Genomic DNA, 144179 nt, shown 5'->3' on the forward strand with positions numbered 1-144179 from the left:
CTAATGACTACTGAGGTCGCTGATATGGATTACCAGGCTGTAGGTGGCAGCACAGTGCACCTAATATGAAAATCGTTTGTTTTTAGAGGTGTCAAGATACTTTTGATCAGTTAGTGTATTAACCGAAATTTGAAGTTTGTTTTAATGAGTAGCATATAAACAAGAACGCAGATTAAAAGTTTTCATTAAAACGATGAATTATAGGAAATTTTTCGGAGGTATAACGAACTTGATTTAATGAAGATATATTGATGTATCTACCATACCTTCCGTTCTGGTTCTAACTTTCTGTTAAGCAAAAGACACTACAATGCTATCACCAAAATTACATTAGTATTTCTTTCGTTGTGCGAACGAGGACACTAAAGGTCACTGAAGAAATATCATGACGTCCTGACGCACAAAACATAGAATTAAATCACTGAGACTAGAATATTGTTCTATAACTGCGTGGTAAGCAGGAGATGCTGGATTGCAGGCCCTGTCCGGCAAACATTTTCAATGGTCACCGCTGATTCCGCATAAACTCCCGATGCAGTTGAAATAAATAATTCCTTTCCCCCCTTCCAATTTCTGTTTATATAATATATACCATAGCTGCGCATTGCACGCAATGTCTGTTCTGTGGCATTCCTATAAGAATAATATTCGTAAGAGCTCGTGAATATTAGGCTGACTCTTATTTATGAGGACACTTTTGGCCTATGTTAGGTTTCTAGGACAAGAAACAATGTTCTTCGTAACTTAATGCGGCACCAATTCGGAAAATATAAGTAGTAATTTATCCTGTGTCTGTTTACTCCTTTTTATATTATTCTGAAGAAGATGTTTATTACCATGCAAGATCCAAATTCGATACACTGAAGTCAAAATAAATAAACTTTTTTTTCCGTACGGATTAGAGCAATTGCTTTTTACTACAGCTCGTAGAAATTTCGGGTATTTATTACTGGCATCACTACGCACGCGACATTACTCCATACCAAATCACATGTGACGTGTTATTCTAACATCAGCGTACAGTGAGCTGCACTAAGTGCGTTGATTCATCAGGAATTAGATGGCGTGACTAGAAGGAACAGAAAGTGGAGGCGGAGTAGGAGAAGAAATTCCGTTTTCATTGAATTCCGCAGCGGTATTTCCTGTCTCAGTATCGCACTTTTTTAGAGTTTTCATGAAGGAGGGAAAGAGTGGAAAGGGACAAGATAATTTCTGTGGTATAATCATCATTCTTACTGGGAAAGGTGGAGGGGGGGGGGGGTTTGTGGGCGCTCAACATCGAGGTCATCAGCGAGGGAAAGGTGGAAATGAAAGAGTCTTGGGAATGGTGTCCAGTTTGGGCAGTTCAAATACTACATAATATACTGTCCCATATACCAAATACATACGGCCTTACCTTCAATAGAGAGTTCTGTACCCGACATAACGAAGTTTTATGGTGCCAGTTCAGACCTCTCTCTCTCTCTCTCTCTCTCTCTCTCTCTCTCTCTCTTGGAGACGCAATTATTGGATGAACTTTGTAATAAATGAATCATAAGGAATGAAGGATTGTAAAGGTAAAAAAATGGCTGTTTAGTTAGATTTAAGAAAAGGAATATGTTATCGGGATAAACTAAGTCATTAGTGAATTATATATTTCCTACTAAAACCGAAAGGAAAGCAAAAATGTTTCCCCACATTCCCAATTATCTCATTGTTACCTCATTGCAGTTAATAAATTGCAGTTACGCTAAGTAGCTGTTGCTCGCAATTATCAGATAGATTCACTTTTATTGCAGCACACTGATGTCTTCACTTCAGGTTACGAGCAAGAAATACGAGTTGGAACATAAACGCTTCGGTCGAGATAAAAAAAATATACTAGCAAATCTAGCATAGGTTTAACGGGCAGTGATCCGCTAGGACAGGATTTTATCTCATTAGGTATCACAACTAAACGCTCAAACGACGAGAATCGGCGACGCGTCTCTAGGAAGCGAAAGCCGTTCTCCGTAGGACGGAGCGTGGCAACTCGACAACCACATAAATTTATACCTCACGTGAAGACTGTATTAGTGGTTTCTGCTGCGTAGAATGAATTACGTAAAATTATACTTTGATTGGAGACTATAAATCTGGGCTGAGTGTTGCTGCGACGCCGATGTGTCTTCATCGAGAGGACTCCAGAACTTACGAGCCTTATCTGTCACCATCGAATACCACAGAACAAGCCTCTTTGCTTCCATGTCAATTTTCTGAATGAACGAATGCAACACTCCCTGAAAACAAAAGTGAAGTACACAGAAGACGAAGACCAAACGAAACTAAAATTCCCGTTTAGAGAGTGTAAGTAATGTCATTGTGAGGATTATAAAATCTAGACAAATTCGTGAAGTAGTTGGCAGTATGCGTCCACTTGTCGGTATGATGTTGCACCCCTCCTGGCCGGCATGTTTTCACTGATTCAGCTGGGAATGTGTCGTAAAGCTGTAGTATCCTGTCCTGAGGCAAGCTGGCCCACAGCTTTTTTGACTGGTCCTTCTCATTCTGGATACTCTCACTAATAGCGAGCTGACGTCGGACCTGGTCGCCCACAAGTTCTATAGGGGACAGATATGACGATATTGCGGGTCGCAGGAGTAACTCGACATCACGAAGACCGTTGGTAGATACATGTACCATGTGTGGGCGAGCACTTTCCTGGACACAATACTGTCGCAAGGGAGAGGCTCAGCATATCCGGGACCGCTGTGCCCCCACAGTTTATGCAATGGTTACCAGCCATGAGGTGAAGCCATAACTGTTGACTCTTCACACCATGACACCAGGGATTGCACTGCTATGGTTAGTATTGAAAGACAGTTCTAGGTTACATAAAGCTCTTGGATGGCTCAAAAACAAAGCTTTTCGCTCAGTTACATCTACATCTACATATATACTCCGCTAGCCACCAAGCTGTGTGTGGCGGAGGGCATAATTCGCGCCAAAGTAATATTTCCTCCCCTCTCTTCCACTCGCGGATCGAACGAGGGAGAATCGACTCTCTCAACGCCTCAGTACGAGCTCTTATTTCCCTTATGTTTGAATGATGATCATTACGCCATTTGAAAGTTGGTGGTAATAATATATGCTCTACATTCTCGGTGAAGATCGGATTTCGGAATTTAGTGAGCAGCCCGTTCCGTTTAGCGCGTCGTCTACCTGCAAGTATTTCCCACTTCAAACTTTCTATGAGATTTGTAACGCTCTCGCGATGGCTAAATGTACCAGTCACGAATCTTGCCGCTCTTATTTGGACATTCTCAATTTGTTGAATCAGACCCATCTGGTAAGGGTCCCGTACAGACGAACAAGACTGGACGAACTAACGTTATGTAAGCTATTTCCTTTGTTGAAGGACTGCATCGCTTCAGGATTCTACCAATAAACCGCAATCTAGAGTTCGCCTTACCCGATACTTGTGTATTCTGATCATTCAAAAATGGTTCAAATGGCTCTGAGTACTATGGGACTTAACAGCTGTGGTCATCAGTCCCCTAGATCTTAGAACTAATTAAACCTAACTAACCTAAGGACATCACACACATCCATGCCCGAGGCAGGATTAGAACCTGCGACCGTAGCTCTGATCATTCCATTAGAGATCATTTCGAATAGTCACACCCAGATACTTGACTGATGTTACTGCTTCCAAAGACTGATCATTTATTTTGTTCTCATACATTACTGGGGATTTTTGCCAGACGCAGTAGGTTACACTTACTAATATTGAGAGATAACTGCCAGTCATTACACCACGCATTTATTTTCTGCAAATCCTCATTGACTTGTTCACAACTTTGTCGTGTGATACTACTTTCCTGTAGACTACAGCATCATCGGCAAACAGTCTAATGCCGCTGTCAATACCATCAACCAGATTGTTTACGTAAATCGTAAAAAACAGAGGACCTATTACTCTGGCCTGGGGCACACATGATGTTACTCTTGCTTCTGTTGAAGTCACCCCGTTCAGGACGACATACTACTCCCTGTCTGTTAGAAAACTTTATATCCAACCGCACATGTCAGTGGATAGACCGTAAGCGCGCACATTTTGTAGCAAGCGACAGTGCGGAACTGAGTCGAACGCCTTTCGAAAGTCGAGAAATATGGCATCACCCTGGGATGCCTGTTGTATATCATTCACAAAGTGGGCCAGCATTGTCTCGCATGATCGCTGTTTCCTAAAACCGTGCTGGTTTCTGCAGATGAGCTTCTCAGAGTGTGGAAAGGTCATTATGTCTGAACACAAAATATGTTCCATGAATCTACAACAAATCGATATCAGTGAAATTGGTCGGTAATTATGTTGCATCCGATTTTCTGCCCTTTTCATAGATTGCTATGACCTGGGCATTCATCCAGTCCCATGGAACTTTCGCCGTTCCAATGCATCATCAGGTTATCTCGTGCAATGAGGGTCATCAGTCATAGCAAGGCAAAGTAAGGTCACGCTCAAAAATAGTAAACATGGCCCGGAAGCAAACTGCTGGTTGGCGATCTGCACTCACACAGTATATACCGACGTTCTTCTCCAAACACTGGATACTGTATATCCCAACGCCGCCGTCACGCTCGCCGAAGATGTTCATGCGGGGTAGTGCAAAACTACGAATTATCGCCGAGCACAGTCTGTCGATGTTCATCAGCAGCCCATACTTCCAGAACACAGAACCACTACAAAAGCAGCCATTTTGTGTCGTGTTAACGTAGTTATGGTGAAACTGGTCTTTACTGGCCACTACTGGGTGTTCGAGCTTTCATGGTGGGCCGTAGGCGGTAGGGGTTTTAAAAACATTTTCATTAAGTTTTTCTTAACAGTTTGACATAAGGTATTCATTACTTCCCTCCCTTAAAAATTACCGTTACTGTGGAACTGATGGCTCGTAAGAAAAGTTTACTGCTAACAGAGACTCACGAATGAGTGGTAGGTAAAAAAAAAAAGGCGACTACCGTTGTGTTAACGACAGTCTACGAATGGGACGCTAATTACTTGGCCCGCCTATTGTTAGTCTGCGACAAGTGCCGCGAGATGAAAATGAAATTCCAGGAGTCCATTACTTGTTACGAGCTGGCAGTCACAGATGTGGAGAGGTTACACGATGCCTGGTGCACAATACGGCGTTCCTCGCTTCTGTTGGTCAGACGAAGTCAACCAGAGCGTAATTACGAGTGTGTCTGCACTCAAGTTTCCCATGAAAGCCAACATAGGCCACGTCCGAGTGCCACAAAAATCTGGATATTGTACGATTAGACCGTCTGGACAAATGGAGATCCACAATGAGGCCACTTCCAAACTCTGTCAGGTGCGGACAACGCTGCCTCACACGAATATGCAACATCTGCGTGTTTTTTTACAGTTTTCATTTAAAATGTGAAGCTGTTCACGCTACACATGAGCAATAATGATCCACTTGTACGTGTCACAACAGATTGAAGCTGTAATAATTTACATACCCACCAATGAATTATAAGTTAAATTGACATCCGATCATGTCTTCTGTGTACTTCATTTTTCTTGTCAGACAGAGTGTCTATCTCTAAAATTTTGTTGGTTTGGAATGGCGAAAGTCAGACATATTGCAGCAGTCCCGAGAATGACGTATCAGTACACTGTTTTACATTAATCCACCAATTAACTTAGTCTGCCTTATAGATATACGACTACAGGTCGTGTATTATTTATTTGATTGGTTTCTCTCGTCAAGTGAGAGCAACCTCGGGTATTCAATGCCCTCGTAGTAAGTAGACTACTGCCATTAAAATTGCTACACCACGAAGATGACGTGCTACAGACGCGAAATTTACCCGACAGGAAGAAGAGGCTGTGATACGCTAATGATTAGCTTTTCAGAGCATTCACACAAGGTTGGCGCCGGTGGCGACACCTACAACGTGCTGACATGAGGAAAGTTTCCAACCGATTTCTCATACACAAACAGCAGTTGTCCGGCGTTGCCTCGTGTAAGGACGAGAAATGCGTACTATCACGTTCCCGACATTGATAAAGGTCGGATTGTAGCCTATCGCGATTGCGGTTTATCGTATCGCGACATTGCTGCTCGCGTTGGTCGAGATACAATGACTGTAAGCAGAAATGGAATCGGTAGGTTCAGGAGGGTAATACGGAACGCCGTGCTGGATCCCAACGGCCTCGTATCACTAGCAGTCGAGATGACAGGCACCTTACTCGCATGGCTGTAACGGATCGTGCAGCCATGTCTCGATCCCTGAGTCAACAGATGCGGACGTTTGCAAGACAACAACCATCTACACGAACAGTTCGACGAAGTTTTCAGCAGCATGGACTATCAGCTCTGAGACCATGGCTGAGGTTACCCTTGACGTTGCATAACAGACAGGAGCGCCTGCGATGGTGCACGAATGGCAAAACGTAAATTTTTCGGATGAATCCAGGTTCTGTTTACAGCATCATGATGGTCGCATCCGTGTTTGGCGACATTGCGGTGAACGCACATTGTAAGCGTGTATTCGTCATCGCCATACTGGTGTATCACCCGGCGTGATGGTATGAGGTGCCCTTGGTTACACGTCTCGATCACCTCTTGTTGGCATTGACGGCACTTTGAACAGTAGACGTTACATTTCAGGTGTGTTGCGACCCGTGGTTCTACCCTCCATTAGATCCCTGCGAAACCCTACATTTCAGCAGGATAATGCACGACCTCATGTTGCAGGTCCTGTGCGGGCCTTTCTGGATACAGAAAATGTTCGACTGCTGCCCTGGCCAGCACATTCTCCTGATCTCTCACCAATTGAAAACGTCTGGTCAATGGTGGCCGAGCAACTGGATCGTCACAATACGCACGTCACTACTCTTGATGAACTGTGGTATCGTATTGAAGCTGCATGGGCAGCTGTACCTCTACACGCCATCCGAGCTCTGTTTGACTCAATGCCCAGTCGTATGAAGGCCGTTATTACGGCCAGAGTCGGTTGTTCTGGATACTCATTTCTCAGGATCTATGCACCCAAATTGCGTGAAAATGTAATCACACGTCAGTTCTAGTATAATATATTTGTCCATTGAATACCCGTTTATCATCTGCATTTCTTCTTGGTGTAGCAATTTTAATGGCCAGTAGTGTAGTTAGGGTTTAAAGCACCGATCGTCAGTATCATCAACGCATACTTCGGCAATAAATATCTAGTCAAATAAATCAAATAGCTGAGATGGTGACATTTGCCGGCCAAACGCAAAGGAGCTGCGCCGGAGTCGCTCGACTTGCTACATTTCTCCTCCTTGAATACGTATTTCTTTTTCTTTGTTCCATTATACACATATTGCATATACTGTAGTTACAATAAATAATAAATTTCTTATCCGTAACAAATTTCAGTAAATCTTTAAATTTTCTTGCTGTAACTTAACGTTTACTGATGACAATAGTATGGTTAATTCACATGAAAATATTTTAGTTAAAAAAGTACTCGAATTTATGACGAGTGTAGCCCACACGCATGTCAAAAGTGAACGAGGCTAAAATCCGCATGTTTCGAGATTGACTTACTTCATTTAAAAGTTTCCATTCTTCATTTACCAAAAGTGTTTTAGCTTTTCAAACAGCTTCGATACTTCAGAACGTATTTGTACACAAAATTTACGTGTTCTGGTATATTCCAACCTTAATATGCAATTATTTGCAAAATTCACTAACATTCTTTTGTACTTGTGATTTTTCTGTTTATGAAATGTATACCTACATTTAAATAACATGTTATTTTGTTAATTACTCAGAACTGAAGATTTTACTTTTAGTGAAATTAGGGTATTCCCTTTGGAGATGACAATGCTCTCCCGTAAAACAGTACCTATACTTTGGTCATTTCACAGATATATAGCTCCTAGTTAAGCAGATTTACTTCCCTGCCTCGTATGTGTCCTTTAGCTTTGCTGTCTTTTATGGTAAAAACTAAAGCGTAGTAGTCTCCTATTTCGTCATTTTCTCATTTTCTGCGCTAAGCCCGTCTGTAAGTAGGAATCGGGCACAAATACTTAGTTCTTTCGTGTCCAGTAGTAAAAATGTGGACATCTATATCAGTATGTTCGCGTCTGCTAGTCCTTTAATACAGTAACTTCGATATTTGGCAATTACTGCTCGGTAGTGAAAGTTACCACTTTAAAAATTCTGTTAAGCCACTCTTAGAGTATGTGATGTGCTTACATGTGATGTATTGTCTCATTTCCTGACTACAAGCTGGTCATCGAATTGTTACTAAATGAGAATAAATATGTAGAGCCGGACGGGGTGGCCGAGCGGTTCAAGCCACTACAGTCTGGAACCGTGCAACCGCTACGGTCGCAAGTTCGAATGCTGCCTCGGGCATGGACGTGTGTGATGTCCTGAGGTTAGTTAGGTTTAAGTAGTTCTAAGTTCTAGGGGACTGATGACCTCGGAAGTAAAGTCCCATAGTACTCAGAGCCATGTGAACCATTTTTGAAAAATGTAGAAATCAAAAATTAATTTGTGCAGTACCGTTAATATTTAATAACTGTTCACAAAATCTAACAATCACAGAACGGCGATCAAAGACAAAGGCCAAAAGGACTCTTTCTCTCAACAGCAGAACGTTACGGTTCGAGTCTCTGTCGGGAAAATAGTTTTATATGACATAAAGTTTCAAATCAGTGCACACAACGTTGACAGAGCGGAGGTTTCATATTGGAATGAACACCTGTTATGTACCAGTTTCTCCGCTGTAGCCTCTTTTAGACGAGTGGTATGCAGGAGAGTTTCAGTTTGGAAAACAGTAGAGAGGTGTTGGCAAAATTGAAGCTGCGGGTGCGGCTCATCAGTGGTGCTTGGATAGCTCAGTCAATAAAGAGAACAGCGCACGAAACCCAAGGTTCCGGGTTCAAGCCCCGGTCTGCCATATGCCTTTACCCTACGGAGGTGTATCGTAATAGGCCATTTCTTAAATTGCAGCTTTAAGGTCAAGTACGAGTCCTGGGAAGGGAAGAGGGCACCAGTAGCCAGTAGCCAGCGGCCAGTGCCTCGCGTCCAGAGGCCAGGCATTGCTGCCGCCGCTTTCCCCGCTATCGACTCGGAACACGCCGGCGGTGCCTCGTCTCGTCCTGGTGTGTGTACGGGGGGGGGGGGGGGGGCGGGAACAAGTAATAAGGTCGCCCGCATCCGGTGGGGCTCCAGAAGCCACAGTCTGTGCTGAGTGCTAGAAGAACGCTGGTGTGTGGTTTCTTCTCCCATCAGGTGAATACTATCTAGGATGTCGCCTACAGAGCTACCAATTTACACTCTATGCTCTAATAGGCAGGTAACAGTAAAATATGGACTCACATTGTCCAGTGAAACGTATTCTTTACTCCCGTATATGTCTCTGGAAATATACACAGCAACATATACTATTTTTGGAATAAGGAACCAATATCATGAATGAATAATTCCGGCGATTATCGAAGCGCACGTGACACGTGTTTGTATGATGTTTATCTTTCGCATCACACAACTGCGTGCACACTTACGTAGGCGGTGCTAGGTTGGAAAACAGTACACAATCATATGCGATGTGGCCACAATGGAATCTCCTTCTGTTTGCTCTTGGCGATTAGAGTCGGGTTCAACGAAAACTAAGGTTTACATAAACTATATATACACTCCTGGAAATGGAAAAAAGAACACATTGACACCGGTGTGTCAGACCCACCATACTTGCTCCGGACACTGCGAGAGGGCTGTACAAGCAATGATCACACGCACGGCACAGCGGACACACCAGAAACCGCGGTGTTGGCCGTCGAATGGCGCTAGCTGCGCAGCATTTGTGCACCGCCGCCGTCAGTGTCAGCCAGTTTGCCATGGCATACGGAGCTCCATCGCAGTCTTTAACACTGGTAGCATGCCGCGACAGCGTGGACGTGAACCGTATGTGCAGTTGACGGACTTTGAGCGAGGGCGTATAGTGGGCATGCGGGAGGCCGGGTGGACGTACCGCCGAATTGCTCAACACGTGGGGCGTGAGGTCTCCACAGTACATCGATGTTGTCGCCAGTGGTCGGCGGAAGGTGCACGTGCCCGTCGACCTGGGACCGGACCGCAGCGACGCACGGATGCACGCCAAGACCGTAGGATCCTACGCAGTGCCGTAGGGGACCGCACCACCACTTCCCAGCAAATTAGGGACACTGTTGCTCCTGGGGTATCGGCGAGGACCATTCGCAACCGTCTCCATGAAGCTGGGCTACGGTCCCGCACACCGTTAGGCCGTCTTCCGTTCACACCCCAACATCGTGCAGCCCGCCTCCAGTGCTGTCGCGACAGGCGTGAATGGAGGGACGAATGGAGACGTGTCGTCTTCAGCGATGAGAGTCGCTTCTGCCTTGGTGCCAATGATGGTCGTATGCGTGTTTTCGCCGTGCAGGTGAGCGCCACAATCAGGAACGCATACGACCGAGGCACACAGGGCCAACACCCGGCATCATGGTGTGGGGAGCGATCTCCTACACTGGCCGTACACCACTGGTGATCGTCGAGGGGACACTGAATAGTTCACGGTACATCCAAACCGTCATCGAACCCATCGTTCTACCATTCCTAGACCGGCAAGGGAACTTGCTGTTCCAACAGGACAATGCACGTCCGCATGTATCCCGTGCCACCCAACGTGCTCTAGAAGGTGTAAGTCAACTACCCTGGCCAGCAAGATCTCCGGATCTGTCCCCAATTGAGCATGTTTGGGACTGGATGAAGCGTCGTCTCACGCGGTCTGCACGTCCAGCACGAACGCTGATCCAACTGAGGCGCCAGGTGGAAATGGCATGGCAAGCCGTTCCACAGGACTACATCCAGCATCTCTACGATCGTCTCCATGGGAGAATAGCAGCCTGCATTGCTGCGAAAGGTGGATATACACTGTACTAGTGCCGACATTGTGCATGCTCTGTTGCCTGTGTCTATGTGCCTGTGGTTCTGTCAGTGTGATCATGTGATGTATCTGACCCCAGGAATGTGTCAATAAAGTTTCCCCTTCCTGGGACAATGAATTCACGGTGTTCTTATTTCAATTTCCAGGAGTGTAATTATTGTGGTTTTTTGTAAACAATAAAACGTTTCCAGAATGAGATTTTCACTCTGCAGCGGAGTGTGCGCTGATATGAAACTTCCTGGCAGATTAAAACTGTGTGCCCGACCGAGACTCGAACTCGGGACCTTCTGTAAAGTTTGGAAGGTAGGAGACGAGGTACTGGCAGAATTAAAGCTGTGAGTACCGGGCGTGAGTCGTGCTTCGGTAGCTCAGATGGTAGAGCACTTGCCCGAGAAAGGCAAAGGTCCCGAGTTCGAGTCTCGGTCGGGCACACAGTTTTAATCTGCCAGGAAGTTTCATATCAGCGCACACTCCGCTGCAGAGTGATAATCTCATTCTGGAAACATCCCCCAGGCTGTGGCTAAGCCATGTCTCCGCAATATCCTTTCTTTCATGAGTGCTAGTTCTGCAAGGTTCGCAGGAGAGCTTCTGTAAAGTTTGGAAGGTAGGAGACGAGGTACTGGCAGAAGTAAAGCTGTGAGTACCGGGCGTGAGTCGTGCTTCGGTAGCTCAGATGGTAGAGCACTTGCCCGCGAAAGGCAAAGGTCCCGAGTTCGAGTCTCGGTCGGGCACACAGTTTTCATCTGCCAGGAAGTTTCAATAAAACGTTCTTCATCAAGATAAAATGGAAAAGTTCCCGGTTATTGTTGATAAATGTGCGTTTGTGAATAACAGAAACATGTTTTGTGTAAGTTCAACGAAGTATCGAAGCAATATCTGAGATATCTCTGTTTTGTGATTTTTTTAAATTTTACCTTTTGCTTGAGAACATTACGTTTTCTAGCGCAATGTAATGAATGTGTAATGCTATCTTCGTTTTTACTACGATATCTCCCTGTTTCGAGTTACAGATCAACAATTTTCGACTAAAATCTGAACTAAACACTACCATTTCAATTTCACTATAAAGACTATTTAGTTTTAACAAACCGAAGGATAACTATGTAGAACTAGTATGTTCTGTAGGTCACCTGGCCCTTTAGACACTAAGTGATCAAAAGTATCCGGACACATCCAAAAACATACGTCTTACATATTAGGTGCATTTGTCCTGCCACCTACTGCCAGGTAGTCCATATAAGCGACCTCAGTAGTCATTAGACACCTTGAGAGAGCAGAATGGGGCGCTCCGCGGAACTCGCAGACTTCGAACGGTCAGGTGAATGGGTGCCACTTGCGTCATACGTCTGTACGCGAGATTTCCACACTCCTAAACATCCCTAGGTCCACTGTTTCCGATGTGATAGTGAAGTGGAAACGAGGGACAAGTACAGCACAAAAGCATACAGGCCGACCTCGCCTGTTGACTGACAGAGAGTGCCGACAGTTGAAGAGGGTCCTAACGTGTAATAGGCACACATCTATCCAGACCATCACACAGGAATTCCAGACTGCATCAGTATCCACTGCAAGTACTATGACAGTTAAGCGGGAGGTGAGAAAACTTAGATTTCATGGTCGAGCGGCTGCTCATATGCACTTCACGCCGGTAAATGCCAAACAACGCCAGGCTTGGTGTAAGGAGCGTAAACATTGGACGATTGAACAGTGGGAAAACGTTGTGTGGAGTGAAGAATCACGGTACACAATGTGGCGATCCGATGGCAGGATGCAGGAATAGTGAATGTACGGTGAACGTCATCTGCCAGCGTGCATAGTGCCAACAGTAAAATTCGGAGGCGGTGGTGTTATGGTGTGGTCGTGTTTTTCATGGGAAGAGCTTACACCCACTTGTTGTTTTGCGTGGCATTATCACAGCACAGGACTACATTGACGTTTTAAGCACTTTCTTGCTTCCCACTGCTGAAGAGCAGTTCGGGGATGGCGGTTGCATCTTTCAACGCGATCGAGCACCTGTTCATAATGCACTGCCTGCGGCGGAGTGGTTACACGAAAATAATATCCCTGTAATGGACTGGTCTGCACAGAGTCCTGACCTGAATTCTATGGTACACCCTTGGTGTGTTTTGGATCGCCGACTTCGTGCCAGGCCTCATCGACCGACGTCGGTACCTCTCCTCAGTGCAGCCCTCCGTGAAGAATGGGCTGCCATTCCCCAAGAAATCTTCTAGCACCTCATTGAACGTATGCCTGCGAGTGTGGCACCTGTCATACAGGGTAAAGACGGGCCAACACCATATTAAATTCCAGTATTACCGATGGAGGGCGACAGGAACTTGTAAGTCATTTTTAGCCAAGTGTCCGGATACTTTTGATCACATAGTGTATATCCTCACTCATTTTCTAGAAGGTTCATCGCTTCCGGATTTTGGGGGAATCTAGTAAGACGCGGATCGAATTCACAAAGAAAGCGATCGTTATGAGATAACCCGGATAGGTATGCAACCCACCTAACATACAGGTAACGCGGGTACGACCTCAATTGAACAAAGCTACCTGGTAAACTACGCAGTCTATGCTTATTTAAGGTAGCCTATGGCACACGATGAGACAAGTAAATGTGGCCCAGAGGATTGGATACCATTGGACGTGAATGTATGTATATAACCACATGTCGGGAGGCGCACATCACATGTGCGACCGCCACGTGATCCACATTGGTTCAGAGCGTAGTGCATGCTGCGTCAGTGTGAGTGGCGCAGTGCAAAAGGGACGCTGGTACTCACAGTGGAGCATCGAGTGTTCGTTGTAGAAAAAAAATGGCTCTGAGCACTATGGGACTTAACTTCTGAGGTCATCAGTCCCCTAGAACTTAGAACTACTTAAACCTAACTAACCTAAGGACATCACACACATCCATGCCCGAGGCAGGATTCGAACCTGCGACCGTAACGGTCACGCGGTTCCAGACTTTAGCGCCTAGAACCGCTCGGCCACTGCGGCCGGCTCGTTGTAGAAAGTTACGTGACAACGAAATCGTGGAAACGGAGTGGTCATTTGTTTGCTGAGAAATTTAGTGGTGTCCAAGTGCGATGCAACGCTTATTTCGAAAATGGCGTCAGACCGGACCTGTTTCTAACAAGTCGAAATACATTCCGAAATGTGCCTACATTCCAAAATGTGCCTGCACACCAGAAATAATGCCAAGAGGACAATGGTAGCCATTTTCAACATCTTCTATAGTCAGGCTGGTACTTTCCTCTGCTGTGGTTCTTTGTACCCTGGAACCCCGTTCTCCGGCCCTCTTTTACCTGCCCCATCCTGTAGTTTTACAGATGTATTCATGACCGATGGTTAAAAATGGAGCATCTCACGTTACATGAACTTTCAGACAGGCATTTAACATATGGTCCAGCAGGATGTGACTCCCCGAAAGCCGAGAGAACACAGAAGTTTCCCGACACGCATCTTTATATCAAGAAACTAGCGACTGGCCCCAGCTTCGCACAGGCAGTAAGTAAGTATGTACAGACGGGCGATTTGCCTTGCATGTCGTTAGTAAACTATACACACAAACCTTTCTTGTTAGTCGGCCTGGCTATTACTGAAAACCGTTTCAAAATACCTATACTAGTTCATGAGATTAGCTTGAAGATACAGACAGAAATTTCGAAGGAGATCTAAATTTATAGTACGTACACAATATTCTTCGCCGTGGATAGGAACTTACGACAAAGTAGGTCGTTCGAGCTACAGAGGGCTGGCCAAAGTTACCGACAGAAAACTGTCTGCATGGTAGCATTTTAGGGGTTTGTGCTGGATCGTATGACAACAGATGCATCAACAGAGACCGTTCAGCTAGCACTTCAAATGCACCATTTGGCACTTACAGTGTAGAGAGTACCGGCAGAGCTTCACTTACAGTACTGTAATCAAGAACGTGTGCAAAAAATGGGTCCGAAAGATTTTGAACTCAGAGTTCAGCTCTGTTAATGAGTTACGTTCTAATTCAAGCACTGAGAGTGGTGGTCATCATTTTAAACATCTGGTACAAGTTTTAGTTGTTGCTAATATGGGTAGGTGTCACAAGTAATTAAGAAAAGTACTAAAAATTTCCGGATATTAATTCCGTAGCTCAGGTCTCAATGTAATACGTTATTCCACTGTTTTAATACTTCTCTATAACGTATAGTTTCGTAATATAAGCAGTTCAGAACAGTCTGAGTCGTAGTGGCACTACGTCAGAAAGAAATTATGTGAATAACGTACAATACGTTACCAACACCAGAAATGCAAAAGATCTTGAGAATTGCGTAAGCTGCGCCGTACTCAGAAAAAGATTCGAGAAGTTAAGGTGTCACAGTTGCAAGTGCAAAACCACACCCCGATTTCAAGACTCATTATAGACTTTAGACGAGCAGTTACATCATGAATCTGTCCTTATAAAAGCAGCGAGAAGGAAGAAGTATGTGGCGCCCTATAAATTTATTCAAAAGGAGCTTCAGAAATCTCTCAATGAATAGACATAAAAAGTATTTGAGCTAATGCAACACTTCCCCTATGGTTCCACAGACGTGTGAGTATTGTTTCACAGACAAGAGCGAAATATTACACCGGTTCCATTTCCAGTAGAAATGAGAATGTTTGTTTAAATTCTGCATTGCATCACAACACTTTTATAGAGTGTACCCAGTACTGGCAGTGGTTTAGGGCCTCGGGCGGTAATTTAATACCCAGTAGTACGGATTAGGCCCAAGTTCCTGTGTTTATATTTTTTTAAATTTCTCTTCTTTGAAAATTTTGTAAATGGTGTGATCTTAATCGTTCCTAGTGAATCAACTGTTTTTATTGCTTCCGGGTGACTAGCCGGGTGCAGTCTTTACGCAACACGACATTTCGACAGCGTTCCTTGCCGTCAACTTCAGGTGATACCTTTAGAATGAGAGTCTTCGCTACATCGCGGTTCCTTTATACTCTTGACACTCCCACACAGTTGCACGCTGAGTCGGGCGGTGTGGTGGGGCGGACGAGATCGTCGAATGCCGGGTGCGAACTTCTGCCCTTCACTGTTTCTGGTGCTCCGTCGGGCGAGGAAGTCGTTCTCGACCGGCGTTGTGGCTTCAGTTAGCTGACTGCTGGAGCCCACGGTTTACTTAGGGACAAGCCACTGTCTCTTTTGATCAGCCCGTCCGTTACTCGTGTTTCAAAAGCCTCCATTAGAACACATTCCCAAAACGACGAGGTCTGTCTTAACACTCCCATTTGTTCATATTTTTTTTTTTAGTCCCATGTACCAATGCGATGTTCCGCAACTGCAGATGTTTTTGGTTGCTAGAGTATGGTCTGTCTCATGTGCTCCTGGCAATATTGCTTGATGTCCATACCGTTTTCACGGTATTTGGCGTACCACATTTGCAAGGAGTGCAATTGACAGCCGATTTAAGAAGTTTCAAGTCGTGTTTCACACTAACAAATAGCGCACGTGTGTTCGGAACTGTATGAAAACACATTTTATGTTATGTCGAACGAAGATTGTATCGATTTTGATCGATACTTAGCCAGCTTACGGCAGATAAGCCATTGTATTATCTTCATCGTCGTGTTGTATTTGCTAGGCCTGTAACCTTCTTGAATAGTTCCTTACGGTGACCGAGCTCCATTGGTAGGCTTTCATCTTTCAACAAGGCACGAACCCCTCATGCTGTGAAGGATGATGACAGTTGGAGGCGTAGAGATACATTGATAAAAGGCAGAATACAGCGCTGCTGTCTGCAGCGCCTATGTAAGACAGTAAGTGTCTGGTGCAGATTTCAGATCGGTTACTGCTGCTACAGTCGCAGGTTATCAAGATTTAAGTGAGTTAGAAGGTGGTGTTATAATTGGCGCATGAGGGATGGGACACGGCATCTCCAAGGTAGCGATGAAGTGGAATTTTTCCATACGAGCATTTCACGAGTGTACCGTGAATATCAGGAATACGGTAAAACATCAAGGCTCCGACACCGCTGCGGCCGAAAAAGGTCCTGCAAGGACCAACGACGACTGCAGAGAATTTTGAATGGGATGGAAGTGCTACCCTTCGGCAAACTGCTGCTGATTTCAATGCTGGGCCATCAACAAATGTCAGTGTGTGAACCGTTAACGAAACATCATCGATATGGTCTTTCGGAACCGAAAACCCATTCTTGTACCCTTGATGACTGCGCAACACAATGCTTTACGCCTCGCCTGGGCCCATCGACACCGACATTGGACTGTTGATGACTGGAAACATGTTGCCTGGTCGGACGAGTCTCGTTTCAAATTGTATCGAGCGGATGGACGTGACGCACGTGTACGGGATTGACGACAACCTCATGAATCCATGGATCCTGCATGTCAGCAGGGAACTGTTCAAGCTGATGGAGGCTCTGTAATGGTGTGGGGCTTGTTCAGTTGGAGTGATATCGGACCTGTGGTACGACTAGATACGACTATGTAAGGTGTCTACGTACGTAAGCATCCTCCCTGATCACCTCCGTTAATTCAGCTCCATTGTTCATTCCGACGGACTTGAACAATTCGAGCAGGACAATGCGACACCCCACACTTCCAGAAATGCTACAGAGTGGCTCTAGGAACACTCTTCTGAGTTCAAACAGTTCCGCTGGCCACCAGACTCCACAGGCATGAACATTATTGAGCATATCTGGGATGCGTTGCAAAGTGGTGTTAAGAAGAGATCTCCATCTTCTCGTACTCTTACGGATTTATGGACAGCACTGCAGGATTCATGGTGTCAACTCCTTCCAGCACGACTTCAGACATTAGTCTAATCCAAGCCACGTCGTGTAGCGGCCCTTCTGGGTGCTCATGGCGGCCCTACACGATATTAGGCAGGTGTTCCAATTACCTTGGGTCTTCATTGTATGTCAGTGTGGGTGGCTTTCCTGTACACACTGTGTCTCCTAATGCCATCGTTTTGCTCTTTACTAGGGCTTCCTAAATGGAGAATATGCCGTCCATACCAAATTTGATGGCAGGGTGCAGAGGGATCAGATGTTGGAGAAACACCTGAAGCTTTTCACTCCCGTATGGCCAAATCCACGTAGTTAATTAGTTTCGAGAGAAATTGAAGAATAGTCTACTAAATGAGACTCATAATGATATACCAACAGAATACCACACTCTCAGAGTAACAGTATAAGGAAAACCTAGGAGAATTAGGGCTCTAAACTTGTCAACGATTTGTTCTATACAGTGGGTTCCATGTTATGCGTATACTCATAAAATATCAAAGTGGGTTGTCTGGCAAGTAATACTGAGTTTATTATTTTCCAATATAACTAATGTCTTATTATTACCAACCGACACCTTGGAGAAGATACGGTTATTGCTAAATTTGACGATATAATTTACTTCAGAATTAAATCTCTCTTGAAAAGAGACATACGTTGGGTTGGACAGCACAGAGCACAGAGCTGTTGCGAAAGAAGCTTATGGAATCAAAACACAGGAGAGGCAACAAATTCTAGAAGCCTCATCTTTATACTATAATAACTTAGCAGTATCCGCAGTATCTGTCGAAACTTCTCAAATTCCCGGACCAACTTAGAATTCAATCCGGGGACTATGATTAACGTATCAAGATATTTTATGTGATGCACGTTGTACAAACATACCACTAATCACAGAAGCCAATGCAAATAATGTGTGAAATATTATTCAGGGTAAGGCATGTCTACCGGATTAGGAAATGAGACTGATGAATAACGCCGAAGTGTATAATCGCAAAAAATCTGACCGGTTTATGTATTCAGAGAGAGAGAGAGAGAGAGAGAGAGCGCACGCAACTGGAGGCGAAATGTTTCGAAACGAATGCCTCCAGTGGAAAAAGTCCGTTCGGTACGATCCGAGGTAAGTAAACACACAGTTATGAATAGCTATGACCCATCCACGAGGGAACAGTTGTTTTTCCCCTAAGATCTGCATATTAATGATAGCTAATGTCTGTAATTATCCTGCAGGTACTGTCGAGTGCGTAAATCTTGAGATGATATATTGGCAGGATGTACGGCGTTCTCATTTGAAGCACCTTACATGGTTACGGTCAAGCATTCTATGAGTCGTTAACTTGCTTGTATTTTCTATGCAGTTTTCTTTGTTTTTCTGAATGAATGTCGATAAAGCGTCTATGAAGATCCGCTTCGTCTACTTGACTCGCTGATAAATATTTGCTGTTTATATTTATACGTAATGTATGTGCTACATACGAATTGTCTGCATCATACTGCCTTCCTCAGAGCCGAAGGTGCGAGATGCTTCATACGCAGAGGCTTGTGTATTTGCCGCATTGGTTACCTGTGAAAGAATATGCTCGGGAGATTTTGAAGGCTAAAGGCAGCTTCATATCATATACTACTGATTACTGCCGAGCATTCGGCCTCCTTCGCTGTTTACTGCTTCTGAAAGGGCCTGTGTCAACACTTCCTGGCTCACCGTTGTCTTGAGCCCACCTCGTCATTACTTTTTGTACAGTCATTGCGCGAAAGCCAACTTTCAATGCAATCTGTTTGAATGGTGCTTCCATATCCTTCATGACAATGATTTGTCCATTCAAAAAAATTACGTTAAACTGCACATATACCGGCTGGCTGTAATTGAAGTACAGCCACTCAAAGAGGTACAGTTTGGCTGTAATTATCGTGTGGCAGCGAAACTTGGTGGGTATGCTACAGTACTAATTCGGAACAGATTTCCGGGATAGGAAATTGGTTTCAATTTTGGCCGCCAGATGCAAATCTGGCGCCGTATAAAATGGGTTAGGAAAAGATCAAACAAGTGAGAAAGGCATATGATTTTATTATTAGCGGCCCTTACACAATTTGTTCAGTATGTGCACCAAAGACATCGACGAGATGCTGCATCCGAAAAACAAAGAGATCAACATTTGCTCGCAGCAAAGTTTTCTGTATATTGTCCTTCAGATCAGATAGATACCGAACACACCCCTGGTAAACGCGATCTTTTAGATCATCCCAGAGCAAAAGTCACATGGATTCATATTCAGAGCATGCATCTAGAAAACCTTTGGAGATTACATGTACGTGGAAAGCAGCATTAAGCACATGTTTCACTGAATAAGTGATTTGAAATGCTGCCCATTCCTGCATGGGAGCAGTGGCTTCCACACACTTGCGCTCTTCTAAAGCGGGAATCACATGCAGTAGAAGAAGGTCTCGATAACGTACAGACGTCACGGTCCGTCTGAGAGGCCCTCTCGTTATATTCTTTTCAAAGAAAAACTGACAGAGAATAAAGGTGCTAGTGAATCCACACCACGTAATCCCATAGAGGAGTGTAATGGCTCTTCGTCCACAACACGCGGTATAACAGACCACAAATTCGGCAGTTCTGTGTATCCACTGCACCATGCACTGCAAAATGTACCTCGTCACTGCACAGAATACAGCCCGGCGACAACTCATGAACTTCCACCCGTGCCGGAAACGGAAGAGCAAATTCAAAAAGTTGCTGCAGATCATGATGTTTCAGTTGCTGTACCTTAGTTGATTATTTGATTTGGGTGGAGAGAACCAAACAGCGAGGTCATCAGTCCCTTCGGATTAGGTAAGAATGTGCGAGGAAGTCGGCCGTGTCCTTTCAAAGGAACCATCCCGCCATTTGCATGAAGCTATTTAGGGAAATCACGGAAGTTGTAAATCAGGATGGGTTTGAACCGCCGTCCTCCCGAATGCGAATCCAGTGAGCTAACCACTGCTCCATCTCGCTCGGTCAGTTGCTGTACCGTCTGGATCTTGCGTAGTTTGAACTTGACCGCAAAACACTCCGTACTGTTAGCTGTGGGGTAAACAATCCTCGTGACATTCCACGGGCATTAGCATTACCCGTGGCACGTGCTACATAGTCAATTGAAGCAACAGTAACCTCGTTAGCAACTTCTACTGGGATAGGACGCCTTCCCATTCCAGGTGCTGTAACAAGCTCACCCGTCTTTCCGAATTTACTCACCATCTTCTTTAAGCCATTCAATTACTTTGGACCTTTCCTCAGACCTGTCAGTCAGCTATACTGTCTCAATGCAGCACTGGAATTTCTGCCGTTTACATAAAACTACTACGATAACAGCGCACGGCCTCTCTTCTTCATACCCATACTATCCACTCACGTTATGGCTTGTGAAATAATAGCTTGGCTGTCATTCCGTCATACAAACAGTGTACTGCACAATCTTTGCGGGAACTAATTTTTTCCAGAGTAAATCGGTTCCGCTTAACCCATTAGCGTGTCTACCAAGTTTGGCTGTCATATGATAATTACAGCCCTCAGTGGATCTCCGTGCACTTTAATTATAACCAGCCAGCATGTCCTCCGAGCATGCTGTGTTGTAACATTCATCTGAAAAGCTCCAGTAACGTTCGACACAACTAATAGCCATCATGTACTCCCACCATTCTTCATCTGTATTGCTACAAATGGAATATGGAGAGTTGCAGCATGATTATATGGTGTATTACACAAGAAAGGAACAATTATATGCCTTACCACACAAATTACACGAGACTATCATTCCTGCTGCTTGTGTGCTCTACTAGTGACGGAGCAATACTGAAAGCTGTGGACAACGTCAATGTTACGGTGTTAGTTCCCCCGCCAAAAACCCCATACCCTGTATGACAAGAACAGAATCGTATTTCTGTACTTTGGGAAGCATGATGATGAATTCCGCTTGATGACCTGTACGGCAAGTTCGCTGCAAATCGGCTTTCTAAAACAAATCTCGAATGTCACCGAGTACAGGATGAGTGTTGAAAGATGACGTCAAGATAATCTGTCTATATTGTGGGTATGTGATTGTATCAGTCTCTGGCCACGTGCAAAAGACTTTCGATGGAGTGTTGACTTTTTACTGACAATAGTGAACCAGCACGACAACAATTGTGTGATTCGTAATTAAATGCACTATGACTTTTATGAGAACAAGGTTACAAGATTGCCGGATATATCGTTAATTTATAACCTGATGTGTAACCAGTAATTATTGTGTTATTTATTATATTCAGTTACAGCTTCAGTAATATATTTTTCGTCCCTACTGAAAACGATCATTTGAAAAAAGAGGAATATCATTTATGTAATGCTTTTCCTTTTTTTCAGCTTCCTATTGTGGCTAAAACAATAGCAATAAAAATCCACTGTCGAATCAGTGATAACACAATCAAGGACAAGTGACTAATTTTGTATTTCACAGTCTCTGTTACTACAGACGATATATTTGACAATACTGCTACAGTTACTCAATGGAGCGCCAGATCTGTGGGTAACAAATGAATATGTCATTTTCTCCTTTTTTCATTTCAGTTAATGTATATCAGATTTCAAGTCATTACACTTTTTTGATACAGCACATGGTTCTTTAGAAACTGAGAGTGATCCTGAGAAGACTATTTCTGTGTTTTTATCGATAGTAATTACACAGATTCAAGATTTAGCGTCGAAACTTCGTGACTGATTGTAACTGTGTGCTGAAGCAGCATTCGAACCCTGATCTTTGCCTCTCACGGCCGATGCCCCGTAAGTCGTGTAATAGATGGGTCGGATAGCAGAGCGTTGCCCTCTGAAGGCAAAGGCCAGCGTTCTCACCCCAGACTTGTATACAGGTTCAGACTTGTTAGGGAATATATCACCGCATATTTTGCAGGAGAGTGGAAGCGTCATTCTAGAAAAGCTCCACATGTCTGTAGTTCGCAGCTGTAACGGTGTATCAGGGTATGCGAGGAGCAGTTTTTTAAAAAAAATAATGGCAATTGAAAATTTATAATTTGTCGGAGTGGTGCGTTCAGATATCTCAGATAGTATTTAGGTCTGCGCTAGAACCATAAACAGAATATATAAACGTTCCGTTCAATAGATGTTTTCTTTACTTCTAACTATTTACAATGCATTTGGCAGACATTAGGCACATATAGCACTAGATGTACCTGCAAAATTACATCATTGTACAGCAGGTAGTTCAGGAGAAACCACATCAAAATATTAAGCTGCATGAAAATGAATCTACATGTAGAAATTCACTAGACGTACAGGTGAATTATGTGGACGTGAAAAATGATCAATATATGTGAAATATATTTGATATGTGCGTACGCGAGCAAAGCCACAGGTATGATGCTCACCTTAAATGAGGGTGATTTCAGTCAAATTTAGTAGACATAATAGGATGGTAACGAGCCGATAGGCACAGATGGGAGGAGATGGGCAGAGGTATAGGAGGGAGAAATAGAGAAACGAGAGAGGAGATGCACAGAGAAAGGGCTGAGGAGGAGATGGGCAGAGGCAGGGGGAAGAAGAGACAGGCATAGAGATGGAGGAGAAGATGAACAGACAGAGGGGAGGCGGAAGTGGACAGAGAAAGAGAAGAGGAGGAGATGGACAGAGAGAGGTGAGAGGGGGAGATGGTCACAGAAAGGAAAATGGAGATTAACAGAGTGAGATGGAGGAGATGGTATGTAGAAGGGATGAAGGAGACCGACAAAGAGAGGGGGAGGAAAGGCTAGAATTAGATGGGACAGGAGGAAATGAACAGCTGGGAAGGAAGCAGATGGACAGGGCGGAATGGAAGAGATGGTCAGAGAGAGGGACAGGAAGAGATGGACAGAGAGTGGAGAATGGAGGAGGTGTACAAAGAGAGGAGGTAGTGGAGATGGACAGAGAGAGGGATGTGTGGAGATGATGGACAGAGGCAGTGAGAATGGATGCAGAGAGGAGAGAGAAGAAGTAGATAAAGAGAGAAATGGGATGGGTAGAGATAAGGGTAGGTGGAAGTGGATAGAGAGAGGGGAAGTAGGAGATGGGCAGAGAGTAGGAGCGAGGAGGGGTTGGACAGAGAGAGGAGGGAGGAGGTGATGGACTAATAGAAGGTTGGAATAAACAAACACCCCGGCAATGCAGGGTTTCTCAGGTAGTATGTATGTATAAGTTGAGACTGCAGCTTATTTAACATAAATGATAACAATTGGAAATAAAATAAAGTAAAGTCATAAGACTGTAGTCGTAATGTTACAAGAAGGAGCCTAAAAACAGTAGGGCAAAAATGCTTGCACAATTTTGGTTATAGCTGGATGTAGCTTGAGGAATAGGAGAATTGTCGAGCGGAATATGAACTAAAATGTGCTAAAGAGGTTCATAAATCAGACTTTAGGAAAGGACAGAAACACGCAAAACAGATCTTGAATTGAAACACGTGACAGAGCCCAAATCTTTGGAGAACACAGAGACGTTACAAAACCCCACGGTAAATTGTACACTTGTTACAACCATATTGGTGATCACCCTTCTTCTCTCAGTAACATGTGCTTTATAGTATACCAATGCATTTTTCATCAGTATATCAAAAATGTGCAACTCTTTGGTAAAGGATTCAAGAAATTCATTAAAGAAAGGGTGAAGCAGCAATCAAAAGTGTTTGTCAATACATTGTTGTGGTTCACTAGTAATATTATGGTATAAATTTCAGAAATTCCATACGTATACGATCCGATGTATGGTGTATGGAAAGTAGGCCCACTGAAGCGTTCAGGATGGAATCGCTGAAAGAGTTCTGTCGTCTACTGACCCATTGTAGGTGGTAAAAACTGCCCGTAATGCCTATTCAAGACAGTAGGCCGGGCGACGGCAACGTCATACCACGTCCATTGGGATCATGCCCAGTACATCTGTGCGGTGTTCAAACCAGCCTTCATAGGACAGCTATATTCGATACACGTCGCCCGCCCATCAGCAGCAGGAATTGTATTGTTATTATTTTTACTGTTAGAAATTTAGTAGAATTTGTTCAGTTAGTGTTGACAAATTAGGTTCGAATAGTTAGTTCGCAGTGTAAGCTTCATCGAAAGAAGTTATTGATATTAATTTTATCTGATGAAAGAAATGCTAAAAATCGGAATTCAAGACTTCTGCCGTTGAGCAAAGCTGACGTATTTGTACTGACAGAGAATATTTTCCAATTAAACTGATGAACAACTAAAAACTGCTGAGTTGTAAGAAAGACGTTTCCGTTAAATTGTTTACCAGTAATCCATACCTCTTTTCAGTTTACTTGCGAGCAGCTCCAGCCGCCTAGATCGATTATTTAATATATTAAAGAGGATTAATATATTAAAGAGGAACTGAAGTAACTGTCTGGGATAAAATGCCTTATGCTCTGTTAAGCATACTGGCTTGGCACATTTTGCCTGGGGATAATCTGAAACTTAAATGGTTCTACATAAAGTTTTGTGTAACTAGCAGTTTGCCTTGGTGTATACGAACTTCGTTGCTCCTGTGATTACCAAATTGACGTACATATCCTGCCGTAGGTGTTCAGGTAACCAATGGGACTAATTATAGCTATATATCAACGTCCCACTGTTAAAAGGACACCTGTTAATGGTTTGTAGAATTCTTTCAATTAGAGATTGCAGCTGTAGGCTGTGCTGTACTCAGGTTTCATTGATAACCCTCATCGCCTACTGTCGCGGGAAATTAGCTCGCGCCTGCAGATAGGTAACCCAATTACCGCATTTGCACAGCAGGCTGCCGTTCGTCTTACCGGACGCATTGTGTCAACGAATTGCATGCACGTGTTGACGTTTGCCGCATCACAAACGAAATCGATTTATACTCCTGTAATTTAAGTTACAACTTGGAGACATATTCTAGTCACGGATGTATGTCTTTTTTTCTGTATGTCTTCTCGTTTTTGTGCAGTCGTCTTCTGAAACCCCGAGGTACTTACGGATGACCTTGTAAGTCATACCTCGCCCCTGCTAGAAAATAAAACGCCGTAAAATATTCCTTTCACAATGTTACTTCTGACGATGACATTAATTAATGTCTTCGAAAAAACTGTAGTCAGAGGATTACAAAGGGATGTTGTACACATTGCGTTTCCACTTTTTGTAGTGTCCAATGATGCTGTTAAAATAGCCGATTAATCGATTGAAATTTGTTTGTACCTTTAAACCAAAGTAGCATCTCTCCAAAGTTCTTTCTTGTGTCACTCTAATCCTCAGAAATAGCACGACGAAAGCCGTCAATCTGTCGTCTCCTGAATTCATGAGACGGATCACAGTCAACATTATTTCCGTCTCCGGAAATCGAACCTCGTACCTCCATGCGTTAACGTGGGGTAGTGTGACCTCTATTACTGATGCAGATTGCTTTTGCAACAAGCTGCTTAATTGGCGTCAGAAGGTTGGAAGCTAATCTAGTCCTCTCCTAGAATACAAATTACTGATACCTGTTCTACCAAGGAAAACACCCAGTTTTGCACATTTTGCGAACCTTTGTAGTAAAAATAACAAGTCGCGTGTCAAGTGTTTCCGTGAAATCAAGGCTCAAAGATAACTAGCCTGCTGAATACCACAAAGGAGTACCTTACTTGTTGGTACTGCATCAGCTGATTGCTCTGGTGTTCATACCTATGCCAAACAATACATAGTTCTCCTCAAGAGCTATGCCTGAACGGCAATTTTTTCATGTTAATGAAGTTTTTTCCGCCATAGTCATAAAAAATGAAATATATGTCAGAAAGTGGCGTTCATTAAATTTGATTTCGTACCTTTATATGGTAGGGATGTCACCTTCCTCTGTATTTATTAATTTTATTTGCAATCCATTTCGCTGTACATCCCATAACCATTCCATAATACCAGGACATAACCAGGTCGCAATCAAGCATCTCGTATATATGATAACCTGGTACCATAAAAATCCTGAATGTGATGTAACTTAACACCGAAATCGACTGAAAATCAAATAAAACGTTTGAATACAGATGGCAGCGCACTCTTACTGTATAACCATATAAATATAACATGTGTCGTCTCATGATCCATTGGAAAGTGGATGTAATTTTGTGCGCTGTTTTCATGCCTTTGTGATCGATACAATCAGAACTGCTTTGGTACCCATTGACGATGAGAATTATAAGTGTAATGATATTACTTTACTAACTTTTTTCACATATGTATGACTTATTATGACGACGATGATGATTACTATTAGTCTGAGCGATCTCTTCGCAACAACACAAGATATGACCAACGGTTCCATCAGCTTCTTTGCAGAGGGTGCTCTTCGAGTCATTTGTTGATTTCTCGATTCCGGCTCTAATGGCATCAGTTCTGATGATTTGTTGTGTTGTGCAGCAAAAATCAGTGTTTCAGGTTCCATCTTCAGATTTCGTATGTTAGCCCTTGTCTGTCCAGCGGAACTCAAAGGAAGGAAACTGAAGGATTCAGTTTTACTGCACGAGAACAAGCCATCAGACCTAATGCCATGAGAAACTAGAAATGAGAAATTAGCAAAAGACTGAAAGATCAGACTCTGCAAAGAAGATGACGAAACAGTTGATCATGAGCTGTTGCAAAAAGATCGCTCAGGCTAATTACAAGCAGAATCACGAATGATCCGCCGAAAGCTATGCGAAAATGGCCATCTGCCGGTGGCAAAAAAACTGGCGGGACCACAAAATACAAAAAGTTCTCTGAAGCGATCATGCCAACTTACAGTGTGACGTCAGACTTCAGACGTATCGAATGCTGGGGGACAATACACCCGATGTCACAACTGTGGACAGAAAGGAAATACGGATAATCGACATCACCATCCCAAGTCATAGCAGAACTGACGACAAACAAAAAAGCTTGCCAGAAGCGAGGACCTGAAAATTGATTACGACGACTCTAGCATAAACAAGTGAAAATGATCCTAGTGATTCCAGAATGAAACTTTCACTGTCCAGGGTAGTGTGTGCTCATATGAAATTTCCTGGTAGAATAAAACTCTACTCCGAACCGAGACTCGAACTCGACTCTGGAACTTTGGAAGGTAGGAGACGAGGTACTGGCGGAAGTACAGCTGTGGGGAGAGCTTATGAGTCGTGCTTGGGTAGCTCAGTTGGAAGAGCACTTACCCGCGAAAGGCAAAGGTCCCGAGTTCGAGTCTCGGCCCAGCATACAGTTTTAATCTACGAGAAAGTTTTGGTCCTAGTAATTGTCACCACACTGAGAGCAATGTCAGAAGATCTTAGCAGGCGCTTGAAAAGCACTGATAACGATAAAATGTCCGTCTGTCAATTATAAAAAGCCACTTCATTGGAATATACGCGGAGTATCAGCTAACGCGTCACGCAGTCCTAGATGGTTCAAATGGCTCTGTGCACTATGGGACTTAACATCTGAGGTCATCAGTTCCCTAGAGCTTAGAACTACTTAAACCTAACTAACCTAAGGACATCACACACAAACAAGACCGAGGCAGGATTAGAACCTCCGACCGTAGCGGTCACGCGGTTCCAGACTGAAGCGCCTAGAACCGTAGTCCTAGACATTTGGAAAGTGTCTGACTAGTGATAAAATACGAAAACCAGCATGATGAATGACACTGAGGTGCCAAAAGTCAGCTTCTTTTGCCCGATGTAGCGGAGCAACTAGGCTTGGCATGGACTCAATTAGGCCTTGGAAGTCCCCTGTAGAAATAATGAGCCATGTTGCCTCCATAGCCGTCCATAGTTGCGAAAGTGTTGTTTCGTACGCGAACTGACCCCTCGATTACGCTCCATAAATGTTCGCTGGGGTACATGTCGGTAGATCTGGTGGCCAAATATTCCGGTCGAACTGTTCAGAATGTTCTTCAAACCAGTCGTGAGCAGTTATGGCCTGGTGACATGGAGCATTGTCATCCATAAAAATTCCGTCGTTGGTTGGGAACAAGTAGCCGAACATAACCATTTACAGTCAATGATCGACTCAGTTGGATGAGAGGGGCCAATCCATTCCATGTAAACACCATTATGGAGATACCACCAGCTTGCACAGTGCCTTTTTGAGAAATTGGTACCATGGGTTCGTGGGGGTTCTGCGCCACTCTTGAACCCTAGCATCGTCTCTTACCAACTGAAATCTGGACTCATCTGACCCGGTCAGGGTTTTCCAGTCATCTATGCTCTAACCTATATGGTCGCGAGCCCAGGAGAGGCGCTGCAAGCGATGTCCTGCTGTTAGCAAAGACACTCGTGTCGGTCATCTACTGCTGTAGCCCATTAACGCCAAATTACTCCTCACTGTCCTAAGGAATGCATTCGTCGTACGCCGCACATTGATTTCTGCGGTTATTTCAAGCAGAGTTGTTTGTCTGTCGCCACATACAACTCTATGCAAACGCCACTGCTCTCGGTCATTAAGTGAAGATTGTCGACCACAGCGTTATCCGTGGTGAGAGGTAATGTCTGAAACGTGGTATTATCGACACTCCCTTCACATCTACATCTACATCTACATTTATTCTCCGCAAGCCACCCAACGGTGTGTAGTGGAGGGCACTTAATGTGCCACTGTCATTACCTCCCTTTCCTGTTCCAGATGCGTATGATTCGCGGGAAGAACGACTGCCGGAAAGCATCCGTGCGCGCTCGAATCTCTCTAATTTTACATTCGTGATCTCCTCGGGAGGTATAAGTAGGGGGAAGCAATATATTCGATTCCCCATCCAGAAAAGCACCCTCTCGAAACCTGGACAGCAAGCTACACCGCGATGCAGAGCACCTCTCTTGCACGATCTGCCACTTGAGTTTGCTAAACATCTCCCTAACGCTACCACGCTTACCAAATAACCCTGTGACGAAACGTGCCGCTCTTCTTTGGATCTTCTCTATCTCCTCTCTCAACCCGACCTGGTACGGATCCCACACTGATCAGCAATACTCAAGTATAGGTCGATCGAGTGTTTTGTAAGCCACCCCCTTTGTTGATGGTCTACATTTTCTAAGGACTCTCCCAATGAATCTCAACCCCCCTGGCACCCGCCTTACCAACAATTAATTTTATACGATCATTCCGCTTCAAATCGTTCCGTACGCATACTCCCAGATATTTCACACTCTGGGTCTCGGAGTATTGAATTGTCTAAAGATTTCCGAAATGGAATGTCCCATGCATCTATCTCCAACCACCATTCCGAGTTCAAAGTCTGTTCATTTCAGTCAGTTTGGAAGCCCTTTCGCATGAATAACATGAGTAAAAATGCCTAGTACGAGCGGACTTGTAGTCTACTGCCTCAGCCAGTTGCGCGTGCTGCCGCTGTTCGGCTGCTGGCGCTCTCCTACTGCAGAGTCCAAAATGTTTTTTTCATGATAATTCCAGAGAAGCGAACAGAATTGCAGCAGCATTTATAGCATCCGAGTACGTACTAAAATCCGGAGAAATATTAGTAAAACCAGGGCCAATGGGATGTATGCTTCCCCGGTTAGTGGCAGTCAAAGCTAGCAGGAGTTACGCCATTTGGCGCAACTCGATACTACAATAAGTCGATTGAGTCTATAGTTCTTTTCGTGAGGAAGTAGCTATAACCGAACATGGTGCCGTGTACAGGAAAATTTCTTCTATATGCAGTACCCGGTTCCGCTATCTGTAAGACCGGAGCCACTACACTAGAGTGTGTTACTGGCCTCGTCTTAGGAGGCGGAAGAAGAAATTGTGAGATAATAGCGCGAATTGTGAGTGGTCACAAGAAGTTAATTGACGCTCATGGTTTTTTTTTCCCCCTGTGGAATGTAACAGATAAGGAAGCGAAGGCACTGTTCATTAGGAGCCTTAGCAGGTAGGCGCAGCATGCAGCAGCAGAATAGAGAGGAGGAGGTAATAGCGGCGTGTCACTGCGGTGCGCCTCTGCGCCATCGCACGCTGCCGGCGGCGGAGTTAAAAAGAAGAGTGGGGGGGGGGGGGTAGGACTGGGACCGCGGCAGATGCCCCAGGCGGCGCATGGCCGGCCCGCTCATTAGACGCGCGCGGCCGCGGGAGGCACGCGTGGCGTAAACGTAGAGCGCGGCACGGCGGCGCAGGAATCCGGCCGCGCTCCGCCGTCCGCTGGGCAGCCACCTGAAGCAGCTGCCACGAAAAGAGCCGGTACACGCGGAAGTTCGAAAGTGACGTAACAAGGGTCTGCAGCGCACATGCAAGTGACTGGTTCACCGTGCGACTGTGCGAAGTACACTACTGCCCATTAAAATTGCTACACCATGAAGATGACGTGCTACAGACGCGAAATTTAACCAGCAGGGATAAGATTCTGTGATATGCAAATGATTACATTTTCAGAGCATTCACACAAGGTTGGCGCCGGTGGCGACGCCTACAACGTGCTGACATGAGGAAAGTTTCCATCCGATTTCTCATACACAAATAGCAGTTGACCGGCTTTGCCTGGTGAAACGTTGTTGTGATGCCTCGTGTAAGGAGGAGAAATGAATACCATCACGTTTCCGACTTTGATAAAGGTCGGATTGTAGTCTATCGCGATTGCGGTTTATCGTATCGCGACATTGCTGCTCGCATTGGTCGAGATCCACTGACTGTTAGCAGAATATGGAATCGGTGGGTTCAGGAGGGTAATACGGAACGCCGTACTGGATACCAATGGCTTCGTATCACTAGCAGTCGAGATAACAGGATCTTATCCGCATGGCTGTAACGGGTCGTGCAGCCACGTCTCGATCCCTGAGTCAACAGATGGGGACGTTTGCAAGACAACAACCATCTGCAAGAACAGTTCGACGACGTTTGCAGCAGCATGGACTATCAGCTCGGAGTCCACGGCTGCGGTTACCCTTGACGCTGCATCACAGACAGGAGCCCCTGCGACGATGTACTCAACGACGAACCTGGGTGCACGAATGGCAAAACGTCATTTTTTCGGATGAATCCAGATTCTGTTTACAGCATCATGATGGTCGCATCCGTGTTTGGCAACATCACGCTGAACGCACATTGGAAGCGTGTATTCGTCTTCGCCGTACTGGCATATCACCCGGAGTGATGGTATGGGGTGCCATTGGTTACAGTCTCGGTCACCTCTTGTTCGCATTGACGGCACATTGAACAGTGTTCGTTACATTTACCCTTCATTCGATCCCTGCGAAACCCCACATTTCAGCAGGATAATGCACGACCGCATGTTGCAGGTCCTGTACGGGCCTTTCTGGATACAGAAAATGTTCGAATGCTGCCCTGGCCAGCACATTCTCCTGATCTCTCACCAATTGAAAACGTCTGGTCAATGGTGGCCGAGCAACTGGCTCGTCACAATACGTCAGTCACTACTCTTAATGAACTGTGGTATCGTGTTGAAGCTGCATGGGCAGCTGTACCTGTACACGCCATCCAAGCTCTGTTTGACTCAATGCCCAGGCGTATCAAGGCCGTTATTACGGCCAGAGGTGGTTGTTCTCGGTACTGATTTCTCAGGATCTATGCACCCAAATTGCGTGAAAATGCAATCACATGTCAGTTCTAGTATAATATATTTGTCCAATGAGTACCCGTTTATCATCTGCATTTCTTCTTGGTGTAGCAATTTTAATGGCCAGTAGTGTATTTGCACTAGGACTGTTGATAACATATCGGTGCAACGATATATCGATATTCCCCGCATTAAAATCGCTACATATCGGCCGCACACCCTCTTCAACCATCTCAATGGATCGATATCAAAAAGGTAATAACGTGTGCTGATATTTTATTTTATATTATATTTTTTCGCAATTTTCAGTAAATGTATAGCTTATAAATGTTGTTGGGGCAATCTCTATTTCTATATATTTTCTGTGAAAGCAAAGATCGCTTGATTTTTAAGACCTTTATTCTAGTTACTAGTTTCAGATTGGCATTTCACTTTGCGTATATGTTGACATACTGTACATGAAATTACAATGAAACGAATACCCCTATCTGTACACAGGCGTTGATATAAGTCAACGGGGACAGTTAAAATGTGTGCCCCGACCGGGATTCGAATCCGGCACCTCCTGTTTTCATGGCAGACGCTCTATCCATTTTTTTTTCTTTCTTTTGCATTGTTCGTTACTGATCGGTGGTTGATCCTTCCACTCAGTTTTTCATTACAGAGGACAACCGGCTCTCTGACCGAACACGCTGAGTTACCGCGCCGGCTATCCATCTGAGCCACCGAGGACACATTGTATAATGTGACTGCAGGGACTTATCTCTGGCACGCCTCCTGTGAGACACACATTCCCAACTTATTGTCCCGCACTATATTCATAGTGTCCCTGCCCATTATACTCATTACTCGCGGTGTTTTGCTATCCCCGTATGAGTTCGGGCACTGTTTATGCATCCCCACAGAACAAGATGGTCAAATGGACGGTGAGCCTTATATAATATGTGTGTGTGTGTGTGTGTGTGTGTGTGTGTGTGTGTGTCGTCATTTTGAGACGAGGTGTAGATACATTTAAAAACTCCACACGGTTTGTCACTTAGAAAACAGATATACGAATAAGTTCAACATCCATAGCACCAATAGAGTTAAAACTACGGGCCAAATCGACCACCTCACATCTGGGAGCACTTTGTTTTATCAATGACAATCTATGTGGAGTTATTTAATGTATCTACACTTCACTCTCATAATATCGACGGCAAATGTGTAATGCCAATCCGAAGGTGACAGCACTTTTCTGTCGAAATTAACAGTTGGAATAAAGATTTTAAAATTAAGCGATCTTGGCTTTCACAAAAAGTACATATTTCGGTAAATATTTGAAATTGTTCTTTTGAAACTGTAGTAGAACATGATTTTATTTTCACTGTGTGAAGGAGTCTTACTACCTTTTGAGGTTTCATCACTTCTAGTCTCTCTCTTTCACTGTGTAAAGAACGTACAGGTGGCACAGAAAAAAGAAGTCCGAGTGGAATGCTGGTTGGTGTTGTGAATAGAATAACAGGATTTCCGATGTGAAGAAATAGCAAGCCAGTTGCGTTAAGAAACAATTTTTGAAGGAACTAAAGTGCTATTTCTTCACATCGGCGTTCTTCTAAAACAGTTTCTGAAAATTATGAACAAAAATCTAATTGACAAGATTGGTCTTTGCCGTGGATGGACACGTGTGAGAGACATTATGACGTAATCGGCTCTCGGCGCCACCAACAGAAGCTGCAACGTTTAAATCCAGCACGCAGTTTTCTTATATCAGCGTGAGAAAAGGTATATTTCACCATGCAGCCAATGACAAGAAAATAGGGTACGAGAGGTTAACTGGAATGAATTATTGTCCCGGGTTCGATTCCCGGCGGGGTCAGAGATTTCCTCCGCCTCGCGATGACCGGGTGTTGGGTGATGTCCTTAGGTTAGTTAAGTTTAAGTAGTTCTAAGTTCTAGGGGACTGATGACCATAGATGTTAAGTCCCATAGTGCTCAGAGCCATTTGCTATGTGAGTTTCTGCGCGCGTAACAATTACTTGTAATGTACAAAACATTTTTGGTCTCCCTGCCGCATCAATTCAGGGTAAGAAGTGGTAAAACGTGATGAAGAAGGAATGAGACTTCAATTTCAAGAAGGCCTCCGGTCCAGCACTAAATTTATTAAGATCTCGCCGGCCATCACATGCAGCAGAGCTAGGAAAAAACGCATCAAGGGACGTAGTGGACGTCGAAAGTCAAACTCTATAAAAGTAAACAGCGACGTCAGATCAGCAATAGTTGATCGTCTAGTTGCAGTCCAGAAAGCGAGTGCTCTTAAATGTAAAACTAGCCGCACGTTAAGAAGTCGATAATAAAGCGCACAGAATGGAAACGACAACACGCTTAAACACCCGACAGTTCATTAGCAGTCTATCATGCCGACAAAACTTGAGAGATAATTTGGCTCTGTTTTATGAAAAATAACTAATATACACACATCAAGAAAGGTTTTCATCACCCCAGTTCCGAGAACTCCTGGAGATTAACGATGACTATGGATATTGTATCACAGACACAGTCCCTTTGACTGTTCAGAGATGTCACTAAACCCACCCAAGGATGTAAACAACCATGCATGAGCAGCGCTTATTATACAGAGGGGGTCTGACAGCCTATCAGTTCCAGTCATTCCACCAGGAAGGAGCTACACGGCTCGTGTTAGCTGCAGTTCAACCATGCCTAGACGGTCAATACCACGGTTCGTTCGCGTACGAATTGTTACATTGTGCCAGGAAGCGCTCTCAACAAGGCGCCTCGTAGTGAACCAAAGCGATGTTGTTCGGACATGAAGGTGAGACAGAGAGACAGGAACTGTCGATGACATGCATAGCGCAGGCCGCCCAAGGGCTACTACTGTAGTGGATGACTGTTACTTATGTATTATGGCTCGGAGAAAACCTGACAGCAACGCCACCATGTTGAAGAATGCTTTTTGTGCAGCCACAGGACATCGTGTTACGACTCAAACTGTGTGCAGTAGGCTGCATGATGCGCAACTTCATGCCCGACGTCCATGGCGATGTCCATCTTTGCAACCACGACACCACGCAGCACGGTACAGATGGGCCCAATCGCTCAGGATTGGCATCACGTTCTCTTCACCGACGAGTGTCGCATATGTCTTCAATCAGACAATCTTCTGAGACGCGTTTGGAGGTTACCCGGTCAGTTTGAAGGCCTTAGACACACGGTTTAGCGAGTGCAGCAAGGTGGTGGTTCCCTGTTGTTTTGGGATGCCATTATGTAGGGCCGACGGACGCCGCTGGTGGTCATGGAAGGCACCGTATCGGATGTACGATACGTGAATGCTATCCTGCAACAGATAGTGCAGCCATATCGGCACCATATTGGCGAGGCATTCGTCTTCATGGACGACAATTTGCGCCCCCATCGTTCACATCTTGTGAATGACTTCCTCCAGCATAACGACATCGCTTGTCTAGAGTGTCCTTCACGTTCTCCTGTCATGAACCCTATCGAACATGCCTGGGATAGATTGAAGAGGGCTATTTATGGACGACGTGACCCACCAACCACTCTGAGGGATCTACGCCAAATCGCCATTGAGTAGTGGAACAATGTTGACCAACAGCGCCTTGATGAACTTTTGGATAGCATGCCACGACGAATACAGGCATGCTTCAATGCAAGAGGGCGTCCTGTTGGGTATTAGAGGTACCGCTGTGTACAGCAATCTGGACCACCATCTCTGAAGGTCTCGCTGTATGGTGGTGCACCATGCAAAGTGTGGTATTTATAAGCAATAAAAAGGGCGGAAATGATGTTTATGTTGATCCCTATTCCAATTTTCTGTACAGGTTCCGAAAGTCTCGGAACTGAGGTGATGCAAACTTTTTGTTGATGTGTGTACTTCGAATGATGCCTAATGCCTTACATATCGGACAAGATTATTTCGGTTGAGGTTGTTATAGAATATCAATTAAATGATCAAATGCACATCAGTAATTATTTAATTTTGAGAAGTGTTAAAATTGTGTATATGTGGTTATATAGTAATCCAACCACGTAAATTTACAAAAGAATGTATTCGCAATTCAAGGACATTAAACAGCTACAAACTATTTATTAGTGAAAAGTACACAGTCTCATTACCTGGGAATTAATCCTACGGGATACTAATGTTAAAGCCGCGCTGGATTAGCAGTGCGGTCTAGGGCGCTGTAGTCATGGACAGTGCGGCTGATCCCGGCGGAGGTTCGAGTCCTCCCTCGGGGATGCGTGTGTGTGCTTGTCCTTAGGATAATTTAGGTTAAGTAGTGTGTAAGCTTAGGGACTGATGACATTAGCACTTAAGTCCCATAAGATTTCACACACATTTGAACAACTAATGTTAAAAATTATCTTCGAAGAGCAATTGCTACAGCGTAAATTAACAATTCGCCGATTTGATTAATTGTATGTTTAAACAACATTGCTGGTTTTCTGGGCAACGAAGAAAATAAGTAACTGGATTTTATGACAATTTCTGAAAGTTACCATAGATTACAGTTTCCCGTTCTTTCCTCAAATGAGATGAACCAACAATTATTCGCGAAGTTAACGACGTATACTCAAACTGTATTATCAGATGATGTTGTTTTCTCTCTGCCCTTGTGGAACTTAGCACACTTGAGAATACATTGTTGTCACTATATTTGTTAAATAAAGTTAATATTTTTGAAAGAGATCATGTCAATGTTTTTTCTTCGCATGCGACCCTTATGTAGGCGACCCCTGTACCAGCGTTTAGTATTCACAATGGACACGTTTATCCACACTTCTGGTAGAGCGCAAGTACATGTCTGGGTACACTGCTCGTCCAGTGCTATTGACGTGGCCGATTTCGGTAAAACTTGTCAGAAGTTAAGGACACATTTGAAGGACGAGGAAGAGTAGTGGGCTAGCAAGTGGGGGAAAACACGAGTACTTATTCTGTAATGCGAGCAAACTATCTGACCTGCTCGTATAGCTTAACACACTATGCTCTAGCTTGTATCACACAGAAGTCAAACACAGACACAATTCGCATCGCGGATTAACAATGGGTACTCCGACCAATCTGTCTGTTTTACGTGACTTTCCGCACTCGTTTTGGCAAATGCAGGGCTGGTCTGTAATCTTCGACTCAGAAAGTACGATCCATAAACATTATAATATCACAAAAAATGGAAAAAATTTCCACGGTACGCATACAGGTGCGGACACGGACTGCTTAGGGTAACTGCCAACTATGGCCGTAGGATGAGCAACTGGCAATAAAGATAACAAAATAAATTTTCTAAATGATGAAAAGAGCGGGCTCCATGCGATGAGATAACAGCTAAAAATAGAAGAACGTGAGCAGAATCACAGGCTTCTTTGAGAGGCAGCTTAAGCGTTTTTAGTACATTACTGTCTCTGAATAAGAGTCAGCATATGTTCCATTAACCTACAACAAGCTCAACGCAAACTTGACGTCTTGTCGTGCGACAAAACGTTATGCTTCAAACGTCACGCTCTGCGTGGAAAATGTGGACGGTATTCACTGTGTTGTTGGTGTCTCAAATTTTATTTTTTAGAGATGTAAGCCTAACAGAAGTCCGATGGCTGTCCCTCACAGAAAAGTGCAGCCAAGATAGTCACGCGAACAAAAACAGTCATAGCGTACTCTGGGCTGTATCACTTACGTTATATAGCAAGAAGAAGGTGGAGTTATTTTCACCAGAAGAGTCGATTACATTACCTCTGTGACAAGTAATGGTATTTCCATGCTCACAGTTACTGTCGCTAACGTTATTAAGAAGTTCAGATATCACCAAGCGATAACCCTCTTGAGATGTAAAAAATTCTGACATTATCAATTACATTCAGCTGAGAGCACAATAGTCGTTGTGATTTTAAACTTTTCGTTTGTAGTCAGCTGGATGTTTTTTATTCAGTGATGGAAGAATGTACGAATATCACCTTGTGGCTAAACTCTATCATTTTTCTGCATATTTCCTATGATCGGATGGACAGATTTCCTTGTCAATTTCCATCAATTTTTACAGAATGTTTACTGCAGAAAAAAACAGTTTAACTATAGCATTGTGTAACTGAAAGGCCTTGAACCAAATTTTTTTGTTTTGTTATGAAACGCAGATATTAAAGTGTTTTGTTTTAGAAATCGTCATTACAGTTTGTTTCACACTTATACACGGCCAGCTCCTGCAGTTAATTTTATTACTATAGTGGGAAGATACTCGACTGGCACGTTAAAAAATGTACGTGTTCGACATTTGAGACACTACCCCATGACCTTACCCTACTTGACAAAACACGGCTCAGCTGAACAGCCATTACTGTACAAGATTTAGCTTAGAAAAAATGAATATTCTAAACTCTGTATTATTCATTGTGCAGTGTTCTCTTATTTACCAGACGTCATCGGATTAAATTTCCAATGCATTGACAAATTTTTCTGATCTTATCGCTATGCAGATATACTCTGTTTCATGTGGTATTTTGTGCACCCCGTCACAGTTTCTAAACATAATTCTATCCTGATATAACTTAGTGAAAAACTAAAAGTACAAAATTCAAAAAGAAAAGCATAAAGTATGAAAATATTTACACGAACGCGGAAACTTTATTTAGTAACAGACAGAGCTTACATGGAAGCAAATAGTGCCATTATCCATACACCTTTCAATTCTTTTGAGACAGTAAGTTTCTTCTCTCGTCAAGACTCTTTAAGAAAAGAAAGACTTAAGAAAGGACACTATATACGTTTGATGATGGCGCACCATACACCTTAATGTAACATGAAAGAAGATAGGAAGACAACTAATCTAATGGGTTTGTAGAGGTATCGAAACTCGTATTTCTAGTGACAAAATCTACAAAACTTGCAATTAACAATAATTATGCATGCATATTTTTATGTATGATGAATTGCGCTGCCTCAGATGTTAACATTTTGAGGCTTATGTAAAACATCTCCTCAGATGCTGTAAAAAATTCTTTAATTTTGACTGTCGGCTATGGTCATTGAAGGTGTTCTGGTGGCAGGTGTGTAGGACCTTGGGGAACTTTTTGATACACATGAAAACATCGTGATAGTGAAAGAGTTTTCGTGTGTGCCAAAGCACTGCTCAAGATACCGCGCTTATCACCAGATGACGGTCAATGACCGTATCAGTCAGTGATAATTACAGCATTGCTTAACAGCAGCTGAGGTGGTGATTTACATATACCCCATCACCAGTCTTCTGATTTGGACTTTTAATAGAATTCAAGATGCACTTTCGTTTATTCCCCTATTAGCAAACAATGGAATCATCAATTAAGCTACTTTATTGTTCGGGCAGTATTATCAACAATACTAATATTTTAAGCGTCATTGATTAAATAAAATATTCATTAGGGTGGACAATTAAGTTTATTTCATCAATAATAATTAGATCTTGATTATTCGTGGAATCGGGAACTGTGTCACTTCAGTTGAGTTTCCAGAAATTATAGGAGTATGAGATTATTCAGTTGTTTAACACTGATGACGTGACAAAAATTATTCAAATTATAGTTCTATCTTATTTACTCAAATGCAAAGGCGACAAGTATATCCAGAACATTTTATAAAACAAAACCGTCGCAAAGGGCTTCGCAGTTGCATTAGTTTCAAAAATATTGAAGGTGATTCACAAAGAGACTTGGAGAGACTTGGACGCCACCACAATAGAACCGACAGAAACTGCAAGGAGACGGAGGTGGCTGCAATAAATCCGAAAGCGCACACGCCAGAGAGAAGTGCGTTCCGATTAGCAACAGCTGTCGCCACGAGGCGAGGTCAGTGACCGTCACTTGTTTCCGTTCGCACCCTGCGGCGGCGACCACCGTACGCCGTACCGGCTCCTCTGCAGACGTGGCGACATCGAAGCCTTCCCCCTCAGAAGCCACGGGGGCCGCGGCGCTGCGGAACTCCACAGTCCGACGCTAATTCCAGGTATAAGCTATCAGTGCTCGCATAGCAACCTACGTTACTCCAATATTTGTGCTTTACAGTAGTAACAGCAGCCCCCTTCCCCCTCCCCCTTTGGAATTAAAATTTCGGCACTCTATCCAAGCAACAACAAGGCTTTCAAGGTCTCACAAAGCTTCTCAAAACTTCCTGTTCATTTTTCAACGTTTAACAGATCTTCCAATGTCTCTTACAGAAACTGTTTCGTTACGAACGATCAGAAAGTCACCACGTCAATACTAGTAGCAGAGGCATAGGTAAAATACTTCGCTAATACTCCACTGAATGTACAGAGAACTGAAAAACATACGGCTTTCTTTGGCAGATTTCTTCCATTACTGTTTCAGGACGCACGTCAGATCGTAAATTTGCTACATAAACGAAAAACATCTGTCTCTTGTAGACAGTGATATACATTGGAAAGAACTGCATCTCAGTTCGCACAGTGTCGTTGATTCATGGAATTTCAAACACAAGCAGAGGCTGTCGAATGGCTACAGACATTTCTGTATCACATCAATGAAGCATCGTTGTGTCAGGAATGTACGCTGCACAGACTAACGATTTTGGCTTCCTTAATAGACAATATTCCAACCTACTGACGACGAGGATACACGTCTGCCAAGCCACCGACCTGCGTCATCGTAGATGTCGAAAGCATCGCAAACAATCTGAAACTGCTTGAAACGTTCTCGAGCGTTGCGTTCGACACCGGTATGGAGATTGCACAAAATTTCTAAGAAAGCACCTGCTCATAATCGTCAGTCGCACCTGAAGATGATGAGCTGCTGCCTCGTAGAAATACTGTACAGACCTTTCAAGTAGCTGTTACGTCGGTAAAGCCTCAGAGTGTAGTCATATCCCATAATGCATAAACCACAAACATTCTCTCTTTTGTAGTGAGAAATAGCGTAACACGTCTGGATGAATGTTCTGAATAAAGTCCTTGCATAAAACACATATAACACCTCATGAGAGAACATATGTCTGTCATCTGAACTCGCCACACCGCACACTGCAACAATCTTTCATTAATAATTACAAAACGAAAGATTTTCCTCATTTTTTGCATTTTCTTTGTCCTTCAAATGTTTTTTATTCCAGTCTTTGATCACAATATCAATTCTTTCGACGGTGACCGGTTTCAGTCCGTAATGACCATCCTCAGATCTTTTCTACACCATGTCCTAAAGTGATAAGACCATAATGGCATCGTCAAAACATTTAAACATAATCAACACAGCATCGTCACATAGATCTAAAATAAGGTGTAGAATAGGCCACATCGTCCACACAGTCATTATTGCAACTGGTTCTTTGCTTTTGTGGGAGAAAACCGTCTCCAAAGTAAGTAAAACTACTTTTGAGGCACTCCTAAGTATACATAAAATTATTTCAGAATACATATTCCTTTTTGCGTGTATGCTACGTATTATTTAAAGAATTTCAAGTGTACAAGTACTGATCACTCCACATTACCATGTCATGAATCTACAAAAAACATACGTAATAGGGCATTTAAAATCGCTACACAGCCCAGAGGCGAAGCCAATGCTTTGCAGAACAGCTGCCCTAAACGAAACGACCAACAAATATGAAATTCAGTGAACTACGCTGCGAAAGGGATCTATTGACAAATAGGACTGTTCTAAGATATGATCTGAACATCAATAATATGTAAGAATTGAACGCATAACCTATGGTCATACTGAGTATTAAGGGAACTTTGATATTTTCACAAACATCACCAAATATTCCACCAACAATGCCGTTCCAGGTAGTACTGTCTCCTAATGTGTATGAATTTAACTGTACTGGATCATTTTATCTTACATTTCAGAATATTTTCTTGCCGATGGTCACCGACTGTTTATGTTTCTTCCCTTCTGCATCCTGAACGTATTTGGAACTTCCTTTCATTTTTATTTCTCCTCCCTGCAGAATTAAGTCTTCTTTACTTATTCTGCTTCTGACTGTGCTATTTACGTACCACTGGTTTCCTTACCTCGGTCAAATTATTAAAGATAATTTTTCTTTATCTTACTCTAATTCTGGTTTACGTGCTGAAAGCAAAAGTTTGAAATGAATACGATTCGATTGGAGGAGAACTGAAGGCAATGCTAGAGAAGACGAAGCTCCGTTCGAGGGGTGTCAATAACCTCAGAGGTGGCTAACAGCACGTCACACAATCATGTGACGTCGCCGCACCGATTTGCTTCCTGTACAGCCGGGATGAAACTTAGAAAAAGTTCAAAGTTAACGACTTTATTTCCCACAAGCCTGTTACTCTATCTGCAAAATTTGTCTATCCTATCAGTGCGAAGTTGTGTTGACATAGTGAACAAAATTTTACAGACAAAATTATAGCGCTGGTGGAATATGCAAAAAAATGTTAGAAATAAATCACCATAAATTATGAAGATGGATTTTCTAAATTCATTTTAATGACATAACATCCGATATAAGCTTCTTTGAGACATCCACTTAAGCGTCGGTGAACATTACTTTCTGACAAATTATTTGTTGGTAGCATATATTCTGATATTCAACGCCAAGGCGCACTTATCTCGTTCCTCTGGGCCTACTGCGGAATTGCTCTTGGCTGATCTAAGAAAACCGTTGAGAATCAACGTCAGAAACGGAGGACACCGCCTGGTCAAGTATAAGCTTTTCAACGTTACTAAGCACTATGCGACTTAACATCTGAGGTCATCGTTCCTCTAGAACTTAGAACTACTTAAACCTAACTAACCTAAGGACATCACACACATCCATGCCTGAGGCAGGATTCGAACCTGCAACCGCATATATCTATAAGTTAGGACGAACATGATTCACAACTACGAATTAACGAGACAATTGTGAAGATGAAATAATAAGTTCAGCAAAGTCAATGAAGAGAAGTGAAAGCAGGTGGCGGAGAAAATACAACGGAAACTGGGGGACGTGTCATGTTTGTTGCGTGATGCAAATCTAAACTATACTTCCGCCAAATAAGTTCAACCACGTAATAAAATCTGATGGTAGGATAATGTATTAACATCCGAACAGCGACTGCTTGTGGAAAATATCTGTATTTAGGTTCCTCTGACTTGTGATTCAGCGAAGAGCTGCGTCCTTCGTCACACGTTTATTACTCAGTACGGAAGCATTGCAGAAAGGCAGAAGAATGTTCTGGTGAAGGCGCTGCAGTAAATACATCATATATCGAACTAAATCTCAATCTGAAAATTTCAGTGGTTCTGGTTTGAGCACGAGAGGTGAAATATATTACTACCCCGCATATATATTCCCCAGAATGACTATAATAATAAATCTAATACTATTTACTTTTACGCATGGATGTATCACAGTAGTTCCTCCGAAACAGCATTGAATGGAACGGGCTCTCAATCGTGCTGGTATACTGTGTACATCCCGTCACACGTCCTACAACAGCCTGCAGAGGACAGACGCACAGTAATTACCAAAATCATAGCTCAGCAAGTTGTAGTAACAACATACATAGGCGTCACTAATCTCTACACACTGTATAGATCATGAGTGACTAAGACGAATTCAACGCCCAAAATGTCCGAATCTGCTCCTGCTTGTCACAGACACGAGCCGCCTTTCATAATCGCAAGTAGTGAGTTGTCATTCCCTCATGTTTCTTCACGAGAATCGCAAGTAGTGAGTTGTTATTCCCTCATGTTTCTTCACGAGTGGCCTGTTACCTCTTGCCACAAGTTCTTTCCGCTGGAGAGGATACAGTCCAGACAATCAAAGGCCCTGGCTCGTAGCTAGGCTTTTTAATGTACGGCGCAAAACGGCTGATGTGGTGTAGTAGGCTCCGGTTCCTAGAAATAAGTATGTATACCAAATGTTTGTCTATTACTTTAGCGAATGTATTAGTTTCTGCAACGTTTATCACACTTACTAAAAAATTTCGTTGGAAGTCCTCTGTGGATAAGAGAGAGGGGTTGGCGTGAGGACGTACAACATCGTGCCTCATTCCAGCCAAATGGACTTGGGGTTTTTGTGTATTCTCCAGATCACCGCAGTCGAATGGAGAGACGGGGTAAAAAGTTACATAGTGCCGTCCACTTGCGTTTTTCTTTGTTCGTGTACGATACATGAACAAAATACTTGTCGGGGAATTATTAAATATACATTTTTTTAATTTACCCAGTAGTTTTAGGTTTTATGACGAATAGTGTGTTAAATCCGCCGTGCGAACATAGACATGATGCTCAGGTGCAGATGAATCTGTTAACTTAAGGGGGTAGGAGGTCAAACGGGCCGACTTGGAACAGGAGAGGCACCACAGGACATTTTAATTTCCACTGTCTATACTTTTACAAATAAATTCATAAAACTTTAACAGCATTACCAGGAAGGATTCAGGATTCATACTCATAGCAGTGGAAGCTCAAAAATGTAACAAAACACTTCTTTTTATATGTGAAATTTCATCATTTAATCACTTATTACTGGCTCCATTTGTTACTATAGGTACACTTTTCTTCCCAAGTAAGAGAGAGTCTTCGATGAATTTTGCACAGCATACAAACCATAGTTACAAGAGTATGAAACTCTAGAAGTTATTTAATTTATGTAAAAATGAATGAACTGTTACATTTTAAACTTCAGGTTTAGAAAAAAACTCAAGTTTTATACTTAATTATCTCAATTTTTCCACAGTTTTTCAATAGATTTGGAAAACTCTAGTGTTTCACACACCTGTAGCTACTGTTTGTACGCTATGAAAAATTCATCGAAGAATCTCTCTTACTTAGGAAGAAAAGTCTACCTATAGCAACAAATGCAGCCAGTAATAAGTGAAAAAATGATGGAATTTCACATGTAAAAAAAGGTATTTTGCTACGTTTTGAACTTACACTGCGATGTGTGTGAGTCCTCAATCCTTCCTGGTCATGGTGACAAAGTTTTATGAATTTGTTTGTAAAAGTATAGACAGTAGAAACTAAAATGTCCTGTGGTGACTCTCCTGCTCAAAGTCGGCCCGTTTGACGTCCTACCCCCCTTAACATTCACAGTCATTGGTTTCGCCAGCTCTTAATCAGATTGTCACCTTCCAACGTAACCTAAACATCGGACAACGCTAATCAGCCTGTCACCACAATCAAGATTTCAGGGGGGCGGAGGAGGAGGGCCTGTCATACGGTAGCCGAGAGTGTACGTCCTAAACAGCGGAGAACGAGGTCACGTTCTATCCTTCCGCAAGGTAAGCTGATGAGCCATCTACAAACGCAAGCGGAGTTCGTTTTCATGTCACTTGAAGTGAATCCGCAGTATTACTTTTAAAAGTAAGATGTATTGCCACTTTCACATCAAACTGGGCTGGGCTCTAACATCCACGCAGACGGGCCGTTACACATCAAATCCCAGGCGACAGCACCAGGTACGTAGAACTCATTCCTCGGAAAGCAGTAGAGCAGGCACCAATCCTAGACCGGTAAAATATCAACCGATACCACTGGTTGTCAGTCACGCCGATGACAGTCATATTGGAGAGAGTCCATCAGCGAAAGTCGTGGCGTCGCTGGAAGTGTGGACGCAGAGGAGGACAATGGGAGGCGCCTTACCTGTGGGAGGCGCCGAGCCAGGCAGTCACATGGCCAGCGGCAGCGCGCAGCGCGAGGCGTCCGGGCGGCAGGTGCGAGCGGTCTGGTCTCTCGGCGCAGCGCTCGACCGCGCCCGGTGCACGTCCGTGGCGGACTGGCGCCGCCGGGGGCTTCCCTCGGCTGGCAGCAGGCGCGCGCAGCCCGCAACCCGCAACACAGCCGCAGCCGCGCGCGTGACGTCACGCGGTCCACCGCGGCCGTGCCCACCACCGCCGTGCTGTCACCCACCGGTCACTGCTCCCCGGAGTCTCCGTTTGCGAGTACCGTTTGGATTCGAGACCAACCATCATCACTCTTCCTGCTTGCGCTCGGCTAAAAATCCTCTTTATACGTATACAGGGCGTTACAAAAAGGTACGGCCAAACTTTCAGGAAACATTGCTCACACACAAATAAAGAAAAGATATTATGTGGACTTGTGTCCGGAAACGCTTAATTTCCATGTTAGAGCTCATTTTAGTTTCGTCAGTATTTACTGTACTTCCTCGATTCATCGCCAGTTGGCCCAATTGAAGGAAGGTAATGTTGACTTCGGTGCTTGTGTTGACATGCGACTCATTGCTCAACAGTACTAGCATCAAGCACATCAGTGCGCAGCGTCAACAGATTAGTGTTCATCACGAACGTGGTTTTGCAGTCAACGCAATGTTTACAAAGGCGGAGTTGGCAGATACCCATTTGATGTATGGATTAGCACGGGGTAATAGCCGTGGCGCCGTACGTTTGTATCGAGACAGACTTCCAGAACGAAGGTGTCCCAACGGGAAGACGTTCGAAGCAATTGATCGGCGTCTTAGGGAGCACGGAGCATTCCAGCCTATGACTCGCGACTGGGGAAGACCTAGAACGACGAGGACACCTGCAATGGACGAGGCAATTCTTCGTGCAGTTGACGATAACCCTAATGTCAGCGTCAGAGAAGTTGCTGCTGTACAAGGTAACGTTGACCACGTCACTGTATGGAGAGTGCTACGGGAGAACCGGTTGCTTCCGTACCATGTACAGCGTGTGCAGGCACTATCAGCAGCTGATTGGCCTCCACGGGTACACTTCTGCGAATGGTTCATCCAACAATGTTTCAATCCTCTTTTCACTGCAGATGTTCTCTTTACGGATGAGGCTTCATTCCAACGTGATCAAATTGTAAATTTTCACAATCAACATGTGTGGGCTGACGAGAACCCGCATGCAATTGTGCAATCACGTCATCAACACAGATTATCTGTGAACGTTTGGGCAGTCATTGTTGGTGATGTCTTGATTGGGCTCCATGTTCTTCCACCTACGCTCAATGGAGCACGTTATCATGATTTCATACGGGATACTCTGCCTGTGCTGCTAAGACATGTGCCTTTACATGTACGACACAACATGTGGTTCATGCACGATGGAGCTCCTGCACATTTCAGTCGAAATGTTCGTACGCTTCTCAACAACAGATTCGGTGACCGATGGATTGGTAGAGGCTCTCTTGGCCTCAACCCTCTTGACTTTCAATTATGGGGGCATTTGAAAGCTCTTGTCTACGCAACCCCGGTACCAAATGTAGAGACTCTTCGTCCCCGTATTGTGGACGGCTGTGATGCAATACGCCATTCTCCAGGGCTGCATCAGCGCATCAGGGATTCCATGTGACGGAGGGTGGATGCATGTATCCTCGCTAACGGAGGACATTTTGAACATTTCCTGTAACAAAGTGTTTGAAGTCACGCTGGTACGTTCTGTTGCTGTGTGTTTCCATTCCATGATTAATGTGATTTGAAGAGAAGTAATAAAATGAGCTCTAACATGGAAAGTAAGCGTTTCCGGACACATGTCCACATAACATATTTTCTTTCTTTGTGTGTGAGGAATGTTTCCTGAATGTTTGGCCGTACCTTTTTGTAATTCCCTCATGTAATGGTGCCCGTTATTCACCAACCGGGTGATCAAAAAGTCAGTATAAATTTGAAAACTTAATGAACCACGGAACAGTTTAGATAGAGAGGGAAAAATTGACGCACATACTTGGAATGACATAGGGTTTTATTAGAACCAAAAAAAAAAGTTCACAAAATGTCCGACAGATGGCGCTGGACAGCAAAACGTCAATGACTGCGCATGACAATCGTGTATAAAAGGAGCTGTAATGAGTGAGAGAATCTACCTTATGTGTGTTCTTTCTGTTTTTTCTCATTGTGTATCCTATAGCTGAAGAGCAGCGTAGAATGCTGCTGACAGCCTGCCTGTTGTACAGGTTTTAAAATAACAATAAAGAAAAAAAGAGAGAGAGAATCTGATGCGCCAGCAGTCGCACCATGTTGACGTTACCTGAAAAGGCGCTTTTAGTGAAGCTGTATTATCAGAATGGGGAATGTGGTAGTTCAGCGTTAGGATCCTATCGCCATAGGAACGGGATTCGAAAGGGTAAAGGTCCACTGACAAATGCAGCTGTGGCGAGAATGAGTTCGAAGTTCGAAGCCACGGGTTGTTTAGACGATAGACCCCGTAGTGGCCGACCGAGCACAAGGCGCAATGCTGCTAAGACAGTTCAGGCAGAAATGGAGATCGTAGCGGGTTCGTCTATGCACGGGGAAGTCAGCGCTCGTGCAGTCGCACGTCTCACCGGCATTCCATACACTACTTTTTCGTTGGCACTTAGGCGTACCCTCCGATGCTATCCGTACAAAATCCATCGGCATCATGAACTGTTCCCTGCGATTTAGTGAAGCGGAGGGCATTTGCGGTGTGGGCGTTTCAAAAGATTGCGGAAGATGACGATTGGTTGAGTAACGTATTGTGGACCGACGAAGCTCATTTCACGCTCCGAGGGTCTGTCAACGCCCACCACTGCAGAATTTGGGCTACCGAGAATCCTAGAACTGTTGTGGAAACTCCATTGCACGACGAGAAAGTCGCGGCATGGGTTTGATTTACCACATCTACCGTTATTGGGCCTTTTTTCTTCGAGGAAATGCGTAATTCTGGTTTTTAACTGCTGCCGTAACGGGTGAAAGGTACGCCGATATGTTACAGAATCACATCATCCCCAGCCTGGCGATTATTGGCTTTGGGGCTACCTGAAGTCGCAAGTGAATCGTGATCGACCGACATTTCTAGGGATGATGAAAGATAACATCCGACGCCAATGCCTCACCATAACTCCGGAAATGCTTTACAGTGCTGTTCACTACATTATTCCTCGACTAGAGCTATTGTTGAGGAATGATGGTGGACATATTGAGCATTTCCTGTAAAGAAAAAAAAAATGGTTCAAATGGCTCTGAGCACTATGGGACTCAACATCTTAGGTCATAAGTCCCCTAGAACTGAGAACTACTTAAACCTAACTAACCTAAGGACATCACACACACCCATGCCCGAGGCAGGATTCGAACCTGCGACCGTAGCAGCCTCGCGGTTCCGGACTGCAGCACCAGAACCGCACGGCCACCGCGGCCGGCCCTGTAAAGAACATCATCTTTGCTTTGTCTTACTTTGTTATGCTAATTATTGCTATTCTGATCAGATGAAGCACCATCTGTAGGACATTTATTGAACTTTTGTTTTTTTTGTTCTAATAAAACCCCATGTCATTAAAATCATGTGTGTCAATTTGTACATCTCTAACTACATTATTCTGTGATGTATTCAGTTTTCAAATTTATACTGACTTTTTGATCACTTGGTTTACGAGTTATACGTTGTGTCCATTAAGCCCTGCTATCATTTTAAAAAACCATACCTTGGTAAATATTAGAAACAGAGAATCACGGTTTGTTGTACAGTGAGGTGACGAAAGTTTTACCAGACGCTTACTCGGCGTTGTGCGGCAGCTCGACGCAGTGTGAACTCAAGTCGTTGGAACTCCCTTGCAGAAATACTGAGCCATGGTATCTCTATAGCCGACCATAACTGCGAAAGTCCAGGATTTTGTGCATGAACTGACCTCTTAACTATGCCCCATAAATATTCGATGGGATTCGTGTTGGGCGATCAGCATAGCCAAATCAGTCGCTCGAGAATCTTCTTCATATCAGTCGTGAACAGGTGAGGATCAGTTACATGGCGCATTTACTTTACTTTACATGTGGCAAGGGCCTTACCGACCATACGCCTCCTCTATGAGCCTTTTCCACTTCTGCCTGTCCAATTCGCTCTTGTCCAGTTGCTGTTGCTCTTCATCCTAGTTGTGTCCTCCCGAATGTTATCCCGCCATCTGATTCTGGGTCTCCCTCTTCCTCTCGTTCCATCTACTGTTTTGCTGAATGCCATTCTAGGTAGTCTATTCTGCCATTATTGCTATAGGGCCTGCCCAATTCAATCTTCTCCACATGAGCACTTCGACCATGTTACTGTGTTTGTACATCCCTCTTAATTCTTCATTTCTTCTTATTCTCTATTCCATGTTATTTTCGTCGTATACAGGTCCAAAAAATTTTATTAGCACTTTTCTTTCGAATATTAACAGTTTTTCTTCATCTTTCTTCTAAATATTAATGTTTAAAATCCATATAACATCACAGGTATAATGGTCTACTGATATAAGCGGATTTTGAAGTTACTGCTAAGTGATCTTTTTCTTAGAATTTTGATGATACTAAGAAGTGTCCTGTTTGCTTTTCATAGACGGGCATCTATTTCTATATCTGTTCTGTTGTTATTATGGCGCATTGTCATTCATAAAAATTTCGTCACTGTTTCGGAAAAAGTAGACAAACATAACCATTCCCAGTCAAGGATCAGTTCAATTGGACCAGAGGAGCCAGTCCACTCCGCGTACGCACAGCCCACACCATTATGGAGCAACACCAAGTTGCACAGTGCCTTGTTGACAATCTAGGTACGTGGCTTCGTGGGATCTGAGCCATACTCGAACCCTACCATCAGCTCTTACCAACTGAAATCTGAACCCATCTGACCAGGCCACGGTTTTTCCGTCGCGTAGGGTCCAAACCAGGAGAGGCGCTGCTGGCGACGTCGTGCAGTTAGCAAAGTCCACGTTTTGCCGCTACCTTCGTCATTCTTCCCACACTGATGTGGGTAATTCCTGAAATTGGGTGTCCTCGGTACACTCTTGACCCTGTGGATTTCTGAATATTGAATTCTCAATCGATTTCAAAATGGAACGTCACATACATCTAGCTCCTATTACCGTTCCGCTTTCAAAGAATGTTAATTCTCGTCTTGCGGCCATAATAAATACCTGAGTAGCAATGACAGCTCCGCCAATGCACTGCCCATTCATACCTTGTGTTCACGATACTACCGCCATCTGTACATGTGTTATCGCTGTCCCACGACTTGTCGCCACGGTGTAAGACGTTTAGCAGCTCTTCCGTCTGGCTCCAGGAAGAACATTCAACCATATGCTGTTCCCAACGTTACTTCTACACATCTGACAATGCTGACCCCGTAATCGTCTGGCAATGAGGCAAGGATGAAGGAGACGAAGAATAAATCTTTTGCCGTGAATTTATTGTCTATTTGTTCTTTGAGTTTTTCTCTTTGTTCTTTTGAAGAACTATAATTTTTATTTTAGAAATTTATTATTTAATAATTGATTATAGAGTTTTTGTTGAATGAGAACTTTTTATTTTGTCCTTTGTTGCAGAACAAAATGAAACAGACCAGGATAAGGTGCAATCTTTCAGTTGGTAAGCAGAATCCAAATCTACGGCAACGGTACTGCGAAATTACCGGCGGCTGTATGGAAGGGCCCCAGCGGCTAAAACGAATACAATAAGATACATCAAAAACATTGGAGAGACGAACAGTGTGAAAGACTGTCCTCGAAGTGGATGTTCCCCTGTGTTACTAACACATGTTGACAGAAATTCGAGCATCATGGTACACCCCTCCCTCCGCCCCCCCCCCTCCCTACAATGGCGCCTGAGTGTGTGAAATGTGCTGTATGACACGTTTATTGAGAGGCTGATGGATATGATGGTTCCAACGCATAGCCCACTCGCTCTCCCGATGTTACGCCAGTATCCTGGATTACGTTGAGGATCACGGACTTAGCTACAGTTCGTGCACGAATCAATGAAGCAGTCTAGAATTTTTGATGATACAGTGCTTACCTGTACATGGACGGAACACGAATATCGCGTTAACGTTCTACTTGGAACGAAATTCTGGCAAAGCAGAAAGTGATTTTGACAATTTCTAAACGTGTTTTAACAAACCACAGTGCTCTGTTTATAACAGTTTCCAAACTACGCTTTTTTTAAATAATAGCGGGACTTTAGAAACACTTTGGGCAGGGTGAACCTGTACTTCACCGACAAAATTTCGCAGATTATTTAGGCATATTTTAAGAGTATTTTGGTATGAGCAACCTGTGATCTCCCGTGGCTCGTTAGAAAAAACTGCATTTCGATTGATTTCTTACTTTTTTCACTGAGAATATCTACGAGACTGAATGCCAGATGGCGGAGAATCAGACGTGTGACGCCAAAGTATGTAAGAGGAGCAGCGGTGAATGGCGAATCATTCCAGCGACATGTGCCGAGAAAAGGTAATTGCGCTGATGTAAGCGAGCGACTTTGACAGAGGGCAGATTGTTTCGTTTCGACACACGGAACGAACATATCTAACATGGCAAAGATGGTCTGTTGCTCACGTGGCTACTGTCGTGAGCGTCTGTGGAAAGTGAGTGAAGGTCTGTGAAACCACAAGTAGCCGATAAGGTTTTGGACGTCCACGCCTCAGCACCGAACGTGGCAGTTGGAGTCATGCTATCTGTGGTAAACGTGACAAGAGAGTACAACACAGGTGCAGGGGGTACAAGTGTATCGAGGAACACTGATCAGCACAGAATCAGCACAGACTGTTGAACCTGCGGCTCTGCAGAAGACACATTATCAAGAACGACTGCACTGACATTCAACCATGGATATGCGGTGTGCAAGGTATCTTCGTCGAAAGCACACTGCAAGTCGCGCGGCGCTCACATCTCCGCAGAAGAGACATTTAAATCGGGCACCACGATTCGCTACTGTAGAGCGCTCGCTAGACGCCGACAGGTGTCTCTACACACGTCACTAGAGGACGCAGAATTCTCATAGCCACAGTGCCTGCAATTGTGATAGGCCACGTTTCTTTTTAAGCCGGCAGACTCAAGAATTCTGCCCTAGGTTATCCTTAGATTACTTTACGATCACGCCGAGCTTACGGTAGGGAGTGTAGGGCGAGTTTACAAACTTACATCGACGCCATTGGTATTGCCACTGCTTGTAATCCAGCACTAGTGGAACAGAGAAACAGAGACTGCAGTGAGACTCAAGGATACAAAGTTACGTATGATTAATACTGTATATATTGCAAATGAATGCATTCGGTAGTGTTTGATGTGTTCTGGAGTGTTCGTGCACCTCGTTACACCCACTGACACAATACATAGATGGAACCTTTTCTCCTGGTCAGATGAATAAGATTTGTTGTTACAGCAGGGGAATGGTCGTGTACAGATACACCATTATCCAAGAAAACGGCTACACAAAGCATGAGCCGCGTCACTGACACAGGCTGTTGAGGGCAATATTAGGCTACTGGGCTATTCGCCTTACTCATGCGACCTGCGGTAGTATTTGAAGGATACCATTACAGGTGGAGACCGTGTGAAAATTATTGCGGGTCACCAGCATCCCTTCATGTCTGTCTTCATCGAAAGCGATGACGTCTTCCAGTAGGACAATTGTCTACGTCACGAGACCAGAATCGTGCTACAATTTGAGATGCATAATAGTGAACTCACGCTGTCTTGGGAACAAAATTTGCCTAATTTTAACACTCCTGGTTGTTGGGTCGTCTCAAGGTATGTCTTCGTTGGTCACTGGGGCTCAGTTCGAAGCGGGACTCATCTGTCAAGACAATTCTACTCCAGCCAATAACATTCCAGACAGAAGACGTGTCTGGAGTCGCCCCGGACAGAGGTGGCATAACAACCTGACTGTCGCTTGCCTCACGGCCCAACAACCAGGAGTGATGGGCCCCTTTCGGTATCATCCGTGTCAGCCTTACACCCTTAGAGCTCAGCGCTACATCAACGGTATTCTACGCCCCGTTTTGTTGCTGTTTATTGCAAGCCATCCTGTGATTACATTTCAGCAAGATAATGCCCGCCCGTTTCTACTGTTTGTCTTCGTGCTTGCCGGGCCGCATCTCGCGTCGGATGAGAGCATTTGGAGTACTAACCGCAGCGTTCTCCAACCATACCGCGATTTTGGCGATCACTACGTCTTGACAATTGGCGTGTAAATACAGTCAAGGCACTATAACCACTCAAAAACATACACTCCTGGAAATGGAAAAAAGAACACACTGACACCGGTGTGTCAGACCCACCATACTTGCTCCGGACACAGCGAGAGGGCTGTACAAGCAATGATCACACGCACGGCACAGCGGACACACCAGGAACCGCGGTGTTGGCCGTCGAATGGCGCTAGCTGCGCAGCATTAGTGCACCGCCGCCGTCAGTGTCAGCCAGTTTGCCGTGGCATACGGAGCTCCATCGCAGTCTTTAACACTGGTAGCATGCCGCGACAGCGTGGACGTGAACCGTATGTGCAGTTGACGGACTTTGAGCGAGGGCGTATAGTGGGCATGCGGGAGGCCGGGTGGACGTACCGCCGAATTGCTCAACACGTGGGGCGTGAGGTCTCCACAGTACATCGATGTTGTCGCCAGTGGTCGGCGGAAGGTGCACGTGCCCGTCGACCTCGGACCGGACCGCAGCGACGCACGGATGCACGCCAAGACCGTAGGATCCTACGCAGTGCCGTAGGGGACCGCACCGCCACTTCCCAGCAAATTAGGGACACTGTTGCTCCTGGGGTATCGGCGAGGATCATTCGCAACCGTCTCCATGAAGCTGGGCTACGGTCCCGCACACCGTTAGGCCGTCTTCCGCTCACGCCCCAACATCGTGCAGCCCGCCTCCAGTGGTGTCGCGGCAGGCGTGAATGGAGGGACGAATGGAGACGTGTTGTCTTCAGCGATGAGAGTCGCTTCTGCCTTGGTGCCAATGATGGTCGTATGCGTGTTTGTCGCCGTGCAGGTGAGCGCCACAATCAGGACTGCATACGACCGAGGCACACAGAGCCAACACCCGGCATCATGGTGTGGGGAGCGATCTCCTACACTGGCCGTACACCACTGGTGATCGTCGAGGGGACACTGAATAGTGCACGGTACATCCAAACCGTCATCGAACCCATCGTTCTACCATTCCTAGACCGGCAAGGGAACTTGCTGTTCCAACAGGACAATGCACGTCCGCATGTATCCCGTGCCACCCAACGTGCTCTAGAAGATGTAAGACAACTACCCTGGCCAGCAAGATCTCCGGATCTGTCCCTCATTGAGCATGTTTGGGACTGGATGAAGCGTCGTCTCACGCGGTCTGCACGTCCAGCACGAACGCTGGTCCAACTGAGGCGCCAGGTGGAAATGGCATGGCAAGCCGTTCCACAGGACTACATCCAGCATCTCTACGATCGTCTCCATGGGAGAATATCAGCCTGCATTGCTGCGAAAGGTGGGTATACACTGTACTAGTGCCGACATTGTGCATGCTCTGTTGCCTGTGTCTATGTGCCTGTGGTTCTGTCAGTGTGATCATGTGATGTATCTGACCCCAGGAATGTGTCAATAAAGTTTCCCCTTCCTGGGACAATGAATTCACGGTGTTCTTATTTCAATTTCCAGGAGTGTATGAACAACACCAAGGCTGTTGAACTACATGCCGTGCCGAACAGCATCAACACGGCAAGGAAAACACACTGCCGGAAAACTACGCTAACGACAAGGGCAGGTAACCGGAACGTTAACGGCTACAAGGCAGAAAATACAGCCAGTGCACTTCACTAATAAGTTACAATCAACTCAATAGTTAAACACCATACAGGAAGACGGCTGCAAAATTTTGCCGACTCCAGCGCACGATACATTGCTGCTTGCGGGAACGGCCCAGGAAGCAACAACTGGCAATGAACGAAGAGATTTCACAGCAGTTGGGGTTTCATAACGGGTTAACTGATTACTCAACTCCAGTATCCAGGTTCGGTGGGCGACGAACATTGCAGCTCTCGCAGCTAGTGCCTCACATATCCGACCACGCGTGCACTCCGCCAGCGGCCCCGGCCTGACCTGGAGCCACGGAGACTTCCTCGCTGCTCTGCTGCAACCGACCGGCAGCATCCAACACGCAGACAGCGTTACAATAACGGGTCAGTCAAAACCACAAGCTGCACACGGTTCCGCGGAAACACTTCCACTAACAACTCGAACGAAACTAAAACCAGTCACTGAGGAACAACAAGGACGAATCACAAATCGACACACGCAGAGAACCCAGAAGGGTTCAGTGACCAAACACACGTCGTCCGATGAGATGACAGACCGAACGACGAACCAAGGTCGTCCCCACTCAAGCCATGTGTGTCGGCAACGATCGGGCGAGTGATGTCTGTCCCGACCCAACTGCTGGTCCGTCCCGACTGCCTTCGGACGCACGACGACCCGGAGACACTGGCTGAGACTCAACCATGCAGAGGTAACATTTGCCCATTGGCCACCCGACATCTCTGCACAAGGAAGCAACCAACCCACGTCTGGCAAGATGACCAACTGACGAGGCCCATAAACGGTCAAAAGACCAAATACACGTCGCCCGATGAGACGACCGACCGAACAACCAACCAACGGTCGTTCCCACTCCAGTCTCCTTCCGTCGGACAGCGCTTGTGTCTTACTGGCTGTCCGGACCTCATTGGCGCTGCGTCCCGACCGAACTCCCGATACACGACGACCCGGAAATACTAGCGCTCGCTCCAAGGCTAATACGACAGTGCTTTTATCAATAAGCGCTGCTGCTGCCACTCACGGGCAGGCAAGCCAGTAACTTAGTGACACCAGTAAATCGAATAAGAAATGAGGCGACAGAACGGTAAAGACAAGATGACAAGCAATAAACAGAATGAACACGAGCCGCGCACGGCTCAGCCATTTATTCCTGTGCTCGAATCAATTTCAGAGTTATTGGTTTCCAGCACCTGTGTACTCCTGGAAGTAATGTAGAATTTTCAGCTGGGAATTATTCCAGCCGGACGCTGTGGCAGAGCGGTTCTAGGCGCGACCGGTGCGGTCGCAGCTTCCAATCCTGCCTCGGGTATGGATGTGTGTGATATCCTTAGGTTAGTTAGGTGTAAGTAGTTCAAAGTTATAGGGGACTGATGACCTCAGAAGTTAAGTCCCATAGTGCTCAGAGCCATTTGAATTATTCCAGGAAACCACGAAATTCGTCATGATGACGATGACCAATAAGTTTCGTAAGGAAATACTCAAAGACTCATGTCAGAGGGCAGCACTCATCGCTAAAGGTACTGTTTGTGTGGGATGTTGGTTGAAAGTGACTGCTAGTTACAGAACCTACGAATCCGTGGATGCTGTTAACTTGTGTGCAGAGATTTTTAACTTGCGGACTCTAGAATATAATGAATGAACCTTTACAGACGCCTGAAAAAGTAACCTTACGATTTCGAAATCCTCAAATCCAATAGCGAAAAGAAAAGAAGGAAAGACTCCAAAATTGGAGTAACATCTAAAAAAAAAAAAAAACAAAAAAAACAAAGAAAGAGGTGAGACGTACTTACATTGGCCAGAGTACAAAATATTGTCCTTGTCGTCAAAATAAGATGCAAGTAATTTAGACTGCGCAGGACGCCTTTCCATGAGCTCACTGGCGAATAGGCCTGTCACCTTGCTGATCATGAAGTTGACAAACAATTTGCAGATCGCAGTGAGTTACAAGAGATTGGCCTTCACGATGAAGAACCTAGCTGAAATCTCCTGATTTGGAAAGCATTACAACATTGCGGATTGAATGTTGTTCTGGATGTATTGACCTCTGTTCACTACTGCTTCGACACACACTACACTTTGTCGGTCACTGTACGCTAGACCTTGATGGTTGCTACCTGACAGACCCGTTGCTTTCCTTCTTCCACTCCTCTCTGGCAGGAAAGCATCACTGGTTCCTACACGGACTCTGCTCTGATCATGAAACACAACTTTGTGGAAGTCAACCCTCCAGTTCCGAATTTCGCTGATGAGAACTACACGCTGATGAGGAGTGAAAGGATCTCTAGCCAGCGTCGTTCTTTTTGTTAACGCAGATTGCAACAAACAGTTCCTTACGATACTAACTGCCACTGTGTGTACATTCCCAATAAAGAGTGGTCGGCTATTAACCTGCCGCAGAACTGATCTTAGGTGCTCGTTCCATTTCATGACGTTTCGTAACGCCACGCTTACGATTAGGTATTTAATCGACATTACTGAGTCACGTGGCATACTGCATTCGAACGTTACGTACTTGTTGCTCTCACCCATCGTAATTAACTAACATTTCGATAGATATAAAGCAAGTCACCATTCACGGCACTGAATATTCATTCCGAACAAGTTATCATGATATCGCCTACAGTTAAGGACGACAGTTTAGTATACAGATAAGCGTTATCATTAAACACAGGCTACTGCCCAACCCTATTAAGAACAGGAGTGGTCCTATGAGAATTTTCTGGCGCGCTAGACGTCATCTTTGTCTCTTATACACACTCGCAGTTCAGGACTAAATACTGGATTGTATTAGTGAAATATTTTTTTGAGTCACTCGTATACCTGAGGTCCCAAATGTAACGAATTACAAAATAGTTTCCTGGAGACCAGTTATTCTCCCTCATCTCAAATGGCTCCCTGATATTTAACGTTCTGACGTTACAGGGCAGTTTGATACTTGCAAGTTTCACTGCGTTTGACACTTCTTTGACTCTGACGCAATATTGATCTCCGAGATCAACTCACATAGCGTGTAAAAATGTGTTCTATCCTGGATACCATATCGAATAGATTACGTACGTATTTGTAAGAACATATCTGCAACAATGAGCGTTTCGCTGACTTTCGTATTTTCGTCTTTTCCTTATGCAACAATTTTCATTTAAACATCACAACTTTCATGCGTTCCAATTTTTGTGCATCTCCCATCTCATGATTGTGGTAGTGTGTAGATTCCGGGTAAGATGAAATCTATTCGTTCGGAGCTTAAAAATCCGTCATACTAAGCTTTAGTAGCATCTTCATTGCGGAAGGAATTGCAAAGCAGATGATGGTGGAAGACAGAAGGCACAAGAACAAGTAAAGACAAGTTGCAGAATCTCTTCCCACAGAAACACCTATGCAGCTGCATTATTCAGTTAAGCGGTGCTAGAACCAGTACTTGTATTGTCATGTTGATGTTGCGCTTGAAGCATCCCTTTCCGTCGTTTTTGTTAAACACCTGTCTCAAGGCGCCTGTGGTGTTGGCAATAAATGCTAGAACGAGTAGTGGTATTCCTAGGAAGGAACTAATATACGACTCCTTTTACAACCAGTGAGGCGCAAACACTGTTTAATGTTCGTGGAGAGAACCGCTTTTCTTCTGTAGCACCACTTTTCATCATCATCAAATTGAACAGGAGAGAGGACCGTTATGTAAAGCCTGTCTGGTGACAAACATGGATGTGAAATCATACATTGATTTTTCGGTTCCCACTGAAAAGACACACTACCCTTCGACCAGTTTGTATTAATCTTTGATGTATGATGAAAAAATAGCTTGATAAGTAACTGATCACAGATCATCAAGCCTGCGACTTTCCATTTAACTGCCAGGTCACATCACGCACTTTTCGAAAAGAACTATCGCGTAATATACCTTTCTCCGTCTACAGAAACTACACAGAGACTCATACTGGATGACCAGACGGGAATTTGAACAGCTGTCCTGCCAAATACGAGTCCAGTCTCTTACTACAACAACCTGTCGCTCAGTCCAGTGCATTTACAGTTAATTTGATGCGGAGATTTTGATCGCCAGTCCACGTGGAGGACCTTCAAGGGCTTCAAATTCATCCACCAGGCCATCTCGAAGCGCGCCGGAATTATAGTCCACGAAAAGCAAGATAGGATCTGTTGTACAGCTGGAATCTATCGGATACTGTTGCAGTATCTCATAACTGTACCTCTGCATGCTAATATTAAATGTTCAATCAGCAATCATGAATCACGCAGCGTGGTGCATTCGATTTGATGCCCCCCCCCCCCCCCCCCACTCTCATATCACAATCTGTATATTATGGCGTCTACACTGACACTCTTGTGTATTTATTATGTTATCGTACGATGTCTTTGTTGAGAATTCACGTTCTACAATGTTCCTTCAGACGTGAATATATGTGTGCAGGATTAAAATGTTCCTTTAGAAACGCATGCACGTAGAAGGAACGGGCAGTTCATGACGATCCATTAAATGCTCATTACATGTTATGAAATTTGATTCACAATGTTACGAATCAAATTTCGTAATACTTATCTCATACGTATCTGACCAGTAATCCATATTTTCTTTCATTTCACTTCCCTAATCCTTACTGCATCGAGGTTAAGCCTTTGCCTTTCCATTAGATTTTAAAATTTTCTTATAAAGTTCAAACTTCTGACATTCCACACGTCAACTCGTAGAACGTTACCCTTTCGCTGATTAATCATTCTTTTTCTTACGGTCATCTTGGCAGCCCCCTACTGTAGATACGAATGAGCGACTATTCCGGAATCTTTTGTCAATGGAGAGATCATCACGACACTTCTTCATGTAGATGGCACATCTCCTGTAGATATACACTACGTGTCTTTAATGCAGCGGTTTCCACTGCCGACTGCCTTTTGCATGCTCATGCAGTTGATCACTGATAAGCTTTCCACCTTTTATTGACAGTTTCTCACTCTGTTCGCTCCCTCGCCCCTTTTTGATAAAGCCGTTGGCGAAACGAGGGCAACTTGTTTCCGGAAGTCTTCGGCCGCCATTCCTGATGATTTTTACCCAGGATTTACAAAGTAGCTGAGTTCAAACACATGACCCACGACGTTCTGATTACTAGTTAAAAAAATGGTTCAAATGGCTCTGAGCACTATGGGACTTAACTGCTGAGATCATCAGTCCCCTATAACTTAGAACTACTTAAACCTAACTAACCTAAGGGCGCGAGGCAGGATTCGAATCTGCGACCGTAGCGGTCACACGGTTCCAGACTGAAGCGCCTAGAACCGCTCGGCCACCCCGGCCAGCTACTAGTGAAAGACACTATACCTAGACCACAGGTGCACCATACGTTTTACACTTCTTTGTGTAGATTCCCAGAATAAAACAAAAAATGGCTCCCCTTACCCTTGTGAACGAGTTTTTCCGAAACATTCCCTTGACTGCAAGAAAATACAGAAACTGCAAGTTCGCTCCCAGACATTCCTCCCAGGCAGCTCACCTGGTATTTGGCTAACAATTCTCCGAGTCCAGAAAGAGTGATTAGTCGAACAGCATGGTCTGTGTCCTTAATGGAAGTTATTAAAAAGTATCACCACCAAACATGGATCTTTCATCTATCTCTCAAGAGCAGTACCGGTTATCTCCTATTTTACAGGCGTCCCTTGCTACGGCAATCGTTGTCAAAACTAGTGCGGAATTTGTGAAGACAAAATTCCTCCATTCGTTCATGGTAGCACGTAGCTGTTACCTCTGCCTCCAGCCCAATTAGGTAACTTCCGTCCCATGCATAGGCTGCCGATAACACCAGTACACAAATGGCTGTGTTTGGACTGGCGTCTTGAATGGGAGGCACTGAATACTGATGAACAGCATCATAAATATTGAGCAATGAATTGTGTTTCTGCTCTACCCCGGATGAACCACGTCAGTGAGTATGGCGACCCAGAGAGAAGTTCCATTCTTCTAATATTTTGAAGAGGCTCAGTGGTGTTATATCTGGCTTCATGGTGGGGGGAGCCATCGCGTATGACTTCAAGTCAGTGACCGAGGGATCTCTGATGGTCAACTGTATGTCACAGACATATTGCGTCCTGATGTGCTGTCCCCCATGTGATAGGTTGGTAGCGCCGTTTCTTTTCCGTACATGACGTGACTCTCTGTGAAATGTCTGCATTACTATGGAGTACTCCCGCGACAGCATAGGACATTTCTGTGGTACTAATACGGATGTCAACGCCGTCATAGAGCGAGTATCCTGGACATCAAGGACCAGTTACAACAGCTGTGGATCAACTTCGAATGGCTTTATGACACACTTCCCAACAATCAGTAGCATGCTTTCAATTCCGACAAAGTCGAACGTCATACCGATACGTCCGCTCGCGGCAAAATCTGACTCGATTTTGTAATCGCTGAAGTAAGATCACAAAAACTTTAAAGCTCCAGAAGTTTCATTTCGTTTCCTCGTCCTCTTCTGGATGCCTTAGTCTTTTTGTGAGGCAACTTACTGTGACGAAAAAAAAACACAAAGAAGAAGTTGAGTGACATGAAAGAAGTTGGTAGGGGTGTACCTACATCTGAGAGACGATATCTTTCCAGATTTCTCTCCAGTCGCATAAGAGTGACGCTGGTAGCACCACCATGAGGACGCAAATCAGGCTTACTTTAATACACGCTGTAACGTTCGTGATCGTTGGCTACCTTTTGGGTTGCGCGTGGAAAGCTGATGTTAGTCAAGAATTCCTTTAAGGCGACAAAGATGCCATTACAAACTTCTCAGCGAGTTTGAACGAGGTCGTGTAACATGGCTGACGCATGGTTCCTTTCGACACATCGAAATTAAACACATAAGAGTTTTGTAGTTGCCATACACTTCTTTATTACAAACACAGACAATGATCTTTTAAACTTTACCCTAGAAATTGTCACTAATCGGAACAATGTTCATAAAACGCCATTAATAAAATTTAACTGACGTAAATGAATGCTTCATGACTTACATAAGAACTGGCTTCCATATCAAATTCTAAGACTGCTTCCATGGACTGATTTTAATCAACTCATCATCATCATCATCATCATCATCATCATTTAAGACTGATTATGCCTTTCAGCGTTCAGTCTGGAGCATAGCCCCCCTTATACAGTTCCTCCATGATCCCCTATTCAGTGCTAACATTGGTGCCTCTTCTGATGTTAAACCTATTACTTCAAAATCATTCTTAACCGAATCCAGGTACGTTCTCCTCGGTCTGCCCCGACTCCTCCTACCCTCTAGTGCTGAATCCATGAGTCTCTTGGGTAACCTTGCTTGTCCCATGCGTGTAACATGACCCCACCATCTAAGCCTGTTCGCCCTGACTGCTACATCTATAGAGTTCATTCCCAGTTTTTCTTTGATTTCCTGATTGTGGACACCCTCCTGCCATTGTTCCCATCTACTAGTACCTGCAATCATCCTAGCTACTTTCATATCCGTAACCTCAATCTTGTTGATAAGGTAACGTGAATCCACCCAGCTTTCGCTCCCATACAACAAAGTTGGTCGAAAGATTGAACGGTGCACAGATAACTTAGTCTTGGTACTGACTTCCTTCTTGCAGAAGAGAGTAGATCGTAGCTGAGCGCTCACTGCATTAGCTTTGCTACACCTCGCTTCCAGTTCTTTCACTATGTAGCCATCCTGTGAGAATATGCATCCTAAGTACTTGAAACCGTCCACCTGTTCTAACTTTGTTCCTCCTATTTGGCACTCAATCCGTTTATATTTCTTTCCCACTGACATTACTTTCGTTTTGGAGATGCTAATCTTCATACCATAGTCCGTACATTTCTGATCTAGCTCTGAAATATTACTTTGCAAACTTTCAATCGAATCTGCCATCACAACTAAGTCATCCGCATATGCAAGACTGCTTATTTTGTGTTCACATATCTTAATCTCACCCAGCCAATCTATTGTTTTCAACATATGATCCATAAATAATATGAACAACAGTGGAGACAGGTTGCAGCCTTGTCTTACCCCTGAAACTACTCTGAACCATGAACTCAATTTACCGTCAACTCTAACTGCTGCCTGACTATCCATGTAAAGACCTTTAACTGCTTGCAAAAGTTTGCCTCCTATTCCATAATCTCGTAGAACAGACAATAACTTCCTCCTAGGAACCCGGTTATATGCCTTTTCTAGATCTATAAAGCATAGATACAATTCCCTGTTCCACTCATAACACTTCTCCATTATTTGCCGTAAGCTAAAGTTCTGGTCCTGACAACCACTAAGAAGCCTAAACCCACACTGATTTTCATCCAATTGGTCCTCAACTAATACTCGCACTTTCCTTTCAACAATACCTGAGAAGATTTTACCCACAACGCTGATTAAAGAGATACCTCTGTAGTTGTTACAATCTTTTCTGTTTCCATGTTTAAAGATTGGTGTGATTACTGCTTTTGTCCAGTGTGATGGAACCTGTCCCAACTCCCAGGCCATTTCAATTATCCTGTGTAGCCATTTAAGACCTATCATTCCACTGTATTTCATGAGTTCCGACTTAATTTCATCCACCCCAGCCGCTTTATTGCACTGCAATCTATTGACCATTTTTTCCACTTCCTCAAATGTGATCCTATTTCCATCATCATTCCCATCCCATTCTACCTCGAAATCTGAAACATTACTGATCGCATTTTCACCTACATTGAGCAACTCTTCAAAATATTCCCTCCATCTGCCCAAGGCATCCACAGGATTCACCAGCAGTTTTCCTGCCCTGTCCAAAATATTTTTCATTTCCTTCTTACCTCGCTTTCGAAGACTGCTAATTACACTCCAGAATGGTTTTCCAGCAGCTTGACCCATAGTCTCCAACCTGTTTCCAAAGTCTTCCCACGATTTCTTCTTGGATGCTGCAATTATCTGTTTGGCTTTGTTTCTTTCTTCAACATAACTTTCTCTGTCTACCTGGGTTCTGGTATGTAGCCATTTTTGAAACTCCTTCTTTTTCCTTTTACAGGCTGCCTTGACTGTATCATTCCACCAAGCTGTTTGCTTCATCCTACTTTTACACACTACTGTTCCAAGACATTCTTTAGTCACTTCTAGTACTGTGTCCCTGTACCTTGTCCATTCCTTTTCCAATGACTGTAATTGACTACATTCAACTAACTGGTACCTTTCTGAGATCGCTGTTATGTACTTGTGCCTGATTTCCTTATCCATGAGTTTCTCCACCCTTATCCTCCTACATATGGACCTGACCTCCTGCACTTTCGGCCTCACAATCCCAATTCCACTGCACATTAAATTATGATCAGTGTCATCAAAGAATCCCCTGAATACACGTGTGTTCCTCACAGCCTTCCTGAATTCCTGATCTGTTATTATATAGTCAATGACAGATCTGGTTCCCCTGCCTTCCCAAGTATACCGGTGAATGTTCTTATGTTTAAAAAAGGAGTTTGTGATTACTAAGCCCATACTGGCACAGGAATCCAAGAGTTGTTTCCCGTTCCTGTTGGCCTCCATATCCTCTCCAAATGTACCCATAACCTTTTCATACCCTTCTGTTCGATTTCCAATTCTGGCGTTAAAATCACCCATGAGCAGAACACTGTTCTTGTCCTTTACTCTAACAACTACATCACTGAGTGCCTCATAAAAACTATCCATCTTATCTTGATCTGTCCCTTCACAATGCGAATATACTGACACAATCCTAATTTTCTTGCTAGACACTGTCAAATCTATCCACATCAGTCGTTTGTTTACATACCTTATTGCAACTACGCTGGGTTCCATTTCTTTCCTGAAGTAAAGCCCTACACCCCATTGTGCTATTCCTGCTTTGACTCCTGACAGGTAGACCTTGTATTCTCCCACTTCCTCTTCTTTCTCACCCCTTACCCGAATGTCACTAACAGCTAAAACGTCCAGCCCCATCTTACTTGCAGCCTCTGCCAGCACTACCTTCTTTCCAGAGTAGCCCCCATTGATATTAATAGCTCCCCATCTCATTACCATTTGCTTGCCAAGTCGTATCTTAGGAGTCCCTGGTTTGTCAGTTAGAGGTGGGACTCCGTCACCTCCATAGGTCCGAGGCATTTTGCTCTGATTGTTGCCAGCATCATATTTAAAGTACCAGGGAAGCAGGTTGGTAGCCTTACTTGCCCCGAGTCCCATTGGGTTTTACGCCTAACGGCTGAGGGACTAACCGGTGGATTTGGTAGTCTTTGCCGTATGAGCACAAAGGTGTCCACGACTCAGAATATGTCCGAGATGCCCAGCCTTATTCCAAAGTAACTGGTATCCCGACTGTCGGGACCACTTACTTGGCCACTCATACGTTGCCCGTGGTTCATGAACTAGGACATGACTACAGGAACCCACACCATGAACCACTGTGCCTGACGTTCAAGAGCGGGCCGAAATAATTTTCATATTTCCTGATCCTGTGTTATTATTTTATTTCTTTGTTCTAGAGAACTGGCTAATCAAATTTTAAGAGCCGTTACTAGGCAAGTGTAACATATTGAAGTATTATCAGATTAATGAACCCGACTAAGCTTCTCTTTAGTATTACTCACAGGTACGAGGTTCACATACATAATAACAGCATATTAAATAGTCTTAACATGGAGCCATTACAATTTTTTTTATACGTTGGAAATTAGTGATGGACGCGAGCAGACCGAAAGGTACTACCAGATAGAGGAGATTCACGGATGAGAAGGTAAAATGGAGCTATATTCAACTTTAGGCTACAATTAAGCTTCCAGAAAACCACAACGCTCCACCGGAAAGATGGAAATGCAGGACACTAACAACGTAACCACAGACACCGATCCAGGTCCTTAAATTTCCCTCTTCCACCGATCGGAGTTTGCTCACGTCGACCACTGCCAATTATCTGAAACATAAACACATTAGCGGCAGACAACTTCCTGGTGCATCAGATTGACAAACATATCTGCCCAACTCGTTATAAATAAACCTTTAATTATACACGGCACCCAAGTCTGAGTAGCCGAGATGAGCACTTGCCTAGTAACGGCTCTTAAAATTTGATTAGCCAGTTCTCTAGAACAAAGAAATAAGATAATAACACAGGATCAGGAAATATGAAAATTATTTTGGCCCGCTCTTGAACGTTAGGCACAGAGTTACGTACTATTTGGCATGACCTCTAGCTACGCATTAAGCACGGCTTCATGTCTATTTGTTGTGCGTAGCTAGCACTCCCTTAAATACCATCAACATATCAGACGGACAGACCAAATACAGTAACAAGTAACTGTAACAATTAAAATAGTTTTCAGCGCACTCGGGTATTCAATTAACGTGAACAGAACCCACCAAGAAACATATTGACGACTCCCGTTCATTCACTTTCTGTAAAATGTAACATACGTGAAGGAAATCTGTCCTTCACATCTGCAGGAAATCCCAAACACGGTCGGCAGCAGATCTGCATTCAAACTGCGAAACACGCCGCAGCAGCTGCCCACACTCATTCGTCGTACCGACTCGGTCACTCGCCAGCGCCACACGACACTGTAGCTCACACAGCTGTTACCCGAATGCAAGTCCCTGCAGAGCGAGCACGCCGCAGTTAAATAGCCATTCGCCAAAGATGCGAAGAAGACAAGGCAGCATCGAAAATCGACTCATAACGATCGCGATAACAATCGATGGAGACTGGCGCCAGCAGCGCACCAGCTCAAGGGCTACGAGATGTTGGACGCTCGTTATGCGATATTGCCGAAAGACGTGGCAGCAATATAAGCACCGTACGTGATTGTAACGAGAATCAACAGTTGCAAGAAGACCGGGCTCTGGACGGCCAAATGGTACTATAGAGAGGGAAGACCATCGTGTTTGGCGTATGGCTCTGGCGCATCGTACTGCATCTTCAGCAGCACTTTTCAGCAGCAGTTGGCACCAGACACTCTGTACGTACATAACTGGAGTTACGGTCTGGGGTGCGATTTCTTATAACAGCAGGAGCCAGTAGGATTACTCTGTGGTTATCCACACGATGCATGCACGTTTGCATGCTTGCGTTCAACGTTCTGGCGGTTTCAACGGTTATTACTGTCGCAGCATTTCATACTTGCAGGGGCTTATCTTGCGCTTCCATAAATATGTTATCTTTGAATGTTAATCACTTACGGGAGGACGTTGATGAAATTGACCAAAAATGACAATTTTCGATTTATTTTTTATTTGTTAGTACAACTCATGGACAATAAATTCTCAAAGCTTCAATGTTGAAATCGCATCCGAAGTGCCTGAAAATTAATTAAAAGTGTGACGCGTCCTCCTTGCCACGCCCACGTTTTGAAGCAGCACTTCAATACCAGCTCAGTGAACAACGATTCTGTGTATTACTTTCAACCAAACGTGTGCCGAATACATCTAGAAGGCCATGATACATACTCTTTGGTTTTATAGATCATCTTTGTTCCGTATCTTATAAACAATGAAAAACTAGCTTCTTCGTTTATGACGAATCAATTCTTTTTTTGCCTTGTGATACCGACGGAGATTTGGACAAGTGTTCGATTCTGTCTTCGTTCAGTTATGCCACGATCACAAAGAGTGTATAAAAAACGGGATAAACGGCGGGAGGATGAACGTGTTAGAAGGAATGGGCTTCAAGATAGGAAATTTTACTCAGACATCCCGGGAAAAACAGATTTACAGCGCGTCTCTGCAGCTCAAAAGTCAGTTGAAGACCTGATAAAGGAAAGAAGAAGACAATAAGAAAGCAGAAAAGAAGCCTTGAAGGGAAAGATGACTCAGAGTACAAATGTGGTGCCTTCTGAGGAAGTGACATAAGGAAAAATGTTTGGTTGAACTTTAAATGGCGTTTCCTGAAAAGTTTGTGTGTGTGAAATCTTATGGGACTTAACTGGTAAGGTCATCAGTCCCTAAGCTTACACACTACTTACCCTAAATTATCCTAAGGACAAACACACACACCCATGCCCGAGGGAGGACTCGAACCTCCGCCAGGACCAGCCGCACAGTCCATGATTGCAGACCCCAAGACCGATCGGCTAATCCCGAGTGGCTGAAAAGTTTGTTTTTTAAAGTTTATGTACCTTTCCCTTAGATTATATAGATGCTAGAACTATGAAATTTTGTACACTTGTTTCTGTAAACCTAATAAACCTTTTCTCAAGAGAAAATTTTGAAATTCTGATTGCAAGCTGAGGTATGGGGCAAAGTGCTAGGATTTTGCATGAATTTAAAATTTTACTTGTGGAATTTTAATTAAAAAATTATGAAAAGTCTTCTATTTGACCTGTTCCAAAAACCTCATGAGAGAAGCTTACAACACATAAAAAGAAGAAACAGAGAAATTTTTTTAGAAATCTCTTGAATACTTTCTGCGAAAAAGGAACATACATTATTTTTAGAAAATAAAACTTCAAATTTCATTAAAAAAAAGTTAAATGTATATAATCAACGGATTTTATATGTAAATGTGTTACTTTCATGTAAGGCGTGGTACAAAATTTCATTGCGATATCTCCAAAACTGGATTAGATGCATTTTTGAAATATTGTGTGTTTTTCATCAACGTCCCCCCTTAAGTATATTAGATAGACAAATGTATTCTCCACGTTTCATTACTGTACAATAATTATTTTTTGGTGTTGCGATTTTTTACCGTCATTGTATATTAAACTCTCCTCCCCTATGTGGGTCACACTACATCACCACTCTCTTGAAGCCTGTCAGCTGAATATTCACAAATAGACGAAAGGAACCTGTCACTTAGAAATCAGTTTATTTACTGGGTGGCGCTCTCTGTGCTGCATTATTGAATGTCGTGATGCACCAAGTAGCAACTGCCGTTGCAGCCAATTAGAAGTGAAGCGGACGTCTGACTAGTAGCTGCCTGTACGTCGCTGCTCCCGCACAGGTCCCCAGCGGCGGAGAAAGCGGACTTCTTATTTCCATGCGCAGCATCCACGTCGAGTCGCAAAAAAGGAGAGCCGCGGTCGGGTCCAGTTCAGCCCTCGCACCGCCTCTCCGGTCGGCGGCACAAGTGTTTGGATTCGTGCCGAACTCCAATTAGCCTCCAGCGACGGCGTCACGCATTCGCAAGGTCTGTGTGGAGGCCTCGACAGGCGCCGTGCGCCGCACGAAGCCTTCCTCAGGCGCCCAGCCCAGATCTCAGGAGCCACAAGAAGGCCGCGCGCTCGTTTCCGATGCTGCTTTATTAAAATAAATGACAGTCTGCCACTGGCCGACCACTCTCTCACAGCTCCTCTTTCCGCAACCTGTGATTACCATTAGCATTTCTCATAGTGCCGCTACAGTTTAATAATGGGCCGCTTTGAAATGCGTTCCCTCATTTATTAATTCTGCGTTTCGCATTTTGTACAGAAATACACTACTGGCCATTAAAATTCCTACACCACGAAGATGACGTGCTACAGACGCGAAATTTAACCGACAGGGAGAAGATGCTGTGATATGCAAATGGTTAGCTTTTCAGAGCATTCACACAAGATTGCCATCGGTGACGATACCTACAACGTGCCGACATGAGGAAAGTTTCCAACCGATTTCTCATATACAAACAGCAGTTGACCGGCGTTGCCTGATGAAACGTTGTTGTGATGCCTCGTGTAAGGAGGAGAAATGCGTACCATCACGTTTCCGACTTTGATAAAGGTTGGATTGTAGCCTATCGCGATTGCGGTTTATCGTATCGCGACATTGCTACTCGCGTTGGTCGAGATCCAATGACTGTTAGCAGAACATGGAATCGGTGGGTTCAGGAGGGTAATACGGAACGCCGTGCTGGATCCCAACGGCCTCGTATCACTAGCAGTCGAGATGACAGCCATCTTATGCGCATGGCTGTAACGGATAGTGCAGCCACGTCTCGATCCTTGAGTCAACAGATGGGGACGTTTGCAAAACAACCATTTCCACGAACAGTTCGACGACGTTTGCAGCAGCATGGACTATCATGGCCGCGGTTACCCTTGACGCTGCATCACAGACAGGAACGTCTGCGACGGTGTATTCAACGACGAACCTGGGTGCACGAATGGCAAAACGTCATTTTTTCGGATGAATCCAAGTTCTGTTTACAGCATCATGATGGTCGCATCCGTGTTTGGCGACATCGCGGTGAACGCACATTAGACGCGTGTATTCTTCATTGCCATACTGCCGTATCACTCGGCGCGATAGTATGGAATGCCATTGGTTACACGTCTCGTTCACCTCTTGTTCGCATTGACGACACTTTGAACAGTGGACGTTACATTTCAGATGTGTTACGATCCGTGGCTCTACCCTTCATTCGATCCCTGCGAGACCCTACATTTCAGCAGGATAATGAACGACCGCATGTTTCAGGTCCTGTACGGTCCTTTCTGGATACAGAAAATGTTCGAATGCTGCCCTGGCCAGCACGTTCTCCAGATCTCTCACCAACTGAAAACGTCTGGTCAATGGTGTCCGAGCAACTGGCTCTTCACAATACGCCAGTCACTACTCTTGATGAACTGTGGTATCGTGTTGAAACTGCATGGGCAGCTGTACCTGTACAGGCCATCCAAGCTCTGTTTGATTCAATGCCCAGGCGTATCAAGGCCGTTATTACGAACAGAGGTGGTTGTTCGGGGTACTGATTTCTCAGGATCTATGCACCCAAATTGCGTGAAAATGCAATCACACGTCGGTTCTAGTATAATATATTTGTCCGATGAATATCCGTTTAGAGGAAACCGGGGCACGTTGGCCATTGGGGCAGGATGGCCCAGCCGAGTTAGTTCATACAATAGACGCTAGATCGTGCTGGGAATCTATCAGCAGGTTGGTAGCACTGTCCCGCTCCCTCTACAGGAGCAATATGGCCGGCGGAGCAGTTTTGGACAAGTTGTGTTGATTAACTGTTTTTTTGCGTGTGTGAGTAAAATTTTACTCGTCGGTTAAATGTGTGTTATGTAAAGTTTGCTTACTTTAGGCGCAAGAGGTGAGTAGTATAATTAAATGTCGTAGTTTAAGTATCATTTCTGTATATCGTACAATCTAAATTGGTTCAGTCGGTTTTGTGACGAATAGAATTAATTGTAAAGATGGCAATGGGGCAGGTTGGCACAGAGACGACGGGCACGATGACCACCTGGGCCAACCTGCCCCATCCTATATATTTTTTTAATCTCGATGAAAGATTTGTTATTTTTAATGATAATAATATTTATAATTCGTCAAGTTTATGAAATTATTAACATAATTTTGGAAGTTAGACATTTTGATACGTTTCAGAGGTCTAAAGATCGTCATATTCACGAGATAAAAAGCTTTTTAAAAAGAAACACCAACCTGTAAATTTTGTTATAATCTTAAATAGCGATCTGAGTAGTCAGAATCTGGTTCATTTCTTTGTTTTTAGAACAACAGAGTTACGGCGTTAGTTTAAACCATTTGTTTTATCTATAGGGACATAAAAATGGTGCGAAATTATAAAAGAAAAAGTGAAAGAGGAATGATTTCTGAAGATACGATGCTAAAAGCAGTTTTAGCAGTAAAAGAAAAGGGTAGATCTGTGAGGGCTACTAGCGAGGTATTTGGGATTCCAAGAAAAACTTTGGGGAGGCACTGTGCTAAGTACAAACAGACCTCATGTCAGCCTACACAGTCAATTTAACTTCAGGAAACTGAAACTGAACCTCAACCCATGCCAATGGACCCAAACCCTCAGCCTGGAGGAGTCCTACGAATACTTAATGAGAAAAAGAAGCCTTGAGATAAATTTGGCTGTGATAAAAGATTTCAGGTATGAAATGTTTTTAACTAAAATTATTTTTATTTGCAAAGCTATTTTTCAATTTCTAATTTTTTCTCTATCCCTGCCATTGTTATTGTGTCTCTCTCTACGTCGTCTTGTGCACTGTAGGCCTACTGATTGCTCTCTCTCTCTCTCTCTCTCTCTCTCTCTCTCTCTCTCTCACACACACACACACACACACACACACACACACACACACACAAACACACACACACACACGAAAAGGAAAACTGTGCTTCTATGGGTAACTTAACTATTGTTTATTTTCAGATATTTAGATCTGAAGAAGATATGCTTGAACAATACCTCATGAAGGCAAGTGACATATATTATAGTCTTCCCCGAAAGAAGTCAGGCGGTTTGCGTACAGATATGCTATTGCATGCAACAATAAAGTACTGCAAACGTGGACCGAGACCCAAATGGCGGGAAGTCATTGGCTCACAGGATTCTTGAAGAGGCACCCTCTACTCTCCATTCGGACTCCTCAAAAAATGGCTCTGAGCACTATGCGACTTAACTTCTGAGGTCATCAGTCGCCTAGAACTTAGAACTAATTAAACCTAACTAACCTAAGGACATCACACACATCCATGCCCGAGGCAGGATTCGATGATGCGTCCGTAACGGTCGCTCGGCTCCAAACTGTAGCGCCTAGAACCTCACATACTTCGGGATGGATGACGGAGACAAACTTTGCAAAATATATGAAACATTTTGTTCTACACTCTCGCTGCTCAAAAGAACGCTCTTGCGTAAAGATAATGGAATCACCTTTCTATCTTTTCCGGCGCATTGTAGCCACAAGCTGCAGCCTTTAGACAGAAGTGTCTATGGGCCTTTTAAAAAGTTCGTAAACTCAGCATGTGATGCATGGGTTACCAATAATAAACGGCCTATGAATATTTACGACATCCTGTCTATAGTGCGAATAGCACTTCTAAATGCAGCAACTCCCAACAACATAACCAGTGGATTCAAGGTAAGTGGGATCAATCCCTTTAACAAAAATATTTTTACTGACAGTGATTTTATGCCTTACTACATTTCGGATAGGTTAGACCCAAACACTGAAAACAGTCCATCAACTCGAGCTGAGATACACGTAAGACCTTTTCCAACTCCAGAAGAGGTCAGACCTTTTGAAAAAGCAGAGCCCAGGAAAGTATGGGAACACGGAAAAGGAAAACAGTTTCTGCCATAGTGACAGACACACCAGTAAAAAAAGCCCTCGAGGAGGGACAAAAAGGTGCAAAAGAAAAGAAAGCGAAAGCATTAGAAAGAAAACTTAAATCACATGCTAAAAAAGCACTTTTTCAAAAATAGAGTAGTAGCAATGGTAGAATGAAATTAACTAAATCAACTGAAGTAGGCCTAAAACGCAAGAAGAAGCCATTGGAAGATGACGATGATGAAGATGATGATGATGACGATGAGGAAGATGAAGATTCACTGTGCCTAAGGTGTCTCAAGCCTTTTTCAAACAGTCAACCTGGAGCACAATGGATTCAGTGCACAAACTGCAAGTGTTGGGCTCATCAGACATGTGTGAAAAGTGAAATCCGTGGACTGTTTTATGAGTGTTATAACTGTGCTGATCCTTTGGATGTGGACAGTGATTAAAGTTGATTGGTTTGTATTAACACACAATAATTCCTAATAATTATAAGTTTTCCCATTGTCATAATAAAATGTTAAGTTTTTATCTCAATATTCAACTTGATTTGATGTACATTAAAGTATGTTTCTTGATAACTATTCGTTTTATTTTGATATCCTAAAGTTATACTAGTTTAACTTATCAAAATAATACATGGGTCAACGTGCCCCAGCCTGTGGGCCAACTTACCCCGAGGTAGGGGCAGATTGGCCCACTTAACATATGCCCAGTAATAATTTTTTTTAAAACTTTTTAAATCATATATTCAAGGTTAATAATTGCGATACAGATTCAGTAAGACTGCTCTAAATATTTAGCAATAATTTCATAAATTTAAATATGTAAAAAAAGTTAATATAATTTTAAAAAAAATAAGGCCAATGTGCCCCAGTCTCCCCTATCATCTGCATTTCTTCTTGGTGTAGCAATTTCAATGGCCAGTAGTGTATTATTGGCCAAAAGTAACAACAAATACGAGTAAATTTCAGTTATTTCTCTAGTGGGCTGTTTACTAGTGAGAGTGGCCTGTAGCTGGGACAGTGCAAGAATGGACTCTAAATAAACTACAATTGAGCTTTATTAAGTGTGATCCATACATCTACTGGAGCGCATGCATTGACAAGACAAAAGAAATCAAGAATTTGTGCCCAATTTTCCAAATGATTTAACATCTGACACAATAATATAAAAATTCTCGAAAATAAGTAATAATAAAAATCTTAATGGACACAAATTAATATACAATCCGTCAATAAGACACCACAGTATGGACAACGCCTTAAGCAAACAGACACCATACGCAATGTACAACGACAGAATAAGAAACATACAACTATTATCTTGATATACAGAAGACCAACTAGAAGGACTATAAACATTTCGTAAAATTCGCTTCCTCGTACAATTCATTACTTTACGGTACTGAAGTCCCTAACGGCCTCACCGTGTTTCATCAAAATACATACACTTGTACAAGACACTGCTCCTCAAATACAGGCCCAGTAGAAGTTCAGTCATTTCATCAATTCAAAATCTTGGCAAAACCTCAGTGCCACGACAGTCTAAAAAGGCCAGCAAAACGGTATGGCACAAGTCACCCTTCTTCACAGCCTTTCATTCTTAGTAAAATAAATCTTTCTTCCCAGGTGCTGTATCCTTTGATCATTCAAGCTCCATCTGCTGTTCCAGCCAAATGACGCCCCACGTTAACAGCTGGACACACCCGAAGTTGATGGTCTGCAACACAACTGGCTTGGTGCCTTTACGCTATCTGCTTTGACTTCAGCTGATACTGCTGACTTTCCTCCAGGAAAGGTGGATTCCAATTACCACTCCATAGTAAATACGACATCTGATGGCGGCGCGTCTGCACGACCTATGACCACCTGGAACTGCCGCCCTGGGCCAGTCATGCTGACAGAAGATCGGCTGGTGCGCCGGCATCTTATCGAACATTTTTCTGCTCCACACCATGTACCATCATCGCTGGCTCCAAGATGTTGTTGATGTGGCCGACTTCAGATTACCTTTCGCTCTGCAGCAAAAACACAGCTAACCTCGATGTGGCGCTGTGTGTGCAAACTCCCTGATACCCTTGCACTCTAAGTGGAACACATGATCTGTGCAGGCGCAAACTGGAGAATAAATGTATGCCATGAAATACGACTAGCTTATTCATCACAAATTTGTCTCGCATTCATATTTTTAGCATCGTATTAATTTCTGTATTCTTCTGTCATTTTTTCTAGAAAAATTTCTTAATTAAGGTCGGAATACAATCAAACAGCGTTTTTGTTCTGCTTCTACACATAGCCAATAAAGGGAAAAATTTAGTCTATTAGCGAAAGGTAGGGAATGATGAGTTGAAAGCGGAATTTTTCAGGTAAAGAAATAAAAATTTTTCTCCAAAGAAACTCAGGCCAGCACTGCATTAATCAGATAATAATCATTAAGTTGCCAAAAGGCTTACAGTAAAAGACTTGTCATGCCAAAGAGACACCAACATACTATTACAACAGGCTGGATAATCCATACAAACGAGAGCCAGTCCTACTCACCAGTACTGGATGTGCATTCTGTCCGTCTCCCTGATTAAATTTCTTGGTAACTGGTCATATTACAACATCCAATAAACAAGTAATTAAATTGTAGAAACAAAAATTTTACACAAAATAAGAAAGAAGAACACCTTAATTGTTTTGGCGCCGGAATGAAGATGAAGAACGCAAGAGGAGAGACGGCGGTAAAACGACGTCGGCCAATGGTGCGCTGACTAGGACCGCACCACGACAGGAGAGGCCTCTATAGGAGGAAATTATAAGCGCAGCTCCTACCAGCCTCTCTCAGTTGATGTTGTTGTGGTCTTCAGTCCAGAGACTGGTTTGATGCAGCTCTCCATGCTACTTTATCATGAGCAAGCTTCTTCATCTCCCAGTACCTACATCTTTCTGAATCTGAATCTGAATTCATCTCTTGGTCTCCCTCTACGATTTTTACCCTCCACGCTCATCTCCATTACTAAACTGGTGATCACTTGATACCTCAGAACATGTCCTACCAACCGGTCCCTTCTTCTAGTCAAGTTGTACCACAAAATCCTCTTCTCCCCAATTCTATTCAATACCTACACATTAGTTATGTGGTCTACCTATCTAATCTTCAGCATTCCTCTGTAACATCAAATTTCGAATGCTTCTATTCTCTTCTTGTCCCAACTATTTATCGTCCATGTTTCACATCCATACATGGCTACACTTCACACAAATACTTTCAGAAACGACTTCCTGACATTTAAATCTATACTCGATATTAACCAATTTCTCTGCTTCAGAAAAGCTTTCCTTGTCATAGCCAGTCTACATTTTGTATCCTCTCTACTTCTACCATCATCAGTTATTTCGTTTCCCAAATAGGAAAACTCATTTACTACTTTGAGTGCCTCATTTCCTAATCTAATTACCTCAGCATCACACGATTTAACTCGACTACATTCCATTATCCTCGTTTTGCATTTTTGATGTTGATCTTATATCCTGCTTTCAGGACACTGTCCATTCCGTTCAACTGCTTTTCCACGTCCTTTGCTGTTCAAATGGTTCAAATGGCTCTGCGCACTATGCGACTAAACTTCTGAGGTCATCAGTCCCCTAGACTTAGAACTACTTAAACCTAACTAACCGAAGGACATCACACACATCCATGCCCGAGGCAGGATTCGAACCTGCGACAGTAGCGGTCGTGCGGTTCCAGACTGTAGCACCTAGAACCGCCCAGCTATCCCGGCCGGCTCCTTTGCTGCCTCTGACAGAATCACAATGTCACCACCCTCAGTATTCGCTCAGTATTCGCATAGTTGTAGATCGGCACTCGCCAAACAGTTATTAGTGATTGATATCCATTGCTTGTGTGGACATTGTGTAAAGCGAAGAACTTCTTTTATTTGCATGTCCCTCATCGCTTGCGACAAAGTTGTAAGGCCTAAGTTTTGTCAATCTTCTTAGTTGCTTGAATTTTTTTATAGCATACCGAGAATGCAGCATTCTTTAGGCACCCTATAAGCGACGAGTGGGCAGCATCCGTCATTCATGTGCTGTTGAGCTCCAGATGTACCTAAATATTACTAAAACATCATTTAACATTAATAAAACTGCCTTATCTTAATTAATACACCAAATAGGGTGATTAACTTACGGAGACACCGAGCTAAATTAGTTAGATTACAATTTTGAGCCTTAGAAAAATCGCAGATCTTATTGCTCCAGAACACCCAGCAACATTAATTAAATAAAAGTTTTGAACTTAACGAGAAACGCAACTAAAATTTAATCAGTTTGTCAGGCTCCAACAGCCACAATTAATCCAAGTTCACAGGGCCCTACTATAACCAGAAGGTAGGTAATTCCAGGCACCTAGCACAATATCAGAAACAGTCGTTGCAGTAATTGACGAAGCTTCATAGCGCAAACTGATCAGTTCAAGATGAATATCAATTGGCGTGGTTTTCAGGAAGCAGAAATCTCGGAAGCAAATCTTCAGAAACGTGCTCACCAATTTTAATTCGCGCTGGTGGCCGGCGGTGTGTGTGACGTAGCAGCAGCGAGTTCCTCTGACCGTTTACCCTCTGCGTGCCGCTAATCGGTGTCCTCAGAGTACCACATATTTTCGCATAAAAGACTCCAGCCAGCACGTCTGCTTCCTCTTCCGAGTCTGCACAGGCCTGGTGCTCTGCCCTCGGCCGTCCGCCCCAGTCAGAACACCAAAACAGAATTAACAGCAGCCTGCTGGGTGAGCTCCGTAAAAGTCTCACTGGTGGACAGGTCACGCCCTCTCATGGATGGCAGCCGAGCCCATTGCGGGACAACTACCACATATAACAGTTCGATGATGATGATGTTTGGTTTGTAGGGTGCTCAACTGCGTGGTCCTCAGTGCCCGTACCGAAGCCCAACTTTTACACAGTCCAACTTTTATACAGTCCAACTTTTACACAGTCCAACTTTTACACAGTCCAACTTTTACACAATCCAACTTTTACACAATCCAATCTAGCCACTGTCACGGATGATGATGAAATGATGACAACAAAAACACCCAGTCCCCGGGCAGAGAAAATCCCCAAGCTGGCCAGCTATCGAACCCAGGACCACGGGATCCTGAGGCAGCAACGCTAGGCATTAGACCACGAGCTGCTGACACACGTAATAGTGAACAATCACTGTCAATACGAGCTCGCTTGGTATAATTACTTACAAATGAACAGCTTCAAACTTTCTTAGGTGTGAACCTGTCAGGTTCTATGAGTGGACAGGTTTTTAACCAAGAGGCTAACTGGGGTCAAACCCTAACGACCTTGCCATGTCCCACGAAACATGGCAAAAAGTTACTGACTTCTGTACCTTACCAGGTCTCACAAAACGTGGCAATAACTCCCCAGAAATATTCTTGTATATTCTTAAACCCCTGGCCTTGCGCTCGAAAATTTCTGATAAAAGCTGCGTCCCTCACACATGCTTCCACTTCCTCCAGATAATCTCTGAGCCTGTTCTGGGAGGGGAATATTAACGGACCATTGGCTGGACAGAGGACAGCGAAGAAAGTAAGCAGACATCAGAGTAGCTAGGTACCAGTATTAAGAGCCAAATTTAATCACGAAATGATTTGTGTCACTTAGTGTGAGTGTGAGAATGAAAAATAATGAGGTCACTAACTGAGGTCCTAGGTAGGCCGAAAACAGAAAAAGAAAACTTTGACAAAGTGCTGGTTAACCTGGCTGTCACTCTTCTAGGTGCCAGCCACAGAAAATGAGAGAATGCATCAACAATCACAAGTAGGCACTCGCTGCCCTTTTAGGTACGAGGAAGGGCGTCCTAATAATCTACAAAAGCCTTATCCACGGCCTTCTCTTCATGGATAGAATGAAGACGACCATGACGAGCATTCAGAATTGGGTTAGCGACCTTACAGGCCTCCCACTCACAAACATCTTCTTGACATCTTTCTGATATCTTTATTTAATGTAGGCCAGTTGAGTTGCTCTTTGATTTTTATTTTAGTTTTATGAATTCCCAAATGTTCCCAAAGCAACGATTCAAAACCGGAAAACAGCAGGGATAATCTCCCAGGGTAGATAAATTTTTAGCTTGTTATCATAAGAGGTGAGGTAACAAAAGAGTCCAAAGTTGGTAATGCGGCACTTGTTTCCCAGTGAAAACCATCTGTTTAATTCCCTGTATGATGGGGTTTCGATCCAGTTTCACCTTTTAATTACCGAATAACGTAGGTGTCTCAGCCAGTACTGCCGATAACCAGTCCCCACACTCAGTATTATCAAAAATCTCAGGATCAGTATTATTGCCCTCAAACATGTGGCTGAACGTGAGATCATTATTGTTATGGAGTCGAATTAAATCAGATGCCAATGAGGGGATTGGGTTATGAAATGAGACACTGAAAACACTGAATGACGTTTATTATTTGGTCAAAAATATAACTGATGATAATTGAAGTAGATAGGACAAAAACTAGAGATTCTCAATAGCGAAAAAGCATTTATCGAAAGGAGGAATTTGTTAACATCTAACATAAGTTTACGTCTTAGAAGACCATTTTGAAATGTTATCTGGATTGTAGCTCTGTGCAAAGTATAACGATTAGTTCTTCAGACAAGTGGAGAATAATGGCTTTTGAAGTGTGCTACAGAAAAATTATAAAGATTAGATGGTTAGATAGAATAACTGACGAGGAGGTATTGAAATGAATTGGGCATAAAATAAATTTATGGTATATTTTGACCAAACGAAGGAATCAGTTGACAGAGAATAAAAATAATTAGTTCGTTATTATGAGGGGTCAAAATTGCAGAGGGTCTTGAATGCAATAAGCATGGAAGAAAGAAAGGGAGGAAGAGCCAAACTACCCGTCAACAGCGCGGTCATTAGAGACTGGCCACAACCTCAGGTTACGAAGGGGTGGGATGGAAACTGGTGTTTCCATTTCAAAAGAACCGACCGGAATTTTTCTGGAGCAGTTTAGAGAAATTATGGAAAAACTAAATGTGCATTATCGTATTGGGATTGAATCGTCTGCTCCCGGATGCAAGTCCTAAATACTAACCACTGCGCCACTTCGCTCGGTGGGTATCGCATTACTCTTCTGATTGAAAACCACAACAACAGCAACAACAAAATAGCTTAGTTTCAGCAGTCAGTAAGTGATAAAAAAGTTTTCATCAATTAACTAACTCAAGCCGCGACGACTTACCAGTTTCAAGACAGTGGATGTGATAATTAGCAGTTTCAGTTCATCTGGCGACCATTTATTTAATATGAAACGCAACTGTGATAGTTTTAGTGTATTTATTTTGATTTATGGCAGTCCGTTGTCAATCGAGTCCTAAACCATGGTAGTAGCTCGTTGTAATACTCCACGTATCCTATGCACAGGTCTCCTCTGCCGAGATTCCTCAATGCTATTCCAATTACTCGTGTAAGCTGCAACTGATACAGTTGTGCTATATCTTCCCGGAGTGCTGGTGGAGCAAGGTATGTAATAGGACTTCTGTTAAATTGTAAGGTAGGTGAAGTGTCAATGGCAGAAGTGAAGCTGTGAGGTCGGGTTGCGACCTATCCCTGGACAGCTTCGTCAGTAAGAACATTGTTCTCCAAACACAAAGTTCTAGCTCCGACTCTCTGTCCAGCACACAGTTTTACTCTGCAGGGAAGCTTCATGAAGATTTGTGTTTGTCTTTCCTGAAACCCAAGTAGTCGTCTTTTCCTACTAGCATCTTTAATTATTATTTATACGAATAAGTTTTTCGTCTTGTCTTTGCTTAAGAATGTTTACGGGTGGTGAGGGCGTGGGTAGACTGAAACACTGATGACTCGAACATATGGCTTAGTAGCAAAAGAACAATTTAAAGAACCTTCCAGCCAGCGTACTTGATCCTGGAGTATGTTCACATGGATACGGCTGCTTATAGTCATTCAGGTAAAATATTTCTAGTACTGCGCTTTCTGCCAAGTAATGTCCTTACATGTATTAAACCCTTTCGTTGAGACGGGGGAATGAGACAAAGGTATTTGCTGAGTGAAACAATAATTATTTTGATGCGTAAGTGTTTGTCAACGATGGTAAAATCACGTATCAGTTGGGCGCTCTATGAAACAGACTGTGTGATTCTTCTACGAAATGCTTCTGAGTAATTTGTGCTACAGCGGGATCAAAGGACGAAAAGCTAAATTTAGAAACAAAACACGCGGTATTATTTGATTAACGCTTGTTTAGTGATGATGACAAGTTATCTGTAATAAACATCATTAAATTACATCTGACAATCGTTTGTCATCAATTCAGTGACTATTTGTGACCGATCTATATCATTAATCTGTAATCCAGCTTGAGACTTTATTATTAAAATGGCAGCAATTGGCTGCATGTATAGCATGTTCAGCAAACAGAGACTGGTTTGCAGTATTTAGTCTCCTGCACTTACTCAGAATTTTCTCGTTCATTAATATCAGAATCTCTTGCTGAACATTCACACCGCTGCGATGCATCATGTTGCATTAATACCGTAAAAGCTTGCGATAACGTAAGCGTGGACATTTTCTCCTGATATTATCTTTGTTCCGTCTCTATGTCCTCAACTTTTTCTTCAATATCAAAAATTTTGTACATGCTAACATCAAACTGCAAGGTTTTGTTAAGCTGCAAAATGTTTGTCTTTTCATTCGCTAACTTACGTGTGCTTTATTCCTAGTGAGTGAAACGATCCACTCGCTAACGATGCCACAAAAACCGGATCTGTAATGGGCATCGACTTTCACCAACTGATCTGTATCATTTGATCACCCAGAAAGTTTTCCAAATACGGCAAGAAGACCGGAACGTATCTAATATATTCAGCTCGTTATCACCCGCTGACCTTGGTTTCGCGATTTTCGGAGCTCCAGGTGACTAAACTACTTTCCGTGTGATGGCCTGTCACAGAATATTCGCGGCCCACTTTCACCAAATAAGATTCAGTGCAACTCTGCGTAGTGTCCGCTTGTTCACTACAGAAGACCACATACTGTTTGCCATCTACACATTCCAAAACGAAAATGCAAATACTAGCTGAAACATTTGATGGTTCAAATGGCTCTGAGCACTATGGGACTTAACATGTGAGGTCATCAGTTCCCTAGAAGTTAGAACTACTTAAACCTAACTTAGCTAAGGACATCACACACATCCGTGCCCGAGGCAGGATTAGAACTTGCGACCGTAGCGGTAGCGCGGTTCCAGACTGAAGCGCCTAGAACCGCTCGGCCGCAACGGCCGGCCGAAACATTTGAAAAAATGTCCCTGATGACTCTTAGGAGAGACACCTTTCATTGGAATAGAATGTTGTACATTCTGAAATAGTATCTACTACAGTTTCATTCAGTCTTTAACATTCAAAACGAGGAAGTTGTGCAAGCAATATTTCTGTGATCATCGCAGATCATTGTTCCTTATTCACACCAGTAGTATAAATGACCACACTGCATCGTCGCAATAGTTAGTACTTAACGAAAGCTACAGACACATCACAGTTAGTGACATAGGCTACGGCAGTCAATAGAGCCTGCTCTCCGAAACCGTAAGAATCGTCAGGTTATTTAATGTATCAATATATACTTTCACAACGCAGCTACAGACTGCCTCGGTAGCTTAGAGGATTGCGTGTCTAACTGGCCCATATTCAATTCCCTGCACTGGTGCGAGCACTGGAACAAGGTGCCCTCAGTCTCCTGATGCCAGCTGAGAAGCTACTTGAACGAGAAGCTGCGGTTCAAACGTCTAGAAAGCCGCCAATGGCCTGGAGAGTGGTATACTGACCACACGCCCTTCCTTACCACACGCGAATGACGCTTTTGGCAGAAGATGACAAGGTGACGCGTACTCCTCTGTATCTGACCATGGAGTTTCATACTGAATTACTAGGAGAGAACTTCACCACTCGGATTAGTTTTGTAGTAGGATAATCTACTTCATTCCCATATTTGTTTCATAAACGCTCCTGTTCTTTCTCTATATTTCAGTCCCATTTACTATTTTCTGTATCTTTTCAGGCCACCGCCTATTTTAAAGTGGCTACCCGATTATCTGCTAACTATTGTTTGCAAGTTAATTTCTTTTTTCTTCTTTGTCCGTCCCCGGTAGCTGAGAGCTCAGTGCGACAGAATATCTATCCTAAGGTCCCGGGGTTTGCCGGCTGGGTCGGAGATTTTCTCCCATCACGGACTGGGTGTTGTGTTTCATTCCTCATCGAAGCGCATGTCGCCGAAGTGGCGTCAAATCGAAAGACTTGCACAAGGCGAAAGGTCTACCCGACGGGAGGCCCTAGTCACACGACATTTACCTTTATTTCTTTTTTTTTTCTTCTTCTTCTTTTAACTCTTATTAAGCAAGGCTATCCGCAGCATTCTCCGGTTACTTACTTTCTCTCCTCCCCCTTTCCCCACTCTTCCTTTTTCCATTTGAATTTGGATGTGTTTGTAGGTTTGTGTATAGCAGTACGCTCTATCTGTTAGGACAAAAAAAAATTGTGAGTTCATTAATGTTATCACAAATCACACATAAATACCCTGTAAAATAATTTTGATCAAAGAATCGTTCAAATGATCTATAGAACATGTAGCTAACTAACTAACTAATCTGTCACCCCTTACCACAACCTGAACCCCTATAGGTCGTTAATATCAGTCAGTCAAGTGACTCCTAATACTAGACTGTACACTAATGTCGTTGGCCTTCGATTACACTTACATGTCACAAACTGTACTTCCCCCACCTTTTTTGAGCCTGCTCTGAGTGCCCAACAATATTCGTCCCATTAGTAAGTCGTGTACGAGTGCGGACTGAGAGCGACCGTCTCCTGCCTCCATCCCTAGGGTTGAATTTCATCTGGGCTATCAACCCTTCAACTGTGGAAACTGTAGACTCACCACTAATGTAGACTCATGTTCAAATGGCTCTGAGCACTATGGGACTTAACTTCTAAGGTCATCAGTCCCCTAGAACTTAGAACTACTTAAACCTAACTAACCTAAGGACATCACACACATCCATGCCCGAGGCAGGATTCGAACCTGCGACCGTACCGGTTGCGCGGTTCCAGGCTGTAGTGCCTAGAACCGCTTGGCCACCCCGGCCGGCTACACTCATGTTCATAAATTAACGTGGCACTACACAAAACTGGCGCTAATAGTATAGGCACATAGGGAACACACACGACACAGATCTGTAAGTCCATGGAATTGGTTATAAGTTGAGAAAACCGTCCTGAAACACAACAGCTACAAAACGCCACTGTTTCCTGACATCAATATGGGATATGATCACCGCCGGCCGGAGTGGCCGAGCGGTTCTAGGCGCTACAGTCTGGAGCCGCGCGACTGCTACGGTCGCAGGTTCGAATCCTGCCTCGGGCATGGATGTGTGTGATGTCCTTAGGTTAGTTAGGTTTAAGTAGTTCTAAGTTCTAGGGGACTGATGACCTCAGAAGTTAAGTCCCATAATGCTCAGAGCCATTTGAACCATTTGATCACCATGCACACATACACAGGGCGCACAATGGGTTGGCATACTCTGGATCAGGTGGTCGAGCAGCTGTTGTGGTATAGCCTCCCATTCTTGCACCAGTGCCTGTCGGAGCTCCTGAAGTGTCTTAGGGGTTTGAAGACGTGCAGCGATATGTCGACCGAGAGCAACCTAGACGTGCTCGATGGCGTTTAGCTCTGGAGAACAGGCAGGCCACTCCATTCGCCTGACATCTCTTTCAAGGTATTCCGCCACGATGGCAGCTCGGTGGGACCGTGCTTTATCATCCATCAGGAGGAAGGTGAAACCCACTGTAGCCCTGAAAAGGAGGACATACTGGTGCAAAATGACGTCCCGATACACCTCACCTGTTACAGTTCCTCTGCCAAAGACATGCAGGGGTGTACGTGCACCAATCATATAATCCCACCCCACACCATCAAACCACGACCTCCATACACGACCCTTTCAAGGACATTAAGGGGTTCGTATCTGGTTCCTAGTTCACGCCAGATGAAAACCCGGCGTGAATCACTGTTCAGACTATACCTGGAGTCGTTCGTGAACATAACCTGGGACCACTGTTCCAATGACCATGTACTGCATTCTTGACACCAGGCTTTACGGGCTCTCCTGTGACCAGGGGTCAGTGCAATGCACCTTGCATGTCTCCAGGCGAATAAACCATGTCTGTTCAGTCGCCTTAGACTGTGTGTCTGGAGACAACTGTTCCCGTGGCTGCAGTAAGATCCCGAGCAAGGCTACCTGCAGTACTCCGTGGCCGTCTGCAGGTACTGGTTGTAAGATATCAGTCTTCTTGTGGTGTTGTACACTGTGTACGTCCCGTACTGTAGCGCCTGGACACGTTTCCTGTCTACTGGAATCATTGCCATTATCTTGAGATCACATTTTGTGGCACACGGAGGGCCCATACTACGACCTGCTGTGTTTGACCAGCCTCTAGTCGCTCCCTCATAACATCATCAATATGTGTTCTTTGAGCCATTTTCAACACACAGTCACCATTAGCACGTTTGAAAACGTCTGCACACTTACTTGCTGCACCGTACTCTGACATGCATCAACATACCTCTGCGTATGTGGCCACCGTGCGACGACCGTAGGTCAAATGCACCGCATGATCATACCCCGACGTTATTTAAACCCACAAACCACACACCAGAGCGTTGTTCCACCGTATATCACCATTACCCTTAATTTATGAGTATGAGTGTAGTTCGTTCGTCTAACACCCTGCTAAGTCTTATTCTAACATTAAAATGCTAGGATTTTCTTAACAAAGTAAGTCATTTATCGAGTTGGATTGCAATTTCGAAACGACCTAGAGCAATGCTTACAAGCCACGGCGTTCTCACTCCTGTCCCCACAAATAGTGATGGTAGGGATGTCTTACCGTAAGAGTCGTCAGACTCAGTTTCTCCGGTGCTGCGGCAGACATTTGCAAATTCACTTTCCGATACGCAAATGCAGTCATGCCAAAGAAATATTTTCATGAGCTGATTCATTCAAGGCCCAGGATCTATTTCCATTTGCTCGATTTCTTTCCTGGTATAAACAAAAATTATTTGAAGTAGAATTTAAAGCTCGTCAAACAAAATATTACTCTTTTGGTTCCTTCGGAGGGCTGTAATTTGTGTACGGCTGGTACCAGGCGGTCAGCCTTCCACTGATGACGTCAGTCTTGGCTGTGGCATGGTGCATATGTGTCACATGGCTGTGTGGAATCGATGGAGTAACATGGATCGACGTGGAGGCATGAGAGAATGGCTGAAAGATGTTATAGTATTTGGACGCGGCCACCACGATACCGTGAATAAATTTGCTCGATATCCTGGTGTATCAACACGATCCCTCCAACATGTTTCTAGAAACTGTTGTATCACTCGCAGCCATTTAATACTAAAAGGTAACAAAAACAGACCAGTCTTTACAGACTAGTGCGAATGGTTATAATTTATTCTGGTTTCAATGCCCACCTAACAAAGAAGACTGACCAGCATCATCACAGCGACTGAATAGCAGACATTCAGCGGGGGCAAGGCAGGCAAGAGAGACGTGGATAACACGTTTACACTCGGTCAGGCACTGAATGTGAATCGGAAAGCGGTCACGTATATGCAGATTTGAATATCTGCTTGCCATGTGGTCTGTTCAAATGGTTCAAATGGCTCTGAGCACTAAAGGACTTAACATCTGAGGTCATGAGTCCCCTAGAACTTAGAACTACTTAAACCTAACTAATCTAAGGACATCTCACACCTCAACGTCCGAGGCAGGATTCGAACCTGCAACCTTAGGGGTCGCGCGGTTCCAGACTGAAGCGCCTAGAACCGCTCGGCCACAACGGCCGGCCATGTGGTCTGTCCCTTTTCATAATTACTTAGTATAATGAGATCGGAAAGCATCATCATCATCATCATCGACATTTCCTTCCAAGGATTAGATGTTGTCATCGCCTGTTCCGGTCTGCTAATTCTCTCTTTCCAGTAGGCCAATCAGTAATTATCATATTTGGCACTCTGTTTTCTGGCAACATGATCCTTGTATTTAATACTATTTTCTTCAGTCTTGTCATTAACTGAAAGGATACTTAAATCTGATGCAATTGTTTCATTCCTTATCTTATCCATTTTATTGCAGCTTCTTACATATCATTAACTTCATGTCTGCTTAGGAAAACATTTTATTTCCATGATTTTCCACAAAAAGGGTCTTTTTAACTTGGTTATTAACTGCTTTCTCAAAATTAATAAATGCTAAATACATTTCTAATCCAAATTCCAGTCGTTTTTCAGTACTTTGTGTTATTATATTATAGTTTCTGATAGGAGGTTAATTGCCTTGCCGCAGTGGCTACACCGGTTGCCGCGAGATCCCCAAAGTTAAGCGCTGTCTGGCGGGGTCGGCACTTGGATGGGTGACCATCCAGCGCGCCATGCGCTGTTGCCATTTTTCGGGGTGCACTCAGCCTCTTGATGCCCATTGAGGAGCTACTCAACCGAATAGTAGCGGCTTCGGTCAAGAACACCATCAACGACTGGGAGAGCGGTGTGCTGACTCCACGCCCTCCTATGAGCATCCTCCACTGAGGATGACACGGCGGTCGGACGGTCCTGGTAGTCCACTCGTGGCCTGAACGGAGTTGTAGGAGATTAATTAAAGGAAAGCTTCATTGGCTTTGAGGTGGTTGGTCAGACTTGTTTGCTTTTTTCTACTTGAAACCCAAATACCTTGGTACTAATAACTTCTTCTGAATCTGGAAGCGAACCATGAGTTTCATCTTGGTGCTAAGCACAACAGTTGGGAGGAAGAACCCCCAAGACAACCGTTCTAGAAATAGAGCAGGGCAGTGACTGACTCCAGCAGGATGCTGTGTATTATAACTCGGGACCACAAAACAGCTTTCGCTTCGGGGGACGAAATGGTAGTACACGTGCTGCAAGTCGTTCACGGTTCGTCAAATTTGCTCTGCTGATAAAATCTCCTGACAGTCGGAATTCCTTCGAAAACGGCCAACACAGATTAAGTGTTTGGGAGGGGCTGCAAGTGTAAGGAATTAGCCTCCCGTCCAGCCGCTTTAGCTTTCTCGAGGTCTGTGTAGCGAAGCTAGCTATTTCATCGGAAGGGACCAAATGCTGTAATTCTCTGTGATGCCAGATGGACGTAGGAGATATGTTTAACACTACGACTGGCTCTCCTAACACTAGGCGGAAATTAACGGAAATACTGCTTTAGAACGAACTGGAAAGAACACTTGATTGTGGGGCACAACACAGATTTTTGCGAGGTGTGAAACACGACAATTCATACATGACTTCATCATGTGCGGCGCTGGTTCAACTACCAACGGGAGACTATGCTAGAAGCATATCGCAAGTGCTTCACTGGTTCACACATACTCAGCTTACATTTCGGCGAATATTATGGTAAGCATGAAGGCAGTATTAGCATATTAGAAAAGGTCGATTAATAGAATCACATCAGTGCTTAGGATGTGAGTTGTCAGTATATTAGCGCACGATAAGATCCAAAGCTCTCTTTTCTGGCAAACCGTAGCCTCTGTAATCAGCATCTAGGCAGGATTCACCTTCAATATAGTTTCAGGAGCGAACAAGCAGCCAAATTACTCTTGTAACTTTGCCACTCGTAACATCTGGAAAGATTTTATGTTCAATATTGTAAAGTAACTTGGCGAAAGTTACGTAAATTTTCCATTGATTAATGTTAAGCAGGATTTTTAATTATAATAAGCCAAGAAGTTAATCTGCAATTGATTCTTATTCAAAAACTGAATAATTTCGTCTTCGTTTGCGATTAATTTTTTAGTAAAATTGTGATTCCCCAACTTCAGTTTCAATTCTAGGGCCGCGAGCTTGTTGGCTTTTCAGTTACGTTGCGCGCATTTTCACCAGCATTGTATCTTATTCAAATTGAATGCGTTGTGACTAGGTCTGATTGAATGACCAGTTCCAATCCACGCAAGCGGTGTTTCGCAGATGTAGAAATCTTTCAATGGTTACGGTTGATCCTGATTCATAGACAGTGGGCCAGAGTAGTGATATAGCGAGATACTATTACCAGTTTCAGGCTGCTCTCCTAAAACTTCTTGAATGATGTTAGACGAAAACATCGTGCTAGTAGTAAAATTATTACTGTATTAATACTGTGTAGGTAGGAGCATTGTTTTTTTTTCATTTGTTGTGGTAGTGATAAACATTTTTATAGGCCTGTGTGGTTTACTAGTTCATGTATTACAAAATATATTGTTAGGATTGGAAAAACTGGAGAGAAGTCAGTCTGTCTAAGGAAGATTATTAGTGCTCCAAAGCAGACGGACGCTTGGTGAGCGTGTCAAGAGAAGGATGGACGTTAAGTCCGTTGCTAACCTTTGAACTGTTGACACCTGGGAGTGGACGCGAAGCTAAACCATCAGCAGTTTTACTAGAAGTAAGCACAACAGCTTACTGCAGTGTGGAGAGTTTGTGCGCTGCTCAATACTGTTTGGGTAGGGGAGGGAAGAATTATATTAAGGAAATCCCTGCGCTGAACCACGCTTGCTCTGTGTTAGTCAACGCTGTCGCAACCGCAGCTCAACACTCCATCGCCTCCAGTTCCATTAGATTTATAGACGAGCTTGAATCAGTGTCTCCTTTGCTATGACGTAATGTATCTGTGGAATTTAATCTTCGTGTGTTCCGAAACAATTACTGTGTTGAGTCACCTAACTTGTACTGCGATCCTGTTCATAATCCAAAGACTTGCCTCAGTATCAGTAATGTTGAATCTAAATCATAAAAGTACTGTTTGGTTTTGTTAAAAATAGTTACAACTGAAGTAAAAATACGAGTAAGATTACTAGTAAATTTAAAGAGTACGTAGACTGAACCGAAAATTTGCTTGTTGAGGAAGTAGGTAGCATCCTAGTCCATTCTCTTTTGAAGCCACTCTTAAATAAATAACTGATACAAAGTTTCAACTCAGTGTAACGCATATCTGTTTGAAAAGTGTTTCAACCAAGAGTTGCCGTTTATTATTGTATCGAGAGGGCCTCCATTTTGCTCACTGGTTGAATACACATCTTTTAACGCTAGACATTTCAATTAGCAAACGCTATGTGAGGGAGTAATTTGCTACCCTGTTAATATCTAATTGTAGGGAGTTACATAACTCCACAGTGACAATTGCTCGACCACGCACATTTTATATGGGTGAAGATTCAGTTCACTATGAAGAATCCGGTGGAGACAACGTCTTGAAATGCCAAGAGCAAGTGCGTGTTTCCGAGCTGAGCGTTTCGGAGGAGATTGCATTACTGCTGCTCTAACTCGTTCGACACTTTGTGGTGTTGTAACGCTTCTCTCGGGTCCCCCTCGTACTGACGACACATCCCCTGTTGTTCTGAATGCATTTATCGGATGTAAAATTGATTGCCATCCAAGAACACATCCGCGTAAGGGTACTGAAAGTCGCAAACAAAAAGCACACAGCACTGCAATGATCGACTGGGAATCCGAGAAACACACTTCAACACAAAACGAGCGCTCCTCACGTGTCCATTGCATTATTGCAACTGAACAACAATTGAATACATACCTCCCGTCGGTCACAATAACCCACTCCCGCTCTCACCTCTATTCGACCAATAGTGCCGCCATAACGTGAAATCTAAAAAAGCAGATTACCGCCCTCCATCTTGTACAATAACGTAACTCTTATTTACCAAAAACTAAATCACAACTGCACTGAATGATGAACATGACATATTCCGAAGCAGGTGTGATTTTTGTTACATAATTGACATGCACACAATTATCTGTAGCATTCCTAGCACTGGCCAAAAACACATTTACACAGAAATAAATCTGCTCTCTCCTATGAGCACACTGCTATTCATATCGGGCAAATAGATGACAACATCATCATCAGTGTTCTGCCAATAGGCAGGTTTTCACATGGTAGTTATGCAGGCTGTTCGGTCTTCTGCCATCTTCTTCAGGTCTGCAAAAATGGTTCAGATGGCTCTGAGCACTATGGTACTTAACATCTGTGGTCATCAGTCCTCTAGAGCTTAGAACTACTGAAACCTAACTAACCTAAGGACATCACACACATCCATGCCCGAGGCAGGATTCGAACCTGCGACCGTAGTCAGGTCTGCATAATTTCCTCTTCCCTTTAGGTCGTCTATCATTTTGTATCTCGTTCTTCCTCTCAGTCTTCTCCCACAAACCAGTCCTTACAAAGCATCTGCTAGCAAGCACTCACTTCTCAATGAACGTCCCAACCAGTTATTTTTCCTTTCTCTTACTACCTTCAGCAGACATCTTCTCTCACCCACCCTTTCCAATACTCTTTCATTACTCTTTCTTTCAATCCAGCTTATTTTGTCCATTCTCCTTCACATCCACATCTCAAATGCTTCTAAGCAGACATCTTCTCTCACCCACCCTTTCCAATACTCTTTCATTACTCTCTCTTTCAATCCAGCTTATTTTGTCCATTCTCCTTCACATCCACATCTCAAATGCTTCTAAGCAGTCATCTTCTCACACCCACCCTTTCCAATACTCTTTCATTACTCTCTCTTTCAATCCAGCTTATTTTGTCCATTCTCCTTCACATCCACATCTCAAATGCTTCTAAGCTTTTTTCATCCTTTCGTCTGAGCGTCCATGTTTCCCGTCCCATGTAGTGCCACAATCCAGACAAAACATTTGCCGAGCCTTTTCCTTAGATCTTTATCTAATTTGCCACATAAGAGGAAAGGAGTGGATTGGAAAGAGAGGCGACTGATGTAGAATCTATATTTACACCGGAAAGTAAGGATTGGAAATATAATGTCAGAAGGAAGCAGCATAGGAGGACCTGTTAGACAAGGTTGTTGCCTTTCCCCACTGTTCTCTAACGCATACATTGAAGAGATTATTGCGAAAGGCTTGGATGGGAAAAGAGGAACATGTATTGGTGTAAAGAGAATAGATTTTCTGATGACATGGTATTAATGGCAGAAAGTGAGCAGACAGTGAATAACATGCTTAAAGATCTGAATGAAGCTTCTGTGGAATATGGGATGCAAATAAACACAGCAAAAACAAAGAGTTTGGTCATCAGCTCAAGACACAGACTGTCCAATATTAAAGTAGGGCAAGCTACCATTACCCAAGTAAGTGCATTTAAACATCTTGGAAGCATAATAATAATGAAGACTTGACGTCACCAGGAGGTGAAAACTCGAATTGCCATAGTTGACAACAACTTGCAGTAAAAGTTTATGGAAGTACTGTATAACAACACACCAACATAGTTCAAGATGCTGCCAAAAGGTATTCCTTCTAGGAAGCGACAGGTCAGGCAAATCTATGGAAAACAGAGCCGAGAGTGCTGTAATTCCACTACTCAGCCAAAACGCTCTTCTTGTCGGCCGCTGAGCATACAACTGGTATCCAGGCGTTCCATTACATCCATTCCGTTTGATCGTACTTCCTGTCTCCCTCTAATGTGCAGTCTTCTACGGTGCTCCACATTCGGCCTTACAGCCTTTGCCGGTCTACTACATCTACATCTACATACATACTCCGCAATCCACCATACGGTGCGTGGCGGAGGGTACCTCGTACCACAATTAGCATCTTCTCTCCCTGTTCCACTCCCAAACAGAACGAGGGAAAAATGACTTCCTATATGCCTCTGTACGAGCCCTAATCTCTCTTATCTTTGTGGTCTTTCCGCGAAATATAAGTTGGCGGCAGTAAAATTGTACTGCAGTCAGCCTCAAATGCTGGTTCTCTAAATTTCCTCAGTAGCGATTCACGAAAAGAACGCCTCCTTTCCTCCAAAGACTCCCACCCGAGTTCCTGAAGCATTTCCGTAACACTCGCATGGTGATCAAACCTACCAGTAACAAATCTAGCAGCCCGCCTCTGAATTGCTTCTATGTCCTCCCTCAATCCGACCTGATAGGGATCCCAAACGCTCGAGCAGTACTCAAGAATAGGTCGTATTAGTGTTTTATAAGCGGTCTCCTTTACAGATAAACCACATCTTCCCAAAATTCTACCAATGAACCGAAGACGACTATTCACCTTCCCCGCAACTGCCATTACATGCTTGTACCACTTCATATCGCTCTGCAATGTTACGCCCAAATATTTAATCGACGTGACTGTGTCAAGCGCCACGCTACTAGTGGAGTCTTCAAACATTCCGGGATTCTTTTTCCTATTCATCTGCATTAATTTACATTTGTCTATATTTAGAGTTAGCTGCCATTCCTTACACCAATCACAAATCCTGTCCAAGTCATCTTGTATGCTCCTACAGAACGTCAACGACGACACCTTCCCGTACACCACAGCATCATCAGCAAACAGTGATCCTCTCTCCTTGTCACCAAAGGGTGCTGGTGCAGTATCACGCCCTCATTCAGTGGCCTCGCGTAGGAGCATTGGTGCCGCCACAGCTCGAGTCGCTGGGCCTTTGACCTTGCATGGCTGGTGACGTCTACTGACCGTATACTAACAAAAAAATATGTCCGCCATGTCATCCTTAGGCTAATGGTGACATCAGTTGCGGATATGGAGTGGCATGAGGTCAACATACTGCTCTTTAGGCCATTGTCAGGTTTCGTGACCTGGAGTTGCTACTACTCGGACAACTAGCAATTGGCATCATAGTGCTCAGTGCACACAGGCTGGTCAACAGCACATGGCAGCCGGGCTGGTGATCCATGCAGGTGCCAACCGCACCAGGTGGTGCTTTACTTTGGTGATCTGACGGGAACTGCTGTATCCACCGTTGCACTGCCGTTGACTCATAAATATAAATGAGAAACAAAAATTGGCTGACTACCGAAGATTTAACTGTTTCAAAGTACATGCAGCCACAAAAGTGTTTTCAAATAAACGGTCTCCCTCACAATGAAAACAGTTTTTAAGGTGGCAGAATAAATGAAGATCAATTTCGCACCTTACGTAAGAGTTTTATACACTGTAACGGGAAGATGAATATGACAGCTAACTTACTTCGGCGGTAATAAGCAGATTTGCCTATAAGTATGTAATGCACAAGGCATGACACTCAGTCGACAGTATTAACACACCACTTCTATGTAAAGCATGTGGTGAAACAAGCAGCGAGAGGAAACCTTTGGTGTGGAAGCAGATTGGGCAGGAGCAGAGGCTGCACCATGGTAGGCACCACGAAAACCTCTTAGGAGACATCCTGCGGCGGGAGTCAGCGACCGGACATGGCAAGTAATGGGCCACCACAAGTAAGACAGAAAGAAGCTTTAGGAAACTGCGTTTCGGAATTCCGAATGGAAATTTTACCACTGGTGGTGCGGCGCGGCACGTTACTTTTTATCCCCCTGCCAATGTCCAGCAATGTTCATTTGTCTAGCTAAAAGCTGTGGTAGAAAATACTAGACCACTACTGTCTATTGCAGGTCGCAAATGCAGAATTGTTCGGTAAACGGGATGTTGCTAGTACTGAAATAAAAGTTTTAACTTGGAAATATAAATTTTCAGGTATATTTTTACGATAAAGATCACAGTTAATACTGCCAAGTCCATACTAAGTGTCTACACAATGTAAAGCTCCCACGCACACCACAATCACACAAGTAGCCAGTTTATGGTATTTACACGCGTTACCGAAGTTAATAGAGTTCACTAGATCGTTTAGTTATGAAAATGCTCGCTCAAATGTTGTGCACACTGCTCTACAAGTAATACCTGTTCCAGTCTTAGATCGCACAACACGCCACGCGAGTTTAACTAACAGTCAAAATCAATAATTTTGATATTCCGTCCGAAATTCCACACGACTTTCACTATACCGTTCACTTAAATATGCTTTGTACTACTTCGCGAACTCGTAATTAGCATTTTTCCGCGATTTTATAGTACTTTCGTCGGAGCTGCTTTCAATGACCTGTTACTATTTCGAACCCTCAGCCTCAACTTAGATCACACCAAAGGCTCTGTTCCCAGCATAGATTGGCGCGAGCCTGCATTTTTCTGATTGGCTGATATCACAAACAGCAAATCAGGTTGCAGTATTATCCCGCGCTAACCCGCGCTTTACTTCAATCACCAATCATAGTACAACATTTCTTTCTAAGGCAATTCCTAAATAAATAAATTTAGAAAAATATCAAATATAAAAATACTCCTGAAATTACCGATTAATTTGTGTTCTACTCACGATTTATTAGTACCATAAACTGACTGCACATTTAATTATAGTAAATCCCCTGTATAGTTTAACTGGTACTTCGTGAATAAACAAAACAATTTTCATTTACTTCTGTTCTTATTCACTCTTACAACACTCACACTGCTAATTACTACACATATAAAACAATTATAATTATGCAAATACATTAAATATTAGTCAAACATAACTTAACAACATTGTTTTGACTACAACTGCTAGCACTGTTCGTCAACTGCTGACCTCTGCCGCTTACTAGTACAACTACATGCAGCTCTGTAACTCAGGTCCATGTCAGCTGGTGACATCTGTCGATGATTCATGCCTGTAACGATATCGTCCTAACAAGCGACAGGAGCGATGCAAAGGCGCTACGCCTCAGTGGGTTTAGGATTACTTCACTTTCTGCGGACGAGATGCGTTCGTTTGACAACCGTCGCATTGTAAACTGTGTAATTGCACGTGTTTCTGTGATAAAATTGTAACATTAAACCAAAGGTATTTACTGTTTATACAGTTGTTGTTCTGACATCGAAACCTTACAAATGGTTCAAATGACTCTGAGCACTATGCGACTTAACTGCTGAAGTCATCAGTCGCCTAGAACGTAGAACTAATTAAACCTAACTAACCTAAGGACATCACACACATCCATGCCCGAGGCAGGATTCGAACCTGCGACCGGAGCGGTCACGAGGTTCCAGACTGAAGCGCCTTTGACCGCACGGCCACACCGGCCGGCAAACCTTACACGTTTTAAAAAAAATATTGCGATCATTCTTGCTCGACATGTGCTTCTACTCCGCAGATTAGTTTCTGAATAAGTAATATCAGCCTATGATTGGGTCACGCTTATTAAATCTTTTTTTTTCCCCTTCTAATCTGGGCAACTGCGAACAGTATGGCGTTTAAGGTTTCTTGTCCTTTCTTTTCCTCTCTTCCTTCAACCTCTTCGTTCTTTCACTTCTTTTCTTTCTCTCCTCAAAAGTGTAATGTATGGACCTTCCATTTAACAGGTTCTGTTCAAATAATTTCACGTTGTTGCTTGTGAAATATCCGTTTTACATCATCTTTAATTGAATACCGATTTCTTGGGAATCTCTTCCGACCTACCCACATAGAAGTCAACTTTAATCAAGCGATGTAATTGAAGGTCTTTCCGTTCAGTCAGTTTTGTTCTATCTTACTAGATGTATGAAATTTAATTATACATTAACACTGCAGTAAAAGTGCGATAGTGTAGTTCGTCACCACATAGCCGTGTTTTCACTGAGAAAGTCTGTAAGATTCACATACATACTGACACGTCTCAGTTCATGGCGAGTTGTCGGAAATATGATAAAATCCCTCTTTTCTCAGTATTTAAACTGTTATCATGAAACTTTTCTCCCTAGTATTTCTACAGCGTGGTTGAACCCACTAGTCAGCGATTTTAAAGTCGCAGGTGGTACGTCGCTTCTGGAGCAGAGTGGGGTCAGGTTTTTGACTGCACTTAAACTGAGCATAGTCTATTTATACACCATCGGAGACTAATTGTGAAGTGAACTAAATGGACTGGAATGAAATGAATCGGTTAGTGGGAGTGAAATCATTCAAGATCGCAATGACATGAAATGACATAAAGAAAAACCGCACATTTACGATAGTCCTGAAATTTATTGACAACTGAAAATCTATTTCTGTCCAAGACTTGAACCAGAATTTTTCGATCTGGAAATGATTTAGAAATCATGGGTGCAATCATCAGCGACAATGAAAGTTTGAGTCAGGCCGGAGGTCTGCTCGCATAACCTACAGTTACGGCGACTGTTCGCGAAAAGAGCGAAACCTAGGTTCGAGTCCCAGTCCGGCAAAAACTTTCAGTTGCAATTGCACATTCGTTGTAGTCTAATTCACCTTCTGTTACGTGAAAGCCACGCTGGAATTCCTTGAAAGAACAGTTTAATGCTCGACGTGCTAAACTCACGAGCACTGCACTACATCTAGAACAAGTCATCGTCTCACTGTACCACACATGCAAACAAATACACAGAACAGACTTTCAGACTTTTGTCCGGGGCGTACTGCCTTAAAAAAGTCCTACTATCGTTCGATGAATTTTACCTTGGTTGTAAACCAAGTGCTGGTACTGCCAAATATCCCCAGTTGACATCCCTCTGTCCGACGTACAGCTCCGATTTACATGCGAGTTGACTACAACAATGGAGCTCCACAGTGTGTCAGATATCAGACATCGACAACCACATCTGTACTTCTCGCGTACCTTGAGCGGTGTGACGGAATCTCAATCTGGTAACACTATCTACTCCCACCTTCCCGTTCTATTCGCGGATGGCGTGTGGGAGCAAAGAGTGTTGGCATACCTCCGGAATTGCTCATCTTCTCAGATTTTCTCGTTATGTCCAACTTGTGAGGCGAATATGGAAGTTAAATGTTGCTCGACTCTCCCTGTAAAGTACTCTACCGAAATTTATATAGTATGGTTCGTGTTATACACAACTCTTCTCTTGTAGCGCCTGCCACCGGAATATGTTGATCATCTTCGTTAAGCTCTCACACTGACTAAACGATCCTATGACGAAACGCGCCACTCTTCTTTTGATCTTGTCTGTCTGTTCTATTAATCCAACCTGTTAAGTGTTCCAAACTCATGAATAACAGTTAACTGTTTCGTGCACCACTTCTTTCGTGGATGAATTATATTTCCTTAAGATTCTTGGTGTGGATTTCACCCTGGCATCCGCCTTTCCTACAGTTTGTTATTTGTGGTTATTCTATTTTAGATCACTCCGAATGGTTACCTCTAGCTATTATAGGGTACTCACTGTTTTCTGTTTCTGTCACCAATACCATAATCGTACAGTAGTCGATTTCTTCGCTTACTTATGCGCAGAACGTTACATTTAATACGTTCATGGGCACCTGCCAATCATCGACCTCCTTCAGGTTTTCCTACAGTACTTCTTCTGGCTTTGCTATCTTTTTATAGAAAACCGCATAATCAGCGGATAGTTTATGGAGCTTCCCACATAATCCACTAGGCAAGTTATAGATATTGTAAACAGTAACGGCCCTATCACACTTCTTTGGGCTTATCCAGAAAATATTTTTCACCTCTTGATTTTATTCTGGTAACAATGACGTGTTGAGCTCTATCTGGAGAAAAGCCCAGAATCCATTCATAAATCTGGTCCGATACTAGTAGGTAAGCGGGTATCTTGTACACTAATGTCAGTGCGGAACTGTTCCAAATGCTTTCCTGCGGTCAACTGGGCACGATTTCTACGGCCCTCCGGATGTCTTGGACCAACAGAAATAAATGAGATATCTTTTAATGGAATCCATGTTGATTTACGTAAAGAAAATTTTACTTGTCCTGATAAGTAGTAATACGTCTGTATAAAAGATGTTCCATAATATTACGGCAGACTGCCCTCAGCTATATAGGCCTGTAGATACGAGAATCTGTCGTAGGAACCTCCTTGAAAATGGAGACGACCTGCGCTTTTTTCCTGACGCTGAGCATCCTTCGTTGCAGTAGCGATCAACGATCAACTGTTGCTAGAAGTCGAGCCAGTTCCTTGGCAAACGAGGCTGTAGTTGCTCTCTCACTCCCTATTCATTAATATCAGCGTCTGCCGTTTTGGGATTCGTGGAATGATTGAAAGGAGGAAACATATGACGATCTTCAACGGCGAAACAGTTTCGGATGTCTGGATTCACTACTTCAGCCTTCTCTCCGTCGTCTTCCAATTCGTTGCCAGGACGATCACTGAGTGACAGAACAGATGATTTCGATCCCAAAACGTCTTTTCATTTTCGTTTCGTTAGCCTTTATTGCTGGACTTTGACTTTTGTATACGTCCTATCACTGTTGCTAAGCAAAAATAGCTGCCGGGAAACCTTTCGGGACGTGAGGTCGGGTCCTAAGAAACCCTTCTGTTCCTGCCGTTTCGCCCAGGACTGCGCTGGACATCTTGAGAGGCGCTCTTCCACTGAGTCTTGCCGACTACCTGGTCGGATGTCCGAGAGCGACATTAATGCTGCAGGAAAGGGGGCGTGGTCGAAGTAACACGTGATGAGCAGAGATAGTCCTTTTCAAAGATAAAACTTAACCATTGATTGCCGTCTAGTCAAAGATAAAATTGTCTAGCTATTCTGCAGAGCTACTGTCCATATGTCGCTAAGTTTCATTGTCTCCTCATTTCTATTAAAATTATCCTGATGCTCATAAATTTCAACGGCTTCTCTACAAAGTCGTGGATAATAATCTGACGTTGTAGATAAAATTTCTGTTTCAGAAAACTTCACTTCATGGTTTCCTGACTGAAGTGCATGCTCTGCTACAGTTGATTTCTCTATTTTTCCTAGTCGGCAAAGACTTTTGTGCTCTTTTAGCCGTGTATTTACGGTCCTCTTGGTAGTTTCAATATAAACCATACCACACGTACACGGAATTTTGTATACACCACATTCTTGGACCACAACCTCACATCCTGAAAGGTTTACCTGCAGCTAAGTCATCCGGTCGTGAAAGGTCATCCGGTCGTGAAAGCCTTCATTCTATGGTATGCAAAAATATGTTCCTACATTTATCAACATTCCATGTAACAAATGGTTAAAAAATGGTTCAAATGGCCCTGAGCACTATGGGACTCAACTTCTGAGGTCATCAGTCCCCTAGAACTACTTAAACCTAACCAACCTAAGGACATCACACACAGCCATGCCCAAGGCTGGATTCGAACCTGCGGTTCCAGTCTCCATGTAACACCCACAGTCACTGATGCTATACAGATTTATGAACAATGGGGATTTTAACTGGCTCCAAATTTTTAGGTATGCTATTAGCCTAAGAAGTCATCCTCGCGAGTTTGTTCTCTATCTGCAGGAAGTAATTTTCCGATGAGAAATTCAGAATAGCGTTGCTCGAGTACCTCTTTCTGCCCACTCTGCTCTTCATGGTAGACAACAGAACTTAAAAATCCTTTGTGTCTAGGCCTACCTATTTCATTTTATTTATGATACCTTCTCATTCCGTCTATAACTCACAAAATCCTTGAGAATACGATGTTTTTGATTAAGTTAATGATTTATTACGAAGGAAAAATTTCGAATTGTTGTCAGTATATCTTTCCAACTGATAAATTCGCGCCTATTTTCGTAGCTCCCGTCATGTACTTGTCCTCTCACGCACTCCCTTATATGTAAACTTCTCATTAGATAAAAACATAAGAAACTCGATTTACAATGCAGGTAATATTTTACTTCAATATAGGCCGTGCCCCGAGGTGCTGCACCTTCCAAGAGGAACCGCATTTAAATTCGATGAGCTACGACTGGGATGGCTGCCTCTGGGTGCACCTCCGTTGTAGGCCGCCGTGACCATAGAAAATGATTCTGCATTCCAAGCCCAGCGCGCCTCCTACGTGCCCGTTCCGCCACATTAAAACAGCGTTTCATTACGGCGTGCAGAATTTACAATCTCACTGGGGGCGACACACTTTCTACGTAGCTATGTCATTTTCCCTGCACTGATCTGTGCCCTCTGTGGGAAATATGTTTCTCTTCTTACTAAACCGTGAAAATTTCTAGCTTTGCAGGAGTCCAAGGAAAACCTTATCCCATTTTTTCAGTCCTCATGTTAATAAGCGACGACGACTTATTAACACACACACTGCTGACAAAAATCTGAAACATCCATAAGGGAGGGAGTAAAAGAAATGAAGCACCATAGATTAGATTAGATTAGATTTACTTTCATTCCAATTGATCAGTAGTGAGGAGGTCCTCCAGGATGTAGAACATGTCAGAAAAACAACGATACATGACAAATATTTACAATTCAAACAAATAAGCTAATCTACCATTCCACAGGTCCCAAGTGGAATGATCGCCATTTTTTAATGAACGCTATATGAAACGATAATTTTACAAATACTAGTGCACTGAATTTAAAATAAAGAAAAGTTTTTTATTTATTTATACGGTAATAAACGTGTAATACAACTACTTTAATACTTATGTACAATGAACACATTACTGCACTGAAATGGTGCAGAAGTTCGATTATACGTACACACACACACACACACACACACACACACACACACACACTTATTTACAATGAACACATTACTTCACTGAAATTGTGCAGAAGTTATATTACACAAATCAGTTGGTTCTACTGAGAAATTCATCAATGGAGTAGAAGCAATTGGGCACCAATAAATCCTTTAGGCTTATCTTAAACTGAATTTCATTGGTTGTTAAGCTTTTTATGGCTGCTGGCAAGTTATTGAAAATGTGTGTTCGTGAATAATGCACACCTTTTTGTACAGGACTATGTGACTTTAAATCCTTGTGAAGATTATTCTTATTTCTAATATTGATTCCATGAATTGAGCTGTTGGTTTGAAAAAGTGATATATTTTTAATGACAAATTTCATTAAAGAATCAATACATTGGGAAGCAGTAGTTAGTATCCCTAGTTCCCTAAACAGGCTTCTGCAGGATGTTCTTGAGTTCACACCATATATAAGTCTTACTGCACGTTTTTGTGCCCGGGAAACTTTAGCTTCGCTTGATGAATCACACCAAAAAATAATCCCATATGACATTATGGAATGAAATTAAGCATAGTATGCCAGCTTTTTCATTTTTATATCCCCTATGTCTGACAATTTGCATTGCAAATAGAGCTTTGTTAAGACGCTTCAGCAGTTTTGTGGTGTGCTTTTCCCAGTTGAATTTATTATCAAGCTGTAATCGCAGGAATTTAACACTGTCCACTTCTTCCATCTGCTTGTCATCGTATGTTAGGCATATAGTCGTGGGACACCCCTTACAAGTTCTGAATTACATGTAGTGTGTTTTTTCAAAGGTTAGTGACGAAGAATTGGCTAGGAATCCGTGATTAATGTCCACAAATATTTTTCTAGCTGATCTTTCTAAGACTACACTTGATTTGGTATTTATTGCAATGTTTGTATAATCGGCAAACAAAACGAACTTGGCATCTCGTGAGGAGGAGGAGGAGGATATTAGTGTTTAACGTCCCGTCGACAAAGAGGTCATTAGAGACGGAGCGCAAGCTCAGGTGAGGGAAGGATGGGGAAGGAAATCGGCCGTGCCCTTTCAAAGGAACCATCCCGGCATTTGCCTGAAGCGATTTAGGGAAATCACGGAAAACCTAAATCAGGATGGCCGGAGACGGGATTGAACCGTCGTCCTCCCGAATGCGAGTCCAGTGTGCTAACCACTGCGCCACCTCGCTCGGTTTGGCATCTCGTAATGTTACTGATGAAAGGTCATTGATATACACAAGAAAAAGTAAAGGGCCTAAAATCAAAACCTGTGGGACCGCACATGTAATTAGTTCCCATAGTCTGAAAGGGTTTGTTATGTTCTTTCAGTTATTTCCAAATCGAGTCAGATGTACAAAGAATATGCGATATGATTCTACTTATCATTATGGCAACGATGCATGCACATTCGGTTTAGAAGGTGTCAGAAAGCCGTTCTAACCTCATTGAGGCAAGCTAACCTGGACTGTTGTAAATGGTCCTTGATATCCTCGATAGCATCACTGGGAAGGAGTTGGTGCCCGAGCTGGTCCCGCACGCGTCTTATCGTGAACAGGTCACGGATTTTCCTAGCCACCAGAGTACCTCAGCATCACACATGCGGTTATTTGTGTATGAGCATTGTTCTGTTGAAAAATGGCAGAATACGTTATGTGAGAGGTAATACATGTGGATGCAGAATGTCCCTGACATACCACTGTACCGTCAGCGTTCCCCTCAGTCTCCTACGGAGTGATTTTCGCCGTCTGTTCAACTGGAACATCTCACGCACACACTACAAACCTACCAGTATCGTGGGAAGGGATCGGGATTTCTCTAAGGATGAAGAGGAAAACTGAGATAAGAGTTACCTTACACCCGAGGAGGTTTCCTTCTGCAATAACCACGCTAGCAAATTCTTTCATGCCTATGATGTTCATGGCTATAACACAGCCATAGGCTCACAATATCGTATTCTCTTGATACATTCGTCCACCAAGAGAGGTCAGCAAGTAACTATCAAGAGAAAATATTCCTTCGGTAGTTCTTTCTATTATTGTGAGTGGTTTCACGACAAAATACACTGAAGCGCCAAAGAAGCTGGTACAGGCATGCATATTCAAATACAGAGATACGTAAACAGGCAGAATACAGTGCTGTGACCGGCAACGCCTGTAGAAGACAACAAGTGTCTGGCGCTGTTGTTAGATCGGTTACTGCTGCTACAATGGCGGGTTATCCAGATTTAAGTGAGTTTGAACGTGGTGTTATAGTTGGCGGACGAGCGATAGGTCACAGCATCTCTGAGGCAGCGATGAAGTAGGGGTTTTCTCGTACCGCCTTTTCACGAAGTTACCGTGAATATAAGGAATGTGGTAAAAAAATCGAATCTCCGATATCGCTGCACGCGGTTAAACATCCTGCCAGGACGGGACCAACGACGAGTGAAGAGAATATTTCAGCTTGACAGAAGCGCAGCCCTTCCTCAAATTGCTGCAGATTTTAATGCTGGGCCATCAAAAAATACAGGCAGCGAAAGGCTATTCACAATTTGTATAGAAACCAGATGGCAGTTATAAGAGTCGAGGGACATGAAAGGGAAGCAGTGGTTGGGAAGGGAGTGAGACAGGGTTGTAGCCTCTCCCCGATGTTATTCAATCTGTATATTGAGCAAGCAGTAAAGGAAACAAAAGAAAAATTCGGAGTAGGTATAAAAATCCATGGAGAAGAAATAAAAACCTTGAGGTTTGCCGATGACATTGTAATTCTGTCAGAGACAGCAAAAGACGTGGAAGAGCAGTTGAACGGAATGGACAGTGTCTTGAAAGGAGGATATAAGATGAACATCAACAAAAGCAAAACGAGGATAATGGAATGTAGTCGAATTAAGTCGGGTGATGCTGAGGGAATTAGATAAGGAAATGAGGGAGTTAAAGTAGTAAAGGAGTTTTGCTATTTGGGGAGCAAAATAACTGATGATGGTCGAAGTAGAGAGGATATAAAATGTAGACTGGCAATGGCAAGGAAAGCGTTTATGAAGAAGAGAAATTTGCTAACATCGAGTATAGATTTAAGTGTCAGGAAGTCATTTCTGAAAGTATTTGTATGGAGTGTAGCCATGTATGGAAGTGAAACATGGACGGTAAATAGTTTGGACAAGAAGAGAATAGAAGCTTTCGAAATGTGGTGCTACAGAAGAATGCTGAAGATTAGATGGGTAGATCACATAACTAATGAGGAAGTATTGAATAGGATTGGGGAGAAGAGAAGTTTGTGGCACAACTTGACCAGAAGAAGGGATCGGTTGGTAGGACATGTTCTGAGGCATCAAGGGATCACAAATTTAATATTGGAGGGCAGCGTGGAGGGTAAAAATCGTAGAGGGAGACCAAGAGATGAATACACTAAGCAGATTCAGAAGGATGTAGGTTGCAGTAGGTACTGGGAGATGAAGAAGCTTGCATAGGAGAGAGTAGCATGGAGAGCTGCATCAAACCAGTCTCAGGACTGAAGACCACAACAACAACAACAACATCAAAAAAGTGTCAGCCTGCGAACCATTTAACGAAACATCTTCTATATGGGATTCCGGAGCCGAAGGTCCACTCGTGTACCATTGATAACTGCATGAGAGAAAGCATTACACCTCGCCTGTGGCCCTCAACACCGACAGTGGACTGTTCATGTTGCATGGTCGGACGAGTCTCGTTTCAAATTGTCTCTAGCGGATGGACGTATACAAGTATGGAGACAACTTCACGAATCCATGGACCCTGCATGTCGGCAGGGGACTGTTCAAGCTGGTGGACGTTCTGTAATTGTGTGGGACGTGTGCAGCTGGAGTGATATGGCACCTCTGGTACGTCTAGATACGACTCTGACAGATGACACTTACGTAAGCAACCTGTCTGACCACCCGCATCCATTCATGTCCATTGTTCATTCCAACGGATGTGGGAAATTCCAGCAGGACAATGATACACCCCACACGTCCCGAATTGCTACAATTTGGCTCCAGGAACACTGAGTTTTACACTTCCGCTGGCCGCCAAACTCCCAATATTTGAACATTACTGAGCTTATCTGGGGTGCCTTGCAACGTGCTGTTCAGAAGAGATCTCCACCATGGGTACACTTATAGATTTATGGGCAGCCCTGCAGGATTCATGGTGTCAGTTCCCTCCAGCACTACTTCAGACATTAGTCGAGTCCATACCACGTCGGGTTGCCACATTTCTGCGTGTTCGGGTGGGGGCTACACGATTTTAGGCCGGTGTACTAGTTTCTTTGGTTCTGCAGTGTCTAATCTACTTATGGGTTGAATAGGTCAGAATCTTGAACCTACTGGAAATTTTTTGGGCGGTTGAGGGCTACGAAACTGAAGCTGGGCGATGATAGGGCATGTCGACGCCTAATGTCATGGTTACTCTCATGAAAAGTGTGTTCTGCTGCATAAAGAAACATAGATCCAAACTACTGTGCCTTGTATCTATTTCAAATGTGCTAAAATTTGCTACCTGTTAGCCTTTACTTTTATTTCATTCATTCTATTTTCCACACTTAAATGAGAAACAGAGACTTCTAACTGCACACTGATTTTACAGTCCATTTAGTTTGCATCGTCCATTCTTGTTCCTCGCCTTTTTTCGTATGCACGTAAGTGATTGGTTTGGTCGATTCAGCTCATTCCCCTTTGCAGTGTTGAGAGGCATCTGTAGCACCTACTAATAACCAAATAACTATTGATTTATTCATTTCTTGGTTCACTGGAACTGCTATATGTCAGTTACAAGATATCCCAGCAATTCAAGCCGCAGTAAGGCCGAGAAAGGGGTACCATGCGCTGTTCTAGCGCCCAGAAGACCAGATGTATATATGTTCCATGTTTTGGCCTGTTACCATGGATATACGTGCAAAATTGAAGACCTGAAAGTAGGATGTTACGTAGATATCAGCAAACATTTCTCAAGGGTACCCAAGAAACTTTTAGAGGGAATGTTTTTGGCATGTTAATTATTGTGTTGGAAATGCAGGCGTCATGTCACAGAAACGAAGGTTATTAACAAATAATTATGTTGTTGAGATAATTAATTCTAGCTATTCAATGCGAAGAATAGACACGCAACAATACATTTTGTAGAACACTAGGGGACAGATCCTCTTGGGATGGAACACTGTTGCTAGGCTAGATGCAGCGCACACCTGCTGCTGAAGAGTTTGCTTCCGAGGACAATGACGATCAGTTGCAGATAGAGCTCGTAGACAACTGCATAGGTCGATCCACAATACTCTGACCACAACCACAAGGGCCACACCGGTCACTGCCTTCAGCTTAATCCTACCCCCCTCCTACCCCTCCCCACCCCTCCACCAACACCTTGACTTGATAACCTCTGTACGCAGCCACTTGGCATGCCTGCATGTCTGCCAAGTGCTACTAGGGAAGGACAGACACTGTAGCTTTCCAGAATGTCAGCAAGTGTTACAAGGGAAAGGTAAACACTGTAACTCCCTCATTAAAGATTTTTTGCTACAGTTCCATTTGTCTTGTGGTAGTAACCGACCTGGAAATTTCCTAATATATTGGATATATTATTAATTTTGTTAAATTTTAGTGAATAATGGAAGTATATCAACTGCATCAGGATAAGTTTCACATGTCTGTGGTCTAAACACGAAATAAAACAATTGTGATGCTCTCAGTTTACGTTCCTAAACCTGAGGCACCTAATACACTCCTGGAAATTGAAATAAGAACACCGTGAATTCATTGTCCCAGGAAGGGGAAACTTTATTGACACATTCCTGGGGTCAGACACATCACATGATCACACTGACAGAACCACAGGCACATAGACACAGGCAACAGAGCATGCACAATGTCGGCACTAGTACAGTGTATATCCACCTTTCGCAGCAATGCAGGCTGCTATTCTCCCATGGAGACGATCGTAGAGATGCTGGATGTAGTCCTGTGGAACGGCTTGCCATGCCATTTCCACCTGGCGCCTCAGTTGGACCAGCGTTCGTGCTGGACGTGCAGACCGCGTGAGACGACGCTTCATCCAGTCCCATCATGCTCAATGGGGGACAGATCCGGAGATCTTGCTGGCCAGGGTAGTTGACTTACACCTTCTAGAGCACGTTGGGTGGCACGGGATACATGCGGACGTGCATTGTCCTGTTGGAACAGCAAGTTCCCTTGCCGGTCTAGGAATGGTAGAACGATGGGTTCGATGACGGTTTGGATGTACCGTGCACTATTCAGTGTCCCCTCGACGATCACCAGTGGTGTACGGCCAGTGTAGGAGATCGCTCCCCACACCATGATGCCGGGTGTTGGCCCTGTGTGCCTCGGTCGTATGCAGTCCTGCTTGTGGCGCTCACCTGGACGGCGCCAAACACGCATACGACCATCATTGGCACCAAGGCAGAAGCGACTCTCATCGCTGAAGACGACACGTCTCCATTCGTCCCTCCATTCACGCTTGTCGCGACACCACTGGAGGCGGGCTGCACGATGTTGGGGCGTGAGCGGAAGACGGCCTAACGGTGTGCGGGACCGTAGCCCAGCTTCATGGAGACGGTTGCGAATGGTCCTCGCCGATACCCCAGGAGCAACAGTGTCCCTAATTTGCTGGGAAGTGGCGGTGCGGTCCCCTACGGCACTGCATAGGATCCAACGGTCTTGGCGTGCATCTGTGCGTCGCTGCGGTCCGGTCCCAGGTCGACGGGCACGTGCACCTTCCGCCGACCACTGACGACAACATCGATGTACTGTGGAGACCTCACGCCCCACGTGTTGAGCAATTCGGCGGTACGTCCACCCGGCCTCCCGCATGCCCACTATACGCCCTCGCTCAAAGTCCGTCAACTGCACATACGGTTCACATCCACGCTGTCGCGGCATGCTACCAGTGTTAAAGACTGCGATGGAGCTCCGTATGCCACGGCAAACTGGCTGACACTGACGGTGGCGGTGCACAAATGCTGCGCAGCTAGCGCCATTCGACGGCCAACACCGCGGTTCCTGGTGTGTTCGCTGTGCCGTGCGTGTGATCATTGCTTGTACAGCCCTCTCGCAGTGTCCGGAGCAAGTATGGTGGGTCTGACACACCGGTGTCAATGTGTTCTTTTTTCCATTTCCAGGAGTGTAGTTTTGTATGTTCTCTACTCATCACATACTCTAATGATTCAATGAATAATAACTCCTATTAACATTAACTGTCTTTCCACTGTGCTGCTAACAATACCCATCCCACATAAGACGACTTTCAACGTTTACCCTCTTGACGAAATTGCTCATTGCACACACCGAAAGAACTACTCCTGTGTCCTGTCCCAGCCCTAGCTGTTCACGTTTCTGTTCCTTTGTTAAACGTAATCAGTAAACTTAAAACTATTCTCAACGTAAACACAGTAAGTTCGTTTCTAATATACAGCTACTGCTTGGTCAGCTTTCAAAAGTACGTGGTTTCATTTGACCACCAAATGATCATTAATGTTACTTTACATGTACCCCGGTTCATGGTTGATGGTTCATAGTTCATGGCCCATGGTTGAGGGTTCGTAGTTCACGGTTTACGCTGCATCATTCCCTTGGACGTTACCTGTCTTCCAAGGGCAACAAATATTTTATTTTCGGTTTTTCATGTAATTACTGATCGAGTTCCAAAATTAAAATTTCTGCCATTATCTACTCTTTAGGAGGTATAATCGTACGCTGTAGGTTTACTCCAGTAAGACGACTACTGCCGTTGGAAACCGTGTATATGTGGGATAGTGTAAATCACCGCAAGCAAATACCCATGCTACATCTATCCAGTATTTGAGAATGAGACCAATTAGTGACTTGCAACAAACCTCACACGTTACTTCAAACCATTTTCAAACTTTTTCTCGTTTATATGCTTAACGTCAAATACACTGACGGAAAAAAGTCACAGCACCAAAAAATAATTAACATAGATTATTGAAACTTCGAGAATACATACGTCTAGGTAACATATTTGAGCAATTAACAATACAAGATCGCAGATTAATGTAAGCATATTTGAAATGTTGGACACAGTACATTAATAACCTGTGTAAGCCGGAAGAAGTGGCCGTGCGGTTCTAGGCGCTGCAGTCTGGAACCGCGAGACCACTACGGTCACAGGTTCGAATCCTGCCTCGGGCATGGATGTGTGTGATGTCCTTAGGTCAGTTAGGTTTAACTAGTTCTAAGTTCTAGGGGACTAATGACCTCAGAAGTTGAGTCCCATAGTGCTCAGAGCCAATAACCGGTGTAAACGCCAGAATGTTGGATGCAAGCATTGAAACGCGTGTGCATTGTGTTATACACGTGCCGGATGTCAGTTCGTGAGATGGAATTACAGGCAAGGGCAATATGTCGAGAGCATGTTGTGTTACAAGAACAGGAATGTGGGCGTGCACCAACCTGTAGGAAAACACCCCCTAGAATGCTGTTCATGAATGGCAGCACAACAGGCGAAACCACCAGACTGACGTACAAATTTGCACTCAGAATGCGCGGGACAGCCACGAGAGGGCACCTGCTGTCATACGAAATCCCACCCCTGACCTGTGTCTAGCATGCAGACAGGTTGGTCGTAAGCCCTCAAATGGCTTCCTTCTAACCAACACACAACCATCGCTGCTACCGAGGCAGAACCAGCTTTGACCAGAAAACACAACAGATCTCCTCCCTGTCGTCTCGGTAGTGCCATGTGGAGGTCGGGAGCCTGGTCTTCTTGCGACCGTACATTCTCGTGTGCAGTAATCGTACACAGTGGCTATGCTTCTGCCAGGTTCTTCTGCAAGGTCGAAAAAGGAACATACAGATTTTTGTAGCCCTTATACACAACCTCGTTGAAACTCAGTGAGATGTTGATAATTGCGTCTTTGTCACCTGGAAGGAATTCTTGACTAACATCGATTTCCATGTCCAATCTCAATTAGATTAGATTAGATTAGATTAATACTAGTTCCATGGAACATGAATACGATATTTCGTAATGATGTGGAACGAGTCAAATTTTCCAATACATGACATAATTAAGTTAATTTAACAATATACTTAAGTTAATATAACAACTTTTTTATTTTTTTTATTTTTTATTTTTATGAATTACCCCAAAATATGATGCCATATGAAAGCAACGAGTGAAAATAGGCGTAGTAAGCTAATTTACTAAGATGTTTATCACCAAAATTTGCAATGACCCTTATTGCATAAGTAGCTCAACTCAAAAGTTTCAGCAGATCATCAATGTGTTTCTTCCAGTTTAATCTCTCATCAATGGACACACCTAAAAATTTTGAATATTCTACCTTAGCTATATGCTTCTGATTAAGGTCTATATTTATTAATGGCGTCATACCATTCACTGTACGGAATTGTATGTACTATGTCTTATCAAAATTCAGTGGGAGTCCGTTTACAAGGAACCACTTAGTAATTTTCTGAAAGACAGTATTGACAATTTCATCAGTTAATTCTTGTTTGTCAGGTGTGATTACTATACTTGTATCATCAGCAAAGAAAACTAACTTTGCCTCTTCATGAATATAGAATGGCAAGTCATTAATATATATTAAGAACAACAAAGGACCCAAGACTGACCCTTGTGGAACCCCATTCTTGATAGTTCCCCAGTTTGAGGAATGTGCTGATCTTTGCATATTATGAGAACTACTTATTTCAACTTTCTGCACTCTTCCAGTTAGGTACGAATTAAACCATTTGTGCACTGTTCCACTCATGCCACAATACTTGAGCTTGTCTAGCAGAATTTCATGATTTACACAATGAAAAGCCTTTGAGAGATCACAAAAAATCCCAATGGGTGGTGTTCGGTTATTCAGATCATTCAAAATTTGATTAGTGAAAGCATATATGGCATTTTCTGTTGAAAAACCTTTCTGGAAACCAAACTGACATTTTGTTAGTACTTCATTGTTACAGATATGTGAAGCTACTCTTGAATACATCTGTTAGAAGGGAGATTGGACGGTAATTGTTGACATCAGATCTATCCCCCTTTTTATGCAAAGGTATAAAATAGCATATTTCAGTCTATCAGGGAAATGCCCTGTTCCAGAGATCTATTACACAGGTGGCTGAGAATCTAGCAACTAACGCTCGCCACCGTTACAGCGCGTATTTAAAGCAAACCTGATTTGCATCCCCATACTGGCGCTACTAGCGCCACTCTTACGCGGCTGGTATCAAATTTAAATAGACATCATCTTGTACGTGTTGAAATATGCCTACCTATGCACAACTCCGTTTCGCTGTTGCGATATTTTTCCCTAATTGTATTTAACACATCGGAGCGTGGAATGTCGGATCCCTTAATCGGGCAGGTAGGTTAGAAAAACGCAAATGGATGGGTTAGAGTTAGATATAGTGGGAATTATTGAAGTTCGGTGGCAGGAGGAACAAGGCTTCTGGTCAAGTGAATCCAGGGTTTTAAAAACAAAATCAAATCGAAGACATTGCAGGAGTAGGTCTAATAATGAATAAAAAATAGGAGTGGGGTAAGCTACTACAAACAGCATAGTGTCAAGATAGACACAAAGCCCACGCATACCACAGTAGCACAAGTTCATATGCCATCTAGCTCCGCGGATGACGAAGAGATTAATAAAATGTATGATGACATAAAAGAAATTATTCAGATAGTGAAGGGAGACGAAAATTTATTAGTCATTGGTGACTGGAATTCGATAGTAGGAAAAGGAAGAGAAGGAAACGTAGTTGGTGAATATGGAATGGGGGTAAGAAATGAAAGAGAAAGCCGCGTGGTAGAATTTTGCACAGAGCATAACTTTATCATAGCTGACACTAGGTTCAAGAATCATGAAAGAAGGCTGTATACATGGAAAAGGTCTGGAGATACTGGTAGGTTTCAGACAGATTATGTGATGGTAAGACAGAGATTTAGGAAGCAGGTTTTAAATTGTAAGACATTTCCAGGGGCAGATGTGGGCTCTGACCACAATCTATTGATTATGAACTATAGATTAAAACTGAAGAAACTGCGAAAAGGTGGAAATTTAAGGAGATGGGACCTTGATAAACTGACAGAACCAGAGGTTGTAGAGGGTTTCAGTGAGATCATTAGGGAACGATTGACAAGAATGGTGGAAAGAAGGACAGTAGAAGAAGAATGGGTAGCAGAGGATCAAGTAGGTAAAAAGACGAGGGCTAGTAGAAATCCTTGGGTAACAAAATATATGTTGAATTTAATTGAAAGGAGAAAATATAAAAAATGCAGTTGACTGCAATACTCTCTTTCAAATTCTGAGGGGCATGAAAGGGAAGCAGTGGTTGGGAAGGGAGTGAGACAGGGTTGTAGCCTATCCCCCATGTTATTCAATCTGTATATTGAGCAAGCAGTGAAGGAAACAAAAGAAAAATTCGGAGTAGGAATTAAATCCGCGGAGAAGAAATAAAAACTTTGAGGTTTGCCGATGACATTGTAATTCTGTCAGGGACAGCAATGGACCTGGAAGAGCAGCTAAGCGGAATGGACAGTGTCTTGAAAAGAGGATATAAGATGATCACCAATAAAAGCAAATCGAGGATAATGGAATGTAGTCTAACTCCCTGCCGCCGTTGGATAAGTAGCTGCAGCAGCAAGTCGTATACTCCTAGCTCACTCATTTGTTACATAGTTTAATTCTTAATTTCTTTGCGTGTTTTTGGTACTTGCATTGTTTAATTCATAAATTTCGGGCGTATTATAGTATTTGAGAGTTGTAGCATCGCGTTTTAGTACCTGAATAGTGTAAATTCGCGTAGTCGTCTGTCATCTGTTTTTGTTTTGAACGGCCAGTGTCGGTTGGTCACAGTCAGTGTGCTCCCTGCCGCAGTTGGATAAGCAGCTGCAGCAGCAAGTCCTATACTCCTAGCTCACTCATTTGTTACATAGTTTAATTCTTAATTTCTTTGCGTGTTTTTGGTACTTGCATTGTTTAATTCATAAATTTCGGGCGTATTATAGTATTTGAGAGTTGCAGCATCGCGTTTTAGTACCTGAATAGTGTAAAATCGCGTAGTCTCCTTCCGCCGCCGAGCAGTGTGTCAGCAGTGCACAAGTGGCAGCATTACTGCATTTACTAGGCAATCTTGTATTTTAATAACCGTTTCAATTTTGTGTCGTTTTGTTTGTGCTCTCTGTAGATTAGTTCAGACGTTCTTTGCACAACAGTTTTTAGCATGGATAGGGACTGCAACTGCTGTGTTCGGATGCAGGCTGAGTTGGCATCCCTTCGCTCCCAGCTTCAGGTAGTGTTGGCTTCGGTCACACAGCTTGAGGCTGTTGCCAATGGGCATCACTGTGGGGGTCCGGATGGGGGTTTGTTGGGGACGGCCAGCTCGTCCCACGCATACCCCCGATCGGACTACGACTGTGGTTGCCCGGGATACTGCCCGCATTGAGGGTGATCCCTCACCTGTGGTAGAGTGGGAGGTCGTCTCAAGGTGTGGCAGGGGGCGAAAGACATTCCGGAGGGCTGAACGGAAGGCCTCTCCAGTTTGTCTGACGAACCGGTTTCAGGCTCTGTCTCAGGCTGATACTGATCTTCAGCCTGACGTGGCTGCTTGTCCTGTTCCAGAGGTTGCCCCTCAGTCTGCAAGATCCGGGCAGTCGCAGAGGGTGGGCTTACTGGTAGTTGGGAGCTCCAACGTCAGGCGCGTAATGGGGCCCCTTAGGGATATGGCAGCAAGGGAGGGGAAGAAAACCAAAGTGCACTCCGTGTGCATACCGGGGGGAGTCATTCCAGATGTGGAAAGGGTCCTTCCGGATGCCATGAAGGGTACAGGGTGCACCCATTTGCAGGTGGTCGCTCATGTCGGCACCAATGATGTGTGTCGCTATGGATCGGAGGAAATCCTCTCTGGCTTCCGGCGGCTATCTGATTTGGTGAAGACTGCCAGTCTCGCTATCGGGATGAAAGCAGAGCTCACCATCTGCAGCATCGTCGACAGGACTGACTGCGGACCTTTGGTACAGAGCCGAGTGGAGGGTCTGAATCAGAGGCTGAGACGGCTCTGCGACCATGTGGGCTGCAGATTCCTCGACTTGCGCCATAGGGTGGTGGGGTTTCGGGTTCCGCTGGATAGGTCAGGAGTCCACTACACGCAACAAGCGGCTACGCGGGTAGCAGGGGTTGTGTGGCGTGGGCTGGGCGGTTTTTTAGGTTAGATGGCCTCGGGCAAGTGCAGAAAGGGCAACAGCCTCAACGGGTGCGGGGCAAAGTCAGGACATGCGGGGACCAAGCAGCAATCGGTATTGTAATTGTAAACTGTCGAAGCTGCGTTGGTAAAGTACCGGAACTTCAAGCGCTGATAGAAAGCACCGAAGCTGAAATCGTTATAGGTACAGAAAGCTGGCTGAAGCCAGAGATAAATTCTGCCGAAATTTTTACAAAGGCACAGACGGTGTTTAGAAAGGATAGATTGCATGCAACCGGTGGTGGAGTGTTCGTCGCTGTTAGTAGTAGTTTATCCTGTAGTGAAGTAGAAGTGGATAGTTCCTGTGAATTATTATGGGTGGAGGTTACACTCAACAACCGAGCTAGGTTAATAATTGGCTCCTTTTACCGACCCCCCGATTCAGCAGCATTAGTGGCAGAACAACTGAGAGAAAATTTGGAATACATTTCACATAAATTTTCTCAGCACGTTATGGTCTTAGGTGGAGATTTCAATTTACCAGATATAGACTGGGACACTCAGATGTTTAGGACGGGTGGTAGGGATAGAGCATCGAGTGACATTATACTGAGTGCACTATCCGAAAATTACCTCGAGCAATTAAACAGAGAACCGACTCGTGGAGATAACATCTTGGACCTACTGATAACAAACAGACCCGAACTTTTCGACTCTGTAAGTGCAGAACAGGGAATCAGTGATCATAAGGCCGTTGCAGCATCCCTGAATATGGAAGTTAATAGGAATATAAAAAAAGGGAGGAAGGTTTATCTGTTTAGCAAGAGTAATAGAAGGCAGATTTCAGACTACCTAACAGTTCAAAACGAAAATTTCTGTTCCGACACTGACAATGTTGAGTGTTTATGGAAAAAGTTCAAGGCAATCGTAAAATGCGTTTTAGACAGGTACGTGCCGAGTAAAACTGTGAGGGACGGGAAAAACCCACCGTGGTACAACAACAAAGTTAGGAAACTACTGCGAAAGCAAAGAGAGCTTCACTCCAAGTTTAAACGCAGCCAAAACCTCTCAGACAAACAGAAGCTAAACGATGTCAAAGTTAGCGTAAGGAGGGCTATGCGTGAAGCGTTCAGTGAATTCGAAAGTAAAATTCTATGTACCGACTTGACAGAAAATCCTAGGAAGTTCTGGTCTTACGTTAAATCAGTAAGTGGCTCGAAACATCATGTTCAGACACTCCGGGATGATGATGGCATTGAAACAGAGGATGACAAGCGTAAAGCTGAAATACTAAACACCTTTTTCCAAAGCTGTTTCACAGAGGAAGACCGCACTGCAGTTCCTTCTCTAAATCCTCGCACCAACGAAAAAATGGCTGACATTGAAATAAGTGTCCAAGGAATAGAAAAGCAACTGGAATCACTCAACAGAGGAAAGTCCACTGGACCTGACGGGATACCAATTCGATTCTACACAGAGTACGCGAAAGAACTTGCCCCCCTTCTAACAGCCGTGTACCGCAAGTCTCTAGAGGAACAGGAGGTTCCAAATGATTGGAAAAGAGCACAGGTAGTCCCAGTCTTCAAGAAGGGTCGTCGAGCAGATGCGCAAAACTATAGACCTATATCTCTGACGTCGATCTGTTGTAGAATTTTAGAACATGTCTTTTGCTCGAGTATCATGTCGTTTTTGGAAACTCAGAATCTACTATGTAGGAATCAACATGGATTCCGGAAACAGCGATCGTGTGAAACCCAACTCGCTTTATTTGTTCATGAGACCCAGAAAATATTAGATACAGGCTCCCAGGTAGATGCTATTTTTCTTGACTTCCGGAAGGCGTTCGATACAGTTCCGCACTGTCGCCTGATAAACAAAGTAAGAGCCTACGGAATATCAGACCAGCTGTGTGGCTGGATTGAAGAGTTTTTAGCAAACAGAACACAGCATGTTGTTATCAACGGAGAGACGTCTACAGACATAAAAGTAACCTCTGGCGTGCCACAGGGGAGTGTTATGGGACCATTGCTTTTCACAATATATATAAATGACCTAGTAGATAGTGTCGGAAGTTCCATGCGGCTTTTCGCGGATGATGCTGTAGTATACAGAGAAGTTGCAGCATTAGAAAATTGTAGCGAAATGCAGGAAGATCTGCAGCGGATAGGCACTTGGTGCAGGGAGTGGCAACTGACCCTTAATATAGACAAATGTAATGTATTGCGAATACATAGAAAGAAGGATCCTTTATTGTATGATTATATGATAGCGGAACAAACACTGGTAGCAGTTACTTCTGTAAAATATCTGGGAGTATGCGTGCGGAACGATTTGAAGTGGAATGATCATATAAAATTAATTGTTGGTAAGGCGGGTACCAGGTTGAGATTCATTGGGAGAGTCCTTAGAAAATGTAGTCCATCAACAAAGGAGGTGGCTTACAAAACACTCGTTCGAACTATACTTGAGTATTGCTCATCAGTGTGAGATCCGTACCAGATCGGGTTGACGGAGGAGATAGAGAAGATCCAAAGAAGAGCGGCGCGTTTCGTCACAGGGTTATTTGGTAACCGTGATAGCGTTACGGAGATGTTTAACAAACTCAAGTGGCAGACTCTGCAAGAGAGGCGCTCTGCATCGCGGTGTAGCTTGCTCGCCAGGTTTCGAGAGGGTGCGTTTCTGGATGAGGTACCGAATATATTGCTTCCCCCTACTTATACCTCCCGAGGAGATCACGAATGTAAAATTAGAGAGATTAGAGCGCGCACAGAGGCTTTCAGACAGTCGTTCTTCCCGCGAACCATACGCGACTGGAACAGGAAAGGGAGATAATGACAGTGGCACGTAAAGTGCCCTCCGCCACACACCGTTGGTTGGCTTGCGGAGTATAAATGTAGATGTAGATGTAGATGTAGAACTAAATCAGGTCATGCTGAGGGAATTAGATTACGAAGTGAGACACTTAAAGTAGTAAATGAGTTTGGTATTTGGGGAGCAAAACAACTGATGATGGTCGAAGTAGAGAGGATATAAAATGTAGACTGGCAATGGCAAGGAAAGCGTTTCTGAAGAAGAGAAATTTGTTAACATCGAGTATAGATTTAAGTGTCAGGAAGTCTTTTCTCAAAATATTTTTATGGAGAGTAGCCATGTATCGAAGTGAAACATGGACGATAAATAGTTTAGGCAAGAAGAGAATAGAAGCTTTCGAAATGTGGTGCTACAGAAGAATGCTGAAGATTAGATGGGTAGACCACATAACTAATGAGGAGGTATTGAATAGAACTGGGGAGAAGAGAAATTTGTGGTACAACTTGACTAGAAGAAGGGATCGGTTGGTAGGACATCTTCTGAGGCATCAAGGGACCACCAATTTAGTATTGGAGGGCAGTGTAGAGGGTAAAAATCGTAGAGGGAGACCAAGAGATGAATACACCAAGCAGATTCAGAAGGATGTAGGTTGCAGTGAGCTGCATCACACCAGTCTCCGGACTGAAGACCACAACAACAACAACAACAACAACAAACATTTCACATATTAACTTATTTGTAAAGTAATTACAAATTTGAAGCTGTTTTATTAATCGGATTTAGGTTCTGTAAAAAGTCAGGGTTTACTGTTTAAACAGTTACTGGACGTTTAAGCTTTTTTTCTAGTTCAGTTACTTACTCAATAATAAATCTGACAGAAACAACGTCACGTCTGGCACCAAGTAAATGACTACAGAGTGTAACTCATCCGGTAGTACGGTATTATGGTCATTCAGGCCTATGATTTTTATTGCACAGAGATTAAAGTAAATTCGCGTTGGTGTGAAAAGACATGGCTAATTTCCTTCGGTAAGAAGAGGTAGTACTCCATATTTCATAACATCTGGGTTTAGTTTTAGGCACATGGAAATGACGACTAATGGCAAAATGTCAGAAAAAGAGCATGAGTAGCTATTTATTGTTTATAGATATCTGTATGTCGTATACAATTTTGAACATGACTGACGTTTGCAACAACCGTATACACAAATTTGAAAATTATGTAAAAATCAGCCAATCGGCTGCATTGGTTTTCTATATACCTTGACCAGGTTTCGTCACCTTTAAAGGTGACTTCATCAGAAGGTAACCTTCTTTGGCTGACGTTTACATATTTTTCATAAATGTATGTGGTATGACACACTATCGCAGAAGAAACTGAAGTTCTAACTGGTAGTGCTCTTGAAAAGGCGTACGTTACGAGTACAAATATGCAAATGACAAATGATGAATGGATATAGAAGGTACTGATGTAACACTCTTAGGAAAGAAGGAGAAGAGAAAGATGGGGTAAACGGGGCCATGGAAAAAATAGTAATAGAAGACCAGGAAGTATGGTAAGATATAAAGCAGTGGCGACAGGAGTCCAGAAGTACAGACATAGAGGGAGGAATGGTGCTTTGGAGAGACATTCACAGGAAGTGTAATAACGCCGGATTATCTGAGAGAAACGGAGTGTCGATGTTGCTAATATGCTGGTACGATGACCACCATATCACTGTGGAATTATATAGGCATATTTAGGTTGGAAACATTCTGAGCCATTTTTAACAGAGCTTGATCGATTGACAGCTGAGAAAGCAAAATTGCAGGTCTCCTTTGAGAAGACAAAATTCTTGACAAAAATCAGTGATAGACCATACTGAAGGATTTTAAACCAAGGCAACAATATGTGAAGTACACTCCTGGAAATGGAAAAAAGAACACATTGACACCGGTGTGTCAGACCCACCATACTTGCTCCGGACACTGCGAGAGGGCTGTACAAGCAATGATCACACGCACGGCACAGCGGACACACCAGGAACCGCGGTGTTGGCCGTCGAATGGCGCTAGCTGCGCAGCATTTGTGCACCGCCGCCGTCAGTGTCAGCCAGTTTGCCGTGGCATACGGAGCTCCATCGCAGTCTTTAACACTGGTAGCATGCCGCGACAGCGTGGACGTGAACCGTATGTGCAGTTGACGGACTTTGAGCGAGGGCGTATAGTGGGCATGCGGGAGGCCGGGTGGACGTACCGCCGAATTGCTCAACACGTGGGGCGTGAGGTCTCCACAGTACATCGATGTTGTCGCCAGTGGTCGGCGGAAGGTGCACGTGCCCGTCGACCTGGGACCGGACCGCAACGACGCACGGATGCACGCCAAGACCGTAGGATCCTACGCAGTGCCGTAGGGGACCGCACCGCCACTTCCCAGCAAATTAGGGACACTGTTGCTCCTGGGGTATCGGCGAGGACCATTCGCAACTGTCTCCATGAAGCTGGGCTACGGTCCCGCACACCGTTAGGCCGTCTTCCGCTCACGCCCCAACATCGTGCAGCCCGCCTCCAGTGGTGTCGCGAAAGGGTGAATGGAGGGACGAATGGAGACGTGTCGGCTTCAGCGATGAGAGTCGCTTCTGCCTTGGTGCCAATGATGGTCGTATGCGTGTTTGGCGCCGTGCAGGTGAGCGCCACAATCAGGACTGCATACGACCGAGGCACACAGGGCCAACACCCGGCATCATGGTGTGGGGAGCGATCTCCTACACTGGCCGTACACCACTGGTGATCGTCGAGGGGACACTGAATAGTGCACGGTACATCCAAACCGTCATCGAACCCATCGTTCTACCATTCCTAGACCGGCAAGGGAACTTGCTGTTCCAACAGGACAATGCACGTCCGCATGTATCCCGTGCCACCCAACGTGCTCTAGAAGGTGTAAGTCAACTACCCTGGCCAGCAAGATCTCCGGATCTGTCCCCCATTGAGCATGTTTGGGACTGGATGAAGCGTCGTCTCACGCGGTCTGCACGTCCAGCACGAACGCTGGTCCAACTGAGGCGCCAGGTGGAAATGGCATGGCAAGCCGTTCCACAGGACTACATCCAGCATCTCTACGATCGTCTCCATGGGAGAATAGCAGCCTGCATTGCTGCGAAAGGTGGATATACACTGTACTAGTGCCGACATTGTGCATGCTCTGTTGCCTGTGTCTATGTGCCTGTGGTTCTGTCAGTGTGATCATGTGATGTATCTGACCCCAGGAATGTGCCATTAAAGTTTCCTCTTCCTGGGACAATGAATTCACTGTGTTCTTATTTCAAATTCCAGGAGTGTAATTTAGGTACCTATGTGAGGTAATCCAATAGTGGCTTAAAGTGATGAATATCAAGATCTGTAAACTTAACCGAGCATATCATCCGGGGAAAAAACTCAGTAATAAGAAGTTTCTGAGCATTTGAGCCAGCTTGAGATGCTAAGGTACCAGAAGGATTATATGATCCGGATGTGTAGTTGTGAACTAGTCGATATATTAGTCAAAAGATAACGCAGGATAGTAAGGAAGATTTTAAACAGTAGATGCATTAATGGACACATGAGTTTGAGTTGAAATGAGAAACTACAGAGAAGGATAGAACCAATAACAGCATAGATTGATAAGAAAAAAAAAATTTTTATGGGCACAAATTCAGAATATCGGAAATCGCTTAACAAAGAAATTCAAGGATTTATTAAGACCAAAGGCAAAAATATTGGGATGGTTGCAAGACTATGAGGAAAATTTTAAAGAAATTGGTATTCCAGAGGACAAAATCACAGATAGGAATGTATTCAGACAAATGGTGAAAAACTGCCTGGGTTGTAAGCTGGGGGAAAAACTCAAGAGATGAAGAGGGCCTCCGACAGAAGACAGGAAGAAGGCCCTACCTAATAAGCTCAAGAGATATCGGCAATACATCAAAGGTGATAGACAAGCAAGAGCTGAAAATGGAAAATAATAACTCGTTGTCCATAGTGCCTCATGTCTAATGTAAATAATATGGTTTCAGATTGTGCAAGTGTCTAGCTGCTTGCACAGCGCAGTAACTTGTAGTACAGTTAGACTTGTCGTTGACCTAACTGCCTGTATCTTAATCGGAGCTTTAGATGCAAACACAGAGGCTGTGTTACGCTAATGAATGCACCTCTCATCTGGCGCACTGAATTACAAAGAGATGGCCGTAATTCCCCGCTGCCGCGCGCAGATGTAAACGCTCGACAAATCCGAGCAACTGACCGCTATTGGCCGCCGGGTGGACAGTATTTCAGCCGCTAGCAGGCCGATGTAGAAGCAGCAGCTTGCAACCATCTGTCTCCCTCGTTCACAGTACTTCCGCGTCTGTAGTTTCCTTGTCAGTTTCAAAACCACCTGCTGGGACAAAACCGTTGCTTCTACATCCACTCTCATGTACAATTTCACATTATGTTAATGAGACGTGTTGAATTCATTGGCACCTACTAACAAATTATATTTCTATATTTGTGAAGAATCCCAGTCCTTTGCAATATTATCAAAGGAACTGTGACAGAATTTTTGTTGGAAGTCGCAAGATGCTAAGGAAAAGGATTGTATGGTATATAATGACAAGAAGAAGGGACAGAATGACACGACACTTATTCAGAGAATCTTCCATCGTACTACCAAAATTGTAGACTGTAACAACTGCGGGGAAAGAGAGAGACTGGGACATCCCGCAAACAATGGACAAACGCAACAATCAGATTCCAAATTCGTATACTTCCGGAAAACGTTAGACACGGTGCCTCACTCATTCTTTTAACGAAGGCCAGGACATACGTATAGTTTCTCAAAGGCATTTTACATTACTGAACAAACTGTGTTGACCTAGCCGGGGCATGTTTATCGGAGACAGGGCATTGTCAGGAATGGTGCAGGGAAGCGTGACAGGACCGCTGTTGCCGCTATATAAATAAAGGATCTGAGGGATAGGGTGTACAGGAATCTGCGATTCCTTACTGCCGTCTCTGAAGTGAACGGGAACGTACTATTTTTTCGTGGTTGTAGAAGCATAAGAGGATTACTTTGACAGAATTCTTATATGATGTGACTAATGGCAGATTGCACTAAATGCGGAGGAAACGTAAGTTAATGAAAATGGGTAGGAAAAAGAATCCTGTAATATCCTAATTCAATGTTAGTAGTAATCTGTTTGAAACTCATGTTTATTAAATATTTAGGGGTATCATTGTGAAGCGACATGAAAAGGAACGAGCACGTAAGGACTGTTGTAGTGAAGGTGAGTTGTCGCCTTCGATGTACTGAAGGAATTCTAGGGATCTGTAGCTCTTTTATAAAGGAGGTCACGCACAGAAGGCTTGTACGACCCGTTCTTGAGTACGTGTAGAGTGTTTAAGATCCTAACCACGTCGGATTAAAGGAAGACGTCGAAGCAATTCAGCTAGAAATAGTTGAGGACGTAAGCGCTGTTCTGGAACAGCTGCTAAGACTGTCTCAACAATCCCTGCAGTATGAAACGCAGCGAAGTGCAGTAGCCTCACTTGCTCTGCCGTCATTCCTAGAAATAGTAGGTCTTATTTTCTTTAAATTCGCAAATTTATTTTGGTTCACAATTACCCAGTAAATATTAAAGCTGATTTTCCCAAATTCGTAATTTACCTTTTGTTGGTTCCTTCTTTTAATTACTTTCGCTGGCAGTTTTTTATTTTCCACAAGAACCAGATACATAAAATTTAAGTTACGGTGTGCTCTAAAAATTTTAACCACGTTAGTTAACTTATACTCGAACACTGATCTATACTGATTCACCTTTTGAACAATTTTTGATGTTGCTGAGTAACAGTCATACAAAAATTTTTAAACGAACACACCGCCATTTGACTGTATTGTTATTTAATTACGACCCAGATTTCAGCCTTTTGTGCCAATTTCAAGTGGCTGAGTTTTTGACTTTAACATATATTGAGCTTGATGACCTGCAGTATATGTTAATGACACAAAATCAGTCAGCTACAAATGACATAAAAGGCCAAAACCTGAGTCGTAATTAAATAAACAACAATACAATCAATCGGCGGTGTGTTCATTTAAAAATTACGTTTTGAAGTTTCCTGGTTTCCTGGTTACTGATGTGTGTTTAATTTTACGCTATGATTGGTAAAAAGCAAAGTAGTCATCTATCCGAAGCAACGTACCCATGCTGTGCTGTGGGGCGACCAGTGAGGTTGGAAATGAACACCCTTCAAATGGTTCAAATGGCTCTAAGCACTATGGGACTTAACATCTATGGTCATCAGTCCCCTAGAACTTAGAACTACTTAAACCTAACCAACCTAAGGACAGCACACAACACCCAGTCATCACGAGGCAGAGAAAATCCCTGACGAACACCCTTAGCACCCCGAGATCGTAGTGAAGACACTTGCACTGTTCTAAGATGACCGGTTTCAATAGTCTCATGCTATCATCGTCTGATCTTATGTAACTTGTTATAAAATTGACATGTTACATTACATAAAATCAAAGCAAAGAGGCATATCCACGTTTTCGTATCTTGATACAAGTCCAACTGACAAAATGCACACAGTTGATGCAACACACACAGATGCTTAAATGCATTTCATCATCTGTGTGCATATTATCTTGACATATATACGTGGGGAGTGCCTTTTATTCTTTGGCTACATGTAATGGAACATAGCAACTTTATAACAAGTTCCATAAGATCAGATGATGGCAGGATGAGACTGTTGAGATCAGTTATCTTCTTCATAGACTAAAAGTGTCTACACTGCGGTCGCAGCGTACGAAGTGTGTGCATTTTTATCTACCCAAAGATCTGAACACCACGGTGCTTTACTAGAAGAGGTCCTGTTGGAGGTGGTATGCCGTTACCTTCCTCCGACCTCTGAACTGACTCACCCAGTCAGTTGTAGGGGGACCTGCAATTTAACGCTGATTGCGAACCACAGTACACTTTGGCATTTTTGACATCAAAAGACATTGCCTGAGGTGAAACAAGTGAGAAGTGACAGATACAAATCTTAATACTGACCGGGAAAGGAACCCTAGAATTTAGAATTTGTAGTTTGGCACCTTATCACTGTCCTGTTTCTTTCCTTTTTTGCTGATGAATCGCTGAGGAATACTATTGTGTTGATTTAAATATTTATTCGTTTGCATAAATAGTAGCGAAAGCAGCAATTCTTTACAATTGCTAAATATGTACATAAATTGGTTATACATCCCTTTCTGTCAATCTCCTCCTCCCCTTCTTCCTCTTTCTCTCTTTCTCCGTCTGTCCTTCAATTCCTCCCTTCTCTCTCTTTCTATCTTCTCCCTCCCGACCCACCCTGCATGTCATCTTCTCTCTGTGCATCTCCTCCTACCCCTTACTATATCAATTTCCTCTCCCCCTTGTCGACCTCCTGCTCCCATATCTCTCCATATACTCCTCCATCTCCTCTCTGTCTGTCCCCTCCTTCCACCTCTCTAAGCCCATTTTCCTTCTCCCGCCCCCCAGTCCACCTCTTGCGTCCCCCTCCTCTCTCGCCATGTCCTCCTCTCATTTTCTCTATTTATCTCCTCCTTCCCCCTCCTTGTGTCCATTTCGTTCCCTCCCTCACACCATCTCTTGCTGCTCCCTCTCTTTCCGTGTCCTCTTTCTCCTAATGTCCTGCTTAACCATCTCTATTCCCACTTCCTCTCACCAACCCATCTGTCCGTCTCCTCCTCACTACCTCTCTCATCTTGAGCCCTTTTTATCCTTGTTTCTGTAGTACTATTCCAATCATAAGCCAATATGATACAAATACGACTTATTGTTTTCTGCGAAAACCGACTGCGAGGAAGGAAACGATACGAGAATTATTGTGCATATAATGTAATATGTATAATGAGACAGAGAATGTATAAGAGAAACATTTATGTCTAATTGCTTAAATGCCCTGCTAACGTAGTTAAAACTGGCTGCTATAAAGAAACCAAAACCCTACATTTTCACAGCAGAGCACAGCACAGATTTTGTTTCTCGCAGTATGGATTAACACAAAACTCGTGCATTGTTGTTTGAAAAAATATATAACCTATGTCTGTCTGAATGTTTACCAGAGTAGCGCGTAAAAATTTCAAGTAAATTGGGCAAGAAATTTTCTAGATTTTTGCTACCAACATTTCTCTTTGTATATGTAATGAGTTTAAGTAAATCGGCCAAGAATATTTAGAGATTTTTGCTAACGACGTTATGTGTACGCTGTATTTGTCCGAATGTTTATTAGAGTATTTGTCCGAACGTTCACTAGAATATCGCGTGTAAATTTGAAGTAAATCAGTCAGGAACTTTTTCCTATCATATATTGCATATATATTCATAACATATATTAAAAATATAGCCTATGTCCATCAAATGTTCATTTGGTTATGGTATACAAACTGAACTGAATGTGTCAGGTACTTAAATGTTGGTAACAACGTTAAACAACAGGTTGTCTTTGTTTATAGTACAAAGAAACACAGCTTGAATTCGGTACCAAACAGGATTCTGAAAATAGCATTACGAAGACATTCCAGTTGCTAAGAGGCACAGGGAATATGACTTCATTATATGTTATAAACTGAAATTATCTTGCCACAAGCAATATGAAACGAGAATATTCAAATAAGTTTTGAAATATTGCCGTAAATATGCTTTAGCTTATGTACAGAAAAATGAAACAAAACGGACTAGAGAGACGATTGTAGATTATTGATGGAGAGTTTAAGGGATTATGATACAATATTCAGTTGTTATTGGTTTCTCCGTCTTAAGCTTATTGAAATTAATAAAAGAGAGTTTTGCACCTGAAACGTTTCGTTTTTATTTACCAAGCGTCTTCTGTGGTCATTATGCAAATGTAGATATACAAGGTTGTGAATTTTTGGTTATTTTATGTTATACAAGGTATTTTGCTTAAAAAGTTGGAGTAAGTAAACTGAACTCCACAGACTCATGTATCAATATTTGTAGATGAATACAGAAGATGCTCTGTAAATAAAAGCACGCTTGGTGTAAGATTCTCTTTCATTAATTGCAGTAAACCTAAGACAGAGAAACCGATAATAATTGATTTTAACAGCTGCTGTGCAAGATGACCACGCAAACAAACTTATTATGATTCAGTATCGTTTGCAGTTCTGGGTGATGTTCGATATGTAATCGATGCATTACTTTCCACTCGCTGAACTATAATTTGCTACGACTTTGTTAACTTTTGAGATGTTTCCGGCCAGAATTCTGTGTAAAATCTGTGTGACAGCATATCAATATTTTTGTATGGACTATCAAAATTTTACTGTGATATAATTTGCATGCTCATCCAGCGATGTGCTCTCTCCTGAATAGATGCCTTTACGAGTAGCCAAAATTCGAAAAAGGTGTCCAGAGTTCGTAGTAAAAAGCCGAGCCTATCAGTCAATTTCTAGTCGGTGTGTTGATAATTACAAATAGGGTGATGCGCTCATTCTGATCATTCTGTGGTACATTGCACAATAGGCTGCTTTTATGAGGGTCGTTCAATAGGTAATGCCCCAATTTTTTTTTCTCAGAACATATTTATTGTTAAGAGTCAAAATTTGGAACAATATAAATCAACATGTCTTGTCCGCGACCTATTTTTCTACGTAGTCTCCATCACGTTCTATGGCCGTACGCTAGCGTTCTGGAAGAGCAGGTATTCCCTGCTGGTAAAATCTCTGGTCCTATAGACATAGCAATGTTTTCACTGCATGGCTGACATTGGCCAGTTGTGAAGCGCCGGTCGGCACGAATAATGGCATCCACACGATTCAGCATGTCTGGAGCAATGGCTGTGACAGGACATCCCGAGCGTGGCTGATCATGGAGTTCTGTTTCTGCATTTCCTGGGGCTGTAACTTTCTTTATCCATCGCCCAGCTGTACTCCCATCAACTCCAGAATCGCCAAACACTGCACACAAACGCTTATGGATGCTCAGCACGGTTTCTTTTCCTGCACACATGAATTCAATAACAGCACGCTGCTTGTAACGCGAGTCGTATGTAGACGCCAGTTTCGAAGCCTTCTGGCAGATGGCAGAGCCGTAGTACATACCCTCTGCCACCTGCCAGAAGAGTTCGAAACTTCACTGGCCCACAGGACAAACACCAATGTGAAGCACGAACAACGAAGTTTGGGGCATTACTATTGAACGACCCTCGTAGCTTTTTATGAATCATGTCAAACGACAAAATGTTTGGATATTTTACTGCAAATAATCTGAGAGCAAGAACTGAGATCCTTTAAGACAGCAGGACGTGCTACCAATATCACGTAAAAACGTTTTCTGGATGATATTTTTGGGCCTGAGACTTTCTGTCTCATATTTATACAGTATATGATACATGTACAGGCAGTCAGTGAAAGGAGGACTTGACAGACTTCCGTTTGGATGTTGAAAATGACGGACAGAATTACACTACCAGAGGTGAGAGAGGGATGGGTCAAGCAGGGGGGGGGGGGTTGCGGAAGAGAAAGGAAGTGAGTGGAATGGAGATTATTCCTTTGTCTTGATTTTATTGTCCTTGAAGTCGACAAAGATTCAATGATTCAGCAGAAAGGTTTCATTGGTGTGTAACTGTAATCTTTCGTGATGCATAGTCTGATTAATGCAGATTTGATGTGCACTGTATCGCACGATGCTGTAGGGCCACTCATGCAAACCCATTAGTCTTCCAATCTTCGAAACAGCAGTCCCAAACAGTAGTCTCTTTACTGGTGAGGCTGTTTACGTGTGATGTGCAGTTTCTTTCAGATCTTTCTGTTACGAGGTGAGATGTTTTACTTTTAGTGACCGACACTCAAGATAAACCTAATAAAATAAATTACAGACTACCTGAGACACCCTACTTTATTTACAGCTGAGCCAGAGGCTTCTTAAACGTGAAATTTACACTGAAAAGCAAAAGAAACGATACAACTGCCTAATATCATGTAAGGCCCTTGACAGCATTCAGAAGTGCAGTAACACGAGGTGGTATGGACTCAACTAATGTCTGAAGTAGAGTTGAAGGGAACTGACACCATGAATCCTGCAAGTCTGGCCACAAATCCGTAAGAGCACGAAGGGTGGAGATCTCTTCTGCACAGCACGTTGCTAGGCATGCCAGATGTGCTCAATAATGTTCACGTCTGGGGAGTTTGGTGGATAGCGCACGTGTTTAAACTAAGAAGAGTGTTCCTGGAGATACTCTTTGGCAATTCCTACTGGAATTGCCCAAGTCCGTCGGAATATACAATGGACATGAATGGATCCAGGTGATCAGACAGGATGCTTACGTATGTGTCATCTGTCAGAGTCGTATCTAGACGTATCAGGGGTCCCATATCACTCCAACTGCACACGCCACACCATCACAGAACTTCCACCAGCTTGAACAGTCCCTGCTGACATGCCGGGTCCATGGATTCGTGAGGTTGTCTCCATGCCCGTGTACATCCATCCACTCGATACAATTCGACACGAGCACGAGAACTCGTCCGACCAGGTGACATGTTTAAAGCCTTCAATAGTCTAATGTCGATGTTAAAGGGCGCAGACAAGGTGTAAAGCTTTATGTCATCCAGTCATTCCGAAAGCCCATATCGATGACGTTTCGTCGACTGGTTCGCACGCTGACACTTGTTCATGGCCCAGCACTGAAATCTGCAGCAGCTTGCGGAAGGGTTGCACTTCTGTCACCTTGAACGATTCTCTTCAGTCGTCGTTGGTCCCATTCTTGCAGGATCTTTTTCCGGGCGAAGCGATGTCGGAGATTTGATGTTTTACCGGATTCCTGATATACCTCTTAAAATGATTAGACGGGAAAATCCGCACTCCATTGCTACCTTGCAGATACTGTGTCCCATCGCTCGTGCGCCAAGTATAACACCACGTTCAAACTCACTTAAATCTTGATAACCTGCCATTGTAGCAACTGCGGCAGGAATTTGTTGTCTTACAAACGAGTTTCAGACCGCAGCGCCGTATTCTGCCTGTTTATTTATGTCGTTATTTGAATACGCATACCTATACCAGTTTCTGTGGAGCTTCAGTGTACTTTTTGCTTCTAGAGCTTCTTTGTATACAACGTTTGAAACAGTATGAATGGGGACATGAGCAAAGGGACTTTTTCCTTCACTAACACGGGAGAGAGCTGGTCATGTGAAATGCAGCTGACATTTCGTTCCATACCCGTAATAAGCTGCGTCTGTCTTGTGCTATGTTTATGGCCACGGCATAACATAAGCTCACCGGCACTTTCAAAATAAAATTATAAATTGTTAGGAATAAGTGGGATTCAGGGTAGGGAAACTCGCTCGCCTGCACCACTTTCCGTCAGAATTTCTGCTTCTATGATGATACGTTGAAGAGAAGAAACTTGAAGCCTCTGTGAGCGAAGGGTTCTGATGGGTGAGATAATGTATGATGCTCTCGATAGTCGCGTCTCACTTTCGGAATGATTTCCAAAGAGTGAGTTAAGGCCTGGTGTTCTCGATCTGCATCAAGTGTCGCCTTGAGACCGCATAGTCCTTAGTGTTTCATCCGCTCTCTTGACCAAAAACATGGTTGTACGCCTAAAGAAAAGAAAAGTGAAAATTAAGTTGGAGTCATAAACCAACTACAGCTAAGAGCATTAAAGTAGTTGGGAAGTTAGATTAAAGAAGACATGGATTTCCAACAAGAAATCAAACTCAGAATGGTTCTGGCGAAAGAGGTATTCCAAAAGCAGAGTAGACTCGTAACTAGTTGTTTAAACAAGGAATTAAGGAAGCGATTGGTTAAGAGCATAACATGGATCGTGACCTTGTATGGAGCAGAAACGTGTACTTTCAGAAGGCAGAATGAGAAGAGAATTTAAGCTTGTGAAATGTGGATGTGACATAAAATGGAGAATAATCAGCTGGACTGATAAAGTCAGGAATGAAGAAGTAATGAGGAGAGTTGGAGAAGAACGGAGAATGCTGCTGACGGTGAAGAACAGGAAACTTAACTGGATAGGCCACAATCTAAGAAGAGATTGCCTTCTATTAGGGGTAATTGGAGGTTCCGTTGCGGGAAAGATAGGGAAGGGCAGAAGAAGGTTCCAGGTTCTGGATGATGTCAGCAGGCCACAGGGAGGGTGCCAAAGAATGAAGAGGAACGCAGAAGACAGAGAAGCATGGAGGGCTATGCAGTCAAAACCTTCCGCAAGGCAGTCAACCCAATGATGATGATGATGCCTTCAGAAAGCCTCGACCGTTTATTACGAATTTTTATTAATAAACAAAATCAAAATTTAAGTAGTAGGCACCCAAATCACAATGCCAACTTACAAATCGGTTTTCTTAGCAAAGAATATAAATAAAATTTATCGAAAGAAGCAAAAGAACGTCGTTAAGGATTTTATACAAAAATAAGGCGTAAATTCATGTATCCGAGCCAAATAAATTCGCTTTTAGTTTGTATTCGTAAAAGTATGATGGCGGCGCCTAATTTTGAGGTAAACTCCCAAAAGTACTTCTGTCAGTGAGTTAACTAGCAGTCCCATTTATTGGTTCTTGGTGTACGACGAGACCAATTGCATCATTTATTGATTCTTTGATGCACTAGCCGTTATGATTAAACATCCAAACTACTAAGCTGAGCAGACGTCATTAGATAAAATTTTATATTACGATATCTTTTTTTTCCATGTTAAGATTCTGATAAAGCAAGACCTATATTTTGCCCAAAGCTTCTCTCAAGTTACCTGTGAAAACCCCATGAAAATTTGTCTAGTAGGTTTGGAGATTAGCGTGTTCTAGCAAACAGACAGAGACGACGGTTTTACAGCTTTTTTTATTAATTTAGATGTGGTAAGATAGTGATACCGGTTTGTAGTTCTTAGCATCAGATACAGCCGTATATGCCTTCAGAAGAGCAATCGGTCTAGATTTTCTCCACACCGAACGCTGGTTTACTCTCCAAGCAGTTATTTAGAAATTCCATAACCCACTTTCTAGCTTTGGTGACCGTGTTGTATCTCTTCCGCTCTCACATCATCTAGGTCGCTGTTCTGCATTTCCCTAGCTTCTTAACTGTTCTTTTTAGTTCTTCAAGATAAAGTCAACTGTGAGGCCGACAGTCTCTCTATCCATTCGACGTTCTAATTTTTTCTATTTTCACTACCCCAACTTTTCCATTACACAAAAATTTATGGGCAAAAGTATCAGGGAGCGATTCGAGGTGTCAAAGAAGCTATTCATTGGCTCAAATGGCTCTGAGCACTATGGGACTTAACATCTATGGTCATCAGTCCCCTAGAACTTAGAACCACTTAAACCTAACTAACCTAAGGATATCACACAACACCCAGTCATCACGGGGCAGAGAAAAATCCCAGACCCGGCCGGGAATCGAACCCGGGAACCCGGGCGCGGGAAGCGAGAACGCTACCGCACGACCACGAGCTGCGGACAAAGCTATTGAAGATATAATTCCAAGGTTTTGAAAACGTAAACCCTTTCTGACCAATTGTAGATATTTCAGGCTAAGTTAGTGTAAAGATTCGACGATTTTGTTTCTCTTCCACTAAAGTCGATGTCAGTGTAATGTCAGTCTGCACCTCTTCGCCAAAGAGATTCAGATCAGGTAGCATAAGATAACACTGTTCGACATGGGTTCTATTTCTGATATTAAAGTATGTGCTTCTAGACGATGTTACCGTGGGAAATTCAAATATGTAAACAAAATATAATTGTCAGGGATACTTTTTATGTAATATGTATATATATGTATATTCACAATTCATGGCAAACGCAGAGACGTTATAGAGAAATACGGGTATGTTGCCGCATCCAGTAGTGATTGAACGTGATAATTTCTTGTGCAACAGCAGGTGGGAAGAATCAGATATCATTAGGTTATCCCCCGCCACACCTATGTCATTAAGACCACCTGAAACATCTCATTAACTCGAACGGCGACAGCCGGTCGCTGCCTCGGCAGTAAAGCTTCACGCCTCCTAGGGGCAGGTGCATCGAGTTTACAACAGTGGTGTTAGCCGCAATTTGTGTCAGTCTTAACAAGTGGGTGTTTTGGCTGACAAGTAACTGTCTGTCATATTTCCGAGCACGGTTGAATTTTTTAGTTCCTGTGAGTAAACTGATTGAGCCTGGTGCTGAAGGTAAAACGACTGCTTGTTTTTACACATCAGCGTTCCTCTAGTTCCCTACTATTAATTTAATACAGGTGTATTACCAAAGTGGTATTTTTAAATTTGCAGAAATGCCACGTCGTCGTGGATGTCGATATAAGCCGGACAACTTCTGCTACATCTGTGGGAAGTTCACTTTTGCCAGAAATAGGAAGAAAATTTCTTCAGTCATAAAGAAAGCATACAAACATTACTTTGGAGTAGAGGTAGGAGACCAAGATAAAGAATGGGCACCACATTTCTGTTGTGCTACATGTTACTGCAAACTAATTCAGTGGTGGAAAGGTAAAGAGAATGTGGCGTTGTTTGCCGTTCCCATGGTGTGGAGGGAGCCTAAGGACCATGTTACAGATTGTTATTTCTGTCTAACAAAAATTCAGGGTTTTACAAACAAAATGTCGAAGAGGCACATTGTTTACCCAGATCTGCCTTCAGCGAGAATGCCAGTGCAGTATTCCGACAACCTTCCAGTACCTTCAAGAGCTCGAGGTCAAATTCCGAGTGACAGTGAAATAAGTAGTACTGAAGAAATCACGGATGATGATTCTTTATATCACTGCACAAGTGAGTCATCGGCACATTTGTTAACACAGGCAGATTTAAATGATTTAGTAGATGATCTAGGACTAAGTAAACAAAAGGCGCAGCTGCTTGGTTCAAGATTACAAGAGTATAATCTACTGCACCAAAGTACTAAAATCAGTGCGTTCAGGCACAGAGAACATGCCTTTATTTCTTATTTTTCAACTGACGAAGCACTGATATTTTGCAATGACGTTGCTGGCCTGATGAAAGTGCTGAACTTCACTTATATTTCACAGGAGTGGAGACTTTTCATAGATAACAAGTCTGAAGGGTGTTTTGCTCCATAACGGAAATAAAATACCCTCTGTTCCAGTAGATTACGCTACTTTGACAAAAGAGAATTACGAATTCGTACAAAGGATGCTAAATTCATTAAAATACAATGAACACAAATGGAAAATATGTGCAGATTTCAAGGTAATTACTATGGTACTGGGAATGCAACAAGGCTACACAAAGTATGCCTGTTTTCTTTGCGAGTGGGATAGTCGAGACCGAAATTCTCACTACGTGAAAAAGAAATGGCCTAGGCGAAGATGGAAAGTTGGCGAAAAGAATGTACAACGTGAAAGTCTGGTAGCTCCTGAATATATACTACTTCCATCGCTTCACATCAAACTTGGCCTGATGAAACAATTCGTGAAGGCCATGGATCCAACAGGCTGTGGGATTGCATATCTAGCTACCAAATTCTCCCGTCTTTCAGCTGCAAAAATAAAGGAAGGTGTATTTGTGGGCCCACAAATCAGGGAGATGCAGAAAGATGCAAATTTTGAACCATGTTTAATTGATAAAGAAAAAACCGCATGGGACTGTTTCAAGATGGTGTCGGAAAACTTCCTCTGAAGAAGAAGAGCTGCTAACTACAAAGCAATGGTGAAGGATATGATCAAAGCATATCAGGATTTGGGGTGCAGTATGTCTTTGAAGGTACATATGATGGACTCTCATCTGGACTACTTCACAGAGAGTTGTAGTGACGTATCGGATGAACACGGGGAAAGATTTCATAAAGACATTTCTACCATAGAAAGGCGCTATGAAGGGAAGTGGGTACCTTCTATGATAGCAGATTATTGCTGGAATATCATTCGAGAGAAGAAAGATTCACAATACAAGAGAAAAAAGTGATGTGCATTACAAGGCAGTGGCTTTTCTGTAATTTCTCATGTCAAATAAATGCTTCAAAGTGTATACACAAAGCTTACTGTGTTATATGTTAGATTCCACCCTCAATTAATGTGATGAACTTATAATATCATAAAGATGTGCATTTGTTTGTCGAATTTCACTTCGCGTTTGCTGCACTATATCAGAAACTGAAAAGAGAAATAAAATTGCGATTACTGATAAACTATCCCTGATAGAAAAAAACCAAAAACAGTTTTTAATTCAGCACTCAAAGTACAACTAGGATCACAATATTTTTTATCAGAAATAGAAAAAAAGTTTTTTTTTGTAGAACAGTGTAATCAGATATCAGAAATTAAGTACCATGTATCAGACTGGAACATAATCTCTGAGCACCCACGCGGCTTGATAGTCTTCAACCGTAATTTATCGCATACACAAGGAATTAAAATCTGCTACTGATTAATATACATGTGGTACAGAACGTCAATAATCAGCGAATTGGTTCCTGATCGCTTTCTTAAAATTACACTGACCAACCAGAACGCTATTACCGCGTACCTAATGGTCTGTATGTCCGAAGCAGTGGGGCCATGGTAGGTCGCTGGAGGGACTACATCTGCTGCGTACACCTTCTTCCCGTAAATGCGGGGGGGGGGGGGGGGGGGGGAATGAGTCTTGATGCCACGTTCAATCAGATCCCAGATATGTTCCATCGGGTTCAGATCTGGCGAGTTGGAAGGCCAGCACAGCTACTGAAACCAGCCACTATGTTCCTCGAACCACTCCATCATACTCCTGGTCTTGCGACATGGCGTATTACCTTCTTGAAAAATACCGCTGCCATCGAGAAACATGATGGTCATAGAGCGGTGTACGTAGTCTGCAACCAGTGTCCGGGACTCCTTGGCCGTCAAGGTGCCATGCACGAGCTCCACAGGACCCATGGATTCCCACGTGAATGTTCGTCGTGCATAATGCAGCCGCCGCAAACTTGTGTGTGTCGCACGTTACAAGTGTCAAGGAGGCGTTCCCCTGGAAGACGACGGATTCGTGCCCTCCCATCGGTATGATGAAGAAGGTATCGGGATTCAGTAGACCATGCAACGCTCTGCCATTGTGCTACGTCCAATGTCGATGGTCACCTACCCATTGCAGTCGTAGTTGCCGACGTTGTGATGCATGCTGGACAAGCTCTTCGTTAGGAGTGTTCGGTGCACCCTGCCCAGCAGAGCTCCTCCACAGTTCACCGCCAGTCCTGTGCTACCAGTCTGCCCAGCTTACGACGTGCGGATCCTGTAATGAGGGGTGGCCGCACCAACCACACGTGTTGAATAGATTCACCATAGCACTCCTCGAACATCCGACAAGTCGTGCAGTTTCCGAAATGCTCGTGCCGAGTCCCCGGCCCAATACAAACTGCCCACGGTCAAACTCAGATACATCGCGCGTCTTCCCCATTGTACACACGGACAGCGTGTTCACTGATGCTAGCAGTCATTCCTCGCCAGATGACGCTGCTATTGCCTGGACGGGTTTACAAAGGTTGTCCAGAAAGTAAGTTCCGATCGGTCGCTAAATAGAAACCACTGTGAAAATCAGAAACATTTTATTTGCAAGAGTTAGCTGACTTTCCAGATACTTCTCTACGTAGTTGCCTCTCCGACTTAGACATTTGTTGGAGCGTTATACCAAATTTTCAACAGCATCTTCATAGAAGGCAGCCCCCTGTGCTTTCCGATAATTCTCTACGCTGGTCTATAGTGCGCAGCCTGCGTCCAAGTGTTGTCTTCGTATCTAGCGTTTGATGTGAACAGAGATGATACTTAAGATGAGCCAATTATGGCTGTGTTGTGGGTGATCGAACACTTCCCATCGAAAAGGCTGCAGGAGCGTCTTCACTTCCCCTGCAGAGTGTGGCTGACAATTGCCATGAAGAAGGAAGTGCGTCGCAGTTGTGTTAGGTGGGCTGCATTCATTAAGGCGAAGCCTCTCAACAGGGCCTCATACTTGGCGGGAGACATCGTTGTTGTAGACACCTTTACTCGCTCACAGTGCGCTCACAACGGAAAAGAGCGTCTTGATGCGATCGACGGTCATATTAGAGACACTACCAAACACATCTGTGCAAAGCTTCATCGGGTTTTTACTGTGGTGTCCATTTCGCGACCGATCGGAACATACTTTCTGGACCACCCTTGATATCGATAGTAGGTCGACGGTCATAATGTTCTGACTGATCAGTGTATATAGTCTACGGAAACTTAGACATACAGTTTTGGGTACTGCTAAAATACGTAACCTATAAAGGATATGTAGCGTGTTTGTGTGCACTCGCTTTTGTGCGTGTATGTGGTGAGGGGAGGGTGGGAAGGGGGTTTCAAGGATGTTGAGATGTTCACTTTTTGCCAAGCATTTCCTATACTAGAAAAATTAAGTCCGGGCAGTAGCCCCAATGCCAACATCCATTACTGAATGATAAACGCAGTTGGTCATCATGTAGCAGCATCGTCTTGTTAGTCTCCGTCCGCCCCAGCATATACTGCTCATCTGTTATCTTGGCACTCTTCTGTTTATGTCACTGTTAATGCCTCCGGTATGATGAGGGTGGTTCTGTTTTTACTATTTCATCATTGCCGTGTATGGTGGCTTATACACTATCTGATCAAAAGTAAGTAGATACGCTATATATTGCTGTATCGACCTCTAGATACGATAGACAAGAGGTGGACTAGTCAGTATAAAAGGAGGCAGGGTGTACTGTGTTGTCAATAGCAGGATCAGCAAAATGGGTCGCTCAGGAGAAGTCATTGATTGCAGATGTCGACTGATCATTGGATGTCACCTGTGTAACAGGTCCATCAAGGACATTTCAACCCTACTAAAGCTGCCCAAATCGCCTGTTGTTGATACGACTGTCAACAGGAAATGAGAAGGAACAAGATCAAGCAATCAACATGTACTGGTGGACGGAACCCTCGAGCATCGCGTGGAATCAGAGGAAAGAATGTCTCGTGAGTCCCGAAGTGCTACCCGCAATCCTGCTGGTACAATCACTATGCGTGGGGAATTTAAAAGATGGGGATCAGTGTCGAGCACCTCGTCTTAAGGCACAAATTTCTGCTGTTACTGCTAAGCTACGCTTGTGATTGTGAAAATAGGGATGCCACTGGATAGTCGACGATACGAAACGAGTGATTTGGAATGATAAATCACGCTTTATCCTGTGGCAATCCTATGGAATGGTTTGGGTTTGCCGAATGTCTGGAGAACTTTACCTGCCATCATTTAAAGTGCCAACAGTGATTTATGTAGCAGTGTAGGTGGTGCTACAGTACTGAACTATTTTTCGCGACTATGGAGTGGTCTTCTCTTATTGTGTTTAAGAAAACGCTAAAGGCTGAAGGATATGAATACATGTTACAGCACTGTGTACTCCGAGTAGTAGAGGAACAGCTTACCAGAGCTAGTTCCGTGAACTTCTCCATCTGCGCTGTTCGATAGGTCGCGTGTTGTCATCCATAAAAATGAAAACGTGACGCATTATCCCTGAAAAGCCACTTATAGGGAAGGAGTACTGTTTCACAGTAATTTTGACCAGAGAGTTACAGTTTTCAAGTATTTGGTGGTCAGTACGACCATGCAACATTCCACCTCATCACACCGTAACACCCACCAAAATGATCACACACGACAGTGTTCCTGGGCAAAAAATGGGAATGTCGTGTGGCTAGGGCCTCCCGTCGGGTAGACCGTTCGCCTGGTGCAGGTCTTTCAATTTGACGCCACTTCGGCGACCTGCGCGTCGATGGGAATGAAATGATGACGATTAGGACAACACAACACCCAGTCCCTGAGCGGAGAAAATTTCCGACCCAGCCGGGAATCGAACCCGGGCCCTTAGGATTGACAGTCTGTCGCGCTGACCACTCGGCTACCGGGGCGGACTTCCTGGGTGAATGACGTACACTCAAATAGCGTGAGGTGGGAGCGCGCAACGTACACAGGAACATTGAAAACTCTCATTTCCTTTCGTTTCATTGCTCATATCTTTAAGTTAGCTTCTGTACTGTTTGTAGTTCTTTCTGTGTATGATGCTAGTTTCATTGAGCTATGATACATCTTGCGAAAGCTACTCTCGTCTGAAATTCTGCACGGCAGTATTTATGGCTCAAATGGCTCTGACCCCTATGGGACTTAATTCAAATGGTTCAAATGGCTCTGAGCAGTATGGGACTTAACATCTGTGGTCATCAGTCCCCTAGAACTTAGAACTACTTAAACCTAACTAACCTAAGAACATCACACACATCCATGCCCGAGGCAGGATTCGAACCTGCGACCGTAGCAGTCGCGCGGTTCCGGACTGCGCGCCTAGAACCGCTAGACCACCGCGGCCGGCGGACTTAATTTCTGAGGTCATCAGTCCCCTACAACTTAGAACTACTTAAACCTAACTAACCTAAGGACGACCGTAGCGGTCGCGCGGTTCCAGACTGTAGCGCCTAGAACCGCAGGATTTATAAAAAGTCTCGTACACACCTGCGTTAGTTCCAGAGAAAGTAGTAGTTCCTAACTAGCAGCCTTCCCGGCCGCACCGTCGCGTTAGCGGGATCCTCGTGGCGTGTCTTCGGGTATTGTCAGAGGTCACGGCGTGCTTGACCTGACTCTGCAGCGTGCAGGCCCCTCCGGAGCTTATCGCAGGACTCCTGGCTGCGCGCTGTACCTACTTCACGGCGCCAGATGCATAGATTAGCCAACGGCACGTACATCTCCTACACAGCTGCGTCTCGGGAAACTTGGAGGACTATCACATCTACATTGGCCGAGTTCCTGAGCTGACGCTAGACTGCTAGATCTTTTCCTCTGCGTAGGTGTACCTCTAGAGAAACTCCGTCCTGGTGCCTTCTCGTAGACTGTACCTAATATCGCTAGTATAATTTCCATGTGCCTGTCTAGTTACTATCAGTATGACGTTCGTCTTCAACGTATAAAGATACACTTTTGAACAAAGCAATCATGATCACTGTCCACAGGGAGATTACATGACACCTGGGGCGTTAAGGCAGGTGTATGCGGACTTGCTAGTAGCGCAGGACGTAAACCACAAGCAAACATTAGTTCACAACAGTTTTTCACAAATATTCGTATTATTACCAAATACAATTACAACAATATATTTTTCCGGAAAAATTTTTTCCTAAATTTAATTTGAAACATGACACTCCATTGAGTTCAAAATTTGTTATGTGACTCAGTTTTAGTCGTAGACAAACACAAAAACTACTCTAAATTATCATAAAACATGTTCCATTAGGTCTCTGGTACAGCAACCGTATGTACAAGGGTTGACTGAAAAGTAACGCCTCCACCGTCGCCGGCCGGGATGGCCGAGCGGTTCTAGGCGCTACAGTCTGGAACCGCGCGACCGCTACGGTCGCAGGTTCGAATCCTGCCTCGGTCGTGGATGTGTGTGGTGTCCTTAGGTTAGTTAGGTTTAAGTAGTTCTAAGTTCTAGGGGACTGATGACCTCAGACGTTAAGTCCCATAGTGCTCAGAGCCATTTTTTGAACCTCCACCTTCGTAACTCTTCAACAGTTGGTAGCATTGGTATGCGGCAGGTACCCGCTTGTTACTTAGCCTGTTCTCTACAGCTCCAGTTGGCGGGTAGGCTTGGCATTGAACGGTTGTGTTGTTACAATGTAAAGTATGGAACCCTGCGCAGACGATCGGTCAATGCGATTTAAGCAACTTGCAGTCACTGAATTCTTGACAGCAGAAGGTGTCACTCCAAAGGAGATTCATCAGACAATGAAATCAGTTTGTGGCGGTTGTCTTGATGTGAGTACTGTGAGTCTTCATTCTCGTAACGCGAGAGTAGTTCCTGGCAAATTTCAAGTCTTTGCGCTTTCATTTCAGGAGTCGGCATCCGGGGTACCCATCGTGCACATATCTTCCGATAGCCAAGCAAAGCAATAATGTCACCCACACGTTCTTGTGAAATGCGATTGTGCTTGCAATTTCTCTCTGACTGATACGACGATCGTCCTGCCTCAATCGGTCAACATTTTGCTTGCGAAACTCGGTGGTTGCTGTCACAGGACGTCCAACTCTCTGTTTGTCACGCAGGTCAGATATTCCTGCCTCAACATCTTTAAACTTACTCGCCCAACGACTCACAGTACTCACATCAACACAACCACCACAAACTGATTTCATTCTCTGGTGAATCTCCTTTGGGGTGACACCTTCTGCTGTGAAGAACTCAGTGACTGCACGTTGCTTAAATCGCATTGACCGACTCTTTGCGTAGGGTTCCATACTTCACACTGTAACAACACAACCGTTCAATGCTAAGGCTTCCCTCCAACTGGAGCTGTAGAGGAGAGGCTACGGAACAAGCGAGTATCTGCCGCATACCAGTGTTGCCAACTGTTGAAGAGTTACGAAGGTGGAGGCATTACTTTTAAGTCAACCCTCGTAGAATATTTGAATTAAAGCAGTCTTGATTGCAATTTATTCATTTATTAACAATGCCTTTCGCCTTCCTGGGGCATCTTCAGATCATCCACAGTGATAGCAAAAGAAGCAAAACTTAGGACATGGTCCTATCAGTTACAGCTGTAAGTGTGAATAAGGAACTGTTACTAACTTAAAATTTTACTTTTACAACATATTAAAGTTCATAAAACGGCTGTGTGGTAGATTGAAGCGCAAGCCAAATCGGATAAACCCCTAGAAGCCTAGTCAAAAACGACTAAAATCGTGTAGCCACCGGATAGAATGTCAAATAATCAAAGTGAACGAAACGTAGCGTAATAAAGGTCAATGATTAACTCACTAATATGACCCAAAGCTATTACGATTCTATGATGTCAAATTCAAAATTCTTACATTAATCTGATTATGCACTGCTAATGTCTCTGCATTCCGATTTTATAAAGTGCCACCCAAATTAATCCATTCTTAGACATTATAGTTTTCAAGCCGAGTCGGGACTTGCTGTTTTAAGAAGTGGCTGTGTACCGGGTATCGGGAAGCGGCCCATCTCCGGTGTTTATTTTACGATTTCATTTACTTACGGCTGGTGTTATCATTTTATCTGTTTGGAGTACTTTAAAGTTTCCCTTCATGTGAGTCTACGTTGTGAATAACTGTAACCTTTTACATTCGAGTGCTTTTTGTAAGCATTAAATATGCTGACTGTCGTACAGCTGCTTTGAGCGTCTTCTTTGTGCCCTCTGCAGACGCTGTATGCAAGCCTCATTCCACTGCTCGCTTATGTGACCGCTTGACGCTCCTGCTGTGAAATTACAGTGGCAGCATTGTGCATATTGTGTAATATGTTTGAATCTGTACACTTCTTTGTGAGTGTGGTTCTACCATTGCACCATTCTGGCCTGCTGGGACAACTTCATTCAGTTTATTTAACGTTCTATCCCGCCGTTACACCATATTATGTTAGGTTTTTTATACTAGGCCTCTTTTATTTATATTTGATCTTCGTTTCTTCGCAGTACTTACGATAAGCCTCATTTGATCTTGTTTTATTGTTTGTCTAATTCCACTATCTCCAGATCCTAAATGTTTGTAGTTAATTCTGTCAAATAAATAGTAGAAGCAATGGCAGTGGCATTTTTAAGATCGATGGCATTATCTAAACTGCTGGTCATTAAACTGCCAAACCATAAAGGGGACACTGCACAAATGACAAGTTGAGTGAAGTGTACTATATGCTTGAGTATGCAAATGATTAGCATTTCAGTGATATCACACGAAGTAGGTGGTGGTCACGCCGTATACGTTGAGGCTGTCCCTTCCTACGAGTCGTGAGACACATTTTCTCCGATGCTTCGGTAGGTATTTGCTGTTTAGTTTTTGCAATGTGTAGGTGGACTCTGTCGAAACAAATACTGCTCATTATGTCTTTCATGCGGCGTCCTGTGTCGACGCAAACCGTCGATTTGTTAAGTATTATGAACACAATCATATTTAAAGCGAAATGTTACGTCCCCATTCGACAGATCAGTCGTACATTAGTCCATTGCTGTATTCAGTTTGTCGATATGTATTAAAAGTGGCAGCAGTCCACTTGCTTAGCTGAGTGGTCAGCGTGTCTAATTGCCATGCAGCAGATCCGGCTTCGATTCTAGTCCGGGTCGGAGATTTTCTCCGCTGGGGACTGGTTGTTGTGTTGCCTTCATCATCATGATCGTCATCAAGCCGCCCAATGTGGCGTCAACTGAAAAGACTTGCAAATCGGCGACCGAGCTTCCCCAGGTGGGGGCTCCCGACAATAAGTACCATAAGAGCATTTCATTTCAACATGGATTATGAAGAATACGCAGTACTTCAGCAGCAACGTCACATCCCTGGCCTTCGCTGACTTCTACTATCATGTGGCAGAGATACTCAGTCACTGCTGCAGTAGTCGGTGTCTTTTTGCTGTCCCTGTCAACATACATCGATAAAACTAACAAAACTAACAACACTCTAGACTAATTTGGGACCGCACTATCCAATGGGTGAGTAAAATTCCGCTATAAAAAGCATTTTGTTTGTAATTGGAAACACACCGACGTATTCAGCGACACTGGCCAGCATGTGAAAGATGTAATGAGCAGTATTTGTTGGGGCTTGCTCTAGGTACACATTGCAGATATCTACCAAAACACCAGAGCAGATGTGTGTAATGTCACTTAGGAGGGACACCCGGAGCAAAGAAAGATTACGTAGTGGGTTTCTCATGCAGAAATCTTATTGGACGTAGGTTATTTTTGATAACAACGTGCTTGATTGCTCCAAGACAAGTATCCACACACAGAAATATGAGGGACATCTGGAATATCACAGACCGTCAACAAGGTGCCCACTGTTGCGGCTTATCTTGGCAAGGGGCAAAGACAGGCGTCCCGACATCCAACGATAGCGCTGGACACGTGACACGGGGATTTTATTGTGTTTCCCTTTGTATTTTCCGTTTTGTATTCGCTTATGATATTGTGACGTTATGTAGCACCAGAACTGTTCTTTGTTTCTACTTTCTTCTGTTAATATGTAATAGGCTGTGTGACGTTTATCTACACACGTCAAAAACAATTTTGCATCATCCAGATTCCCAGAACTCCTCAAGATAGATGTTGACTGTGGATATTGTATCACAGAAACAGTCCCTTTGAGTGTTCTGAGATATCACTAAACCCGCCGAAAGATGTCAACAACCATGCATGAG

Source organism: Schistocerca cancellata, chromosome 6, assembly GCF_023864275.1.
Source record: "Schistocerca cancellata isolate TAMUIC-IGC-003103 chromosome 6, iqSchCanc2.1, whole genome shotgun sequence".
Taxonomy (NCBI): Eukaryota; Metazoa; Arthropoda; class Insecta; order Orthoptera; family Acrididae; genus Schistocerca; species Schistocerca cancellata.